Genomic DNA, 110,383 nt, shown 5'->3' on the forward strand with positions numbered 1-110,383 from the left:
GATTCTGTTTGGGCCGTGTTGAGTTTGAGATGCCTGTTAGACGGGGACACAAGGAGTGGGCAGTTGTAGCCGAGAGTCTGGAGTGGAGGGGAGAGGCCCCACCTGGATCAGAGGGCATCACCTGGTTCTGCCAAGATGAATGAATGGTGCGCCATCTTGAATTTTCAAGTCAATCCAGACAACAGCACAAGTAATCATGTGTGCAGGCAGAGCTGAAGCTACGGGGATGTTCACCCTGACATGTTATCTAATAAAAATGGAGGGAAGAAAACAACCCACCTAAGTATCAAACAATAAGGGGGATCATTGAATGATGGTTGGGCGGCACGGGGCTCCCTGATGGACATGCTGCGGCAGGTGAAGCCCACCACGTTCTGCGGCGTCCCCTGGGTTTGGGACAGATTGCCGGATGACCTGAAGACCAGCCAGCTGGCCTTGACCCCGTTCGGAAGACTGACCAGTGTGCCATGGGGCTGGGGCTCAGGGTCAACAAGAGTCGGCTGTCCAGAGGAGGCTGGGGCACAGGTGCCCACCGAGGTGCCCGCCTGGGCCGGGAATGGGAGTCCAGAGAGATGGCAGGTGGATCTGCGTGTGGCCCCCCTGGCCCGTAGGAGGCAATGGGGGTGGGGACCCAACCCCCCAGGGTCGAGGCGAGAGTGACACGTGACCTCAGAGGGGGAGCCCCCGGCCTGGGGAGCTGGGTTTGGGGGCTGCTGGTGGATGCAGGGGCGGCTTGGGAGCTCCCTGACCCCTCAGCCCCAAACAACAGTGCCCGATCAACGTGCACACGCCGTCGCCTTCTGCCCGCAGCTCAAGAGCCTGTCCAGCGGGCTGTCAGATGTCGTTTACGACGGAGACCCTGCGGTCATGGAGTTCACTGGGCAGGCAGGGCATTGACACTGTGAACGTGGAGGTCACCTCAGTGCCAAGATCCTCAAGTGGACCATCCTCAAGCTGGGTGAGGGGGTCCGGGCAGGGTCGCTGCGCCCGAGGCCCTGGGGTGCTTCCTAAAATGCCATCTCCCTAGCGGGGACCCCCGGTGCCTCTGGGGAGTCTGACACGCAGGGGAGGCTGCGTCCACGACAGGATGGAAGTTCTCCTGGCACCCCGGGATGGGCCTATTGCACCCCTGTTCTCGGGGCTCCCCAATCAAGGCCTCCCGCCGTTCCGATGCCACTTGGCCCTCTGTGTCCTTAGAGCAGAGTCGGCCGCTGACCCCTCGTCCCGTGGTGGTGGGGACTCCTGGTAGGGGTGGAGGGAAGGCCCCACCTGGAACCTGATGCCTTTACAGGGGTGACCATGAAACTGAAGAGGGCCGTGGTGCCCAAGGAAGCCTAGCTGAAACGGAAAGATTTTACAGGGAATATGACAAAGCCTAGGGGCCGGGAGAGCACTGTGGGCTCCTTTCCTCTAGGAAGTGACTGCCGACACCCGCCCACCCCCTGCCCACCCGCCTCTCCTGCTGGATGATAGAGAAGCCACCTTCTAGAGGGAAGGGAACTGCTCCCAGTGAGGGAGCCGGTCTGAACGAAGATGCCCCTCTCTGGGGAAGCGTTTTAAATGTAGGAGAATAATAAGCTTGGTTTCACTAGAGCCGTGGTTCTTACCTGGGTGATTCTGCCCCTCCTCGCCCCAGCCCAGGAGACACTGGGCAACATCTGGAGACATCTGTGGTTGTCACAGCTAGGCAGGCAGGTGCTCCTGGCAACTGGTGGATGGGGGGCCAGGGATGATGCTCCACACCCCACAGTGCCCAGGACGGCCCCTCCCGGAAACGTCCATAGTGCTGGGGTGGGTGAGGAGTTTCACGCTGAGGGCTGCGGAAGAGACAAAAACGGACGCGATAAAGCTCATGGGTGTCTTTACTTTGAAAAATACAGTTCTTCTTTCAGTGAGAGGTTGAGGGGTTGCTGCACCCCTTTTGAGAGATGGTGCGGGAACACCTCCTAATGTTCACGGTCACCCTGAGGTCCATCTGCGGAAGGGATCGACCAGCTCCCGTTTATACGGCGAGGGGGCCTGGCTGGCTTCAGGGGTTCACACACTGGACTTGTGGTTCAAGGGGTACATACTAAATGCCACCCTGCACCCGACCCATAGAAAAGACGTAAGGATTAACTGGTAGGCGTGATCGTGCTACACAGCAGGGCCTTTGGCTCAGATAGGGGAATGGGGGGGGAGAGGGGGCACAGCTGAAAGCAAGGCTCAGAGGGAGGATGATGAGGCCGTCACAGCCCAGGACACACTCAAGGGAACCCTCCTTCAACAGTCGTGTTTACAGACTGCCCTGGTGGTGCAGTGGTTGGGGGTCCTCCTGCCAATGCAGGGGACACGGGTTCGAGCCCTGGTCCGGGAAGATTCCACATGCCATGGAGCAACTAAGTCCGTGCACCACAACTACTGAGCCTGCATTCTAGAGCCCACAAGCCACAACTACTGAGCCCACGTGCTGCAACTACTGAAACCCACGCGCCTAGAGCCCATGCTCTGCAACAAGAGAAGCCACTGCAATGAGAAGCCTGTGCACAGCAATGAAGACCCAATGCAGCCAAAAATAAATAAATAAAAATTTAAAAAACAAAAAAAAAAAGAGTCGTGTTTACAAACAAGGAACATGAAATGTCCAGAGAGGCCAACATCAGGAGACAAGAGGCTGACACAGAAGAACTGACACCCAGGGAAACAGAGCTATTTCCTTGGATGGGGACTAGGAAATCACATCCAAGAGATAAGCTAGGGGAGCTGGTTAGAGCAGTTTGCAGTCTGACGGGTAAAGGACTTGGGGGCCGTCACTTCTGTGCTCACAACAAGAAGAATGCTGAAAAACTGAGAATTGACACTTCTTGGGTCCGTCAGTGAGTTGAGGTCGCAGAGCAAACCCCTACCCTATAAACAGGAGAGGGGTGGATACACGGACACTCTGCTTACCTGGGGCAGAAACCACTGCCGGAGCCAGTGTCCGGTGGGGTGTGGCGCTGACTCACTGCTGGAGAGTGAGCGTGGATGAGCTTGAGGGGTAAGAACGCCTGGAGACCCAGGCTTGGGGCGGGGGGACACACATTTCAAGAGCCCCCCAGGTTCTCACAGTGAAGATCTGAGAGAACAAGTAAAACCAAAATCAACTCTGGTGCTTCCTGCAGAAGGAGGGGGAAAGTAACTGTTTTGAAACAGGTCTCGGAGCACTCTGTTCTCCTTAACAAAGGCCTGCCCTCAAGGGAAACTATCTTAGCAGGGCCTGACCAAAGTGGGTTTTACCAGCGTTTCATTGACCTGGGGGAAGGGAAACACCCACCTCCAGGCCTCTCTAGGCTTCCTCTCACCTAAGGATACCAAACGAAACAAAACAAAAAGCTGAGAAGCACTTGTGAAGGTCATGGTCCAAGGGCACAAGCTCCCTAAAAGGTGGAGGCCACAGAACGCTTCCCCTGTCACACATTTTACCACCACACCAAGAGGCCTCTTGTATAACAGGGTTTTACAGATAAAAAGGACTGCAAGGCTCAGACCCTATTTTAATTACAAAGAGTCACTAGGGAAACCCAGGGTTTCAGGATAGACAAAAACAAGGACACCTCCAGCTACAGCGAACAGTGAATGCAGCCTAACTCCTGGCCAGAGGAACATAAACCCTCCCCCTAAAGGCCTGTTCAGCTCAGTTCCTTTTCTCCAGTATACTGGGTCTAGCTTTCAACAAAAAAATTATAGAACATTCTAAAAGGCAAAAAACAGTCCGGAGAGACAGGGCAAGGGTCAGAACCACACTCCAAGGCAGCGGAGATTTTGAATTTATCAGACTGTGAACCTAAAACAACTATGATTAATATGATTAACGTGCTACAGCTAAGGCCCTACTGGACATCATGCAAGAACAGATGAGTCATGTGAACACGGAGATGCAAACTCTAAGAGAAAATCAAAAGGAAAGGCTAGAATTCAAGAACTTCCCTGGTGGCTTCCCTGGTGGCACAGGGGTTGGGAGTCTTCCTGCCAATGCAGGGGACACGGGTTTGAGCCCTGGTCTGGGAAGACCCCACATGCCACAGAGCAGTTAAGTCCGTGCACAACTACTGAGCCTGCACTCTAGAGCCCCCTAGCCACAACTACTGAGCTCGTGCGCCACAACTACTGAAGCCCACGTGCCTAGAGCCCGAGCTCCACAAGAGAAGCCACTGCAATGAGAAGCCCATGCACCGCAACAAAGAGTAGCTTCCACTCACCGCAACTAGAGAAAGCCATGCGCAGCCACGAAGACCCAGTGCAGCCCCCCAAAATAAATAATTTTTAAAAAAACAAGAAATCAAGAACTATAATAGAAACGAAGAATGCCTTTGAGGGTCTCATTAGTAGCTGGACCAGGGACCTTGAAGATATGTTAATAGAAACTTCCCAAACTGGAAAGTGAAGAGGAAGGAAAGAAAGGAAAGAAGGGAGGGAGGGAGGGAGGGAGGGAGAGAGGAAGGGAGGGAGGAAAAGGATATCCAAGAGCTGTAGCACAATTGCAAAACGTGTAACATATGCATAATGGGAGTTGGTTAGAGATCTGAAAGGTGAATAATCCTGGAGGTTCCAATCTATGTCATAGGAGGTCCAGAGAGGGAGAAGAGAAAAGGGGAGGAGCAACACCTGAAGACACAATGGTTGAGAGTTCTCTGGGAGTCCACCAGATGGTACCCAGGATACGTTTTTTTTTTTTAATTAGAATTAAAAACAATGTTAATGTGAAACTTCAGAACACGATAAAGAAAAACATTTTACAACATAAGCTGATTCGGTTATATGGAAAACAAACATGCAAGAATATCTGGGAAATTTCTTTAAAAATATTGAGGGCTTCCCTGGTGGCGCAGTGGTTGAGAGTCCGCCTGCCGATGTAGGGGACACGGGTTTGTGCCCTGGTCCGGGAGGATCCCATATGCCGCGGAGCGGCTGGGCCTGTGAGCCATGGCTGCTGAGCCTGCGCGTCTGGAGCCTGTGCTCCGCAACGGGAGAGGCCGGCATACCGCAAAAAAAAAAAAAAAAAAAAAAAAAAAAGAATATTGATGAAGGGGGACTAGACCTACCAGATATTATCTAAATTACAAAGCAGCGGTAACTAAAAGCTCAGTGATGGGCATAAATAGATATGCAGAAGAGAGAAGTCAGGGACAGACAGAAATATATGCAGGAAATGAGTAATGCATCAGTGGGGCCCTAGCTCACGGCAAACTGGAAGGTGAGAAAGAAAAAAGGAGAGAGGGAATAAATCATGAGAGAACTTTAAAAAAATAGAAAAATCATCCTAGACAAGAAGTAACAACCTCTAAAGCCATTGAAAGGAAAGACTCCAGCACGGTGGGAAATGCCATAAACAAAACCTGCAGGCAAACTGGGGGGAACAGAATACATTGCAAAGTCCTACATTTCATATTCCATAAGGAGCTCCTAAAAATACACATAGACACACAAGCACACAGACATAAATACCAAGAAACTTGGTAGAAAATAGGCAAGTCCACTGCCAAAGCTGTTAATCATAGATGCTATCACACACCTGCACGTGTATAGTTATGTGTGGTCACGGAATTAAATGAGGGAAAATGGTCTAAATGCCCACCAGCAGGACTAGTTATGTAAACTACTGTGCGTTTACACAACATGCTAATTTGGAATGAACTCTAAGATATATTAAGAGAAAAGGATGCATGTACGCTGCCACTTGTAAAGGAACTATGTCCTCTTCATGCACAGATGGCTCTCAAGAGCTGTATAAGAAAGTGGAGAAGGAAAGGAAGTAGGAATGAGGTTCACTGCTTACTGCACATGTGCCCTTGAAAACTTTGAACTTGTGCTTGCATCACCCAAATATACATTTAGAATTTGAAAAAAAAAAAGATTTGAAAAAATTCAAGGCAAAACATTGAAAAGGGCAGAGATGTCATATCGATAGAAGAAACAAATCGCTAAAATGTAAGAAACTGTTCACACGATACCCACAGGGGCAACAGTGAGACTGAATGGCTGACTTCTCCACAGAAACAATGGAAGCCAAAAGACGATGGAGCAGCACGTGGAAAGTGGGGACAGACCATACCTGCCGATCTACAGTTCTATACCTAATGCAAATATCCTTACAGAATAAAGACGAAATGAAGATGTTTATAGATGAACAAAAGCTGAGGGAATTCATTGTTGCACTAAATGCAATGCTAGTGAGATTTTTTCAGGCTTAAGGAAAATGATTCCAGAGAGAAACACAGAATGAAAGAAGGGGACCCCAAGGAGTCAGTATATGGATAAATACAAAGAAAGATTGACTGTAAGCAACAAAATTAACACCTACCTGGTCTTGAGTCTCAGGGAATGCGCCTACTAGCTGTATTGTTGTAGGCGGGTCAACGCTTGCAGGCTGTTGCTTCATCTGTCGGTGGGGATCCTGACAGCAGTCCCTACCCTCATCGAGTGTTTGTGGAATCCGTGAGACAACTCCCAGCCCAGCGCCTGGCTCGTAGCAAGCCCTATTGTATTTTTACACATAAGTCGTCCTTTACTGTGTTATGGGGGCCTGGGAGCGGTGGGAACCACTCTGGACCCTCTTTCACTCTGTGTCCCTAATTTAGGAGCTCAGATGAGAAACTGTCCCCAAAGGCCTGCAGAATCTCTGGTAGGAAAGACAGGGCAGGGAGGCCATAGCCTTGATGTTGGAAATGGAAATTCTGGCTACTGACTAGAAGAAAGAAGAAATGCTCCCGAGTACCCTGGTGTGGCCAGCTGACTCCCCAAGTGGCTGCCAACCCACAAAAGTGATTTTAATTATCTGCTGTGGGCAGAGAGTATTGGCCTGCAATGCCGACCACTCAGGAATGGAACTTCTGCTCCGCTGGTGGGACTGGAGCCCAGAGTGGACAGGGCTGCTCAGATAGGGCCTGGGAGAGCCGTCTCCTTGGGGTTCACTCAGCTTTGCCACACCAAGTCCAGAGCAAAACCCACCACAGACAAACTGGCAGACAAGCACCCTGGCCCCTGGCAAAAGATGTCTCACATTTTCTGTCTGGCTATCATCCATCTACCCACCTATCCATCCATCCATCCACCCCCCCCACCATCATCCACCCACTCATCCACCCACCCATTCGTCCACATTGTGAAGTTAGGCTTGCTTTTTAACGCAAAACTTGCTGCCTGCGTGCAAGGGAAGAACACACCATCAGAAGCAGGACCAGACACTCAGTTCTCCGCCATCTCGCGCCTCTTGGGTTTCTGGTGGTGCCGACTCTCTTCCTACGGGATGCCAGCCTCGCTTACATTCCCTGTCCCCACTCGTCATGCCCAACAGGCTCGGTTCCAGCCCTCTCTCCTCTTCCTGGTCATCGGTCTGGAAGCACTGGAACGGGGAGAGGAGACGAGGAACCCCATGGTGCTCTGTGGCTCCACCCACCAACCCCACAGCGGGGGGGGGGGGGGGGGGAGCAAGCAGATACATGAAGCTGAACAGATCTCTGCTTTCCCATCTGACTTTATTTCACTTTTTTTCTATAAAACTCCTCCATAATTTCACAATTTAACAAAAAGTTTAAAATCCAGGACAGAAACAATCCTGTAACTTATTACAAACACAATTCTCCTTTATTCCTCTTATCCAGGAGTTGGTCTCGGGCCGATGAGTGTCCTAGTTCCTAGTTAGACACATTCTTTGTAAAAACCCTTGTGGGTAAGAAAGGTATTCGATACCTTTTGCTTTCAGGCGTCGGTTTACATTTTCTTCAGGAGATAGCAAAACACCGGGGTTTGCACTGGGGTCAGGGGGCTTAACACTAAACACACGGCAATCACAAAGTGCCGGCCCCTTCCTATGGAAGCGTCCCCAGAGCCCTGGTGGGCCCAGCTGCCGGGCAGCTGGGGGTGGGGTGGGGGGAGCAGCTGGGAATGCCGTGGTCGGGGCCCTGGCTGCCTGGCACGTCCATCAGGTGGTCACATGGCCAGCACTGGGGCCTTCTGGCCAGAGGAGGTAACAGAAATGGGTTGGTGCTTCCAAAGGCCCTGGAAACAGCAGGCAGGGCCAGATGCTGCTGCTGCTGCTACTGCAAAGGGCAGGCCCGAGAGCCTGGCCTTCCTCTAGCTGCCTCAGGGGCAGAGCCTGGCTCCTGAGCAGAGGGCCGCCCGAGTCACAGAGCCGGGAGGGCCTACAGCCCCTCCCAGGAGATCCTCCGGAAGGAGAAAGACTGGGGCCCTTGGGCTGAGGCTCCCACCCGCGACCCCCAGCGGCCTCTGTGCACAGAGGGCCAGGCAGCTGCTGCTCTCGGGCCAGTCCTTTCTGTCCAATGTCTTAGAGTTTCCAGAGAAGAGAAGTGCCCCACTTCGGAGTATTGTTGGCCTGCCTGGAGAAGGGGACGGTGGCAGCACGGAGCCTGCCACACAGGCCTGCCCTCTTCCTAATACCTCAAGGCAGTGGGGTTGGGAGAGAATCAGAGCAGATGGCGAGGAGTCACGGCAGTTTCCTCTGAAAGTTCTCGGGCCTTCCCCGAGTCCTGGGATCTCACCAGGAAGGCTGGCGTTCGGGGAAGCCTTGGAGGCGGGGCTCCCGAGGGAGTGTTTGGGGTCTGCCTGACAGACAGAATCGGAGCAGTGACAATGGTCAGGGACCACAGGGAAGGGGAGCGTGGCACGCCCCACGTGGGAATTCACAAACTGGGGGGAGGAGGGACCGTCCGACAGTGGGTGGGAGAGAAGTGAGCCTGGCTCCAGCCCTGGCCTCCTCTCCTGGAGCCGGTGGGGACCAGAGGAGCCTTGAGTCGAGGTCCCCAGCCCCCAGGAGCCCACCACAAGGTGGGCTGACTCTGTGAGGGCGTTCTGGCCGGGAGGGAGGACCTGGCTTGGCCCTTGGAGAGTTTCAGGCGTGCGAGGAGTTGGGTCTCCAGCCCTGGACCGGCGTGAATCGCAGGGGTGGGAGGGCCTGTCGCCGGTCGGGGCCCAGGCACGAGGGGCTGGTTCTGAGTCCTGACGCTCCTCAAAAAACTCCACAAACTATCCCGTCTTATTTGGCAAAAGCTCATTTTTTCCAAAGTTCGAAGACTCGGTCAACAGAAGGAAGAGGATCCTATGGAAGGAGGAAGAGGACGAGCCCCAGGACGCCGACCCAGTCTCAGCCCGCGGCTGGCTGGGGGCCGGGAGGGCGGCTCCTGGAGACGGCGGCGCGCAGTGTTCACCGCCCCGGGAGCGGCAGGAGGCGTCCTCCCTGCACCTGGAGAGGGTGAGCTGGCGCTCCAGCCCGGCCTTCAGCCCGACGCCAAGGGCAGCGGAGACATCGCAACCTACAAGTCCCGCCTTACACCCCCCACCCCCACGTGCACTGCTGCCCTGGAAATGCACACCCGGGAACCGCTCGGTACCTACAGTGCAGACATATATATATAATAGAGAGAGAACTATACAGCACGGAGTCCCAGCACAGTGAGAGCCGACACAGGGCCGTGTCTGGCTGACGCGGAGGACGAGCCGGGCCCGTCCTGGTGCGGCAGGAGCCCTCTGAGGTCCTGGGGCGCGGCGGGGTGTTCCGAACCGTTGGGGGAGGCCGGAGGCAGTGCCCCAGCCTCTCAGAGGGGCCCGGGCAGTGAAGCTGGGCCACACGCCCCACCGAGGAGCGAGGCCCCCACTGCAGGGCACGTCTCTTCCCCCTCGGGAGTACACAAGCCACTTTCCAAGGGGGGCCCAGGTGACGGCCCCAGGGTGTCGGGGAGCAGCAGCGCCGGCCTGGGCCCCTCGGCCCCGGGGCTCCCGACGAGGAAAGTGCAGCTGGCCGTGTGGGCCGAGGACAGGGCGGTCACTAAGGCAGTGCTGCGGGCGGGCAAGTTGAGAGAGGAGGGAAGGCGGGGCCCAGACGTGGCCTCCCAGGACCCCGGGGACGCGGCCCGGCACCCGGCCCAGGGTCATGTGGCCACCGCCTCCAGGTAGCTCTGCAGCTTGCGCACGGTGGTCTCATCCAGGGAGAAGAGGTCGAAGTCGAAGGTGGTGTTGGTGACGTTGAAGTGGCCGGTCTCCTCGATCAGGTTCACGATCTGGAGGGTGGTGGCAGGTGGCTTCAGTGTACAGGGCGCTAGGCTGGCGTGGACCCCGCCCCCCACCAGGCCCTCGAGGAGAATGGAGAGTGATTCCCTGGGGCTGCCTAACGGGGTCAGCAGCCCACGGGCCTCAGGGGCACCCCACCCGGGACTCCTCTGAGATGCTTTGCCTTCCGGGGGCCGCGGCGTGGGTGGCTGCATCCAGTACCTGCTGCAGCACGTTGCGCTCCCGCAGCGCCATCAGCCTCCGGTGCAGCTCCACCAACTCGTCAGTGTAGGCCTGGGGGACAGAGAGGCGCTCAGCGCGTGGCCCCGCGTAGCCCTCTGACCACACCCACGTCAGCTCCAGGCTGGTGCTGTCGTAGGCCCTCCCCACTCCCCCAGCCCCAACCTTGTCATAGCCCCCCCCACCCCCGCCCCAGCCCTGCCTTGTCGTAGGCTCCTCCCCACTCCAGCCCCGCCTTGTCACAGGCCCCTCCCCATCCCAGCCCCCTCCCCACTCCAGCCCCCCCCTTGTCGTAGGTCCCCCCACCCCCCAGCCCCCACCTTGTCGTAGGCACCCCTCTTGAGGATCTTCTCGGGCTTGCTGCAGGGCTCCGGGCTCCGGCGGCCTGACGTCTGCAGGGTGACCCCAGGTCTGTGTGAGGGCCAGCCCACACCCCCTTCCCCAGCCCCCAGGGCCACCGCCTTCCCAGGCCCCAGGCCTGCTTGTCCTCCCTCCTCTGGCCCTGGACCCAACTCTAAGGGCAGCCCCTCCTGGGCAGCTGACGATCTCTGGGGCCTGGGGGTGAAATGACCTTCCTCTGCGCCCACCACCCTGAGCCTCAGACGCTTGGAGAAACCCCAGGCCCAACCCTCAGCCGGCCTCTAGGACGCTACCTTGCTGTTGGGTGGGGGCGGCTTCTTGGGTGGAGGGGGCTCCCGGCTGGGTAGGCAGGAGTCGGCACTGTTGTCGCTCTCGCTGTCACTGAAGCTCAACCTGAACGCAGACACGACACCCTGTCAGGCCACCCTGTGCTCAGGGGAGGGGGCCCCACCCTGCGAACAATGCTCTGGGGCTCTGGGACGGACTCGGCCCCTCCCTGGGGCCAGGCCAGCGCCCGGCGCTCCCCCTACAGCTCAGGAGACCCCCTCAGCCAGCTCTAGGCAGTCACTGCCGGCTTAAAAGAAAAGGAAAGAAAGAATGCATCTGAGCTGCCTTCAAAGAGCAAAGAACCCAGAGACAAGCACGCTGGCTCTGAGAGGCTCTGGGATCCCGGCGGGGCTCGCTGCTCACTGCAGGCTCAGAATGCCGGTGCGGTGCGGCACCCTGCAGGACAGTCCCCGCCAGCGGCAGCCTGAGCCCAAAGCCCCGGGAGGGAGGGAGGGTCACAGGTGCCAGCGTGGTGACACCAGACGCCCGCCCCTTGCTGGGCGGGGCCCAGACCCCGAGTCTGCTGAGCCCACCCCACAGTCCTGGGGCCAAGGCTGGCACTTGCGCTGGGCTGGAGGCTGAGAACGCACAGCCATCCCTGAGGTGGGCTCGCTCCCAAGGCCTGGGGGTGTCCAAAGGAGGGGCCTCGGCTTACCCCACTCTGGGGGAAGGCCACACGTCATCTTCCCTGGGCCAGTGCACCTGGGGAAGGGGGAAGGGACCCCTGGCCCGAGCCCGAGAGCAGAGGAACCAGCCCCCACTGTCCCATACGCCTGGGACCAAGGCTGGTCCTCGGGCTGCTGGGCACCGCCTTGCCCCCCTTCTCGGGTGGTGATGGACTCCTCTCCCTGAGCGTCCTGCCCCTCCCTGCCAGGCAGTCACACCCTCCAGCGAGGGGAGGAAGGATGCCCCCCGAGGCCCCCAGGCCCACCTCAATGCCTAGGCAGGGCACCGCCCGGTGGGCTCAGAGGTTCCCTTTGCCTCACCCCGGGGAGCCCCCGTCCTGGCCCACCTCCTGGAGGCCCCACGATTACAGCAGGGCCAGGCAGAGCTGCCCCGGTGCGCCCACGCCCACTCCTCCCCTCCGGCCCAGGCACCTGGAGTCCCTTCCTGCGTTCGTCTTGCCAGCAGCCTCCTCGCCTGACGAAGAGTCGTCCTCGTCAGATTCCTCGGACTGCAGGTCCTCCACCATGGAGCGCAGGGGTCCTGGTGAGGGCCGCGAGGAAGGGTTGGAGGGTGGGAGGGGGAGAGAAGGGGGTTCAGGGCTCCACGTGCACCCCAGAGTCCCCTCCACCCCCAGGGCCACATGGAGCTCCTTGACGCCACGACCCCCAAAACACACCCAGGCAAACCCACCTCGGAGGTTCCTCTGGCCCGGTGGGGCCTGCCGCCTATCTCCAAGCACTGCGCCTGTGGCCACCCCCTCCTTAAGAGACCCCTGGCTCCCCCCACCCCTACCTTCCTGGCCCTCCTCACAGGCCTCTGGGCCCTGGCCCAAGACAGGACCGCAGGGCCCCTCCATTGCAAAGGGAAGGAGCAGCCCTCCTCGGCTCCGGCTGCTGGGATCAGAGCTCTGCCTGCAGGCAGGACGAACCAGCCCTGGCTGGGAAGGGCGAGGCGGCCCGCAGCATGGGCCACAGCACACCAGCCCCCCAGCCTGCGCCCCTCCTCGGGCCTGCCCAGCCCCGTGGCAGGCCCCTCCACTGCTCCCGGCCCACCGTCCTCCCCTTTCTCCAGAGACACTCGGTTCCAGTCCCCTACAGACGGCATCTTGGTTTATATTCCTGTTACCAAGGCAACAGAGGGACACAAAGCCCTCAATTACCTTGGTCATGTGATCCCGTGCACGGCAGGTTTCCCCCTCCCTTCCCCGTAGATAAGAACCGTTGGAGAGAGTGTGGGCTTGGAGCACCCCATCCCCCAGCCCCCTCAGGACTGCGTGTCTTTATGTCAGGCCCCCGGACTACGCTCGCCTCCCCCAGCTCTCCCCCACCCTCCAAAAGGGACTGCAGGCCGTGGAGGAAATTCTCAATCCGATCCACCAGAACAGGTGCTTCCAGTGCGAGGGTGGGCAGGGGTCGACGGGCCAGGGGGCCCTATCCACTCTGGGGCAGGAAATGGGTCTGGTGCCGCCTCCCAACAAGTACCCCAGGCGGCCTGCAGGGAAAAGGCAGCACTGCAGGCTGCGGGGGCCTGGGCCGAGTGCTGGCCAGGCACGCGGCAGGAGCGGAGTGCTTGGCTGGGTGGCTGAGGCAGAGGAAGGGACCCTGCGCTGGCCAAGTGAGCCTCCATCTGGGAGGAGCTGGAAAGGAGGCTTCCGGCAAGGGCAGGGCCCAAGTCACAACAGGGCCCTCCACCGCAGACCCACAACGCACAGCTCAAAGCCCTGTCACACAGATGGGGCAAAGCTGAGGGCCCAGGCGACGGACAGCTGGCGGTCGGGTCATCCGTGCCAGTTTTGCTTTTAACACCGGACCCCTGAGCGTCCACACGCCTGTGGACACGGATCTCTAGGGCCCGGTCCAGGCAAACAGCGTATCCTGAAGTGAAACCCTGGGCAAGCTCAGCCCAGGCCCAAGCCTCCCTACCCTCCCTCGCGCCCTGCCCTCGGGTTTTTCTGGCCGTGGCGGCAGCATTCAGACTCAGGGTGTGCTGAAACTCGGGCACGAGCAAGCCCACATCGGGAGATTCCTTGTGAACCCCTGGACTCCATACCAGACCCAGTGCCCCACTGGCCTCCGGGAAGGTCAGGGGGCTGCTCCCAGAGCAGTGAGCCTTTCCACCGGAAACCAGCCCCATGCGTCCCCACCCCGGCTCTCTCCTTTCCCAGCACGCACCTTGACTGTGGTTCTGAGATGGCTCAAAATCCGAATCTGAACTGGAGTCGGAGCTGGAGCTGGAGTTGGATGGGCTCGACTGGGCGGACTTCACCCCACGGCAGCGCAGGCAGGGGGCAGCAGGGAGAGAGGACAACAGTCATCTTTCAGTCCAAAGAAAAGGAGCCCTCCGGTGGCAGGGACAGCCAGGCAGGACGCCCCAGATACGCACTCCAAAGGCCGCCAAGGCGCCAGGCCCCGGCACCCGAGACCCTGATCCCATCCCACCTCCTCCCCCAGCCCCAGGATGCCGCCGGTGTGCATTCAAAATGCAACCAATGACCTTTCTTTTCCCACTGAGGGACGGTAAATCTCCAGCCACGCCTGGTGCTCCCACCTGCCTGCGCAGGAGGACGGGGCCGAGGCAAGCTCTCGCCGCAGGGGGATTGGAGGCGGCGGCAGGCGACTGTGGCTGCTCTCACGTGTGGGCCCTACCCTCCTCCGGCGAGACCACAGCTGGCTGGTGTGCGCTGCGGCACTGCGGCCAACAGCTGGAAGGTCCGAACAGGAAAGGTGGGTGCGTTCTCATCCTGCCCCTCATTTCCTCAGTCTGTCCTGAGGCTGAGTAGCGACAACAAGCTGTCTCCCTGTCACTGGGTGCCCCTGAGGTGATGATGAGTGAGTGTGTGGGCAAGTGACAAGCACTTGAGGACACAGTGGACTCACAGCTGGCCCCACTGCACCCAGAGCCGGTCACATCCCCCTTCTCCTCTTCCTTTAGCCCTGACTTGGCCACCAGGGGGCAGTAAAAGCCCAAACTAGGAGCCCAGGCCCTAGGATACTAAGGCGTAAGTAGCGTGGGGCAGCACCTCCCACTTGAGAGGCCCGCGTGGGGAAGGGGCTGAGCCAGAACTGGGTGGCGTCTGCTCTGGGCCCTCAGGAGAAACCAACAGGCTGCTGCACAGGTATGCGCAGCAGAGTGATAAGCCCAGGGCCGGGGGCTGGGCCAGACTGGGCTCCAGTGGGCAGTCCATGGCTCAGAAAGCCTGCCAGCCCAGGGCGCCCAGACGCCGTCCAGCCTTCTGTCCTCGGGGACTGTCTGGGGGAGCTGAGCAGCCTGAGCACCTGGAAGGGGCCAGGAGACAGGCGGAGGAACCCAGCAGTGTCTCCTCAATCCTGGCACGTGCCACAGGAGAGGAGACCCCAGGAGAGGAGCCCCTCCCGCTGGCCCGTGGGCTGAGGGCAGCCCCTGCTCCCGGAAGGAGACCCGGGAAGGCTCAGGTCTTTCCTCAGCAGACTCAGAGAAGGATCCCACTGCCTGGGCACAGAATGCTTCCCAGCTGAAGAGCTGAGGGCTCCCTCCTCTGGGGTCCGCCACCGCCCAGCCTGACCCGCTCTGGGCCCTCCCAGCACGCCCCTGCCAACGTCCCCGACTTGCTACCTTCACACGGGCCAGTGGTGTGCCCTGAGGAACCCTCCCCGGGAAACCAGCCTAGACTGCCATCAACCACTGTCCACTGGGTGGGTACCACTCAGACCAGTGTGTGACCCTCCCCACCCCCAAAAACGGGCCTGGAGCCACATGGTCCCCCCTGCACGCATATCCCTCAGTTCTTATTCTGGCTCGGAGGTCCTGGCTTCTGACCTTGGCTTTCTCACCAACCGGCCAAGGCAGCCCGTGGTTTTAAGCCTCAGTTTCCCCATCTGTAAAAGAGCTGCCCTGCTGGCCTCTGCTAAGCACACGGAGGTCGATGCCGATTGCGCTTCCGACCTCTGGGGCAGGGAATTCGGACAGAGCTCCGGGGCAGGGAAGACCTGGCTGGGAGGCCACCAGCACGCAGGCTCGGGCCAACAGGCTCAGGAAGGTCCAGGGCAGGGCAGCACCTGCTCTGTCCTGACGTCCCAGGCCAGGTGGGCTTCTCAGCCACACTCGTCCCCTTTCCTTCCACATGAATCCAATAGGCGGGGTGTGGAGGGGAGGGGGGAATCGGGAAGTGGTTTCAGCCCCAAGAGCCTAATGGTTCCTGGGGGTCACAAAAGCCCTCGAGGGGCTGCTGACGTGTCCTGGGGCTCAGGCTACACAGGGCGTCCGGAAGGAGGGTGGAGGGCCTGCTGTGCTCCCAGTGCTCCAGGGCCTGTGACTGAAAGGGACTGAGTGTCAGGAACCCCACAGCCAAGGAGACCCCAGAGGAGCAGCCAGAGGAGAGCCAGAGGAGCTGGGGGGCTTGGCCCGGGACTCAGACAAGGAGCTGCCTGGCCCCTCTGAGGGCCGAGGGGGAGGAGGAGACTTGGGCTCCACGCAGCGGTCAGAGCTTTCCGGCAGTGGCGCCCACTCGGCCTCCAGCGTGGGACGGCCGGAGACAGGCAAGGGCAGCTGGGGAGGCCCGGGTCTGGAAGGCCGTCTCGCCCCCTTCGCCATGGCCACGTGTGCCTCGCCAGGTCCCAGGGTCAGGACATGTGAGTCACTGTCCAGCAGCCCTAGAGATCCCCCGGGCATGCTGACGGCCCAGACTCGCCGTTCAGAAGTCTCTCAGCGCGTGGGATGCGCCTCTTCAGCCAGGAGAAAGCCCTGGGCTTCCTTGAGCGATTCCAGCCTCAGGGCCGCGGTGGCCAAGGCCACAGACACTGGACACCCAGCCAGCCCCACCCCCCCGCACGGAGCAGGTGGAGGGAGCTGCCCACAGTGGCACGGGTGCTCACAACTATCACAGCAGGACGTCAGGGTGGACACCCACGGCCAGGGCGCCAACATTCAGCCGGGGAGGCAGGGCTCAGGGAGGCCTCCACCTCTTCCCTACACAGGGGCACCAGCCTTGGGCACAGGAAGGTCTCTCTGGAAGCACCTGAGGCGGACAGGAGGGAAGCGCACCAGACCAGAGCTCCGGGTCTGAGCAGATGGAAGAGAAAGATGCTAGATGGGGCGCTATGAAGCACCCAAAGAACCTCCGGCAACCGAGAGGTGGCTGGGAGGGCCCTGGACTCCCAGGAGTCTCCAAGTAAGAGAGACGTTCCAGGGTCCTGCCATCCTCAGGTTCATTGGCAGACAGTCTCCCGGGCGCAAGAAGCGCTGGGCATGTGACATCACCAGCCCTGTGTGTGTCCCTAATTGTGGGGATGCACTGTTACCCATGAGCCAAACTGTCACCCCCAGCCACCTCCAACGAGGTGCCCCTGGAAGCCGCACGCTCACGACATCGGTGCTACTGACACAAACCACCTCTGGCTTCACCTCTGGGAACCACCTGCAAAGTCCCAGTGGCTCTCTGAGCAGCAATGCTGGAGACAAAGCTTCTGCCTTTGAGAGTGAATAAGAGTCTGGGAACTACAAAAGGCCACTGAGGGCTTCCCCGGTGGCGCAGTGGTTAAGAATCCGCCTGCCAATGCAGGGGACACAGGTTCGAGCCCTGGTCCGGGAAGATCCCACACGCCGCGGAGCGGCTAAGCCCGTGCGCCACAACTACTGAGCCTGCGCTCTAGAGTCTTCGAGCCACAGCTACTGAAGCCTGCGTGCCCAGAGCCCGTGCTCCAGAACAAGAGAAGCCGCCGCAATGAGAAGCCCGCGCACAGCAACGAAGACCCAATGCAGCCGTAAATAAATAATTAATTTTTAAAAAAAGGCCACTGAGGGCTGGGGCTGGTGATACAGGTGAGGGGGTCAATCGCTCACTCATCCATCCGTCTATCCAACTATGTATCCATCCATCCATCCCTCCAAGTCCCTGTTCGCTGAGTACCAGAGGCCAAACAGCATGCAGAAATGACATAGCCCTCCAAGGCCCAGAGAGGTTTGGCTACCCAGTCAACAATCTGGCCCCTAGCTCCTTTGTGACTCAAGCCGTCTCTGATGGTGACATTCAGAGCCGCATGGAAATGCTGCTGCAGGAAAAACCCAGAACCTCTGGCTCCCGGACCCAGAGAGTGGGATGAAAACACACAGGGACACCACATCACGAGTGGAGGGAGGGGGTGCCCTGGCTGACCGAGCCTGCGGCAGCCGGGTAAAGACTCCATGGTGAGACACAATCGCCCACTCTGACCCCAAAGCGGCCAGTGAGACTCCGGCCCACACAGGGGGCAGCCCGAGAAGAGCTGTGAACGCAGGTACCAGTATCACGCTGAACTGGGACCCTTCATCCCAAGCACCGTCCACACAGATCTTGCGAGGCGGTTTCGTCACCCCCAACGTAAGGGGAAACTGAGGTCTGGCAAGGCAGAGGCTGCCCAAAGCTACATGGAGCAAGTGGGCGCCCAGCCTCCTTGTAACCTCTGGGCGGCTCAGAGCCTGCAGAGAGAGGATGAGGGTGGGGTGTGGGAAGGGGAGAAGGGCGGGGGAAGGAGCCACCTCACCTCGGTCTTGAAGGAGGCCTCGTCCTCCGAGTTGGACTCCTCCGCCTCCGGAGGCTTTTTGATCTCCCTGGGCTCGTTCTCAGGCTTGACCTTCTCCGCTTTGGCACCGCCCTTGTCCTTGGCCGGCTTTTTGTCCGAGAAGGAGGAAGATGAGGTGCGGGGTGAGGTGCTCGGGGCGCTCCTGGACCCCTTGGAGCTGCTCTTCTTCTGCTTTTTGGCGCTGGGCTTGGGTGAGTCGGCGGCGGCCGGCCGCTTGCTGGAAGACTTGGGCGGGGGCGGCGGCGGGGGCCCGCCTTTGGGGGACATGCTCTCCAGTTTGGTCTCCTTCAGGGCCATCTTGGGCTCCTTGAATGCGGCCTTGGGCGGCGGGGCCTTGTCCTCCTTGGGCGGCCGGCCCTCGCCCAGCTTCCGCGCGGCGTCCTTGGCGCTCCTGGCCTGCTCGCGCTCCGGCTCCTTGCAGGCGCCCCTGCTCTCTGAGTCCTTGCGCGGCCGCTCCCGGTGCTCCTTGGTCGTCTTGTGGGCCTTGCAGGCCTTGCCGCTCTCCCTGCTGGCGTCCTGCAATGCCGGGCAGGAGGGGGACACAGTCAAATGGCATCTCGGGGCCGCCCTGCTCCGCCTCCCACGACCCCTACAAAGTATAATCCACCTGATTCAGACTCAGCTAGAGAAAATCTTCCATAAAGCGAAAAAGTAAGGCAGCAGGTGAGAGTTTTAAATGGAGCTGTCCCTTTAAACTACTAGGAAGTGTCAGCAGGTCCCAGGCGGCTGCAGGCTAAGACTCCCCTGAGGGATTCAAGAAGAGTACACGGTGAGTCAGATACAGACAGGCAAGCCACACCGACCCACTCCCGCTCCAGCGCCTTGCAGCTTCCCGCGGGGCTGCTGCGGCGCGGGGGCTGGGGGCGCCAGCAGGCGGGGCCTCTCCTCTGTCCCCACCAGAGCCAGGTGCCTCCCCAGGTCGCCCCCACCCTGCCTGTAAGGCCCGGCTCCGGCCCGGCCCCAATTCATGCCAGCACCGCAGCTCTTTGATCGCCCTTTAATCTCCACATTGAGCATTAACTGAGCGCCTGCCAGGTTCCCAGGCACTGTGCATGACTAACGGCTCCTAGACGTATCCCGGAACCCAAGCCGCCTAGGCAGCTTTTCTAAACCATGTGCAATGCCTCAACCTCCGCCTCGGAAACCGAGGGTTGAGGGTGGAGCCTGGACTCTGGCATTGATGAGCCAGGTCAGGGGGGCTCCCACCGGCAACAGAGGCAGTGAGCGGCCCTGCACCGGGCCGCCGGGAAGGCGGGCTGGTGGCCTCCAAGCCTGCACGCCTGCGCTCCCTCTGAGCAGGAGCAAGACCACCTACCTCACCAGGCGACAGTGCAGGGTGGGCAGGGCGGAGAGGGCGGACAGCGAGTGCACAGTCACCCCGCCCCCAGGCAGGAGCCCCGTCTGACACCTTGGCGGGCCTGCTCCTCGCCAACACCGTGTACACCGCATCACCACCTCGCCGCACAGCCAGGGCTGCGGGACAGGTGCCCGCTGCCGTCCGCTGCCAGGATTCTGCCCCCAACTCTGTGGGACAGGTGCACGGCTGGGCACCACCAGCAGCTAGACCACAGGGGCCCACCTGGGCGGGGCCCCCAAAGCAGCCTCCCTCTACCAGCTCACCCCAAGTGCTGAAGGGACGGGCGAGCCAGGTGAACACCCAGCAGCTGGGCCTCTGCTTCCTGCGCTCACAGTCTCCAAGGGTCCAGCGACAGAAGCCTCCCAGCAAAGAGCCACAGGGAAAGACGGCACAGCCTAGAACCACCTCTGACCTACTGGAGTCCCCGTTTTCTTGCGGATCCACTACCCACACCAGTGCCAAAGGTTCAGGGCCAGCCCCATGTGGCCATGGGCTCCTGCCACCTCCCTGGAGAGAAGTCGGCCCTGTGCCCTGGCCCCGGCCATCACGTCACCACGGCAGCAGGAAGGGGTGCTCACACCACGAGCACCCCTTTAGAAGCCTGTGTAAAGGGGCACCCCTGGGAGGCTGCTGTGTGGAATGGGGCCAGTCTCTGGGGGCTCCACTCTCCAGCACGCTGTCCCCCCAAGGAGGGAGGCAAGAAGCAGAGACCTCCCACACCATCCTGGCCTCTTCCTGCAGCGCCCATGAGCCCGCCTGGGCCGCACAGTCCCAGCCCCGAGAGGTGCAGCGGAGCACCCCTGATGGGCACGACTGCCGACGGCCCCCTGCCCGGAGCGGCAGAGCCTCCCCGCTGTCCAGGGCCTGCCCAACTAGCAGGGGCCTCGGAGCGGCGGCTCTTCACCCGGAGCGCTGTACGGGCACCCAAGAGCACAGGCCCTCTGAAGTCACACACTACGTCTGTAGCATAATGTAGACGTTCCTGGGGCAAAGCTCCACTGCAGTCATGTTCTCAAAGCTGTCGAGGACCCAAAATGATTAAGAACCAAGTGTTAGAGAAAAGCCCACCAGGCCGACTGGCTGACATCAGACAAGGAGAGGCAGGGCGCCCTGAAGCTATAGGCGCACGAGTCCAGGGGGCGGCGGGACCAAAGGGAACAGCCACCTGCACAGTGAGCCTTCAGGGGGTCCCGGTCCTCTCCTAGGAGGCTCCACTTCCTGCCTGCCAAGCTACCCTCCGGGGGTCTGTGGGAAGAAACAGAACCACAGGGACCAATCCACCTGGGGCTGCAACAGCCAGACTCTCCAGCGGCCCCAAGGCCCTACAAGGACCACGCCCCTCCCTCCTGGCCCTTCTGCCTGGAGCATGCGGTCCAGCCAGTCAGCCTCTGCAGGTCCAGGCAGTGGAGAATCCGTCTGGGGGAAAGAGCCGGTGCTTCCTCAGCTGGAAGAAGAGGCCGATGACTCAGAGGCAGGACTGTGACAATGGGCAGAGGGGGTCTGTCAGAGAGCCATCAGCAGAAACCTTCGCAGGGACCCCCTATGTCACAGCGTTCAGGGGCTGCAGAAAGATGCTGGACCGGGAGGGGTGAAGAGGAAGGACCCTACCTGCAGGCCGCCCAAGCCTCGCAGATACACCCACTGGCTTGGGGGGGTCCCAGGGGTTTCAAAGACCTCAGCAAGAGATGCCACCAGCACCCCCAGCAGACGTAGCTCTGTCGGGCACTGGAGTGTCCTCACCACCTGGGAGGGGGCACTTCTCAGGTGACTTGCAAGCAACAGGTACAGAAGAGATGGCAGTTCCCACTCTTCCTATTTTGCACCGACTTTCGAAAAACCGTGGGTGGCTCGGAGAAGCTGCCAAGATCGTTAGCAAGAATTTTTCTTCAAGTCCCGTGAGGTTCAGGGAAAGACCTAGGAGTCCTGTGAGGGGAAGACCCTGGAGCCGCACTCTGTACTTGAAGACTCTGGCCTCACGCGTCCAGAGGGCTTAAGTCAGACAGATCTGAGGATTTCAGAGACCTAGTGGCCTTGTGGAAAGTGCCAGAAAGACCTTGCCTGGCTGACGTGGCCCTCCTCCAAGGTTGCTGATGAGCATAAGGCTGTAAGATGGCCCAAGAGTTCAACCTGTCCACCTCAACCAGGCCCCCGACACCCGATAGGGAGTGAAGCAAGAAAACTGCCAAGATGAGAAATGGATACACTTGCAGGGTTGGTGGCGAACGACTAGCAGCTGCCCTGAGAGCCAGGCAGAGCTTGGCCTCGGGGACACAGCTGTGTAGGTGGCTGCAGCGTAGGACACATGCCCACAAGCTTCCAGGTCCACTGCGGGACCAGCCCGAGGGCTCCGGAGGCTACTCCGGGACAGCTGAGAGAGAGAGGTGTCGGGAGGGCAGAGTGCCACCTGCCTGGCTGGCCGAGAGAAGACGAGGAAACGTTTCTTCTTGAGGCGAAACAGCTGGCTCCGCCACATGGTTCCACCCGGCCCTTCCCCCAGGCGAGCTCTCTCTGCCCAGAGCTGCTGCCAAAGAAGGAAGCGGAGCCTGGAGCAGCCGCGGGAGGGAGCGCCAGCCCCTACGGATGGGAAGTGCCAGTAACGCCCAGGAGGCAGCGGTGGACACGCTCTGTCCACGGCCCCCAGCCACGCCAGCCTCTTGGGGTTCTGTCCGAGTGGCCCTAGGCCCTCAGACTCGGTGGATGGGAGAACGGGGCAGGCTCTCTGGCCTCAAGAGGAAAGGGGGAAGAACCTGCGATCATTTGGCTGTCTGAGCAGTTCAGGAGGGCAAGCCTCCTGATGAAGGGGCAGAGCAGCCGGGCGGAGCACAGAGATGTGCTCCGAGAGAGGATGCCAAGGGAGCGAGTCCGGGGACGGAAGGTCCAGCTCTGCGGAGGGGCGCCCTGAGCCCAGGCCCCGCCACTGGGCCCCAGCGCTCCCACATGACTGGGCCTTCCGCCTCACTAACCTTGGAGCCGTGGGACGGTTTGGTCTTCTTGGGGTCAGAGAAGGCAGAGAGTGGAATTGTGGGTAACATGGGGTAGTCGGGGCTGGGCCTGGACACCGTTTCTGCTCCTTCGGGCATTACCATCACCTAGTGATAAAGAAGAGACAGATGTTATCAACGAGCAAGGAGGCAGGCTGGAAATTCGATCGGCAAGAGGAAGCCGGCCTGCGGAGCTTCCCTCCGGGAGGGGCCGAGTGCCGAGCGCTGGAGCCAAGCGGGGCCGGGCAGAGAGCGAAGAGAAGCCGGGTCCCAGGATGGCTGGGCGCGGTGGGCCGGGCCGGCCGAGAAGACGCGGAGCTGTGGCCAAAGCTGCCCCACACGCGGCGGTGCAGACAGACCAGAAGCACGGTTGGCATGGGCGGGAAGCCGGCCGGACACCCAGAGCAGGCAGCTGCGGCGGAGGGGGCAACCTCTGCGGGATGTGTGTGCCCGATGTCCTCCTCCACCGTGAGGCGGGCGGGGTGGACAGACAGGGAGAGTGCGGCCAGGCCAGAGGAGAGCTGCGTGGGGTGGGCGCGGGGGGTTGGGGGGAGGGCCCAGAGGAGGGAGGGTCCAGGGTCCTGCTAGGAGGTGCACGGGGAAACACCTGCCCGGCTCCAGCCAGGCTCCCGAGGCCCCGGCTGAAGGGGGAGAAGGCGGCGGGCAAGTCCTCGAAATACTGACACCGCAAATTGACCCTAGTAGCAGTCAGCGCTCAGAGGGAGCCTTCCAGACGCTGATGAGACAGAACAAAAGAATAAAGCGCACACACACAGAAAGAAGCAAGCATTTAGCCTGGTAGAACAGCCCCACGAGTAACCCTAAAAGCATGGGATTCCCCGAGGAACCAGCGTTTCACCTGGGGGGGGCCAAGGTCACGCCTGGCTGCGGGGACGCCGGGTTGAAAGGAGGGCGGTGGAGCCCCTTGCCCTCCAAGCCCTGCAGCGGAGCCCGAGGCGGTGCTGCTCACGGGAGCCTGTCCGACCACCACGCTCTGAACCAGACACCCAGAAGCCGCCTGCCCCACCAGGCCCGGGATCACGCTGTTGGCGACCCGCACACTCCAGGCCACAGGGAAGCAACGGAGAGCACAGCCCAGGAGAACGGCGGGGCCACGGGATGCCTTAGTGCGTCCACCCACAGACCTTTTTCTTCTACTTTCGCTGCAACTTCTCTCCCTTCAAATGAAGGTCCCCAACCAACCCTATCCCAGGACAACGCGTGGAGGCCTCCCGTGTCGCTGCCTGTCTGTGACAGCCCTTTGGGGCACATGGCTCCACGGGGACCCGTCTCACCCCTGGCCTCTGAAGGAGCCTCTACCTCTGCGCAGCTCAACTGCCGACGGGGCAAAGGATGAGACACAAGCTGAGGGGCCGGGCAACCGCCTGGCACAGCGGGAAGCAGCTCAGGTCACCGCTGATGGTGTCTGAGCCTCACGCGAGGAGCGACAGGGCTCAGGCAACCCCGGGAGAAGGGGCCGCACAGAAAGCAGTCCTCGTGGGCTCACCGACGGCCCGCTCCTCCTGCGCTGGCCTCCTGCGCTTCCAGCGCCGACATCAATGTCAATGCAGGCAGGCTCCGGGCCCATCCGCCACGGGATGGCAAAGGCAGCGCCACTGGGACCCAGAGCCCCAGAATGGCAAACAGGGACCAGGACTCAGGGCTCGGGAGCCACCGTCCCATAAAGGTCTCGGGCAGCTCCTAGGACCAGAAAGCACTGCCCTGCCATCAGCCTGGGGCGTGAAGCCCGCAGCCCCAAAGGGCGACAAAGTTCCTGACCAGCCAACCGGCTCTCCAGGCAGCCCCAAAGGGCCAGAACAGCAGCCAGCAGAGACCACAGGGTGGCAGCTCGCGGGCCTCCCTCCCTCCCTCCCAAACTGCAGGCCGCGCCTGCCCTCCCCACCTCCCTCCCCCGCCCCTGCGCACCTCCTCCTCCCTGCCCTCCAGTTTTATGTGTTTAGATGATGCTCACTGAACCTGCATCTCCTCAGAGCAAAGAAAACATCTTTTTTTTTTTTAAATTTCAAAACGTTTTAGTTTTTAAAAAATAAAATAAATGACTATAAATGATACAACCAGTTTTCCCATGTGACTCTAAAGGTTAAAAAAAAAAAACTTTACGTGGGGAGCCAAGGTCTCGGTGCCTGGGTCCTGGGACTCTGAGAGGCCCGTGGACGCTCTGTGTGTCTGTCTCCCAAAGAGAGGTGACCGTGAAAGCTTTGGGGGAACACCCGGGAACACCTCGGGAAATACTTTGGAAAATATTTGGCAGCGAAAATAAGGTAGAGAAGCAGAGCTGGGGGAGGACCGCTGAACCCAGCAAACTCAGGGCCAACATCTGTGTAAGCTGACGCTGCACCTCCCGGCTCTGTGACTGGACTCCGTCAGCCATCATGTGCTAGATTAGAATCGCACGCTAATCTTTTGCTAGGAATACAGCGTAACTTAATCACGTATTCTGCGATGAATACGTGATTGCTTTCATATTATTAAAAAAGTTTATAGAAAGACCCAACTGAATTAAGTGAACAGGAAGGGACTGCTCCCCAGAGCCAAAGAAACCCAAGCCAAGCGCCCTGCACGCACTGGGGAGGTGCGCCTGCCTCGACGACACACACGTGCGCACACACAGGCTCTCGCGCCCCCAGCCCGACTCCCCCATCCCAGGCTCGGGATGTCCGTGTGCTCAGTCCACCGCCCTCGGCGCAGTCCAGTCCTCCTCCACGACCGAGCACCCGACCCAGCTCTCCAAAGGCCTTGCCACGTGCAGGGGGATCACTGGCCACACAACTTGCTACGGAGACCTAAGTTCTGAGAGCCTGTGTCACCAGGACAAAACCGCCAGGAGCGCGCATCAGCAGGGAGCCCCTACAGAGCCGGGGCTGCTCCCCCCACCCCCCATGACACGCCCCCGCGAGGCCTTGCTGATCTGGTTAAAACTGGCTCCGGCTCCAAGCTGACAGATTGGCCTCGCGCCCATGCCTGCCCCCTCCCCCCACCCCGCCCCACCTCCATGGAGGACAGTGCTAATTGCCCACAGCCAACAAGAAGCTACAGGGTAACTAGAGACTAGTTAGTCACTCGCAGCGGACAACACCCTAGCGCAGACTCAGGGCGCCTCGGTCCCATCCAAAGCTGCTGGGCGCCACCCGTGCAACCTGCCCCTCTGGGTCTTGGGTGCCCAACCACACGCTGGAGAGCCCCGGGTGCCCCCAGCACCAGGGCCGCCCAGCGCTGGGGGCCATGTTGGGGCACGTGGAGCGGCACACTCACCCCGCCGGCCATCAGCAGCTTGTACCGGAACTCCACGGTGGGGTTGTTGAAGGTGAGCTTCTCACAGCGCAGGTGGTTGACGGGCGGGTTGCCCTCCAGGTTCAGGAACAGGTCGTAGGTGAAGCAAACCTTCCTTGGCTCCTCCTTAAACAGAGAAAACAAAAGGAAGTCTACTCAGAGGGCTGGGCAGGAGGCTGCAGGGCAGCCGCGGACCAGGCGGAGGCACTCCTTGCCGCCGGGCCTGCCCCCCGTCCCCTCGGACCCTCATCTGCTTCTCTGTGTGTGTGTGTGCCTCCCCATCGCTCCGCTCATGCAAAATAAATCAACTTACTATTTGCGGAGCGGCAAAGCAGGCACCACGACAGAAATAAAGATCATCAGGATGATATTCTCAGCTGGTTAATGAAGCAGTCCTGCCGATGGTGTGCGGAGTCCCGCACACACAATCCCCCTCAACCCTCAGTGCTCGGCCCATGGACGGGGAGGACGACGCTCCAAGACACACAGCTGCTCAGCGACAATGCTGAGACCGGACCCCAGGCTCTAGGACCAGGATCCTGCAGCCTCAACCCCCGGCCCCTTTCCTGGAAGGGAAATTTCTCCAAAGACATACAGGCGGCCAATAAGCCCACGAAAAGATGCTCAACACCATTAACCGCTAGGGAAGTACAAATCAAAACCACAAAATACTGCCTCACACCCACTAGGACGGCAATTATTTTAAAAAAGGAAAATAACAAGCCTTGGCAAGGATGTGGAGAAACCAGAATCCTGGTGCACTGCTAGCAGGAAGGTAAAATGGTGGTCCCTCTGGAAAAGTGTATGAAAGTTCCTCAGAATGCTGAATACAGAGTAACTGCATGACCCACATATCCCCCCTAGATGTATACCCCAAAGAAATGAAAATACACATTCACATAAAAACTTGTACGCCTGGGCTTCCCTGGTGGCGCAGTGGTTGAGAGTCCGCCTGCCGATGCAGGGGACACGGGTTCGTGCCCCGGTCCGGGAAGATCCCACATGCCGCGGAGCGGCTGGGCCCGTGAGCCATGGCCGCTGAGCCTGCACGTCCGGAGCCTGTGCTCCGCAACGGGAGAGGCCACAGCAGTGAGAGGCCCGCGTAACGCAAAAAAAAAAAAGCAAAAAAAACCAAGAAACTTGTACGCCTATATCCACAGCAGCATCACTCACAATAGTCAAAAAGCAGAAACAAACCCAAGTGTCCATCAACAGGTGAATGGATAAACATATTGTGGTCCATCCATGTAACAGAATGGTATCCAGCCACAAAAAGGAATGAAGCACTGACACGTTACCACGTGGATGAACCTCAAAAACACGATGCTCAGTGAGAGAAGCCAGACACAAAAGGCCGTGCAGTGTGTGATTCCATTTACACGAAGCGTCCAGAACAGGCATATCCAGAGACAGAGTGGCTTCATGGTTGCCAGGGGCTGGGGGAGGGGAACGTGGAAACTAACTGCAAATAGGGATGAAGTTTCCTTCTGGAATGATGAGACCGTCCTGGGAACTAGAAAACTGTGATGACTGCACGACACTGTGAACACGCTAAAACCACCAAATTCGTGTGCTTTAAAAAGGGTGAATTTCCTGGTATGTGAATTACACCCCAATTTTTTAAAGTGCTATCCGTGGGAGAGAGAAAACTAGGAGTACAGGGAGCCAGTGGCAGCCTCTCAGCAGTGCACAGGAGGTGAGGAAGGAGGGCAGGTTCGGCAGGGCTCAGGAAGGAGGGGCAGGGCAGCTGAGCCCTCTCGCTGGCACTTCCCGGGCTGGCTTCTCTTTGCCCCTTCCTCCTGCGGTGGTGCACCAGGGCCCCGGCTGCCCCGCCATCCCTGGGCAGATGGCGCGTGGTGAGCTGGTGATGCAGGGAGCAGCAGCCTGGCTGGCCACACGCCCGCTTCTGAACAAAGGGGACAGGAGTGAGGTCCTGCAGTTGCACTTAGACGACTCTGTCCCCCCATCCAGGCCACAAAGGTAGAAGGTGCATCTGTCACGCGATGGAGCCGCAGACCCTGCCCTCCAGGAGCTGCCAGGCCTTCTCAAGCCAACCTGACGCCACCGACACCGACCCGGCCCCTCCCCCGGCCCCTGGCCCCAGGAAGAATAGGTTTCTACCTCGCCCATCTGCACGAGACTTGGAAATCAGTCCCCTTGTCCAAGGTGGACAGTGACCTAGTTTGAGGCGATGAGATAAGGGAGGTCAGCCTAGGGAGGGCTTTCCTTTCCAAATCAAAAAAGTGCAAGAAAGTCTCAGCATTTCTCTTCTTCCTGCCTAACTGTGAGACAGTACACGGTACACCTGCAGGCCGGCATCAGCCACGGCACAAGTGTGGAGGGAAGCCGAGAGCACCCCAGGCGGGCAGCCCTAGTGCCACAGAGCTGCTGCCTCCCACTTCTTGTTAAGGAAGAGAAAGCAGCCCCTGGTAACCACTGTTACGCCCCTCCATGCAGCCAGTGCCCCTCCTCTGTGTCCACCCATATGGAGGCATTTGTCACACTGGGTGTGTGTCCCCACCAAGCTGGGAACCCCTGGAGGCAGCAGCTGTGGGGACTCCTGTCCTGCACCCCCCTCCCCAGGTGCTGGCCCTGGGGAGGCGCTCCATATTCGCCAAAAGAATGAAATGTGACCACTGCTGGAGAGGGGCCTGACCCAACAGTGGGGGCGGGGAGGGGCCAGGAAGGGCCCATGGAGGCTGTGACAGGCTTGGAGAGCAGCTAGAGGGTGCACAGAAGCACCACAGGCCACAGTGTCCTCTCTGGGACCCCGAGAGCCCACGTGGCTGCAGCTGGAGGGGAGGGTGGACAGCAGTGGCAGCAGGGGACCCAGAGAGAAGGGCCCTGGCCGCCACTGAGAGGGTGAGCCTCATCCTGGGGGCAGAGGGCTCTACGGGGGTTGAGGCTGGGGAAGAGAGAGCACAGATTCGTGTGCTGGGGAATAAACAGCCTCTGGCCGGCAGAACGTCTGCCGAGACTGGGAGCAGGGCCTGAAACTGGCAAACAAAGGAGGCGGGTGGAAGCGAGCATTTGTCCCGCTTTCCCACTAGGTAAACACACAGACGATAAGAGGGGTAAATGGCACAAACGTATCCCGGCTACTACATGAAGAAGGAACAAGATTACCACCCATCTGTGACTCCTGACAGGTCGGTCACCCAGGCGCTGTCTGTTAACCCTGCCAACCTCACCAGCACGGACCCCCTTCCCGGGAAGACCTCACCTCCAGATTCAAGTGCACGTTGTCAGGGAAGACACAGATCAGGAGACTGTGCTAAATGCAGACACCACGGGGACGAAAGCAGCAACAAGGCAGACGGTACCAAACTCTACGGGACAAATGACGCAGCTTCTCCAACAAATAAAGTGCAAAGAAACAAAACAAAAAAAAAAAAAAGAAAAAGAAGGTAGAAGGAGAATCTATAGATTCAAAGAGACTTAGGAGACAACCGCCTGAATGACAATGTGCGGGTCCAGCCAAGATCCTGATTCAGACAGGAAAGATCTTTAGGCTGGGGATTAAAAAATCGATAATTTGCAGGCGTGACACTGGTACTGTTACACTACTAGAAAGCAGCCCTGGGACTTCCTTGGTGGCGTAGTGGTTAAGAATCCACCTGCCAATGCAGGGGATACGGGTTCGAGCCCTGGTCCAGGAAGATCCCACATGCCACTGAGCAGCTAAGCCTGTGTGCTGCAACTACTGAGCCTGCGCTCTAGAGCCCGCAAGCCGCAACTACTGAGCCCGCGAGCCACAACTACTGAAGCCCGTCCGCCTAGAGCCTGCGCTCTGCAACAAGAGAAGCCACCGCAATGAAGAGCAGCCCCCGCTCACAGCAACTAGAGAAAGCCCGTGCGCAGCAACGAGGACCCAACGTAGCCAAAAGTAAATTAATTGATTTTTTTAAAAAAAGAAAGAAAAAAATAAGAAGCAGCCCTTATCTTTTAGAGCCACAGTCTGAAGCGCTGACACGTGAAATGATGATGCCTGGGATCTGCTCCAAGATGACGCAGGCAGGAGGCGGCAGGCCACAGACAGCTCCCAGGGGCCCATCCCATCACCCTGTCCACTCCTGCAGGTGCTTCCAACTTTCCCCGGTCACCTTCCAAGTGGACATAGGGCAGTGAGGCTACAGGCTAGGAGGAGGAACTCGGCTGAGGGCACCTGTGTGTCAGCAAGGGGAGGTCAGCAGACAGCTGGCTGTCCCCCTTGCAGGGCACAGGGTCAGGCTGGGCCTGAGGCTCGTCTCTCCCTGCACAAGGCCTGCCCTCCTGAGCCTCGGCTTCCTTACCTGTAAAGGTGGGAGGATGAGCTACAGCCACAGGGCTCAGCTCTGCGCCATCAAGAGACGGAAACCACTGTTTTCACCAGGAAGAAGCAGAGGCTTGACGAGGGCACGTGGAGATGCAGCCCATACATGGGACCCCCGCTGCCAAACTTGGGCGCCCGAGGCTCAGAACCAGGACTTCCTCTTGCCTCTGCCCTCTCTGGGTGTCACCCACCCCACCCCCCACCAGCTGCAGCCTGGTGGTGCAGCTGCAAGGCTGGTCCAGCCACTCCCCCAGTCCCTGGCCCCTCAGCCAGCCCCTCCTCGTCTCCTCTGGACCACTCGCTGCCCCTACCACCCAGCTGCTTCTGCTGCGGCCTCCTCTCAACCCATGGAGTTTGAACCGGCTCCTGGCTCATCCCCAACCCACTCCTTTAAAGCCCGCCAATGGCTTCCCTCCGAGGGCCTCCTCTGACCATCGTCCCCAATCACAGCCTTTGTCACGGTCCACAGGATGCATGTCTGTTTTCTGTCCACCACGCTTCTGGACAAAGGGACCCCTTCTTTTCCTATGGGGCAGCGCTGAGCAAGCACCCATGTATGCTGAATGTACCCATGTACTCGTCTGTCCTACAGAAACTTCACGGGTGCCCGCCATGTGCCCACAGCACGACCAGGGCTGAGGAGGGTCTCCAGTGTCCTGAAGCCCTCAGGGCAGCAGCGATGCTGCCATGACTCCCACTGCCCTGTAACGTAACTCCGTGGAGTGTCCCTGAGGCCAGGCACTCTTCCAAGCACAGGTGCTCTTACTGTCCCCATTTCACAGATGAATAAACTGAACCAGAGGCAGAGCACACACCCAGTGCCAAGAGGCCGGTCAGCAGGGAGCCAGGACGCCCTCCAGGCAGGCGGTATCCTCTGGAACCCCTGGCTCTTGGAGCATTTCTCACACCCACACAAACCAAACAGGGCAACGCGCTGGCCCGAGACAGCGCCCAGGAGGAGTTCTCTGGGATGCCCAGGTGAGCGGTGAGGAGCAGAGCCAGGGAGTGGCATGTGGGCTGGGCAGGGGCCTCCCCCAGCACCCAGCATGTGCCCCAGCGCACACTGATGATCAGAGCTCCCTCGGGACAAGACCTGGGGCCTGAGAGGCTTAGGAACTTCCAAGAGGGTGGCGGACCACTTCCTGCCCAGCCCCCAGGAAACCAGCCTCCTGAGAAAGCCAAGAGGCAGGCAGCACTACGGCACCCCAAGAGCCAGCAGCACACTAGGTGAGGGGTGGCCAAGTTCAAGGTGTGCAGGGTAGCAATCCCAAGAGTAACTAACATACTTAGTCATTCCAGTGGGACCCCTGGACCCTCGGGATCCCGAGGCAGGCCTCAGGGGTTCTCAGGCCAGGCCCTGGGCCACTGGCCACTGGCCAGCATCCCTCTCTAGCCTCAGCAAACTAAGATGCGGAGGAACTGGCCAAACTGGTGTCAGCGCCCAAAGCCGGCAGCACACACATCTGTCCACTGCATGGGGAGTGCGGGCCACGGGGCCTGTCCGGGCCAGCAGCCCCCAGCCCTGGGCCGGCTGACTGAAGTTCTGCACTGGGCCCCGTCCACCACCTCAGAACCCACCCCCGGGGCCATCTCCAGGGCCCCCCTCTGCTGCAGCTGGCAGGGCTGGCCCAGAGGACCTCCAGGTCAAATGGAAGGCTCCCGCAGCCTCACTAGCCGAGGAGGACCCCTGGTTCCTGAGGACCCTGGGGCTGTATCCTCTGCCCTCCCTGGTCCCTCGGGCCTGTTCCACGTTCCCTGTGAGAGGCCCCGGGGTTCGCATATGCTGAGCTTAAAGGACAACCAGGTAAACCTGAATCTGACCATGGCTCTAGACCTAACTGGCGGTTTACAGGGCTGTAGTCAGCAACATCCCTATGGGACCACAATACAGCGTCTGAAAGTGCTTTGCAAGGGAGAGAAAGGGAGAGAGAAAGATTTAAAGACGCTTAAGAGACACAGCAATCAGTAGCAACGTACTGACTTTATTTGAATCCTGATGTGAACGAATTATTTAAAATATATATACGTGAGACAGGGAAACTCTGATATTATTGGATATTTGACAATATTAAAGAATTACTGATTTATTAATTTCTAGATTTGATAATACTGTTTTAGGTTTGTTTGTTTTGTTTTGTTTTTAAAGAGTCTTATCTTTTTTTTTTTTTTTTTTTTGCGGTATGCGGGCCTCTCACTGTTGTGGCCTCTCCCGTTGCGGAGCACAGGCTCCGGACGCGCAGGCCCAGCGGCCATGGCTCACAGGCCCAGCCGCTCCGCGGCATGCGGGATCTTCCCAGACCGGGGCACGAACCCGTGTCCCCTGCATCGGCAGGCGGACTCTCAACCACTGCGCCACCAGGGAAGCCCAAGAGTCTTATCTTTTATAGACACGGGCTGAAACATTTACAGAGTAGAAAAAAATAGGATGCCTAGCACCTGATTCAAGACATGCTGGGTTATATAGCAGAAACTAACACACAACGATGCTCCAATAAAGATGTTAAAAAGAAAGAAAAAGAAAAAAAAAGACATGCTGGGAGCAGAGATGAGAACAGCACCGCCTGCAGGTGAGTAAGTGCTGAAGCTGGGTGGTGGGCGCTATGTGGTGGTTTGCTCTGCTGCCCTCTCTACTTCTGCATCTGTTTCTTGGTTTTCTATATTTAAAAGTTTAAATATACACTCCTAGCACCCCCAGCCTTCCCCACAGCTCCGCATTCGAGCATCTACTGACTACCTACGTGGGCTGCCTGTATCCTGGTACTGGGAACAAGGGTGCAGGCAGGCCCGCGGCCACCCTCCCACTGTCCCCAAGATCCTCCGTGGCCGCAGGTTTACGTCTCCCCCATCCCCCCGCCCCTGCCGCCGCCCTGCCGCCAGCAGCCCTGCCAGCCCTCCCTGGGGTCAGGCGCCAGGCGGTAGGTTTTACTCAGCGCCTTATTTCATCCTGCAAAAGCTCTGAGAGTTAGTCACTGCTCTCACTGCCCCTCGGGCAAGGAAACTGAGGTTTTGCGGCATTTAATCAACTGCCAATGCTACACGGAACCAATAAAGGCCGGACACCGGGTCGGCACACCACAGCCTCGGGCGTGTGCAGACCCCGCGCTTCTGTGCACTCAGCTCCTCCGGCCTGGCCCGCGGGTCCCCAGCCCAGGCCGACCAGAACGGGGCTTCCAGGCGGCAGGAGAGAATCGCAGACCGCCCGGGAGACACAGCGAGGGAAGCAACGCCTGAAATCCCACTGCCAGGATCGAGCCTACCCGCCTAGTAAACAAGTGTTCAGGGAGGGCCACTGAGGCAGCCCGCAGGAGTGACGGTGGCCCTCAGCCGGGGAGGGCAGGTCCATGATGGCTGGTCTAAGCTGAGGGGCTCGCTAAGCAGACAGCGCGAAGAACTCGGCAGAGCTGTGGGTACCAGCACAGCAGGGTCCACAGATATTCAGTTTGAAATTGCATCTCTCTCTCTCTCTCCCTCCCCCTCCCCCCCACTCACTCAAACACATACACACAGAAGATGATGTTGTTTCTGGAAGGTGACTTACAGTGGTGACAGTGGCCACTTCAAGGAAACAGGCTGGAGAGGAGACCCGGATTCCTCGCAGCCTCCACATATCACCTTTGCAGTTAGAAGTACGAGAAAAAACTTTTAAAAAGCATTAAGGAAAGCAGTGCAATGTGGGCTGAAAACCGTGGGCTTTGGGGTCTTGAGACCTCCCGGGTGTCACACCGTTGCCTTGCTGTGTGGCACTGGACCCGCCACTCCACCTCTCTGAGCCTCGGTGAGAGGAGGAAATAAACCCCCAGGGTTCTGGGTGCACAAGGGAAGGCAGGAGGAGCGGCTGTGACTAGCTGGTAGCACAGCATGGGCAGCAGCTGTCGGGCGGCCCAGGAGGCCAGGAGGCCGCCCCGCGGGTGACCTCGGTGCCTGCCAGGGCCGGCTGCACGAGGCACACTCACTGCAGTGCTGCGGGAGACAGCCAGAGAGGCAAACCACCGAGATGCCAGTCAGGATGGCCCGGCTGGAGGTCAGGGGTGCCAGGGACATTCTCTTTCCTTGAAAATGTACCTCTGACATCTGAACATAATGGTGCATGCCCACTGAGGGAGGCTCAGACAGAACACAGTGACCCAGGGGGCAGACTCCGGAGCCCGCTGGCTCCTGCACTTGCTGGGGACATCGAGCAGGTGACATCATGCAGGTGACACCACCAGTTCCTGCTCCAGCTTCCTCACCTGTGAAATGAAGTAACAGACCCCAGAAACGCTGGTCATCATTCCACAACGACGTGGACAAGCTCCAAGCCCTGCTGCCCGTGGAGGAAAGCAAGAGCAAACCCACAAATCCAGGACAGGGGGAAAGCCCACTGCTCTAGAGCAAAGCCTCACTCACACACGAAATGTAAAACCCACGGGGGAACGGCTGGAGACACACACCACCACTCACCCCTTAGGAGCAAAGACGCTGGGGGACGGAGACACGGAAAGGGAAGAGTTTCGCTTTTTTTTTGCTCTGCATGCTCCAGTGTCGTCTGAATTTTGGGTAACCTATATTCTGAATATATCAGTGTATTGATAATCAATTAGAAATTAAAACAAGGTAGCAGAAAGGCAAAGACTACAATTTAAAGAGCTTTGTATGGAAACAAATACTTTTATGCTTAAAGTTAGCTTCTATTATCTGGAGCCCTAACAATGGTTAGGCCCCAAGCGAACACCAAAAAGGGTGAGAAAGGAGCCAGCAATACGAACACACACGTAAAATGGCAATCTGGCAAGGAAACCTGGAGCAAAACAGACAAAAAAGAAGAAAGGGTGAGGCGTCCTGGGACGAGCCCATGAGTGCTTGGAGCCCAAGGGACCCAGGCTTCGCTGGTCTCCTCCCTGGACCTCACTGCCCCCCATCTAAGACCGCCCCCATCCCCAGTGCTGTCAAGACAAAGAGACACAAGAGCCAGGTATGCAAAAACGCGGATCAGCTCTCAACCTGGGACTGAGGCTGCCGGAGCCGAAGCTCCATCCAGGAGAGCACCCGGGCTGATGTGGAAAAGCCCCTCCCACTGCCCGCACCCCCCTCACTTTGGGGGGCGACAGTGCAAACGGCTCGGTTACACAAGTGGGTCAGGCCGCACCTCTTCTCTCACTCATTCGCTCTTTCAAGGCGTGCCTCTCCGGGGCTCCACACCCACCCTCTAGGAAATGCAGATGTTTCTGGGGTCCCACACGGAGGAGTAGAGGGATGCTACAGAGAAAGATGAACCGAGGCACAGCTGGCCGGCATCCACGCAGCCTGTCACAACTTGGCAGCCCCTGACCTCTTCCCTGGTCTCCTCCCATCTTGTCCCCTCTGTCCTGGCTCCTCGGGGATCCACCAGTGGGGCCGACCCCCCCGTTGCTTCGACCAGCAACTGTCCCCGGTGCAGAGCAGCCGAGGGCTGCCCGCCCCCTGAACCCAGCAAGGCCCCAGAAAGCCTGGGAGCCGAGGGGTGTGCGGGGCTGGTGGTCCCACCAGGGGCGAGGGCCTAATCACTCAAGACCCACTCTCGCCCGCCGTCTCAACCCACACTGAGGGCAAGTGGGGAAAGCCCGACCGGCCGCCACCAGCAAGCCAGGCACCCAGAGCCGCTTCTGCCCAGGGGGGCTGAGGACCTGGGGGCCAGAGCACCGCCCACAACATGTCGCTGGTTCTGCCACGCTGCCCACATTGTCGTCCCCCCAGCACAAGTCAGCGGGAACGTCAACGACGAGGCCTCTGAGGGCTTCCGGCTCAGAAGCCGGCCTCGCTGTTTCAACTTACTTTAAAACAAACAAACAAAAAATCCTTTCTGAATAAAACCATGCAAAATTCCTAATAAAACGTACCAAGACGCCCTTTCTGTGACTTCAGCTAACGGCATCTGAGAAAAGTCACGTTAAGTCAGTGATGGTGAGCGCTCAGTGTCCAACAAGAGCTTGCTGGGGGTGGGGTGGAGGGCAGGGGGGATGTCCAATATTAGCAGAAGCCACCAGAGTAAACTTCTTCACGTTCTGCATTTCTGAAAATCGGGCTGTGTCCTGAAGTCAGCAGGCACCCAGGATGTGTTCTCTTTCTCCTCCCGAAGTGTGTCATTAAGCGGACGGTACATCTCACAATGAAGGGGGGCAGAGACCAGAGGAAACGGGGCCAAGGTCAGCTTCGGGGAAGTTTTCACAGCCCAAATGGCCCAGTTGAGGGCTCCACACCCATGTGTGCCCAGGCCAGCGTTCACTCCCTAACAGATGTCTGCAGGGCACAAGCGAGGGCCGCCGGCCCGACGTGGGATATGACAGAGCAGGTGTCTCTGAACTCAGATGACCTCTCATCCCCACCCTGCCACTGACCCTCTTCTCTCCTCTTGGTCTCACCAATCACTCCAAGCCAGAAACTCAGGACTAAGGGGCAACCAGCTTTAATTTGAAAAAGAAAAAAATGAGATCAGCTCGTCCGCACCTGCTCCCACCCGAGACCAAGCCCCCAAGTCCCCCTTCACGTGGATACTTCAGGGCCCCTGAGCCCTAGACACCGACCCTGCTTCCCCAGGACACGGACAAGTACTTCCCGCTTGTCAGCCACTGAGTTATTCCCAGGAAGGCCTGGGCCAGGTCTGCCCAGTCATGTGACCGTGCTGCCACCAGACAACCTGGGACAGGCCCGGGAGAGGCGCCTCACCGCGGAGTCTGAGGCCAAGGCCGAAAGATCTCGCGAGCAAAGAGGCAGATGGACCCAGAGGGGTCAGAGGGATCGACCCCTCGCTGAGGGTCTAGAGCACACCCACCTGCCGCGCACGGGCCTGAGGGGTCTTTTACACAGCGAGCGTGACCGCATCACACACAACCGGGCTGATCTCTCCAATGCCCCCCAACGCTCTCGCCCCTCCCACCCCGGGCTGCCTTTGAACCCGCGTGGCCCCAACCCTCACCAGGAAGAGTGTCTTCCCATCCGCTGTGTCCCGCGGACTCCCACCCACCCGCAAGGCTCTGAGTAAGCCTGGCTTCCTAAGGGAAACCTTTCTCGGCACCTCCCCCCCGCCCCCTTCTAAGTGGGTCCCTGCGACGCGCTGGCAGCACTGAGGACTGGTGCTGACCTCGCTGCCCTCATCCCTGCTTGTCCAGCACCTCTTGCGCTGTCGGTCTGGGCGCTCCCCCAGACGTGGGACCGGATCCACTTTGGTCCTCATTGTGTCCTAGACTCGGTAAATATCTGTTGCTTGAATAAATCAATGAAACTGCAGCAAAAACAAAACAAAAACCCCCCAAAACAGGAGAGAAGCAATTCCCCCTCCTCACTGTAAATAAATAAACTTTTCTAAAAACCCTCAACTGCAAAGAATAAATGACAATGGCATCACCTTCTAGATACCATCTTCCTACAGGCAATTTCCTTCTGCCTCTTTAAACAGCTGTTTCCGAACACGCTGCCAGTGGGTGGCCTGCAAAAACAAAACTCATGGGTTTTTAGATTCCCTTCGCCAGACCCAAAGCACAAGCCATTAAAGAAAAAACAATGATAAACTGGGCTATCAAAACGTAAAACTTTTGCTGGGCAAAAGATACTGTTAAAGAGAATGAAAAGACAAACCACAGGCTTGGAGAAAATATTTATAAATCATGTACCACATAAAGAACTTGTATCCAGAGTATATAAAGAACTATTCAAACTCAACAATAAGAAAAAAACTAACCCAATTAAAAAAAAAAAAGACAAAAATTCTGAACACTCACTTCACTTCTCCAAAGAAAATATATGAGTTGCAAATAAATACATGACAAGATGCTTAAGTGTCATCAGCCATCAGGGAAATGCAGATCAGAATCTAATGAGACACTACTTCACGCCCACCAGGATGGCTGTAATCAGAGAGACAGAAAGTGTGGGCCGGGATGTGGGGACATTGGAACCTCGGACGTTGTTGGTGCGAAGGTAAAATGGGGCAGCTGCTATGCCACACAGTCTGGCAGCCACTCAGAAAGTTAAACACAGCATTACCGAAAGACCCAGCGATGCCATTCTTAGGTATATGCCCAAGAGAAATGAAAACATATAGGCTCAGAAAGACTTGTTCACAAAACAGCTAACAGGTGGAAACACCCCAAACGCCCATCAGCCGATGAATGGATACACAAAAGGTGATCCACTCTGAATGGAAGATATTCAGCCACAAGAAGGAATGAAGCACTGACACATGCTACAACATGGATGAACCTTGAAAACATTACACTAAATAAAAGAAGCCAGTCACAAAAGGCCACAGAGTGTGTGATTTTATTTATGTGAAACATCCAGAACAGGCAAATCCACAGAGACAGAGAGTGGATTAATGGTTGCCAGGGGCTGTGGAGGCGGGAATGGGGAGTGACTGCTAATGGGGACGGGGTTTCTTTTGGGGTGATGGAAATGTTCTGGAATTCGTGGTGATGGTTGCACTGTATGTTTTTAGCTCTGAATATGCTAAAAACCAATGAAATGTACAGTCAAATGGATGAATTATATTGTATATAAATTATATCTCAATAAAGCTACTGAAGAGAGCTACCACTGTCTGCCCATTAGAAAGGCAAAATGGGGGACTTCCTTGGCGGTCCAGTGGTTAGGACTTTGCCTTCTATTGCAGGGGGTGTGAGTTTGATCCTGGTCAGGGAGCTAAGATCCCACATGCCTCCCGGCCAAAAAACCAAAACATAAAAAAGAAGCAATATCATAACAAATTCAATGAAGACTTAAAAAAAAAAAAAAAGGCAACAGAGCTTATCAAGTGCTGGCGAGAACACAGGGCAGCAAGACCCTCCTCCACTGCTGGTGAGGGTGCCAAGTGGTAGCCACTTCAGATGGCAGTGGGCAGTTTCTCATAAAGTCCAACCTACTGGTACGGTGTCACCCGGCAACCCCCCTCCTGGGTATTTACCCAAGGGGACTGAAAACTTACATCCACACAAAAAACTGTCTGCAAACGTTTAGGGCAACTTTCTTCATAATCACCAAAAACTGGAAACAACCCAGATGTCCTTCAACCAGCAAATGGATAAACAAATGCAGCATTATCCACACAACAACGAGGAATGAACTATTCATTCATGTGACAACACGGATGAATCTTAAGTGCATCTCACCAAGTGAAAGAAACCAGACACAAAGGGCTACATATTGTAGGAGTCTATTTATGTGACATTCTGGAAAAGGCAAAACTCTAAGGATGGAAAACAGATGAGTGTTTTTGAGGGACTGAGGGTGGGGGGAGGAGCTGACTTCAAAGGGACAGCGGGAGGGGGTCTGGGGAGGAGCGAAGGGTTCTGTGTGGTGACGCTGCGGTGGATGTATGACTCTATCATGTCAAAACCCAGAATGAACTTCACTGAAGACAAACTAAAATGGTGATAATAATAATAACCAGATGAGTGGGGAAAGGGAACCCCAGACAGAGCGCAGACAATGACTAATGAATCTAACTGTATACACACGAATGACACAACCATACCAGCAACGATGGAGGAAAGGAGCTGCAACAAAGAACTTTTCACTGGATCCTGGAAGGCTGAAGACAGAAACTGCATGCAGACACCGTTACTTTACTTCTCACAGGAATATGGCTTAGAGATTCTGAAACTACTTTCCAGATACACTAAGGTTAAACAAATAAGCAAGTACATTGCAGGTAAGGAGAGCCAGGTGTCTCCCTGCAGAGAAAGAAGTTAAAATCAGCAAGGGTGGGGGTGAGTGGTGTTCGAGTGAACTTGGTGGCGCTGGACTGGAGGTGGAGGCAGAGGCATGAACTGATGTTTACTTTTGTGTTTACATATACAGACAGCATCGGGATGAGCACAGGCGGGGCGGTTAGTATACATGCATACACTTCTCAGATCTGCCCTCTGAGGGGCCTAAAAGCAGTGACGCCCCAGGAGCAACGAACACGCTTTGCTCCCAGATCTTGGTTTTTAAACACCCTTCTCTAATAAAAGGGACCAAGGCTCCTTGGATAAAGGGCTGATTCTAGGGCTGGTGCAGGGGAAAAAACCAAGATAAGCTTGGAGCACCTTGTGGTGCCAGAAAGCGAGGAAGCACCCCAAAAAGCACAGAAACATGATGCAAAGGCCCAGGGGCCAACCTGAGGGAGTCCCCACCCACCAGAGTGAGAACAGTTTGAACCACCAAACAAATAACGATAGGCCTGGATTATAACCCCCCCAAAACCCCACAAAGATTCATGAATCCATACTGATATAAATAAAGGGCTGAATAAATAAATAAACGCAGAAGGGACAACTACCTTACAGAACAATTCCAGCTAATAAATGTAGAAGGAATGAGTGAAATGGAAATCACCATAGATGGATGCCAAAACTAGTGGATGAAGCTTGAAAAAAAACAAGTGATCTGCATAGTTTCAAAGTATCTCCCCCAAATAGATATTAGTTACTGTGGTGTATTTAACTCTGCCCACCAGGATGTGGAGCTTAATTTTTCTGCCCTTGAGTGAGGGCTGGCCATAAGCGACTGACTTCTAACAGTATGGAAAGGGACAGATAGTAATTTCACAGGAGAGACTGGCAGATGCCCCTTAACCAGATCAAGGTAACAACCCTAGTAATAAGTCAAGTTGGTATCAGGTCCACCCTACTATGAGGTAATGATGGGGGTGGGGCATGGTGGGGGTGGGTAGGGTGGGCTCCTCACCTCTGTGGTCTTCTTACCAAAACCTACAACCCCAGCCTAATCATGAAAAAACAAAACCAAGTTGGGGAGCATTCTTCAAAACGCCTAGCTAGTATATTTCAAAAAACATCAAGGTCATGAAAGATAAGACTAAGAAATTGTCACAGATGGAAGGAGGCAAAAAAGGAGACACAACCACTAAATGCAAGGTAGGGTCCTGGATGGATTCCAGAACAGAAACGGGGAAATCCAAATGAAGCCTAGTAACAGGAAGTACTGCACTAATGTTAATGTCTTTGTTTTGATCACGCACGGTGGTCACATAAAATGTTAACACTAGGGACAGCTGGATGTGGGGCAGAGAGGAACTCTCTGTATGATCTTTGCAACTCTTCTGTGTTTCTAAAGTTATTTCAGAATTAAAAGTTAAAAAAAAATTCGTGACGATGAGCCAGTCCTTCCTGGTTGGGTTACTCAAGACACCTTTATGCACACTTGGGGCAACTTGGGTTTGCAAAGCTACCTCTTTCTTTGACTGTGAACGTTATGGAACCTAAAGACATATCAAGTCCTTCCAATAAAATCTTGTGTCCAAACTTAGATGTGCAGTAAGTGTAAAGCCAAATTTCAAAGACTTAGTATTTTTTAAAAGGAATATAAAACAGCTTGCTAATATTAAAGTACTGACTACACATGTTGAAATGCTAATATTTTGGATATATTGGGTTAAATAAGTTACAGTACTAAAATTAATTTCACCTGTTTCTTGTAACCTTTTTTAATGTGGCCACTAAAAAGTTTCGAGTTACATACGTGGCTTACATATTTCTACTGGACAGCCAGGGCACAAGATATAATTCACTTGTTGGAACAAGAAGGGCTTCAAGGACCTCAGGACACTTCTGGGACAACGATATCTATCAAGGGAGCATTTCAGCAAGACTCTGTTCATTCAGTTGGTCCTAGGATACTTTACTCATCCTGGACACGCTGTCTTGTCCAGGCATGCTCTCTCAGGCCACAACCAACACCCCAGATCACTTTCCAAAGGAACAACTTAGCCACAGCTCGTAGGGTTTTCTGGGTCACATGTGATCAGAGGGTGACCATCTGGATCCCCCTGGACGAGTTCAAGCTCCCAACCCAGAGAAGTTCACATCACACATTCATTCTGCCCAGCAAATTCTGTCAGCATCTAAAAGCGGGCACCTATCCAGGATTCCCAAAGAACTCTTACAACTCAACAACCAAAAAAACTACCCAATTCAAAACTGGGCAAAGGACATGAACAGACATGTCTTCAAAGACGATATACAAATGGCCAAAAAGCACATGAAAAGATGCTCGGCATCGTTAGGCACTAGGGAAATTCAAATCAAAACCACAATGAGATGCACTTCACACCCACTAGAGATTGTGTGAGGGTTATAGGAGCTATTTGTAAAATGCCTAACACAGCCCCTGGCCTATTATCATTCAATACTTTTCTCCCAAGTATAAAATTATCTGAGGTGTAACAATATTATAAGTAATATTGCTCAATAATTATTATATCTCCATAAGTGTAGAAGGAGCATATGAAAAACGCTCAACAAACTAGAAATAGAAGCCACAGATGAAAAGCCCACAGCAAACACCACACTCAACAGTGAAAGACTGAAAGTTTTCCTCTAAGATCAGGAACAAGGCAAGGATGCCCGCTTTCACCACTTTTATACAACACCTAGGAAGTAATAGCCAGAGCATTAGGCAAGAAAAAGAAAAAAAAAAAAAGGAAGAAAAGAAGAGAGGCATACAAATTGGAAAGGAGGTAGTAAAATTACCTCTTATTGAAGATGACATAATCTCACACATAGAAAATCCTAGATTACACACACAGACACAAAACTGTTAGAATTAATAAATTAGCAAAGTTACAAGATACAATAACACACACAAAAAAATCAGCTGCAGTTCTATACACTAACAACGAACAGTGTGAAAAGGAAATTAAGAAAACAATTCCACCTACAACAGCATCAAAAAGAATAAAATACTTAGAGATTAACCAAGGAAGTAAAGATTTGTACAATGAAAACTATAAAACATTGCCGAAAGAAATTAGACATAAATGAAAAAATACTCCATGCTCATGAATTCAGAAGACTTCATATTGTTAAAATGTCAAACTCCCTAAAGTAATCTAGGGATTCAATGCAATCCTGATCAAAATACCATTGACAGGACTTCCCTGGTGGCGCAGTGGTTGAGAGTCCGCCTGCCAATGCAGGGGACACGGGTTTGTGCCCCTATCCGGGGAGATCCCACATGCCGCGGAGTGGCTGGGCCCGTGAGCCATGGCCGCTGAGCCTGCGCGTCCAGAGCCTGTGCTCCGCAACAGGAGAGGCCACAACAGTGAGAGGCCCATGTACCACGCAAAAAAAAAAAAAAACCATTGACTTTTTTTTTTTGCAGAAATATAAAAATTTACCCTAAAATTCATATGGAACTTCAAGGGACCTCAAATAGCCAAAAAAATCTTTAAAAATAAGAACAAACTTGGAAAACTCACACTTCCTGACTTCAAAATTTACTACAAAATAGGGAGCCCAGAAATAAACCCACACATTTATGGTCAATTAATCTATGACAAAGGAGGCAAGCATATACAATGGAGAGAAGACAGTCTCTTCAATTAAGTGATGCTGGGAAAACTGGAGAGCTACATGTGAAAGAATGAAATTAGAACGTTCTGTAACACCACATACAAAAATAAACTCAAAATGGATTAAAGACCTAAATGTAAGACTGTAAACCATAAAACTCCTAGAGGAAAACAGGCTGAACACTCTTTAACATAAATTGTAGCAATATTTTTTTGATGTCTCCTGAAGCAAAGGAAATAATAGCAAAACTAAACAAATGGGACCTAATTAAACTTAAAAGCTATTGCACAACAAAGGAAGCCATCGACAAAGACAATCTACTGAATGGGAGAAGATATTTGCAAATGATATGACTGATAACGGGTTAATAGCCAAAATACATAAATAGCTCATACCACTCAACATCAGAAAAACAAACAATTAAAAAATGGGCAGAAGACCTGAGTGGACATTTTTCCAAAGGGGACATGCAGATGGCCAACAGGCACAGGAAAAGGTGCTCAACAACATTAATCATCAGAGAAACGCAAATTAAAACCACAATGAGATAGCACCTCACCCATCAGAATGGCTATCATCAAAAAGAACACAAATAACAAATGTTGGCAACAATGTGAAGAAAAAGGAACACTTGTGCACTGTTGGTGGGAATGTAACTTGGTACAGCTGCTGTGGAAAACAGAATGGAGGTTTCCTAAGAAACTAAAAATAGAACTTCCATATGACCCAGCAATTCCACTCCTGGGTATATATCTGAAAAAAAAATAAAAACACTAATTTGAAAAGATACGACAGCAGTATTTACAACTGCCAAGATATGGAAGCAACCTAAGTGTCCATCAACAGATGAATGGATAAAGAAGATGTGGTATACACACACACACACACACACACACACACACACACCATGGAATACTACTTAACCATAAAAAAGAATAAAATTTTGCCATTTGCAACAACATGGATGGACTTGGAGGGTATTACGCTAAATGAAATAAGACAAACACTGTATGATACTACTCATATGTGGAATCTGAAAAATAAAACAAACTAGTGAATATAACAAAAAGGAAACAGACTCACAGATATAGAGAACAAACTAGTGGTTACCAGTAAGGAGAGTGAAGAGGGGAGGGGCAAGATAGGGGTGGGGGTTAAGAGGTACAAAACAAGCTATGAAGATACATTATACAACACAGGAAAAATAGTCAATACTTTATAATAACTATAAATGGAGTGTAACCTTTAAAAATTGTGAATCATTACGTTGTACACTTGTAACTTATTTAATATTGTACATCAACTATACTTCAATTAAAAAAAATGTTTTTTAAACACTACAAAGCTATGGTAATTGAAACAGTGTGGTACTGGTCATAAAGACAGATATACGGACCAATGAAATAGACTAGAAAGCCCAGAAATAAACCCTCATATATGTGGTCAAATGATTTTCAACAGGGCATCAAGACCATTCAACAGGAAAATGACAGTCTTCTCAACAAACGGTGTTAGGAAAACTGGATATGCACGTCCAAAAGAATGAAGTTCAACCCTTACCTAACACTGTATCTGAAAATTCATTCAATATGGACCAAACACCTAAATGTAAGAGCCAAAGCTATAAAATTCTTAGAAGAAAACATAGGGCAAAAGCTTCACAATACTGGATTTGATAATGATTTCTTGGATATGACACCAAAGGTACAGGCAAGAAAAGGAGAAATAGACAAACTGGACTTCATGAAAATTAAAAACGTTTATTCATCAAAGTACATGACCAACAGAGTGAAAAGGCAACCTACAGAAAGGAAGTAAATACTTACAAATCATATATGTGATAATGGATTATTACCCAAAATATATAGAGAACTCATAAAACTCAACAACAAAACAAAACCAAACAACCCAATTCAAAAATAGGCAAAGGACTCAAATAGATATCTTTCCAAAGAAGATATACAAATGCCCAATAAGCACATGAAAAGATGCTCAATATCACTAATCATTAGAAGCAGCAAATCAAAACCACAATGAAGGAATTCCCGGGCGGTCCAGTGGTTAGGACACGCTGCATTCATGGCCGAGGGCCTGGGTTCAGTCCCTGGTCGGGGAACTAATAAGATCCCACGAGCCGTGCAGTGTGGCCAACAACAACCACAAGGAGATACCACCTCACACATTACTATTGATGCTATCAAAAAAAAAAAAAAAAAAAAGAGAGAGAGAGAGAAAGGAACAAGTGTTGACAAGGATGTGGAGAAACGGGAACCCTTCTGTACTGCTGGTGAGAATGTAAAATGGTACAGCTGCTGTGGGAAACAGCATGGTGGTTCCTCAAAATATTAAAATAGATTTACTATATCTATAATCCAGTAATTCTACTTCTGGGTATGTATCCAAAAGAATTGAAAGCCCACAACACTGTAAATCAACTATACTTCAATAAAAAAATTAAAAGAATTGAAAGCATGGTCTCAAAGAGATATTTGTATATTCATGTTCACAGCAGCATTATTCCCAGTAGCTAAAACACAGAAGCAACCCAAGTGTCCAAGATAGATGAATGGATAAGCAAAATGTGGTATATCCATACAATGGAATATCGTTCAGCCTTAAAAAGGAATGAAACAATGACACACACTACAATGTGGATGAACCTTGAAAACATTGTGAATACAAAGGACAAATATTGTATGATTTCACTCACGTGAAGTACCCATAATAGGCAAATTCACAGAGACAGAAAGTAGAATAGAAGACTGAGGGTAGGAGAGGTTATTATTTAATGGGTACAGTTTTATTTGGGATGATCAAAAAGTTCTGGAAACAGATAGCAGTGATGGCTGCACAACACTGTGCATATTCTTTTCTTTTTTTTTTTTTACTTTTTTGGTGAATTTTTTATTGTGATAAAATATATGTAACATGATACTTAACATTTTAACCATTTTCAAGTGTACAATTCAGTGGCATTAGGTATATTCACGATGTTGTGCAACCACTGTCACCATCCATTTCCAGAAATTTCTCATCATCCAAAATGAAAACTGTGTACCCATTAAACATAACTCCCCCAGTCCCTGGTAACCACTATTCTACTTTCTGTCTCTGTGAATTTGCCTATTCTAGATACTTTATACAAGTGGAAGAACATAATATTTGGCCTTTTGTGTCTGGCTTATTTCACATCGTGTGTATTCTTAATGCCACTGAATTATACATCTAAAAATGGCTAAAGCGATAAATATGTTACTGACACAGATACACCACAAGCCACACATGACAAAATCAAGCTGAGCTACATCAAAATCAAGAACTTCTGCTCTTTGCAGGACACTAAGAGACTGAGAGACTGAAAAGACAAGCCATAGATGAAGAAAATATCTGCAAAAGGAAGGTTTGATAAAGGACTGATATCCACAATATCACTATTATACAATCGATATATTATACACTCTATCACAGTTATACACTCAATAGTAACAAAATAGACATCCCAATTTTTAAAAATGGTCAGACACTTTGAACAGACACCTCATCAAAGAAGTTAAAGGCAAATAAGCTATGAAAATACGCTCAATGCCATAAATCATTAGGGAAAAGTCCAGAACCAGATGGTTTCACTGGTAAACGCTACCAAACATTCTAAGAATTAACAACAATTCTACTCAAACTTTTCCAAAAATAGAAGAGGAAGGAACACTGCCTAACACATTCTATGAAGTCATAATTATTACCCTGATACCACAGCCAGACAAAAATACAAGAAAACTACTGATCAATATTCCTTGTGAATATAAAATTCTCAAAAAAATACTAGCAAACCGAATCCAAGAGCACATTAAAAAAGATTATACACATAACCAAGTGGAAACTTATCCCAGGAATGTAGGAATGGTTCAATCATTGTTAATATACCACATTAATAAAATAAAGGAAAAAAACCCACATGATTATCTCAACAGAGGCAGAAAGAGTTTGAAAAAATGTTATGCCCTTTCATGAAAACACTCAGTAAACTAGGAATAAAACTAGGAATAAAACAGCCAGACAAAAATACCACAAGAAAACTACTGATCAATATTCCTTGTGAACATAAAATTCTCAAAAAAATACTAGCAAACCTAATCCAACAGCACATTAAAAAAGATTATATACATAACCAAGTGGAAATTTATCCCAGGAATGCAGGAATGGTTCAATCATTGTTAATATACCACATTAATAAAATAAAGGAAAAAAACCCACATGATTATCTCAACAGAGGCAGAAAGAGTTTGAAAAAATGTTATGCCCTTTCATGAAAACACTCAGTAAACTAGGAATAAAAGGGGACTTCCTTAACCTGATAGAGGGCATTTATGCAAAAAACCACTGCTAACATCATACTCAGTGGTAAAAGACTGAACATTTTCCCTCAAAGATCAGGAACAAACTAAGAAAGACCACTTTCATCATTACTATTCAACACTGTATTGAAGTCCTAGCCAGATCAATGAGGCAAGAAAAAGAAAAAAGGCATCCAAAACTGAGAAGAAAAAAGTAAAACTATCTCCATTTGCAGGTATCTTTTATGTAGAAAATCCCAAAGAAGCCACAAAAAATTACTAAAGATAATAAACAGATTCAGTAAAGTTGCAGGGTACAAGATCAACACACACAAAAATCAGTTATGTTTCTATATACCAGCAATGAACATTCCAAAAGGAAATTAAGGAAACAATTCCATTTACAATAGCATGCAACAGAGTAAAATATCTAGGAATAAATTTAACCAAGAAAGTAAAATACTTGTACACTGCAAAGTACAAAATGTTTCTGAAAGAAATTAAAGAAGACCTAATCAAACGGAAAGACATCTGTGTTCTTGATTGGAAGACTTCAATACTGTTACGACGTAATGTCTCCAAAGTATTTACAGATTCAATGCAATCTGTATCAAAATTTCAGTGGCCTTTTTTGCAAAAATGGAAAAGCCAAGTGTCAAATTCATATGTAATCCCAAGAGGCCCACAAAAACCAAAATCATATTAAAAAAAACAAACAAAAACCCCCAAAGTTGGAGGACCCACATATCCTGATTTCAAAACTTTCTACAAAACTACAGTAATCAAAACAGTATGGTACTAGTATAAGGACAGACATAAAGACCAATGGAATAGAGAGTCCAGAAATAAAACCAACCATACATGGCCAGTTGATATTCAACAAGGATGCTAAAGCCATTCCACAGGGGAAAACAATCTCTTCAACAAATGGTGCGGGGACAACAGAACGATCACATGCAGAAGAATGAAGTTAGACCCCACCTCATCCCACACACAAAAATTAACTCAAAATGGGTCAACTATCTAAACATAAGAACTAAAACTAGTATAGGGAAACATAGGGGTAAATCTTCATGACCTCAGATTTGGCAATGGAGTCTGAGATTTGACACCAAAAGTGTAACAGAAGAAGAAAAGTAGATAACTTGAGCTTCATAAAAATTAAAAACTTCTGTGTATCAAAGAACATTATCAGAATGTGATAAAAACCCAAAGAATGGCAGAAAACATTTGCAGATCACACATGCAGTAAGAGTTTAATACCCAGAATATATTAAAAACTCTTACAACAATTAAAAAAATAAATATTAAAAAAACGGGCGAAAGATGTATACAGCCATTTCTCCAAAGATACATATATGGCCAACAGCAGGTGAGATGTTCAACACCACTGTCATTAAGGAAATGCAAATCAAAACCTCAACGTGATACCACTTCACACCCACTTCGATGGCTACCACAAAACAAAAACAGGAAATAACAAGCACTGTTGAGGATGGGGAGAAATAGGAACTCTCCTACATCGCTGGTGGGAATATGTAGAGAAGAGTTTGCCAGGTCCTCAAAAAAGTTAAACACAGAATTACCACATGACCCAGCAATTCCACTTCTAGGCATACGCTCCACAAAACTGGAGACTGGAACGCAAACATGTACACGTCCACGCACGTCCACAGCAGCATGAGTCACAGCAGCGAGCAGGCGGAAACAGTCCAGACGTCTACAAACAGACGAGTGGATAAACAAACTGTGGCAGAGTGGATCTTCAATATTCGTGCGTTCCCTGTTTCTGTATTCAGCTACTCACTAAAATTACCTATAAACCCAAAATCAGTCCTCGTGGCTTTCGTGTCCACTTGCAGACAGGCACCGAGTGGTGAGAAAGCAGCTGGCTGCAGGCTCGTCCCCGGCTGCTGTGAAACAAGCTGCACTCGGCCTTCCTGTGCAGTTCTCACACTGAACGAGTGGCCTTTTCACCACGTATGTAGTGCCATCTTTACCAAATTTTTATGCTTCTGCCATCTGAAATGGCCCCAAGCACAGTGCTGAAGTGCTGTCTAGGGTTCCCAAGCCCAGGAGGGCTGTGATGTGCCTTACAGAGAAAATATGTCTGCTGGACAAGCTTGGTTCAGGCATGAATGACGGTGCCTGGGCTGTGAGTTCAATGTTAGTGAATCAACAGTGTACAGTAAATAAGGAGGTTTCAAACAGAAGCACTCAGGAAACAAGGTTACGTATCCACCAGCTGACAACACTGTGACCAGAGGCTCGCAGGAACTTAACCCTTTAGGCCCCCTGTAGCAACCCTTCAGTTTTCACTAACTCAATGTTCCTGGTGACCTTACAGAGAGCATAGCTACTTCGAGTAACGAGAATCGACTGTATGTGCGTGTGCACCCCCACACCGTGGGATATTCCAATCAGCCATAGAAAGGGATGAAGTACTGGCACATGCTACAACTTGAATGAACCTCGAAAACACTATGCTAAGTGAAAGAAGCCACTCACAAAAAGACACGCTGTATGATTCGTTTTGTATGAAATACCCAGAATAGGCCATCCATAGACGGAAAGCAGATTAGAGGCTCCCAGAAGATGAGGGTCGGGGGGACGGGGAGACGAAAAATTTGAAACTGGAGAGGCAGTGGCTGCATAACATTATGAATGCATTAAATGCCACTGAACTGTACACTGTAAAACGCTTAACTGCACGTTACGTGAATTTCACCTCAATAAAAATTTTATTTTACAATTGTGGCATCATAGAAAGATATCTGGCATTTGTCCTCAGTTCCCGGTCTTGGAATTTCCTGAGTGACGGGGTGACAGGAGCGTCTTTTGTTCTACCGAGGCGGCTCTTGGTGGGTCCCTAGATGGTTTCAGGATGGGACTGGTCCCCAGAAAGACCAAGTCTTGATTAGAAGCTCATCCCCCCTCCCGACCTCCAAGCTCCGGGGAGGGGGAGGGCTGGAGATTGAGTCAGTCAGCAGTGGCCAATGACTGACTCATGCCTACACAACGAAGCCTCCATAAAACCCCTCAACATGGGGTTCGGAGACCTCAGGGAGGGCAGGTGAGCGTGGAGGTGCCAGGAGGGCGGTGCATGGGCCCTCTGCCTCTCTCCCACCTGGCTATTCCTGAATTACATCCCATACACTAAACCGGAAACAGGGAGTAAAATGCTGATCGGAGTTTTGTGAGCTGTCAGCAAATTCCAGAACCTGAGGGGGCTGTGGGAACCCCCGATGGATAGCTGATCCATCAGAAGTACAGGAGGCGCAGCGCAGACCTGTGGCTGCCGTCTGAACTGGGGACAGCCCTGTGGGGCTGACCCCTGACCTGCAGGTCTGCGCTAATTCAAGTGGCTAGTGTCAGAAGCGAACTGAACTGCTGGGCACTCCAGTGGTGCCTGGAGAATCAGAGCCGGAGGAGAGGTGCTGGGAAGGACACCGTGCATTTGGAGTCAGAAGCATGTGAGTAAAAACTGCTCAACGGACGTCCTCGGTGGCGCAGTGGCTAAAGACTCCATGCTCCCAATGCAGGGGGCCCGGTTTCCACCCCTGGTCAGGGAATTAGGTCCCACATGCCGCAACTAAGAGCCCATGTGCGGCAACTAAAGATCCCACATGCCACAACTAAGACCCAGCGCAGCCACATAAATAAATAAATATTTTAAAAGTATTAAAAAAAGAAGACACAGATTACTTTTATTAAGTCAGACAGACCCACCCCCCCACACTGCTTCTTTTTTTCGCTTGGGGGAAAGGAGGGCTTTATCTGTAAAAGAACATCCTGCCAACAGGTCAAACGGAACGTGGCCTCAGATAAGTTTTAGCGCCAAACACCACATAACACAGAATTTCTCCAGCTAGCGCCACTGAGGCTAGAACGCCTCACGCTCACACGAGAAAACATCCCGCGCCTGAGAAAGTGTCCTTTCTGCTCTGGGTGCAGATCCCCCCACTGTCCGGAGAGGCCACATGTCATCCTGGGACCTGAAGGCCTCAGAGGCCGCCTGCTCCACTCAACCCGCTCACCCAGGTGGACCCAGCAGTGACATCAACGACACACGTGGATGAAGCCCTTACTCTGTGCTGGGTACCGGGCCACACGCTAGCTTCCATCACTCCGAATCTTCCCAACAGCCTGAGAAGCAGACACAATTAGGAACCCATCTCGTGGACAGAGAAACTGGGGCCAAGAGAAGTGAGCTGTCCACAGTTGCCCCGCCTCTTCTTAGCAGGACAAAGACCAGCTCACCTTACTGACAGCTGGACAGTAGGGCAGGGCTGAAAGCCAACCGCAGCCCTTGCCTATGGCAGGGGGGAAAAGTCACCAGCAGACGCTCTCACGATGTCCCTGGTTCACATGCATCCCACGCCTACAGAAGCTGCTTTTGCCATGAACCGGCACTCACTTTTCCCCACACGTCCCTCAACAGGGACCCACATTTAGACAACAGCTGTACCACACGATACATAAAACAATACTGTCCCTGTCACCCAGAAGCAAGTAAACAACAGAATTCATGAGGAGCTGTCATCCCGGGTCACGCCTGTCTCGGGTATTGAAGCAATGGGTGTGCCTGTGTGAACACACGCTCTGCTGGCCCAAACCCCAGCTCCGCCAATCATGGTGCAGCCCTGACCACACAACCGGGCATCTAGGCGCCCCTTCATCCAGACTGGGGAGATCACCATCCTCTGGGGCCTGTCCGGGTACTAAGTAATAAGCACCGCTCAGCAGAGCGCCTGGCACAGCACACACACCCCACAGGACCTGTGACAGGACCTGCACCCCTTCCCGCTATGGGCCTTGCAGCGCAGGGCTGCCCGCTACAGCCCTGAGGGCAACGCCCCCACCAGGAACAGAGGATTCTAGTAACAGGATGCAGGGCACAGGAGAGCACCCAGCACTTATCCTGAGAAAGGGCTCACGGGGCCACGCCGGACCCAGCACCCAACCCTGCAGATACCAAGGCACCCACAGCTCAGCGCCCCCTCCCAATGGACTCGCTCTGTCTCCTCAACCACTCAGAGGGGCTACAATCAGCATCCTGTTTGCACAGCTTCCCCACGGGGGGCCCCAGGACTCACCCCAGCACTGGCACCCCGCCCCACGTGGACGCCCCCTTCTCCACGCTCCCGGGGCAGCAGGAGGCCTCCCTGAGCATGGTCCCTAAGCTGCAGGGCGCCAGGCCCCTCAGGGTGCAGTATCCATCCCCCACCCGTGCGGACAGGCTGGGCTCTCCTCTCAACAGTGGCCAGTCACTGGGACTCTCAGGCCTCGACGCCCAGAGAGCCTCGGGATGACCCACAGGCCCCGCCGCCAAATCCCGCTGAGCCGCACCCGCTGAGATGTCCCTTGGTGCTCAGGGGGCCGCGGGTGCCCACCTGAGCTCCACCCCAGAGGCCTCTGACGCCACGGGCTCTCAGAACAAGGGGCTCGTTAAGTGAGTGGTGGCACCCTCGGGCCCCCCAGGGGGATGTCCTTCCTGAAAGATGGCAGAGCCGCCCACAGCCAGTCTGGCTGGACTTGTGGAGGAGCAGCAGCCAGCCGGCCACCTTGGAGCCAGCGAAGGGCACTGCTGGCCGCTTGGTGGCACCTGTGAGGATCAGCAGAGGCACGCTGCCAGGGAGGCAACTGTTAAATGTTGGTTACTGGGCTCAAAAAAAAAAAAGCTATGGCCTGAATGTGTCCCCCCCCAATTCCTATGCTGACTCCCACCCCCCACGTGATGGTGCTGGGAGGGGCTTAAGTCACGAGAATGGAGCCCTTGGGAATGGGATTAACACTTCCAGAAAGAGCCCCTAGGCCCCTCGCCGCTTCCACCCTGTGAAGGCACAGCGAGAAGCCTGTGACCCAGAGGATGGAGGACAGCCCTCAGCCGACCACGGCGGCACCCGATCCCAGACTTCCAGCCGTCAGGACGCTGAGCAAACAATTTCTGTTGTTTGTGAGCCATCCCATCTGCAGTATTTTGTTGCAGCAGCCTGAACGGTCTATGACTATTTCTACTTTTTCATTGTAAATGTTTAGAAAATACATATGGAGAGAAATAATACAAAACCCCGCTGTGATCCTGCCACCCAGATTACCTTTGTTAACATCTTTCACGTATATAATTCCTTTTTTCTATAAATGACACACATATAACTTGCTTTCCTCATTCAACAGCATTAAAAGCTCTTTCCCCCAAGGTCATCAAAGATTCTGTTCAGAAGATGCATAAGTGCATCCAACCAACAGCCCACTGTCAGACGTCTAATAACTTCCAGTTCTTTGCCCCTCCTCCCGCGAGGTGACAACCCCTCTAGGACAGGTCATAGACTCCGGCCCCACCCCAGCACGTGGCGGCTGAGCCGGGGACCCTGCCACTTTCAGGATGACTTATGGCGACGTGCCCCGGTACTCCCCCACCTGCTGCCGCAACGTGCCCGGCTCCCCAGCCCTGCCACCACGGGAGGGATGCGCGTGACGCTCCGCCCGCGGGCGCCCAACATGCAGTCTCTGCTACACATGCCGACATCCACCCTGTCACCCGGCGCTGCTGGTCCCACTGGCCCTTGTGTGAGCTGTGCATCCTCCTTGCCGCTACCCGGGCTCCTACCTTGTTCTTGAAGTACACCTCGATGGGCATGATGAAGCCTGCGTAACCCGACTCCTCCACTTTGTAGGGGGGCTCCTTGCACACTGGAAAGAAAGGGAAAACCGCTGTCAGCGCTAGGAGGCCAGCTCCCCCAGCATGGGAAACCCCAGGCCCCGTTCCATGCCAAAGGGGTCAAGAGGAAGAGAAGCAGCGGAGCAGGAGAAAGGTGACCCCGTGGCGCCAGGGTGGGAGAGCGCTGGGGAAGGGGCACGAGACCAGCTACGGCAGCGCAGCCAGCACTGGCCACAGGCCACACAGGTTCAACTGACTGAGGGCAGCACAGCAGTGCGGCTCAGCGAGGTGCCGGGCCAGGGGGCCCCTGGTCTCCCAGCAGGGCAGGCACTCTGCTGTGCCCTCCTCCTGCCATCGCCCACTCAAACATGGATACTGAGGCCCCACTTGGGGCCAGGGACACGGACGCCAGGAGATGGAGATGGACATGGCCCGGTCCCAGCGGGGGCTCGCCTGGGTTCCACCTCAGCACCTAAGCAAAGCATTCCCAGGTGAAGAGTGATGAGAGAGGGAGGGAGGGAGGGGGAGAAAGAAACTAAGAAGAACAGTAAAATAGAGGTAAAACAATCTCCCGCAGTCTCACCCTCCAGGATGAACTGTCAATGTTTTGACAGGTATGCTGTCATTATGCAATGACAGCATTGAGAACAATATTGTTCTCTCGCATGTAAGAAAAAAAATCAGAACTGTACAGATCAAATCCCCCTTGTCCTCCGCCCCTCCCTCTCCTGAGGCAACCAGACCGGGAGATAGGAAAAAATAGGGAAAAACCTTTACACACGTATGTCTGTACTGTAATTCTTAAGGGGGCCAGAAATTGCCAGAAAACAGTGCATTGGAACATAATGAAACATGACTTTTTAGGGCTTCCCTGGTGGCGCAGTGGTTGAGAGTCTGCCTGCCAATGCAGGGGACACGGGTTCAAGCCCTGGTCTGGGAAGATCCCACATGCAGCGTAGCAACTAGGCCCATGAGCCACAACTACTGAGCCTGCGTGTCTGGAGCTTGTGCTCCGCAACAAGAGAGGCCGCAACAGTGAGAGGCCCGTGCACCGCGATGAAGAGTGGCCGCTGCTTGGCGCAACTAGAGAAAGCCCTCGCACAGAAACGAAGACCTAACACAGCCAAAAATAAATAAATTAATAAATTAATTTTAAAAAAGAAACATGACTTTTTAAAAATTAAAACCTCGTAAGATTTTTCTTAAAAAAATCATTTAAAATATCATATACCTCAAATATCTCACGTGTCTCATCTATCTGCGCAAACAAAACTGGTGGGGGGTGGGTTTAGAGTAACTGGGGACCCTCAAGGCCAGGGCTGGCTGGACAGCCTTGCACAGGACCCCGCTCTGCAAACCACAGGGGCGGGGCTCCAGGGAGCTGCGCGGACTGGCGGGTAAGCCGGCCCCAGGGGCTCCCCCTGCCCCTACGCCAGCCACTGTCCTCCAAGCCCAGCTCCCGCTCCCCCCACGCCCCCCAGGAGGGCTCAGCCTGCGCTTCAGGCTCCAGTCCCCACAGCCCGGGGCTTGAGGCATGCTCAGCTGGACGGACTTCCCTGCCAGGGGCGAGGGGGGCCGTCCCGACCGGGCCGTAGGACCCACCGCCCCCGCAGCGTAGCCTCCCGTGGGGGCAGCAGTAGCCCGGCTGCCTCGGCTGAGCGCCCTGAGCACTGTCACCTGACCTCGGGGCCTGCACAGAATCATTACTGCTACCAAACGCTGCACTCGCTCATTCGTGCATTCACTCCACCACTATCCGCGCCCGACAGTGTCAGGTGCCCGGCTGACGCCAGAGGCCAAGGGGACACCTCTGGTCCCCAGGAGTAAGCTCAGTCACCTTCAGTCTGACGGTCAGCCCACCTGGAAGTAAGGAGTGCCCCTGCCTGCAGGCTGGGTCAATGGGCGGTGGCCCAGGCAGCCCGGGGACACTGTGGGGTCAACCTCGGCCCCAAATCCCTATTTGAGCCAGCTCCTACTCTGCTGCTCCTCGGAGAGCCTCCTGGCGGTGCTGGCTGGGCATGCCGGAAGCAGCCCGCCCCAAGATACCTCCTCGTTCCCTCTGAAGCCCGCGGCTCCCGGCGTCGTGCAGGTCAGGGCCCCAGCTGTCCACCGCTCCCCCGAGGACGCCTCAGCCCCTCCTGCCCCTACGGCTCGGTGGCTCGCCCGCCACCAAGCGCTGTGAAGGCTACCTCCAAACATCTCTGGGCTGCACCCCGCTGCCTGGCGCCCTGAGCCTCCGCTCCAGCCCCTCACCAGCCGGCCTGCCTCAGGCTTGCTCCCAGGCCTCTTCTGCAGAGGCCGCGGGAAGGACCCCTCTGAATCACAGATCTGTGTCCCGTGATGGCTCCTCACTGCCCTCAGGACCAACTTCCAGCCGCTCCAGGGGGCCTGCACGGGGCTCCATGCCCTCCAGGCTCATCTCTCACCAGCCCTGCCACGCTGCCCCTCTCAGATCACAGACCACTTCCTCCGGGACCCCTTCACTGAGCAGCAGCCCCCGTCCCCCATCAAGTTCCAGGCTGCGGTTCCCTCCTCCGGCCCCGAGCGTCCTGTATCACTGGGTCTCAGCACTCCTTGTGCTTACTGTCTCCACCTTCCTCAATCCTACACGAGCTCCGGTTCATGCAGTGTGACACCCCCAGAGCCAGCACCATGGCCAGGCCTTTTGGAAACATTCACTAAATATCTGTCAAATACTGCTGAGCGGGCCACATGTCACACCTCTGTCAGGTCATCTACTGAAGTGAGAGGCCTGTCCAGGGACAGGAAGAAATGTGGGCAGGGAGGCCAGGTCACGGCCCGCCTCTCCCCGAGTCTCTCGATCCCGTTTGAGCAGACTGAGGGGGGGTTTCTCCACCTGCATGAACCCTGCCCGCCTAGTGCCCAAGCCCCCCCACAGTGAGCGTCCTGCAGTCTGCCTCATGTGCCCCGGCCTCGCACAGGGCCGGGCACCTGCTTGCTTGCTGAATTAACCTGCATCCAGGAAGGAAAGAGGAAGCAGAGAGGAAGGGTGGCCTGTTCTTGCTGCACAATCCCCCAGCAGAGGAGGGAGGGACCGGGGACCTGCCTGCACCCTCCACCCCAATGTCCATCTCCCCCCGCCCACTCCCAGTCTGAATCCCCTCAGCCATGAAGGCCCGAGTCAGGGCCCCCTCCCGCAGGGACAGCCCTGGCTTCCCTCGGCCTCTGACCCCCAGGTCACTTACTTCCACTCATGTCACCTCTGATCTTCATCTCTCTACCAGACGACAAACCCCTTCAGGGAAGGGACCCTGCTTTGCATTTCTCAATCTCTCTCTAAAGGCCTCTCGGAGGACGGGCACTCCCAGGCTGAAAACCACCTTATCCGTTCAGAGACGGGGCACAGGGGCCAGAGTACAGGCTTCCAGATGTGGGAGACCGAGCAGACGCCACCGGCCTGCCTGCCGTCCCACCTGAGGGCCCATGGCAAGCAAAGTGAGGCCAGGAGGAAACCAAATAATGCCGGGAGAGTAACGGGGAGGGAGGCGATGTGAGCAGTCAAGAACTTTCTGGAAGGCAGAAAGTGGGTGAGAGCATGCCGGGCAAGCAAACAGGAAGAGGAAGCTGCAGCCGGGGACATGGCACAGGCGCTGCAGGGGGGCCTGAGCCCCGGGAGGCCTGGGCTGGGGCATCCGCAGGTGCAGTGGGGAGCGGGTGGCTAGGGGTTTTTCTTGGGGTGATGAAAACGTTCTGGAATGAGAGAGGTGATGGCTGAGCCACTGTACGAACACAATAGACACGAGGATCGTACACATTAAGGGTGAATTTTATCATGTGTGACTCATACCTCAGTAAAGCAGTTATTAAAAAAAAAAAGCCAACCAGAGCGGCTGTGACTGGAACAACAGCCCGGGGTATCCCTCCTGCGACCTTCCCCACCCCACCCCCTGAGTCAGGCCCTTCTCAGTCAGGAAATTGGGGGACCCACTCCCTAACCAGAAACTGCTGGTAAAGCGAACCCATCCTGCCCTGAACAGAGCACTCGGTAAGAGTTCCCACTTGGAGGAAAGAGGCCAAAGAAACAGGAATACTTTGGGGACCACAAGAGAACTTGGGAAAAGGAAAACAAAAACAAAAACAAAAACCTAGAGTCAATGCCCTCAGATGCAAGACTTGCTCAACAAATGAAAACAAAATACTTTTAAAAAGGAAAATTAGAGAGTAAGAAAGGGCTCTTAGACCTTAGTACAAATATAGTACTTACAACTTTTTAATTCAACAAAAAGACCAGAAAATAAATTCGATGGAATCTCCCAGAATGTAGAGCAAAAAGACATTTTTTTTAAAGGGTGAAAGGTGCAAAAACAACTCAGCAGATTAAACAAATGTCAACAGCAGCTAATATTCATAAAGCAACTACTGTATGCCAGGCAGTATTCTCAGCACTTTATACATTTAACTCATTTAATCCTCCCAACAACACTGTGAGGCAGATGCAGTTGTTCCCATTTTACAGATGAAAAGACTTAAACATAGACAAGTTATATAATAAGCATCCTAGAATGCGAAAAAAGAAATTAAATAGGTGGAAAGAAATTGTCAAAGAAATAGAAGCTAAAATGAAGGACACCAGGACTTCCATGGTGGCCCAGTGGTTAAGACTCCACGCTCCCAACGCAGGGGGCCAAGTTCAATCCCTGGTCAGGGAACTAGATCCCACATGCCACAGCTAAAAGAGCCCACATGCGGCAACAAAGATCCCTCACACAGCAACGAAGATCCAGCATGCCGCAACTAAGACCCAGCACAGCCAAATAAATAAACAAATATTTTTAAAAATAGTAATAATAAATAAAATAAAATGAAGGACACCACATGTCCAACATGATGAACAAACACACAACCAAAAAAGATCCCGGAAACAATGTCATAAAACCATCTTAAGTCCTTCTAAAGACAAAACAAAAAACTAAAAAACAGGTCATCTGCAACAGAACAAGAACCCAATAGCATCAAACTTCTCAGAAGACAAAGAAGCGACACTTCCAAAGCTCTAAGTGACAGTAATTCTCCAACTAGAACGTTACACCCAACTAGACTACTATTCAAGTGTGGGAACAGAACAAGGGCACTTCAAATACACTAGGAGTCAAGGAGTTTATTCCCCACACACCTTTCTTTGGAAATTGCTTCAGTAATTAATCTCCTGGGAAACTTCTTGAGAAATTATTCTAGTAAAACAGGAAAATAAACCAAAACATAAGGGTATTAGGTAAATCCCCCCAGGAGAAAAGTAAAGGAAAGTCCCAGCGTGATGGCTAAAGAGGAGCCAGTTCTGACTAGAGGAGGAAGAGACCAGAATGAAATATCTCGAAGGGGAAAAAACTCCACTGAATAAATGAAATGCTGGGGAGGATGGAAAAAAGGCAAAGCACCTTTGATGAAAAAGACACAATGCAAGGATGGGAAGAGAAGCAAAGGGTCAAATATGAAGCGCAGTAAACGGGGCCAAATTTTAACCAAGGATGATAAAAAGAGCCCATCTGACCTTGACATGAGCTTGAGCGTTCTCCTTGGAGTGGCCCAGAGTTCAGAGAGGATCCCGACCAGCCCGACAATGGAGAGAGTCGCTACGGTCAGTGCCCTTTGCCAGCTACCAACTTCTAGACTTAATCTCTAATCCTGGAGTGGAGCAACCTTAATGAAGTCAAGTGTAGCTCTCAGAGGGAGGGGTGTAAGGTTCAAGGAAGACGGGGTGCTCCTGCCCTTCTCTTCCTAAATGAAAAGTCAGGAGACCTTGGCCAAAGTTGACAGCATCGAAGAATGCATTCGTTCTCTCAACGAATACTTAGTAAGCACCTAAGTATTACTTAGGATACAGCAGCAAACTATATGGCCAGACACAAACCCCTCACTTGTCGGGGATGAAAGAGGGAGAAGCTTAGGAGAAAGTCTAACCCTTCACGCTAGTAAGTTAATAAACAAATGTGAAAAATCTAGAGATAAGAAGCAAATTTGCTTCTACTGCTTTAAGGTGTTAAGAAAGGACACGACCCAGAAAGGCCTAGAAATGTTGCCCCTGGGGTGATACCACCGCTGATGAGTTGGGAGGTGGGAACATCCCACCTGGCACATCTCTGCTGGGTCTGTTACGGGTGCATATTGTGGTGTAAAAGATACTTTTTAAGCACATAAAGTATAATTTCAGAGGCTGGAGCCCTATAAGAAATTCACTGGCTGCTTCACCTGATCTGTTTTTCACTGACCACTAAGCAAATGGCGAGTGAGCATTTACCATTCGATACCCGTGACGCAGGTGCCCTCTGTGTAGAGGCCGCACCGACTTTGCAAACACGCACGATTCACCTACTGAAACTCTGCCTGCAAAACGACACTTCAAAAGAGTGCACTTCACTCAAAACCCATGTTTCAGACATCGGGAGCTCAGAGAATGTGCCGCTTCCTCGTGACCACAAACAGGTGACTGGGCCTCTCGGGACCTCAGTTTCCACATCTAGATATGGGAGGGGATCCTGGGGGGCTCCCTGCATCGCACAGCACAGAGCGAGGGCAGGACAAACGTAGGCCGCTCTGAGTGTTACTTCTAGCGGCTGCTTGGTTAAGGACCGGAGGGGAGGAAGATGAAACCAGCAGCTGAAAGGTGGATAGGAGTCACCATCTGAGGCCCCTCCCGGAGAGAAAGGGAGGGACGGGAGAGGGCGGTGGTGAAGGAACCACAGTGGCAGCTATCTGGGAAAGCAGGCACCTGGGCCAGGAGGGGGCAGCCCGGCTTCTGCTCTGCGTCCGGACACAGCGACCACGGGCTCCCCCAGAATGAACAGGCGTGACCAAGCGCCAAGAAAAACGGGCATATCCAGCCCACAGAGCATAGACTCATGCTTTAAAGCACAGGCAGCTTACCTGGCCCCCTGAGCTTGCTTCCCCATCTGTAAAAGAGGGTCGCGGGGTGAACGAAAAGAACTTGTGAGCAGGACGTGCCTGATAAGTGGCATGTATTTCTACTATTATTATTAGCAGGTGCTTTACAGATACCTGCTGTTGCCAGGAACAAGATGGGCTCTCTCCAAGAGGCTCAGAGACGGAAAAAGGAAAAAGGGAGAGAAGCTGAAGACTCAGGAAAGGAGAAACGAAGGAAAAGGAACAGCGGAAAGCTGATGGAAGAATCCAGAAGAAAAAGAATCTCGAGCCAGTTCTGAACCAGGAGTTTCTACTCCTGTAACACACGTCACTTCCCCACTGGACAGCAAGACACTTGCCGGCCCAAGCCCAGGCCCCCAGCAGGTCCCGGAATGGGCTCCTGCTTCCACCCGAGGCTCCATGCTGTCACAGCATGACCCCCGGCCCCCTGGCCACCTACTGTGGGTAGAGGGGGCAGCAGCCCAGCAACGGCTCTCCCAGCCCTGAAGCCCTTTCCGAGCACAGAGTCCTTTGTTCCTTTATCAATGCATCCATTCGAGAACTATTTTCAAGACCCCTGTGACGGGCTGGGCTTCACATGGGGACCGAATGGTAAAAACAGGAGACAGGGCCCGGCCCCCACAGAGCTCCCAACATCGCCTCCAACTTTGCTCCAAATTCCCCAGGAAGTGGTCTCTGATCGCGCGCCCTGGGTGAGTTCCCGGTTCTCCACCCCGTCAGACAGCCGGGCCGCATGTCACCCTGTACTTCGCAGATGGCCGGGCACTCTGAGGGGTGAAGCCAGGGAGGAGGCGGCGGCGAAACGCAAGCCTTTTCTGCTTTTGCCCCACATACCACGGGCTCTCTAAAGGGCATCTCTCCTCCAACGTGGGCCCAGTAAGCAGCTTCCTGCTTACTCACCAGGGGGTGTAAGTCGCCCTTCCCACCCTCAACCACAGGGCTACATTCTCTGGAAGCTTCTCAGAGCCTGAGTCTAAGTGATGACACAAGATGCTGTCACCACCTCCGCTGGGTTTTCCCTACAGCCAAGTCCGCGGCCAAGGGAGAAGCAGAAGGGATGGTGGAGGCCCTGTGTGGAGGGCGAGCTCTCACCTCGGGCTGCGGGGTACAGGCCACCTGCTCCCCAGGGAGAGGGCAGGCGGCCAGGGTGGGGACACTCACCACGCTTGGGCTTGGGGAAGCTGTCGTGCAGCCGGAAGACCACCTTCTCCACGAAGTGCTGGATCTCACACTGCTCAGGGCCGCGGACAAACACCATCCAGTCATGCGTGAAGCCCTCCGTGGTGGGCTTCTTGCGCAGTTGGGCACGATGTCCCAGCTCTAACTTGACCTGGACAGTGCACTGCAGGGAGAGAGAGGCGGGCACAGGGTCAACGCAGAGCCCAGGGCAGGGTGCTGCAGGCCGTGCCCTCCCCCTGGCCCCCCGCGGCCTACAGAGCTCGTAAGTGAAGGGAGTCTGCGAAGGGGCAGCGCGTTCACAGGAGCAGGAGCCTACACGTGCTCAGGTGGGCGGGGCCCGGACGGCTGTGCATGCCTTCGCTCCCCAGGAGGCCAACGGGGCCCCCCCCCCGCGCCTCCTCCCCACCCTGCCCCAGGGCCTTGGCACCTGTGGTTCCCACTGCCTCGGATGCTCTCCCCCAGGCCTCCCCACGGCTGGCTCCATCCTGTCACCGAGGTCTCGGCTTGACTGTCACCTCCTCAGAGAAGCCCTCCCTGACCACCCAACCTGAAAGCACCCACCACCACCCCATGGCTCTTTATGACACAGTCTTCTCAGCAGTCTCCATGATCAGACATCATCTTGCTAGCAGTCTGCCTGCTCTCCTCTTGCACTGGCTCACGGCAAATGGCTCCCTGCCCGGAGTAGCAACCCTCACCAAGATCTCCTGGAAAATAGCAGCGTGACCCGTGGTGCCACTGCAGTCGCCCCTCAGTACCCATGCGGGATCGCTTCCCGGACCCGAGGATACCAAAATCCACAGATGTTCAAGTCCCTTAGGTAGAAAGGCTTAGCACTTACATGTAACCTACGGATATCCTCCTGCATACTTTAAATCATCTCTGGGTTACCTATAATACCGCGTACAACGTAAATGCTGGGTAAATAGTTGTAACTGCATGTAAGTACTATGGAAATAGTTGCTGGGGCACAGCAAATTCAAGGGTTGCTTACTGGCACTTTCGGGAATCGTTTTCCCGAATATTTTCAATCCACAACTGATTGAATGTGCGGATGCAGAACCCACGGATCCGGTGGGCAGACTGTACCTCGTTCTACGCATGAGGCAACCAAGGCTCCAAGAGTGAGCTGTTGAGTGGCACACACGAGGCGCCTGAGTTGTGGGGAGATTCAGGCCCAGGTGTGTGTGTGTCACCCAAAGGCCACTCCCTTGGCCAGTGTGCCATCCTGCCGTCCTTGATTAAAGCATTTTCATTCTCCACCATCCCACAGAGTGCCTCCTGGAAAACAGAGACCCCTGGGGTCACCTGAGTCACCTGCACAAACGCTGGCTTTGTTTTCAAAGCAGAACAGCGGTTCACAGTGAGAATGGGGGGCAAGTGTGAAGCCAGCTGGGGACAGGTGCAGGTGGGCCCGCGGCCTCGGGCTGCCCTCCTCACACACATGTTGGCCACTCACCTGAGACAGGAAGCAGCTCGTGCCGGCCCCCCGCCACACACACACACTAAGCAGGCAGCCCCAACCCTTCGTAGAACTTGCACCAGTGAGGCCAGCTGAAACCGCCGACAGGGACCCACTGTACACATCTGCTCTGGCCTGTTAAAACCCTCTCTGGACTTCACAGAGATACAGTCTGACACCTAGTATCAAAATCAAGAACGTTACAAAGAAAGCAGAGGCCAAGTGGACACTTGCTCCTAAGTACTGAGATAACGAGGGACAAGCGGGCCAGTGGCCTGGATCCCACGCATCCGGAAGGAAACTCCCCTGTCGGGCTCAACAGCCCAGGCCCAGACCAGAAACCTCCCTCTGCACTCTCTTTCTCACCACCGGACCCCAGGCACCCCTGGGGCCACAGTCCCTCCAGGACCTGCCTCTTCTCTGGGTTCCAAAACCCTGTTCAGACCCACCACCGGCGTACTCCCCACTCTTCCACCCCTCGCTGCTTGGTCACTGCCGGGAAAGCATGGCCCGCCGCTCTCGGTCAGAATCGAGTCCGCAGGCCCCAGCATACCTCCCATCTCACACCTGTGCTTCCTCAAGTCTGGGGTATTCCTCGTTTACCATGCTTTCACCCAAGATCAGAGAGTATGTCACAGAGCCGTGCAAGTTTCCCGCGCTGCAATCCCCTGTACGTGCACACACACATGCTCGTGCACAAAGAAGATGCTGCTAAGTTCTGGCCAGGCCTTAGAGGCTGAGAACCGAGGAAGCACAGGAAGACGCACACACCCTGCATCCCAACTCAGTCAGACACCAGCCATCCCCAAACATACCGGGAACGTCCACTCCCATCCACCTCTGCTCCTTCCGGCCCGCAGCCGGGGGCGCCCTAACTCACTTCTCTCTGATTGGAATTCCACTTGTCCCTTAAGCCCTGGCTCAAGTGCTACTCTCTCCAGAGCCCCTTCTGATAGATCCACACCGGAAACCAACCAGACCCTGGTCTCCACAGCAGTCTGTGTACAACCAACTCCGCTGTGCCACTTCATCCCGACCCTGCTCCTGACTGTTCACTGCTGTCTCCCCCAGGGCCACATCCCACCCGTCCTTTTAACCTCTATCCTGGAATCACGCTGCACGAGGCATCAACACTGGATTAAACCAGAGAGGCTTCCTAGATCAGTGAGTTCTAAGTGGTGCGTTGGTTCCAAGAGGGAAGGGCCAAGGTGACAGATAAGGACAGGGTGGCCCGGACGCATGGACTGGCGGGAGGCAGTGGGTACTTAGCGAGACAACTGTAAAAACAGGGCAGGAGCCCCCCACCCCGCCGGCACAGGACGACAGTCCCCGTGGGGCTGCTTGGGAAAAGAGCAGAGAGCCCCGGGACCGGTCCACTCGGGGGAGGGGTGGGGATCCGGATGGAGCATTTAGATTCCACACTAGAGAAATGACAGCCAACCGTACGCAGGTGACGGATTGGAGGAAACAGCATCTAAGTGATAAAGCACCCCAGCAACTGTGTACACAGTCTGGGCTGAAGGCAAAAAGGACAGACAGACCAACAACAACAAGCCTGCTGGGAGGCAACCAGAGGGAGTGGCTGGAAAAGAAGCCTGAAACAGGAGAACTGGGAGGACCCAAGGGCGGATGCAGAAGGAGAGACAGGCGACCAGGCAGCTGGGTGGCTGTGATGATGCCCATGGAGCCCGGGTGGGTGGAGCGGGGGTGGGGGGTTGGGGACATTTGGGGGGAAATACCCCCCTGACAGCTGGAGAAAAGGCCTGGACGTCTGGATAAACAAGTCATGCTCGAATCAACCACAAGCTTCTATCCGCAGAACGCTGCTTATGGACAACGTTCAAGATAAACAACCCCCAACAATATTTACATGATCCCAAATAGGCCATAATCGCCCCGTACACTTACGGGTGTGTAAGAAACTCTGCCTTTCTCTCTGACCTGTTTTCACACTGAGGAGTCGGGAGACAATCCCTGGATTATGGGAAACCAGATCCACATAATCACAATGACAACAGGACACTGTTGAATGGCTTCTGGTATCAATACTTTCAGAGTTAACTCCTAGGTGATGAGATGCCCCCTCAGATTCTGCTGTTCACCAATCTGGAGATTAACAACCCTGCTCCAACCCCAGCTGCCTTCCCGGCATTTCTCATCACGTGGGGTTCCTACCCAGGGCACATGAGCAAGCCCGGCAGAGCAGTGATTGTGAAAGAAGGGAAGACCACAGTTCCATCCGAGGGGGAAAATGGAAGCGCCAAAAAGACGCTCCAGAGGCCAAAGTAAACAGGAAGGTTCTGAAGCGCGATGGGTAATCTTTGCAGCCGGCGGGCCGTGCCCAAAGCTCCGCCCAGGCGGCATCTCTGCCTCAGGGGCCAGCGCCAGCTCAGTCCCGACACCCCCAGACCCCAGGTGCCAATGACTGCATACGCCAGTGCACACAGGAGAAGTCTCCCCTGAATGCTGGAACCTTCTAAGAAGTAAAGATGGTGGAATATCACAGATTTGGGGACACTATATTAGAAAAGAAATCATTGATTCCGTAGGACACTCAAGCTACACCGAAGCGGAGGCAAGTAAAGCTGAGCCCTGGCCAACTACTCCGACTCGGTGAGTCACGGTAATTCCACCTCCGACAATTCCACCTCTGCAGGCTCTGCCCCCTCCTTCCTTACTCCACCTGGACTCCTTCCCTGTCCAGCAGAACTAGAGAACTGAAGCAGATCAGTCAGCTGCTTCTCCAGGAAGGGTGCCTGCTGGAGAGGCTCATTGTTGGCTGGATTAATAAGCCCGAGCTGGACTTCCCTGGTGGCGCAGTGGTTAAGAGTCCGCCTGCCAATGCAGGGGACACGGGTTCAAGCCCTGGTCCAGGAGGGTCCCACATGCCACGGAGCAACTAAGCCCGTGCGCCACAACTACTGAGCCTGGGCTCTAGAGCCCGAGAGCCACAACTACCGAGACCATGTGCCACAACTATTGAAGCCCATGCACCTATAGCCCGTACTCCGCAACGAGAGAAGCCACCGCAATGAGAAGCCCACACACCGAACCGAAGAGTAGCCCCCCTGCTCACCGCAACTAGAGAAAGCCCGTGTGCAACAACGAAGACCCAATGCAGCCAAAAACAAAATGAAAAAAGAAAAACTAATAAATTAAAAAAAAAAAAAAAAGCCCGCGCTGCCTGGAGTGACGTCCCTCACCTGCCCCGCGGCTGCTGGGAGGCCCCTTGCAGAGCCTCCAGAGGGAGGGCCCGGCCTTGGTCACTGCCACGTCCCAGCATCTTGAGGGCCACTTCGCCACCCACTGCCCCCACAAAAGCCCAGAACAAAGGGGCACTTTCCAGGCTGCTCCAGAAAGAGTTAACTATTCTACCTCTGGGAAATCGTCCCTAAGACCTGAGATGAGATGGAGTGGCACGAGGGCTCCCAGGGCCATCTAGGGACAGTTAAGCTTGGGCTGAGGGCCTCCGCTGGGCACTGCCCTCGCTCCAGGCCAACTGGCGGCGGGCACTTGGAACCCAAAGGCCAGAATCCTAAGTCCTGCGAGCCAGGCAGACGCATCAGCCAGCACAGACCCCTGCAGGTGTGGAAGGGGAGGCCCCACCCAGCAGAGACAGAGCCAGCCTGGTGTCAACAGCCCTGCTGGCCTCACAGCCCTCGCTTCCCGGGATCCTTCCCACATCCCTCGAACCCTGCCCTCAGCCCGGCCCCAGGAGACAGGTCTTCAACAAGTGTATCTGTAAGATTTCCCCGGATCTTCTGGTGGAAATTCTCTTTACCAGATGCCCCCCCCCACGCCGTCCCCCCACCCCGGGAATTCCCACTTTACCAAGTGGCCTAATTAGGCCTGGAGTCTGGCTACTGCAGCTAATTCCCTCAGATGCGCAATCCCCTCCCCTCCCAGGAGGAGGAAGCACCCAGGGGTCTTTTCCCTGATCAGCCTGGGACGATTTTGCCAAGTCTGATGACACCCAGCAGGGTCACTGGCAACGTGGTCCACACACCCACAAAGGGGGACAGGGGCTGGGCCCACAGAGCGGCAGCCACACAAGCCCGAAGTAAGCGCTCTTCACAGAACTTTCTCCCTCTAGACCCAGCGGGGGGCTCCCGGGAGCAGCCACTGAATCAGAGCACAAGACAGGGAGAGGACAGCCGTCCCTCTGAGACAATCCTCTCAAGTGGAGACTGCCTGCCCGGAGGCTGGGACCTCTCAGGACAGCCGCAGGAGGCCCTGGCCCTCTAATGCCTGGCCCACGGGGGCTGGTGGCTGCCCCTACACTCTCTTAGGGCTCCATCCGGCCTCAATTCTCTGACCCAGGGCACCAGGTTAATGACAAAGGGACAAGAAGGGGCTCAATGAATGTGCCTCTGGAAACTCTCTAAGGTAAGTGTGCAGACCGTGAGGGTGTGCAGATACACCCACAATCTTTAGGGCTGTCAGGCTGCTGGGAAGCCTCACCCCTACCAGCCCACCAGGGAGGCCTGGGACAGGATATGCATTAAATATGTAGGAAACGCACACAGACATGTAGATGATGCGTCGGCCATCCCCAGAGTTCTCCAGAGAGCAGTCTTGGGAGATTTTGAACACAAACAAGCCCAATAAAGGCATCTGTCACCAGGCCAGGTGGGCCTGGTGACAAAGGCAGTGATTCCTAGTCACTTTTATTTAACCAACAGTTGGCGAAGCTAAGTGCAAATATTCGCATTACAAACTACGAGGGACCCAAAGGGGAGCAGAACTCTGGTCCCCGCTCTCAAGCACTTTACAACATGCTTCACAACTTTAAAACCTGGCATCGACCTGCTGTGACAGCTTCAGAGCCAGGTGGGGGAGGACCCCATCACCCTCTCATTAGCACTCTGCACAGTCCTGAGGTTCTCTATGCAAGGTCTGGGGGAAGAGCGAGCGCTCCCCCTAAACATCCCACCAGGCCTCGACTCCTTGCAGGGCTGTCCTGGGCCTGCGTTTGCACATCCGTGAAATGGGCCTTCCCCGTGAGAAACAAACCTCCCTTCTGCAACAGCAGAGTATGGTCACAGGCAGCTGTTCTCAAATCCAAACTTTGGAGATGAAGAGTCAGCATCAGTTCAACCATGTGGCTCAGCGGGTCGGCCGCCCACCTCGCAGCCAGGCCCAATGCTTTTGTGAAGGGAGGACTCCCTGGTCCTTTGGGGAACAGGACTCCCCAGACGCTGATACCACTTCTAGCTCCCTAGGCAACCCCCCGCCCCCTGAGGCTCCCTTCCCTGCCTCCTTTCCATCTTTTCAGCAGCTGCTCAGTCTGTAACCACGCCCATTCCTTCCCCACCATCCTTGGAGATAAATCACATGGCTCCCAGCCATGACCCCTGCGTGAGCAAAGACCTGCCCCCAAAATACATCACCATGTCCCCCCTAAAAAAAAATACAAATCCCGCAGACGACAGACGTGTAAGTACAGGCTACAGGTCAAGGGATCAAACAGGTGGGGGTGTGGTCAAGGCAAAGGGTACCAGAATGACATTTTCCCGGGAGCCAGAGCCAAATGCAGAATCCCCCTTCTCAGCTGGGCCTGGAAGTTCTAGAAAACGCAACAGGAAGGTCAAGAGAACCAGTCTCCCAGAGCAAGCGGGCCTGGGCGAGCGGGGGAAGCCCTGTTGTTTCCCATCACACTGAGGCATTCACAGGTTTGGGGCATCGTGGGGGAGACAGAGAAGGCTGACTCTGCTGGATTCACAGCGTCTCCCCCGCCCCTTCTCTCCTGCCTCCCCAGGGGCTGCTGCCCCCTAAGGAAGGGACAGAGCTCCTGGGCCTCTCCCAAATTTGCATGAGAACACAGCCGGGGATGAAGAGTCAGACGCCTGGGTGGCTCAAGCTTTCCTCTGGGACCGGTTTCACTTGTCAATACGTGTGCAAGGATCCAGACCAGCGCTGTCGAGTGGAACCTTCTGCCCTGACGGAAAGGTCGCCTCTTCGTGCTACCCAATGAGGTGGCCGGCACCTCAGGAGTGGTGGTTCCTGGGCACTTAAAATGTGGGTGGTGCAACTGAGGAACTGACTTTTTCGTTCTCGTACTTTTAAGTTTAAATAGCCACCGAGTGCTAGCTGCTGCCGCGCTGGGCAGTGGCGAGGTACCTCTCTTTGGCCCAGGGTGCTCGCCTGCTCCCTGCACCCCCAGCAGGACGGCTGTCTCCCTCTGTCACCGACCCAGAACGCCGCCCCTTCTTACCGCTCTGCTCATACAGATGACAGCCACCCAACCAGCCAGGGCGCCACATATCACAAGGGGAATGGACACAGCTGGGCCTGAGATGTTTCCCCGGGAGGCCCGGCGGGTGGGGTGAGGGGCGGGAGCCATGCTCTACGCCCACAGGGTGCCCAGCAAGACTTCCCCAGGGGCCAGCTTCCTTGAAAGTGGACACTGAAGGTTTATTTTGTTTTGTTTCTTAACTCAATACAGATCGGAGGCAACGAGCTCTGTCCCTTCAAGGGAAATGAACTCACACCACTCTGCAGAAATCCCCCATTCAGCTATCATGAACTATTCCCTACTTCTCAAGAAAGAGGTACAACACCAAGGCTGAAAGGAAATCGCAGTGAGAGGGTGCCCCCAAGCACAGGCCTCAGTGATCCTGCGCCACCAGGTGGCTGGGATGGGCGGGGGGGAGGTCTCCCACCCCCCAACCCTGAAACCCCACGGCCACACAGCACCTTACGAGCCAGAGCTGCCTGAGTGGCGCCGGCAGCCAGGGATGCCCCAACCTGCCCTGACGAACAGCGGGGATTTCAGCTGCCAGCCCCACTGCCCCCACACTGCCTCTCCTGGCTTCGAGCCCCTGGAAGGCAGGGGCAGCAGGGGAGGGTGAAGAAATAAATGATCCTATGTCGGGGGTCGCAATGGTCCAGGGCTTGGGGAGGGGTAAGGGGCTTGGGTACTGAAGAGGAGAACAGCCTTGGGTTCGCCAGGACTGGCTCAGGGTTTCCAGATAGAAGGGAAAGGGGCCGTGGGGAGAGTTTAGGGAGGCTGGGGAACACCCTAGGTTTGCAGCAAGGCTCTCGGTGGAGGCTCCAAGATGCTGGGGAAGGCAGGGAAAATGGGGTGTGCTAGGGGGAGAGGGTAGTGGGTCAAAGTCACGGCATCAGACTAGGGGATGCTGGGAGGAAGTGGGCGACCCTGAACGTAAGGAGAGAGACACATGGGTTCAGGAGAGACTGCAGGTCTCTGCAGGGAGGACGACTATGGTTACAGGAACCAGAGAGAGGAGACCTGGACTGGGGGACAACGTGGGGAAGTGTAAATCAGAGTCACAGGGGCAAAGAGGGCCCGAACTGAGGGGAGTGAGGCATCTGGTGTCTGAAGGGCGTGGAGGCTCCAGGTCCGAGCAGAAATGGTCCCTGGACCTGGTCAAAGAGGGTCTGAAGGTGAAGAGACAGACCCTTGGGGCCCTGCGGTCCAAGGGAGAGTGATCAGGGCCTGAAAGCAGAGGGGGCTGAGCAGCAGAGTGGGTCAAAGGCATCTGAAGAAGAAAGCCCAGGTCCAAAAAAGGGGGCCACTCAATGCAGGCCTGGGTCCTGGTGGGAAAAGACCCGGGACCCTACCAGGGTTTGAGGAGGAACAGATGCTCAGGCTGAGGCAAGGGCAGGACCAGAGGGGAGAGAGGTCAGCGTGAGCCTGGGTTCGAGGAAGGAGGAGGCTGCAGACCAAGGCCCCAGGAGTTGTGGGGAACTCAAACCCCAGCAAAGGTTTAATGCCGGGAGTTTGAGAGGATTCAGGGCCAAGGGGCCAGAGGAGGCAGGAGACACCGACTGGCCCTGGATTCAGACAGGAAAGGGGGTACAGGCCGGATCAGAGGAATCTAAGGGGTCCCGGGGGGGCTGCGGGGACTCAGGACTGTGCCGGGATCCCGAGGGATGTCCCAGAGGGCGCTGGGTCGGACTGGGGTCACAAGGGGCGTCCCAGGGGGATGTGGGCCAGGCCGGGGTCCCGAGGAGCGTCCCAGAGCGTTCTGGGCTGAAGTGGAGATCACGGGGGGTGTCTCACGGGGATCTGGGCCAGACCGGGGTTCCGAGGGGCTTCCCAGGGGACTCTGAGCAGCGGGGGACCGGGGTTCCCAGGGGAGTCCGCGGCGCTCTGACCCGGCGGGGGTGGCGGATGGGGGATGGGCGCCCCCGCCCCACATAAAGGCCCGGGGAGCTGCGGGCGCGCACAAAGCTGGGCGGGCGGGCGCCGAGCGGGAGCGGGGAGGCCGGGACCGAGGAGGGTCGGGCCCGGCCGGGCGGGCGGGTAAGGGAGGGAGGGAGGGAAGGAGGGAGGGGGCCGGGCGGGCGGCTCGGGCCGCGCTGCAGCGGCGCGGCCGCTCCTCACCTGATTGTCCATGGCTGGCTCCCCGCCCCGCCCCCGGGCCCCGCGTCGCTCGCCGCCGCCGCCGCCGCTCAGCGCCGCCGCGCCGCCCTCATTGTCTGTCAGGCGCCGCCGCCGCCTCTCCCGGCCGCCCGCCCGCCCGCCAGCCCCGCGGAACCGGAAACCACCGCCAACCCGGGTCGCGCACCGACTGCGGGCCCCCGCCGCCGACTCGGGCCCGCTGCCCGGACTGACAGCTACCTAGGCCAGTCGACGACGCGGACGGCGACTTGTGGGGCGGGACTTCCGGCCTGGCGGGGGCCTGCCGGGCTGCGGTCGGAGGGACGAAGACCGCAGCCAATGGGAGGCCCGGACCGGAGGGGCGGGAGGAGGGAGGGAGGGAGGCGCGAGGCGAGCCCCGCAGAGGGGAGCGCGAGGTGTGCGCCGCACGTGGAGGGGGGCGGGGGCGGAGGCGGGACGGGAGCGCCGCGCCTGCGCACTGTGGCCCCAGGGGCCGCTGCCCAGTGACCGGAGCTTCCCGGGGCTGAGCCTCCCCCGGGCCCCAACCTCCCCGGTAGGGAGGAATCCCCAGGGACACTTTTGTTTCCTGGCCACGTGTTGCTGCTGTGTGATGGAATGAGACCTGGGCTCTGGAACTGCAGATTAATTTTCCAATCCTGGAACTGTATCATGGTCAACTCCCTTCTTACCCTGAATCTCAGTTTGCGTCTGTAGAATGGGGACCATCACGGTGTGATGCTAGTACGTGGTAATCTGAATGATACAAATCTAAAATCTGCTGCATTGACATAACCGAGAAGTTCTCATTTTATCCACGAGATTTATCATGCTAATCCCTCCAAAAACCGTTTTTTAATTTACCCATGATAATATACCGCGACTTGTAAACTGTTTATATCGAATGTAAACATATGGCCCCATCTTTTTCAGGATCCTGTAAGCCACTTGTCTCTTGGACCTTAGGACTTCTACCTACGATGTGCAGTTATTTTAAATCCCTTCTTATAAATAGAAATCAGGGTTTTTTGTTTGTTTGGCTATTTTCCCCCCTCCACTTCTCATTTAAGTGTCAGGCAAGTATTCATTAGGTGGTGTGGCCTGTGCTTTGCGCTGAAGAACAGCGCCGGAAAATCAGTTATTTTGGGATAGAAGTAAGTCCAAACAAAAACTCTGAAGAGGGCCAGATCACTGTCATAATACATAGTAACACCGTACTTTTTAATCTAGGGCAGGGTGAGCTGGTTCGTGGGGGGAGAGGGGAGGGTGGAGGTCATGCTGAGAAAATATGCAACAACTTTTTTTTTTTAGATATTCTTCATAATTATACCTAATCATCATCTATTTTGTTTATTTATTTATTGTTTTTGTTTTGTTTTGTTTTTCTGTGGCCGCGCCGTGGCATGTGGGATCTTAGTTCTCCGAGCCCGTGCTGCCGGCAGTGGAAGCACGGAGTCTTAACCACTGCTCCGCCAGGGAAGTCCCAGCAGCACCTTTAATGTGGGTACAACTTTAACTTTTTTTTTTTTTTTAATCCTGTAACTGAATGTAAGTGGATCAGTGGTTCTAAGTGGTCCTTGAACCAGGAGGTTCAGCATCTCTGGGAACTTTGTTACAAATGCAATTTCTGGTTTCTCTTGATTTATGGAATCAGAAACTGGGTGTGTGGCCAGCTGGGGGTGGGGTAGTGCAGAAATTTGTCTCTGAAGGAAGCAGGCAGTGAAGAACCTTTAAGCTACAGTTGTTGCAAAGAAAAGCTTCAGGAACTCAGCCTCCTCCCTCTTACTCATCTGGAAACTATCCTTAGATGAGATTCTTAATTGTTGGGGGTTTTCAAAACTACCTCCCTGGAGCTCTGACTAGATCAGGTATAACTTTTTGAGCATTAGAAAGGATAATGGGGAAACAACCCAAGTGCCCATCAATGAATGAACAGACAAACAAAATATGGTCTGTCCATACAATGGAATATTATTCAGCCTCAAAAAGTAAGGAAATTCTGACATGTGCTACAACATGGATGGACCTGAGGACAGGATGCTCAGTGAGAGAAGCCAGACACAAAAGGACAAATACTGTCTGATTCCACTCACATGAGGCCCCTAGAGGAGTCACATCCATAGAGACAGAAACTAGATGGTGGGGGCCAGGGGCTGGGGGAGGGGCTGGGGAGTCAGTGTTTCATGGGGACAGAGTTTCAGTTTGGGAAGATGAGAAAGTTCTGGAGATGGATGGTGGGGATGGTTGCCCAACAATAAGAATGTACTTAATACCACAAAACTGTGCACTTAAAAACGGTTACAATGGCAAATGTTATGTTGTATATGTTTCTACCACAATAAAAAAAGGACCATTTAACTCTGTGAACATACAAATATACATGAGTCCATAGTGATATTAAAACAACGAAGCACATTTGTCACCTTCGAAGGTGACAATTGTATGAACTCCTCACTTACCAAGCCTTTACAGCATGAAACCAGCTCCAGTTGATGAGGGAAGAAAGCCCTTTTTGCAGAAAAATGCCAACAAATAATGCTAAAAGGATGACAGAAAAATCACTGTTTTGAAACCCCTAATGAACTAATCATCACGGACAAGAGTCATCAATGGATGCTAACACGATTAACTGAAAGGTTCACGGGAGACTGGATAGTATCAGGTCCACCAATGATCTCCTCATAGATTGCCTGCTAGATGCAAAGAGGGAAAAAATAACTTTCCAATGGAAGCATCATACCGTTGCCACCTTTGTTCAGTGACTTTTAGCAGCAGGGCAGTGGGACAAGCAGATGACAAGTTCCTACTAGGTGCAATGGTAAATACACAGCACCAAAAAAGTGTTCATGCCCCAAACGTTTAACTTGAATCACACCTCTAGTTCCAGTTTACAGAAGAAACACAAAGGATAGAGGCACATGGCAGATGACACCATGAGAAGCAATCAGACAAGTCCAGAAGGCGTAACTCTCAACAGCCTGGCTTTCTGGAGTCAACAGGATGGGAGGAAAGAAATGAGGACTGCCCAGAGTTCAAAGAGATGGTGTCACACCAAATGCAATGTTGGGTACTTCATTGGATCTTGGCTTTGAACAAACCAGCTGTGTCAACTGGGGACATTTGAACTTGAATTATATTGCATTATGTTTAAACTTGTATTTTGTTAGGTGTGATCATGGAATTATGGTTGTGTAGGAAAATGGCCTTATTTTTTAAAGCTGCATAGGGGTGAAATGCCCCCAGGCTAATCGCCTTTAAAATACATTAATTTAAAAACTAGACAGTGCAAATATGGCAAATGTTAAGAATTGTTCAATCTAAGTGATGGGCATATGGGATTTCATTACTGGTCTCTATACTTTTCTGCATGTGGGACATTTCTATAATAAAAAGTAAAAATGTTAAAAATGCATCCTTTGGGCTTCCCTGGTGGCGCAGTGGTTGAGAGTCCGCCTGCCGATGCAGGCGACACAGGTTCGTGCCCCAGTCCGGGAAGATCTCACATGCCACGGAGCAGCTGGGCCCATGAGCTGTGGCCGCTGAGCCTGCACGTCCAGAGCCTGTGCTCCGCAACGGGAGAGGCCACAACAGTGAGAGGCCCGAGTACCGCAAAAAAAAAAAAAAAAAAAAAAAGCATCCTTTGCCTAAAATTGAACCACTCTTTTCCTTCCTCTGGAGGTAAACAGAGGGCTGCCCCATTTTGTCATTAGCATGGCCATGTCCTAGCCAACACCTGCTGTACACAAACTCCAGAGGATGAATTTTAAACTCATTTCATCTTGACAATTGTAAGAGGTAGGTGTTGTTGCCCCCATTTCACAGGTGAGGAAACTGAGGCCCAGAGGAGGTGAGTTACCTAAAGTCCCATGCTGAGTATATGGCAGAGCCAGGGACCCACCGAGAGTCCAGAGCTACATATCTGCCGCCCTGTGTCTTACCTTAGTGCCTACTAGCAGCCTCCCCCACAAGAGCATCTGTACACGTTTGCTGAATAAGGATATCAGGGAAGACTTCCTGGTGGTGGTGGGGAGGGGGGGAGGAGATTGAAACTGAGACTTGAATTGCATGGAAGGTGAATTCTGATTTCTTTCGGAGGAATGAAGAATGTTTAGATAGTAAGTTAGAAGGTGGCACTGTGCACAATATTGCTCTGGTTGTCATTTGCTATATAACAAATCACCCTAAACTGAGTGACTTAGAACACTAATCATTTATTGTTGGGACCCAGTTGTTGGACCTTCAGAGATTCTGGTTTCATTAGTCTGGAGTAATACAGGGCCACCTCCCCCTCCCCCCTTTTTTAAGTTCAGCTGGGGAATCTCATGTGCAGACTGGGTTGAGAATCACTGAGCTGAAGTTAATAACACTTTTTGTTGTTATTGTATCTAGTTTTGTGGTTATTTTTGATCCATGGCAAATGACTTCTGTAAGTGACACAATGTTTCCTATTGACTTCAGTAAGAGCAAAGGGAGTAGATTTAAAGAAGAACATAAAGCAAATGGTAGTGTAAGCATTTGGCGGAATGCATGATTGATATACATTATCCTGATGTTGCAAGCATCTGCAATTCAGGCAGGACTTGGCAGATACAGCGTCTCTGTGCCCCTCATGATGTGAACTTACTGAGGCCAAAGAATCTCTCCAACACAGCTCACTCACCACACCAGCAAGTTGGTGCCGGCTATTGGTTCTTCTCCATGTGGGCTCCTCCACAGGGTGGCTTGGGCTTCCTCACAGCATGGTGGCTGGGTTCCAAGAGTGAGTGTCCCAAGAAAATCAGGAGATAGCTGCATTGCCTTGGATGAACTAGCTTCAGAAGTCACATGGAGTCACTTCCACCATAGACTAAGCTCACCCACATTCAAGGGCTCCTTCACAGAGGAGCATAAAGGTCACATTGTTAGAAGAACATGTGGAATGGGAGATGTGGTTGCAGCCATTCTGGAAAATATACCGTCTTCCACAGTTATTAACTCCAATATCTGAAGACCAGGTCCTGGGTAATTATAGATGATAATGATAAACTTTATTTAATTTGCTGTTAAATAAAGTAAAGCCCAAAGTCTGTATAAATATCTACAAGGTCACAGATGAGGGGGACAGGGAGGCACAGACCTCCCCTATCTCCCCATTGCTCACTCTGCTCCCTATACCCTGAACACACTGCCTGGTACATAGTAGCTGCTCAAAAAACATGTCTGTTGCGTGACATGAAATAATAGTGAATCACATCGTGAGAAGGTTAGTTCCTGATGATTTCTCTTCTAGTCTTTCTAATTCCTTCAAGAAGGAAGCCTTGGCTTGGTGTTCACAACTCTTAAACTCCTCTCTGGCACCCTCTTATCTTCCTAATGGCAAGAGAACAGACCAAGGGTTCAGACCCCGGGACAGGTGACTTACCTGGTACAGGGCCCTGCCTGTTCATTGATGTCTCTCGAGGAGCTTCAAAAAATACCAGTGCCCGAGGCCCACCTTCAGAGATTCTGGTTTCATCAGTCTGGAGTATAGACTTTAAATTGGGGTATAGTTGACTTACAATATTATATTAGTTTCAGATGTACAACATAGTGATTCAATATTTTTATAGATTATACTTCATATAAGGTTATGACAAAATATTGGCTATATTCTCTGTGCTATACGTCACATCCTTGTAACTTTTTTTTTATACCTAGTAGTTTGTACCCCTTTATCCCCTTCACCCATTTTGGCCCTCCCACCAGCCCTCTTCCCTCTGGTAACCACTAGTTTGTTATCTGTATCTCCACCCTGCCCCTGACATTTCTTTAAAATCAGCTGGGTAAACAACACGGTCCTACTATATGGCACAGGAGACTATATTCAACAACCTGTTATAAACCATCGTGGAAAAGAACTTTTAAAAGAATGTATATATATATATATATATATATATATATATATATAACTGAATCGCTTTGCTGTACAGCAGAAATTAACACAACATTGCAAATCAACTATAATTCGATAAAAATTTTTTAAAAATCAGCTGGGGATTCTCATGTGCAGACTGGGTTAAGAATCACTGAGCTGCAGTTAATGGGACTTCCCTGGTGGTGCAGTGGTTAAGAATCCACCTGCCAATGCAGGGGACACAGGTTTGATCCCTGGTCCAGGAAGATCCCACATGCCGTGGAGCAACTAAGGCCATGTGCAACAACTACTGAAGCCCCCACACTCTAGGGCCCAAGTGCCACAACTACTGAGCCCACGTGCTGCAACTACTGAAGCCCGCATGCCTAGAGCCTGTGCTCGGCAACAAGAGAAGCCACCACAAGGAGAAGCCCGCGCACCACAAGGAAGAGTAGCCCCCGCTGGCCGCAACTAGAGAAAAAGCCCACGTGCAGCAAGGAAGACCCAACTCAGCCAAAAAATCACTGAGCTGCAGTTAATCACACTTTTTTTGTTACTGTATCTAGTTTTATGGTTATTTTTGATCTATGACAAATGACTTCTGGAAGTGACCCAATGTTTCCTGTTTAAATACATCAGTGTGAGCAAAGGGAGTAGATCTTAAGAAACAAAAAGCACATAGTAATCTGAGCATGTGGCAGAATGCATGATTGATACATGTTATCAGGCACAAGTCCCACAGCTACAAAGTAACATTTTGGACCTGGGGAGTCTAGCTTCCAGTCTGTAACTGAACTGCTATATTAGGTTTCTATCGCCCTCTAGTGGTCCAGTTTATTTGCACCCAAAGGGAGGACTTCGTATTAATTCCCCTACCTTTCACCTTGTAGGTGGTTCAGCCCTCGGAGACTTTTTTTGGAACCCTCTTTCTGGCCTTCAGCACGTTTCCTGTACCTTCCCGTTTCCTGCCAGCCACAAATGTACACACAGCCACTCATAGCAGTATCGAATGAGACCAAGCTGGAGCAGAGCCTAGTGGGGTGTTGGAGACCTACCCCAGATTAACTTCAACTCAGAGCAGAGCTTGAATATCACACTGAGACACTTGTCTCTTATCCCATAGGCAGTGGGGAGCCATGCATGGTTTTGGAGCAGACCAAAACTATGTGCAACAAGGCATTTCCCCAGAAAAGGGCACTACACTGGACATTTGCAATTTTCTCCCTCCTAGCATCATTCTCCCTTATTTTTTTTTGCGGTACGCGGGCCTCTCACTGTTGTGGCCTCTCCCGTTGCGGAGCACAGGCTCCGGACGCGCAGGCTCAGCGGCCATGGCTCACGGGCCCAGCCGCTCCGCGGCACGTGGGATCGGGGCACGAACCCGTGTCCCCTGCATCGGCAGGCGGACTCTCAACCACTGTGCCACCAGGGGAGCCCCCATTCTCCCTTTTTTATTTTCTGGCAACAGTCCCTGATCTGAGGGCTCCCTCCAGTATAAGCCTGTAAGTCACCTTTGTGTGAATTTTTAAATGGCAGCCCTTCTGGGAGGATGCCAACTCATGACAGGCACAAAGCTTAAGAGAGGACTTTGACCCCCACTTGCTCCCTCTTCCCCCCAATCAGACTCACAGTCAGAGTGAGGCTCCCCACCCTCCACAGAGGAAGCACATGCCCAAGTCTGGCCAAAGGGCTGCATCCTTCTCGCTACCGGGATCGGTGGAGGCGGTTGCGAGAGGGCATGACCTAACACCAGCCAAGAGTGACTCTGGGAGCTTTCTTAAATTTTAATTGAGGTAAAATTCACATAACGTAAAACTAACCATGAACCGTATTAAAGTGTACGATTCAGGGGCATCTAGAACCTTCCCAGTGTTGTGTAACCATCACTTCTATCTAGTTTTCCAAGACCTATTCTTCACCCCGAAAGGAAACCCTATACCCATTAATAGTCACTCCCCATTCCCTCCTCTCAGCCCCTAGCAACCACTAATCTGCTTTTGCCCTCCCTTATGGATTTGCCTGTTCCAGACATTTCATATACGTGAAATCATAGAATATGTGCCCTTAGTGTCTGGATTTTCACCGAGTGTAACGTTTTCAAGCTTCATCCATATTGTGTCATGTGTCAGAGCGTCATTCCTTTTTAAGGAGGAATACTATTCCATTGTATGAATGCACCACTTTTGTTTATCCATTGATGGACATTTAGGTTGTTTCCACCTGTTGGTTCTTATCAACAGTGCTGCTATGAACATTTCTGTATGCATACTTGTTTGAATACCTGTTTTCAATTCTTTGGGGTATATGTCTAGGAGTGGAACGGATGGATCACATGGTGATTCTATGTTTAACTTGTTAAGGAACCAGTAAACTATTTTCCACCACAGCGGTACCATTTCACATTCCTACCAGCACATCACAAGGGTTCCAATTTCTCCATGTTTTCATCAGCACTTATCTACTGCCTTTAAAAAATATTATGGCCAACTTAGTGGGTGTGAAGTGATATTTGTGGTTTTGATTTGCATTTCCCTAATGATTAATGATGTTGAGCATCTTTTCATGTGCTCTTGGAGCTTTCGTGTATACTTTTCTACTTGGAAGGCTAGAAGCCTAGTGGCAGCCACCTCCTACCCATGAGGCAGACCAGAGGGATGGAGGGAACCTGGCCCTGGTGACATCATTTGAAGCCTAGATCCAGCCACACCTGCAGCAGGCCAACTTCAAAGGTATATATGCTGATTATCCTTTTGTCATTCCAGCCAGCTAGAGTTGAGCATTTTGTCCTTTGCCACCCAGAGTCCTCCATGATGGAGACTGGGACTTGCCAAGGTCCCATGGTTAGTTAGAATTACACACTGGATGAGTACCTAGACCTCCTTCCTACCTGCCCACTGCCTCCATGCCCCAAGAGGAGGCTGTAAGGAGGAGTCAGCAGGGGCCAGGAGATAGAAGCTGGGGACAAATCATGGCCATGTATTTACGGATAGAGGCAAGAGGATTAGGAAGCAGATGCTTTTCTATCCACCTGCCCCCAGAAGAGTTTGAATTGAGATTCTTAACTATCAGAGTGTCAGATGCCCTTTAGAGAATATCATGGAAGCACAGCTGCTCTCCCCACCAGAAACACCAGGACACAACATTTCGCAGACAATTCACAAGTCTGTAGAAATTCCCACCGTCTCCACCCCCTCCTCCCACCACAATCCATCCTGAGGCCATAGGTGAAGAAATTCTGGTTTCTAGAACAAGAAAGTCAGAAAGACCCAGAAGCAGGAGACCTGAGATCCAAATACAGTCTTTCTTCTGACTCACTGTGGAGCAAGGAATTTGGGGGAAGGACAGTCCTGGCTCAAGTCCAGGCTGTGGGGGCCTGGGCAAGTTGCTTGCCCTCTCTGAGCCACATCTATAAAATGAAACTATTCTTGTCTATCTGGAGGGGGGTGTCGAGGGTTATTAGGTTCAATGCTGTGTGTCAGGGACATGTAAATATGAGGGGTCCCTCTCCTTCCAATGTCCCCATCTCTCCAGCAGGCCAGATGGTCTTGCTTCTTCTCCTTTTGGAGTGATGCAGTCCAGGGGCTTAGACAACATGCCCAGAAACCCATCTTCTGCAGAGAACGTCAAGTGGTTCATGGATACGAAATCCGTCCCGGCCCCCCAGGTTAAGAACCTCTTACTCTGAACTCTCATTTACTGAGCTCCAACAGCAGCTTCCTTTCTGTTGTTCCACTTCATTCCCACCCCAAAAGTTTCACACCTGCCATTCCCTCTGCCCAGAATGGTCTTGCCCAGTTCTTGGAATGGCTGCTTTCCTTGTTATTGAGGGCTCAGCTGGAAAGTGCACTCCCCACTGATCATCCATTTGAAATGGGCGCTCCCCACCCCGTGGTCTTGAGAACATCACCATGCTTTATCTTTTTTGCAGCACCCATCAGTGCCTTGGTTATGTGTCTTTTTATTTATCTAATGTTGTCTCCTCACTAGGGGAGGGACTTTGCATGTCTTTGTTGTCATATATCCCCAAGGACTAGTGTCAAACATATAGTAGGAACTCAAGATATATTTGTTGAAGAGATGAATGACTGACTGACTGAATGAATGAATGAACAGGTGGGAAAATAGATGAACGGAGGGATGACTGAATGATCTGGATGGATAAATGAATAAATAGATGGCTAAATATGGATGGATGGATGAATGGATGGATAAATAATTAAACAAATGGTTAGACAGAAGGATAAATGAAAATAAATGGATGGCTAGATATAGATGGATGGAGGGATAGTTAACAGTTGGATACATGGATGGGTGGAAGGATAATGAGTAATGGATGATGGAAGGATGAATAATAAATATATGGATGGATGGATGGGTGGATAAGTGGATGAGTAGATGGACGCATGGATGGTTCAATGAATGGATGATACATTAATGAATAAGCAGTAGATTAAAAAGATGGATAACAGATGAAAGGATGGACAAATGAAGGAATAAATTAGTGGATGAGTAACTTAAAGGATAGCTAGATGGATAGTTCAATGACAGTTCAAAAGATGGATGGATGGATAAAAGGATGGATAAATTACAGAATGAGTAGATGGACGGATGTTTGCCAGACTCCATGCTAAGCACTTTATATGTTATCTTGTTTTATCTACACAGAAATCCCAGGAAGGAAGGAATGTTTTACAGACATGGTCCTTGAACTTCAGAGGCAGGAAAAAATCGCTTACCCCAGATAATACAAGTAGGAGATGGTGGAGCAGAATTCGAACTTACATCTGCCTGACTCCAAGCCCTGAGCTCTTAACCGCCATGGAGATCACCCTCCCCTTCTCCCCTCGCTTTGAGAGCCTGTACCGGCCACTGCAGCTCCCGTACTGATGCCCGTGCCCCAACAGTACCCAAATCACCCAGTCCTGGCCTCCAAGTTGCTCTGCTGTCAACCCCACAACTCCATGGGAGCCGGTGTGAGCCCGTGTGAGGATCTGTGAGGTCTCTGCACGCATGTGTGAGTGTAGAATGAGGTGACTGGAAAACATGTCCCTTCTCTGGGATGCCCCCCAAGTACCAGTGACATTGCACAGCCGAAGACAGGTCCAAAGAGTCTCATAGTGACCGCCACTCTTCATAAGGTGCCCGGGGACCAAGCCCCAGCCTGAGGTCATTCCCAGTGGCTACCACAGAATCACAGCACCAGGTCATCCAGCCTGGTCATGTGACAACAGTGAACCAGGAAGAGGAAGTGAAAGAGAACAGGGGCAGGTTGTGGAGGGGAGCTCTGCCAGGCAGCCGCCCAGGGTCATCAGACTACAGCACAGAGAGGCTGTGAAGTCCATCCCCTGCCTCAGGATGGGGCCACGGAGGACCAGGAGGATGGGGAAATGGAGCTGGAGGGTGGAACTGCGAGTGTCTCTCAGTCTCCCCATTCAGGTTTCTGTCCTCAGGACGCAGGTAGCTGGGTGGTCAAGAAGCTGGCGGACCTCAGCAGCTCTTGTTGTCATCACTGATCTCCACGTAGGGCAGCCCCATGGGCCAAGTGTCCCGAGGCCAGTAGCAGACTTTGAGAGTTTTGTCCGGCATCTCATACGTGGCATCCACCATGGCCATGATGACAGTGCCGTAGGGGAAGGGGATGCTGATGAGTACATGCCTATATGACAGGGTGATGACGGGACAAGATGCCCCTGCAGCCAGCTTGATGCCCCCATCCCCACCTCTCCCTACCTCTCATGGATCCTGACCATCCCAAAGGACCTCCTGGACCTGATCTCCGGACTACACCGTCCCCCAACACACACAGACATACATACACACACACATCCCAGTATCTGTGCCTCCCCACCCTGCCCCCAGGCTCCTGCTCCAAGCTCTGGCATCTGAGAGTTTCTGCTGCTAAGGCCCAAGACCACAGGGCAAATGCTTACCAGATGCTGTGCAGGTAGGAGAAATTAATCCACTGCCAGAAACTGCAAAGCCAGTGGTCACTGATCCAGCTAGTAAACGCAAAAGCCCATGAAACCATGGTGACCTCAATTAGACGCCGAAGCTCCTTATTACTGGTCCTAGGGAGGGAAGGAGGGAGATCAGAGCCTGACTCAGCTAGCAGGGCCCAAAGGAGCTGACGGGAAACTCCTCCATCCAAGGAGATGAGGCTGGGAGGAGGGAAGGATCAAGGGGGCAAGCGGGGAGAGGGCCAGATCTGTGCTAACACTTGCTGAGCCCTTACAAGATGCCGGGTCCTCACAACAATGCTATTATTCCCATTTTGTAGGTGAGAAAACTGAGGCACGCGAGATTAAGTATGTCCCAGCCCCACCCCAAGGTTACACGGCTAGTAAGTGGGGTCTGATTCAGGTTTATCAGAATGCAGAACCCGCAACCAACAAGGCTTTCCGTGTTTGTGTTTTGGGGTGTAAGTGTGTGTGCCCCTGTGGGTCGGTGCATGAGAATTTATGTCTATGTGGCTATGAGAATATATGTCTGTGTGTGGGAGGGTGTATTCTCTGAGGCCATGTCTCAGGATAACTCAAGATTGGAATCTGTGTTTCCCAAACAGCAGAGCTAACCCACTGTCCCTTAGGAAACAGTTTATCAGGGATTAATGGGGCAGTAACTCCTTTATGGATAAAAGCACAAGCCCTGCCCGCTAGCCTGAAATGGGACAGTTTGAACACCAAAAAAAAAAAAAAAAAAAATCATCAGAATTGGTGAAATCTAAGGAATTCCCCAGTGGTGCAGTGGTTAGGACTCTGCGCTTCCACTTCAGGGGGCACAGGGTCGATCCCTGGTCAGGGAACTAAGATTCTGCATGCTGGGCAGTGTGGCCAAAAAAAAAAAAAATTAAAATTAGTGAACTCTGAATAAAGTCTGTGATCTAGTTAACAGTATTGTCCCATTGTCAATTTCCTCCTTTTTGAGGCTGGACTGTGGTTACATCCGATGCTGCCATTGGGGGAGCAGGGGGGGCATCTGGGTAAAGGGTACACAGGACTCTGTACTATTTTTGCAACTTGCTCTGAGCCTCTAATTATTTCAAAATAAAAAGTTAAAAATATAGGATAGTGACTGCAATGGATTGAAACACTTCAGAGATATAAACACCCATGAGTTCATAATAATACTTAAAGAAAAAACCCACTTCATTGGTCCTTACTAGAGATGGCTAAGGTGCCAACTCATTGCTCTAGAAGTTGATTTTTAAAAGGGAAAGAATCAGTGCCCTATCCTGTCTTTCCTGTCCAAACTGTATTTCAAGGTGGATGAGCAAAAGTCCTTCTATCTGGATGGATGAACTCCAGATAATCAATGCAGAAGGAATAACAGAATCTGAAAATCACCCTTTTGCACCCTCTAGTGAGATCACGGATGGAGATGGCATGAAACAGCTGCTGGAATCATTAGGGGAAAGGTCAGCAGGAAACTTTACAATGAAGGGTCTGGATGACAACATCCGAATCTACTGATCAATCTTAATGGCACTAAATGTGGGACAACCATTCATCATGGGGTCTTGATTGGCTGGAACAAGCAGCACCCAGTGCCACACATGAAATGAGGAAATTAAATGGAAGTCTAGATCTATTAATTTTCAGGAAATACAAAAATAAAAAAGAAAGAAGGAAAAAAGAAGAAAAAGAAAGAAAGAAAGAAGGAAAGAAAAAGAAAAAAAGAAAGAAAGGAAGGAAGGAAGGAAGAAAGAAAAAGAAAGAAAGAAAGAAACCACAGCAATCAGTCGCCCAAATCCATAATGCAGGATGTTGTACAGGACAAACGATGGATCGAGTTTCTGTTATCAAATCAGAGGCGTGAAGAAAGGGGGAGGGGGGAGGGGGAGGGAGGGAGGGAGGGACTGCTATGGAATAAAGAAGGTCTGAGAGACTGTGTTTGCCTTCTGATTTAAACAAGACCAGGTGTAAGAAGATGTCTTTGGGAAACTGAGGAAAGTTCAGTGCAAAATGGGTATTAGATGCTATCTTAAGGAAGGATCTTCTATTCGTCCCTCTAGATCCTTCCCTGCCTTTCTCCACTCTGCCCTGTGCCTCAGAGGGCAGCAGGGGCAGGGGAGCTAAGCTATGTGGACCTCGAAATAAATATTCCAACAGTATCCTCCATCTACCCTTTGGTTCCCTACTGGGGCTCCCCATTGGCCAACCCAACTGGAAGCCCAAGGACAAGGGAGCCCCTGGATTTGGTCCACACAACCTCCCTGTGGGATTGGCTCGGGCTGGCTACAACCAACAACTGGAGGCCACAGCTCTTGCCAAGGAGACCCCCCTCTGCTAGCTCTCTCCTTCCAGATTCTTGCAATCACTCCCTCCCATCACTCCCCATCCCAGGTCTCCCGATGATCACAGAATCCCGCCGTTATTAACACAGAGCTTCTAAATGATCCCTAGTGATTTTCCTACAGCCTGCCCTCTCCTTTGTAAGGAAACGTTTTATTCAACTCTCCTCAAAGGGCCCCATTTGAAAGTCCCCTCTCTAGCCTGCTAAGACCTAGTACGGGCTAAAAATAATAATTCTTTATCAGGTGAGTGAAACCCTGAACAATGAATGGGTGACATTATATGAAATCTGGGGGGAACATAGGACGCAGGTCGGCAAAATGCTAATGTTTGCTGGGGCTGGTTAGTGGGCACACGGAGGTTTGTGATACAATGCTCTCCACTTCTATGTGTGTTTGGGGGTTTTCAGAATAAAAGGGACAAACTCTGCAGTCAGAGACAACCTTAGGTTCAAATCCCGGTCCTGCCCCTATTTGCTGAATGATCTCGGGGAAGGGACATCACCTCTTTAACACAGTGAGATGTTGTGGGTTTTTTTGGCGGGGGTGGGGGGTGCGGTTCTTGGAAGGGAAAGGGGAGCCCCCTCCCCGGGCACCTGCAGCCACCACCCACTTTTTATATTCCTGGGCCACGACGTAGACGACGTGCAGGGCAATGCTGTTGAGGGCGTACGCGTTGATCATGGGCGTCAGGAAGGACAGGAAGGTACTGACCACGGTGGCGGTGATGACCAGGCAGATGTACTGGGGCCTGGGGAGAGAAGGGATCAGCCGTGGGGGGGTGGTTGGGGGGTGTTCCTGTGGGGTTTAGGCAGAGCAATAGGGTGCTCTTGTCGCAAAGACGGATGAGAAAAGGGAAGCTCAGAAAATGGTCTTAAGACTCCCAGGTGGGCTCAGTAAAAGGTCTCAGGGGTCCCAGGAGGATCACATGAAATTTCCCAGGGAACCCAGGTGGGCACAAGCAGGGTCCAAAGGGGGTCCCGGGGTAGGGGATGGGTAGGATGACAAGGGGGTCTCAGGGAAGCTCAAGGGGGCTTAGTCAGGTCAGAAGAGGGTTCCAGAGCCCAGGTGAGTTCAGGCAAGGGATTCAGGTGAGCCGGGTGGGATTAAGGAAGGAACTACAGGGGTCCCAGTGGCTATTAGGAGAGGGGTCCTGGAAGGCTCAAGTGGGTCACACAGGGTCAGGAGAGAGATTCAGATGGGTCTTGAGGTCAAAAAAAAGGGCCCAGGAGGATCCAATGAAAGATTCCAGGCAACCCAGGTGACAGGCTCAGGGAAGAGGTCTGTGGGCCCCAGGTAAGCTTAGGCATGGGGTTCTGGGACCCCATAGTGGGTTCAGACAGGGTCTGGAGAAGGTCCCAGCTATCCAGGTGGGATCAGAGGAAGAATTCCAAATAAGCAGTAGGATAAGGGGAGGACTTCCAGGGGTCGCAAGTGCACTCAGAAGAGGGGCCCCTGGAAGTCCAGTTAGATCAGGCAGGGTCAGGAAAAAGTCCTGGGGTGTTGAGGGGAAGGATTCCAAACACCCCAAGAGGGCCTGGGCAGGGGACCCAGAGGATAGGTGGGCTCCAGCAAGATCGACAGAGGACCGGCCCTCGCCCCACCTGTTCTCCCCTAGGAAGGCAGGGAAGTAGCAGCGGGGCATCCATATGCTGTAGCCACTGGCCAGCAGCCACAGAATAGTGATCTCATCCAGCATCTGGCCCAGGAAGCTGAGTGTCATGTGAAAGTACATAGAGAACAGACCTGGAGCGAAAGACACAGGCAGGTGGTCCAGGGAATTGTCCCTTCCCGCCCCCACTACCGTCCTGTCCCAGCCCCCCACCTACCTACGACTGTGAAGAGGATGAAGGTGACATAAATGTAGCGGGAACGTTTCTGGACATATGGGTGCATCAGAAACATCATGAGAGGCCCAAAGATGAAGAAGGTGACATTGCTGAACTGGAGAAGGAAGGGGGAAATACGGGGAGGGGGTTGTCAGACAGAGGACGAGGAGGGGGGCTGCCCTTAGTCATTACCCAGTCGGTCACCTATCACCTTTCAGGCAGTTGATCAACCCAGGGTCTACCCGTCTTTCAGCTGAACTTAACAGCCAACCAGTCATCAGCAGATCCATAACTCCATCCATTATTCTATGGGTTCATTCATTCATTCAATGCATGTGGCAAAGTCTAGCTACTAACTTTCCACATTTTCCTTTCGGCAATAGTGTTCCCCAAGTTTGAGCTGGGCGTCCAACTACTCAACGAAAGACTACATATCCCAGCCTTCCTTGCAGCTCACCGTGGCCTTGGGACCTGGTCTAGCCAATGGGATAGGAATGCAAATGAATCTGTTGCTTCCAGGTCAGTCCTTAAGAAGCAGCTTAAGGCTTGCACTCCACATCTTGTGGACTGAAATGCACACTTGGTGGTCATGAGTTGGCCTTGGCCTTGTAGACAAGGAAAGACAATGTAATACCCTAGTGACTCGCTTCTAAAAACAGCAGGAAGCAGAAGTGATGGGGCATGACTTCTGAGGTTGCGTCAATAAAAGTACTGTGGCTTGCACCTGATGGTCGCCATCTCAGAGCACGAGACATTGGAGCTCTAGCCACCATGCAAGGAGATGGGGTACCCTTAAAGCTGCCATGCTGGAGAGACCATGTGGAGAGACCACAGAGAGATCGAGAGAGATGCTGGAGGAGCCCCAGCTATTCCAGTCCCCAGAAGTTTGACTCTTCCCAGCGCAGCTACCACACACAGAAGTGAATGAACCTTCAGATGATTCCAGTCCCCTTCCCCCCTTCAAGTCACACCAACAGTTGTCAAGTGGAACACAGATGAGCTGTCCCTGCCAAACCCTATCCAGATTACTGATTCATGAGCAAAAAGAAATAAATAAATAAGTGGTCATTGTTTCAAGCCACTAAACTTTAGGGTGATTTGTTATGCAACATCAGCTAGCTGAGACAAAGAGGAAATATTACTGTGGGCCGGGGTAGGAGAGGAGAAAGGTGTATGGAGACCAGCTGGCACCGCACAGCTATGCCTTGTCCAGAACCCCATGATTGCACAGCTATGTTGTCTGCGGATTAGTGATTTGCGTCCTTATAATTAGGCATTCACAATGTTCTGGGGCCCGGGCAAGGTTTATTATTCCCAGAATCTGTTCTCATCCTCAAAACAACCCTGCCAGGTAGGTTGTGCATCACCACACCATAGAAGTAGATACTGATTCTCAGAGTGGTCAAATGGTCCAGCCCAGGTCACCCAGCCAGTAACTGGAGAATCCAGGATTTGAAGCGAGATCCCACGTGAGTTTCTTGAGACAAGAAGCAGAGTGCTGTTTATCACAGAAGCAGAAATTGCTTCATAGACCTCAGTCGATGTTTGATAATAACACATGATTCAGATAACTAACAATGACCACTAAGAATATGGCAGTTCAAACTGATTTGGTTCAGTATTAGGAAGACATATCCTTCTTGGGAGGCAAAGGGGAATAACAATGGGCACAAGCTAATCTGATTCTCTCCTTCTTCTATGTAACAAGGCCACCAAGCTAAAGACTACATTTCCCAGATTCCCTTGCAGCTCCACACAGCCGTGTGACTGAGTTCTGGCCAGTAAGACATGGGCACAAGACATAAGTACAGCTTCTAGGTTGTCTTCTTAAAGGGAAGGGGTGTGCCTTCCCCTCAATCCCTTTCTACTGGGATGCAGATGTGGTGGGATAGCTTCTTGAGCCGCACAAATGACAGCAATGGCCTAGAGATGGGAAAACAACCATATAGAAGGAGCCTGGATCTCTGGTACCCCAAAGCTCTCACACCAGCCCTGGGGAGCTTATAATTGGATGTTATGTAAGAGAGAAACAAATTTCTATCTTCATTAAACCATTATTATTTTGGGTCTCTGCTACAGCAGCTGGACTTATGTCTTAACTTACAGATACCCCCTTCCTTCCTTGTTAAATAAACCAGAATTTTGTTCAGGCATCAGGAAGACATGGCTTTTAGGGAGGCAGGATTTGGCCCCAGGGCATAGATCATCCCTATTGCTAAGGGTTGGTTAAGGAATGAACGTGTGGTATAATTCTGGCCAATGAAACGTGATGGAAGATCTGATGAGGGGCTCCTGGGAAAGTTCTCTTTACTGAAATCAGACTGAGTGAAAAGCCCTTTGGAGATTGTTGTGATGTTTCAGATGTGGCAGCCATTTTGCAACCATGAGGAAACAAGGTTGACAGCAAAAACAAATACTTGAGGACAGTGGTCTCAAACATTTTGGTTTCAAGATCTTCTTATATTCTTAAATATTACTGAGGACCCTGAAGAGCTTTTACTTGTGTGAGTTACATCTATCAAGATTTACCTTATTAGAAACTAAAACCCCAAAACTTTCAAGACACGTGACTACACAAGCCCACATTCGTTTGGCCATCAGATAGATGATGTCATCACACGTCATGCAGCCTCTGGAAGGTTCCATTGTACCCTCGTGAGAGAATCAGAGTGGGAAAAGGCAAATAATACCTTAACATTATTATGAAAATAATTTTGACCTTGAGGAAACCCTGAAAGGGTCTCAAGGACACCAAGCAGGGTGGCGCTTGGACAATATTTTGAGGACCACTTCTCCAGGGATAGCAGTGAAGAAAGATGGGAAGAACCAAGTAGCCTGATGATGTTGGGCTCTGAGTTAATCTATTCTGGAACCATCTACCTCCAACTTCCATTTAAAAAAAAAAAAGATATTGTCCTTTCTATTTAAGCTGTTTTAGTTGGCTGTTTTGTTTGAAACCAAAGCATTCCAATGAACGACCTTTGGGATCCAAGTGGTGTGGGATTGGATACATGTTCCCTTGCTCATTAACCGTGGAGCCTTGAGAAGGTAACTTCAATCCCTTAACCTGCCATCTCTGCATTTCTGACATAGGCATAACACCACCTGCCTCTTCATGCTGTTGACCCAAAGGTCCCCAAGCCTCACTGGACTCATAAATACAATTAAGGTCACAAGAACATTTGCACCAGAATTTCAACGGCTCAAAGTCCCCAACTGCTGATGCAGGACTTTGATGCCCCTCGAAGCCTCCCCCAGATATGTTGGGGTCACAGTGAGTATCTCACATGGGCTCAGAAACAGGTGTTCTCATGGCCTCAATCCACCTGCCAATTTGAGGTCAACCAGCTTGCTCACTCAATGACACCCTTCCCTCCCCCCAAAGATCTTCCCCTTGTAAAGGTCTCCTAAATTGTCTGCATTCCATCTTAGAAAGTGAAGAGACAGCACCCTCTTAACTAGGATGCTCTGTTATTTTTCAGAACCCCAGTATTAATGATGCTGACTCAAAAATACAGGGCACAGTGGTGGGTGAGGGGGGAAATCATTCACCTGATACAAGGTCAGCTTCTACTAGCCTAGGTCCTGGGCACCTGTACAGGTTCCCAAGACAGGAGGCCTCCTGATTCCAGGAAAGTCCACAGCTCTCCTGGGGCAATGGGAGAACCAGCTCAAAGGTCACAGTCTGAGAACCCAGCCTTGGCAAACTGGTTCCCCAGCCCATGGTCCCACCTATGTCCTTGTTTTCCACGCCAAGTTCTCTGGTGTTTGTCAATGGACAGAGTCAAACGCATCCCCGGAGGATCACCCAGTTCACAGTGGCTACCCCAGAACACGGAACACCCCCGACCTGCCCTGTCCGTATCATGAGACCCTACCCCACCGGAATAGACACCTATCCCAAAGCAGGATATCAGACTTTTCTTTGGTGAATTTGAAACTTGGAGCAGACACAAAGCCTGGGAGTCACCATAATTGTGTGGCACCGTTGGCAACTCTCTAAAGAGGCCCTGGGATATTGTCATGATGTTTAAAATACGGCAACCATCTTGCCACCCACGAGAAGACAAGGGTGAGGAAAAAAAAAGCAAATACTCGAGGGTAGTATTCGCCCTTCTTCTGAATCCTGCACACCTACCCTGGGTCACAGCTTTCCCAAAACAACTCATCTTTCCATTTTCTAAGATATTCCACAATATCTTTCTTTCTTTGTTTTGGTTTTTGCTTAATCTACCATTCTATTGCCTGAATCCAACAAACCCATCAGCAGTAGTAATTATTAGCTAGGGTTCTTTGGTAGCAAGCAACAGAAGATGATTCTGGTGAACTTACACTATAAATATAAATGTGTGTGTGTGTGTGTGTGTGTGTGTGTGTGTGTGTGTGTGTGTGTGTTTGTGTGGTTACTTATTTAATTAACCAAATCATTCATTCATTCGTTCGTTCGTTCATTCATTCATTCATTATAGGGAGCTCATTAATCAAAGGAATTGCAGAAACCAGAACAGCTTTGACCCTCTAATGGACAGTCTCTTCAGGGGGCAATTTTGGGTATGAATGAAAACAACTGTGTCCAGTCCTTCTGTCCAAGCCCAAGCTTCAAATTCTGGAGAGTGTAGCCTGGGCCACATCCCACCCTTGGCCAGAGGAGGGGGACCACCTTGATTGACCATCCCACCGAGGCCATAACCAGGTGGTTGATGAAGGGAAAATGGGGCCATGGATACTGAATGGGCAAAACCCCAAACAACTCTGATGGTCCCTCTGTCTTCAACCAAACGGCAGCCCTTGGGCAAATCAGGCATAGCCTGAAGATGCTGAGCCATCCAGCCTCCCAAACTGTTAAGCCTCCACTCAAAACACGTCCGTGACTCTCATCTATAAAATCCAGATTCTTAAGCTTGGCTTATAAACTCCCTCCATGACTCACCTCTCTCCACCTTCAACTTTATAATCTGGGTGGAAGGAATAACTCAGTTCTGAATGAGCCATCCTTTAACCTCCAGGAGTTCACACATACTGTTCCCACTGCCTGGAACACTCTCATTCCCACTCACCCCTCTTCGCCAGGCCAATTACTCCGCCTTTAACCTGGGCATCACTTTCTCCCTAAAGCCTTCCTAATCCCGCAAGGCAGGGTCAGGTGGCCTTCCTTTGTGGCCCTGTGCCGTCCCACTTTCCTGACACTTGTCTGGCTGGAACCATCTGGCTCTCCTGCTAAACCTGGCTTTGAGAATGGGGACTGTGGCTTCCCCCTTCTCCATTATAACCTCAGGAACCAGAATATAGTAGGTGCTCAATAAATCCTGTTGGCTGGATCTCAAAAGAATTCAGGTGGATCACCTGTCACACACATGAAAACACTTGGCAGAGGGTCTTGCATCTAGAAACTTCTGAATAGAAGGCGCTACAACTGTCACTTTCCAATCTATTGACAGCCTGACTTTACAGATTGTTCTTAATCCTAGCACACCCCCTCAAGGTCCGCCTTTCTAGTTCTTGTTTGGCAACGGGGAGCTTGAGTCTCAGAGAGGTGGAGTGATTTCTCTGAGGTTGCACAGCTCTGGAGGACTCCGAAGTTTGCTTTGACCCCCCTGCTTTGAAAGATTGGAGGACTAGATGGGTGGTGAAGATGAAGAGGGGGCTCCCCTGCTTCCCGGCTGTGTGATCTGGTGTCTCTGGGTCCCCCTTTCCTGCACCAGTGAAGTAGGAGAGGATCATCAATGCCACCGTGAAGGTTGTTGGGGGGAGGGGGATGCATGAGGCCAGGCATTGAAAAGCTACTTCGCCAGGGACATGGTTTTGGCTCAAGAAATAGCAAAGGCTGCTGCTGCTCTTGTTACTGTTGAAGGAGATAATAATAACAGGCTTGTGGTTGGTATCAATGCTCCACGCTAAGTGGCCTGCAGGATGAAGACAGGTGTTCTCAATAACGTCCCTGAGTGTGCAGAATGAGGACAGAGCAACGGGCAACGCCTATAACTAATGGGCTCCGAATGCCGCCGGGGTTTGTGATAGAATCAGAGACCACCCTGACACCAGCGTCTCCCTCTCTGCCCTCTGGGGCTGAGCCCCCGCGTTTCCCAACCACCGGCCCTACCCAGACTCAGAGAGGCAGGCAAGGTACCCGCCCGAGATCGTGGCCAGTCCTGAGCTCTGGATACAGGTGAGCTGGATTCCTTGGGCCCCAGCCCCAGCAGGTGCCTTCACTTTCATTCATTCATTCATTTACTCAACAATCATTCCTTCAGTACCTACTACGTGCTCAAGGACCTTACCAGTGCCTGAAAACAAAGTCACTGCCTTTACGGTGTATCCAGTCAGAGTTTGGGGGATGCTCTATGCTTCATTTTCCTCCTCTATAAAACAGAGGCCCTATCTCCGAGCGCCACAGTGAGGATTCGAGAACCGAGTGCCACGGGACCAGGGGGGTCGGCAGTTTTGTTCACTGCTACAAACCCCAGGTGTCTAGGACAGTGCCTGGCACACAGTAGGTGCTCAGTGAATTTTTGTAGCGAATAATGCATGCAAAGAATACGTGTCAATAATGCACATAGGTGTCTGATGCATGTGCTGTGTACCATGGGGTGACTATTATTCTAGAATGCTTTGATGTTTTGATCACCCGTACCCAGCAGGACGTCTGGTAAGTGGATGTGGCTGGATCCTGAGGACCGGAAGGAGGAAAAGGGGGAGAGATGGAGGGAAGGTGGGGAGAAGGAGGAAGGAAGGAAGGAAGGAAGGAAGGAAGGAAGGAAGGAAGGAAGGAAGGAAGGAAGGAAGGGGATTGACCTGAGTAGACGCCTCACCTCAGTCTTTTTCACTGCTTACTGCTTTATCATCTCTGCCCTCCCCACCGGACTGTGAGTTCCAAGAGGACAGGAAACACCTGCTTTATCCCCAGCCAGTAGGCTGGCATGCACTCAAGAAAAATATGTTGACTCGGTCAAATCAAGAAACATGGCCGGGGGGCTTCCCTGGTGGCGCAGTGTCTGAGAGTCCGCCTGCCGATGCAGGGGACACGGGTTCGTGCCCCGGTCTGGGAGGATCCCACATGCCGCGGAGCGGCTGGGCCCGTGAGCCATGGCCACTGAGCCTGCGCATCCGGAGCCTGTGCTCCACAACGGGAGGGGCCACAACAGTGAGAGGCCCGCGTACCAAAAAAAAAAAAAAAGAAACATGGCCGGGGGTGGGAGGGATAAACTACAGTTTGAGATGAACAGATGCACACTACTGAATATAAAATAGATAAACAACAAGGTCCTACTGTACAGCACAGGGAACTCTACTCAATATCCTATAATAAACCATAATGGAAAAGAACGTGAAAAAGGGAATTCCCTGGTGGTCCAGTAGTTAGGACTCCGCACTCTTTCTGCCGGGGCCCCGGGTTCAATCCTTCGTCAGGGAACTAAGATCCCGCAAGCTGCACGGAGCGGCCATAAAAAGAAAAGAAAAGAAGAGAAAAAGCGTATATATTCTTTTTATATGTATGTATATATCTAAGTATATGTATATTTGAATCACTTTGCTGTACACCAGAAACTAACACAACATTGCAAATCAACTACAGCAAAAAATTAAAAAAAAAAAAAACAAAACATGGCCAAACCTCCCCTTTCTCTTTCTCCCCAGTGCCAAAGCTCAAACTCCCACCACCACCCCTGGCCCTGTCACCTGCCGAGGACCCCCGTATGCATCCATTCCACTCATGCACATGAGTGTCAGTGCTGGGCTGGGGGCGTGGACCACCAGCCACAGTCCCTCTCCGCGTGGGACTTACTTGCATGAATTAAGATGCACACGACATTGTTAATCACTCAGTGACTGAGTGGCCTCACAGCACTGTGCATAAGTGAGAGACTCTGAGACTAGGTGGCCGGGGTTTAACTCTGGCACTCTCAGCATTCACACGCTTGCAAGTCACATGCTGTGCAACCCTGGGAAGGAAATGTACCCTCTCTGAGCCTTTATTTCCCCCATCTGTAAAATGCGGAGAATAAGAATTTTATGAGGATTACAGTGCTCTTTTATTTGACATTAACAAAATTAATGTCAAATAAAATTAATATATGAAAACTTTCTCATTTCTCTGTGCTATATGTATTTCTAACAACAACAATAATAATAGCTTCAACTTATTCAGTGCTTAGGATGTGCCAGGAGCTGTGAGTTTTTCTAAATACCTCTATTTTTTAAATTACAATATAACTCACAGACTATCAAATTCATTCTTTGCAAGTGTACATAATCTATTCAAATGTTGTGCAACCATCCTTGCTAATTCCAGAACATTTTCATCACCCCAAAAGGAAACCCTGTACCCATTAGCAATCACTCTCCCTTCCCTTCCCCCAGCCCTTGGAAACCATGAATCCACTCTCGGTCTCTGTGGAGTTGCCTGTTCCGGATGTTTCGTATCAACAGAATCGCATACCGTGTGGTCTTTTGGGTCTGGTTTCTCACTGAGAATCATGTTTTCAAAGTTCATCCATGTTGTAGCATGTGTCAGTGCTTGACTCCTTTTTAAGGCTGAATCATATTCCATTGTGTGGATGGAGCACATTGTGTTTATCCATTCATCCACTGATGGACATTAGGGATGTCCAGTAGCTGTATCATCCTCTCCATCGTCCTATGAGTCAAAAATTACTAGCACCTCACAGAAATCCCCTTTTTGCACAGGTACTCAGTAAATATTTGCTGAATAAAAGGAATGAATGGGGACTTCCCTGGTGGTGCAGTGGTTAAGAATCTGCCTGCTAATGCAGGGGACACGGGTTCGAGCCCTAGTCTGGGAAGATCCCACACGTCGCAGAGCAGCTGAGCCCGTGCACCACAACTATTGAGCCTGCGCTCTAGAGCCCGCGAGCCACAACTACTGAAGCCGCGCGCCTAGAGCCCGCGCTCCGCAACACAAGAAGTCACTGCAATGAGAAGCCCGCGCAACGCAACGAAGAGTAGCCCCCGCTCACCACAACTAGAGAAAGCCTGCACGCAGCAACGAAGACCCAATGCAGCCCAAAATAAATAAATTAATTAATTTTTTTAAAAAAAGGAATGAATGAATGAGTTTTTCTTCCCTAGCGTGTACCACCCCCTGGCAACCTATACTCTTGACTCCTGTTTATTGCCTGTCTCCTCCATCCCCCAGGACACCAGCCCCACGAGAGCAGGCATTTTTGTCTGCTTTGATCACCACTGCGTCCCCAGAGCTGGAACAGTGACTGGCTGCACCAATTCCCAATGAATGAAGAGTGAAATAAAGGGGTCATTTCAATCTGACCCCTGTGTCAGCCCCGGGAGGCCAGCAGGTTGCAGATCAGCGCTGCCTGTTTTTCCGAAGGAGAAGAGAGGCCCAGAGGGACCTATCGAGTCTGGGTCTGGGATGTATCATGAGCATGGTCACCAGTTTCATGCGTGCAATTATTCAATTAATCGCATCTCTCCTCCCTGAGGGCAGGAACCATGCCCTCGTCGGTTCTGCGGGACCTGGCATACAAGAGGTGCCCTGTAATTAATTGCTGTTGCTGTGAGTTTTGAGGAGGAGAAAGGCAGAAGAGGGAGGTGTGGTTTAGAGCTCATGGGACCTGCTGGTCACAGTCAGGCGCTCAGAGAGGGGCGGGCCTCCCGCCTGGGTCACACAGCATCCAGGGAAGAGAGAGACTGGAGTTACTAGCGCACTGCAGAGGCCAACAGCGCCAAGGCTATCGGAAAAGAAGGTGGGGACGCTGTCGGAGGTGGGCACCGCAGCCTACACCCTCCCCGCTCTCATCTCCCTGTCTCTTTGATACCCACCCACCCCCAGACTCCCCCTACTCATCCCCATTCCTGTGCCTTTCCTATGCAGCTCCCCACGCCAGGCACACCATTCCTTTGTTCTGAATCTGGGCATCTGAGAGGGAGTTTTCTAGAGAGGATGAGATGCGGAGCCTCTGAAGCTTTGGCAGGATCCCAGGGAAGAAATTCAGCAGCACGGCTGCCTCTGGGAGCCTGGGGCGGGGGGCCTTGAAACATCTCCCCACACCACTTGAAACTCTCCTAAGTTGTCAGCAGCCCAGAAGGAGGCCACACCTGGAGGCCACCAGGCCAAAGCAAACAGGTGCCAACTAGAGCGGCCCACACCTTGACTTCTCCCCCTGCCCCACCTGCCCCAGCCCCTCCCACACCCCCGACCTCTGCTCCTGTTGGATCGCCCTTCCTGGCTCTCGGTTAGACTGTGAAACGCAGCCAGGTGTTCCAGCTGCCCCCAGATCATCAACTCCCCCATGCTCCGAAGTCAGCCATGGCTCCCGCGTGCCCTCACGATGCAGCACGCGCTCTTTTGCCCTGCTTTCCTGATTTAGCCCCTGGAAACCTCATCAGCACTTTTTCTCTCCTTCGTTTCCTCCCCCTCAGGCAAGCAGCCTGGGCGTTGGCTCGAAGCTAACAGTTCTTTTCTCTCACCTCAAGACCTTTGCATATGCTGTTTCCTTTGCCCCATATACCTTAGAGAACATTTACTCATTCCTTAAGCATCAAGGTTCCCTCCCCATTCAACAAACAGAGGCGTCACGCTCCACCCCATGGTTCCTCGCCATCCCACATCTGCCCCCTGTTTTTCTCCCTTTGCCACGAGCTAACTGTGGGGGTGTCCATGTCTAATTCTGAACCACCAGCCCAACAACCCGGGGGCACTGAGCCTCTCTGGGACCCCAGCATCACCCAGCACAGGTTGGTTTACAGCACTTTTGTTGAATGAATGAGTCCGTCAGTGAATACAGGATAAATTTCAAACGCTCCAACTCAGCATTGAAAACTTCATCTTTATCTCTCCCCATATTTTAGCCACAGAGACATACTTTCCCAAACTGGTTGTCCCTCTTTTACTTCCAGGACTTAGCACCCCCTTTTCTTATCTTCTGCTCTCTTTCCCAGACTCCTGCCCTACTTGGCGAGGTCCTATTCATCCTTCAAAAGCCAACGCCTAGGTGCCCTCCTCTAAGAAGCCGAGTCCTCCAGTGCGTCCTTCGTCTGTACCCTGACCGTGTGCTGGGCTGGGCTCTACTTCCTCCAACCCCAGGCTCAGAGCTCCTTGCACGTAGATCAACAAGAAAGCAAAAGATTCTTCAGAGAACACTCTTTTCCAATTATGAGCTGTGATTCCTAAGTGGATCATGACAAAATCCATATGAACAGATTTAAAATTTTTTTCTGCTATATATGTGTCTTTCATTGACATACCTAGACCAAAAGCATGCTTTTAAAAGCCTGCCTAGGGCTTCCCTGGTGGCGCAGGCGTTAAGAATCCACCTGCCAATGCAGGGGACACGGGTTCGAGCCCTGGTCCGGGAAGATCCCACATGCCGCGGATCAACTAAGCCCGTGCACCGCAACTACTGAGCCCGTACTGAGCCTAGAGCCCGTGTTCTGCAACAAGATAAGCCACCGCAATGAGAAGCCCAAGCACCGCAATGAAGAGGAGTCCCCGCTCGCTACAACTAGAGAAAGCCCGCGCACAGCAACAAAGACCCGATGCAGCCAAAAATAAATAAATAAAATAAAATTTAAAAATTAAAACTAAAAAATTAAAAGCTGCCTAGTAGTTTGACATCTATTCAAGCCCTACAAAGATTAGTGAAAACGTTATGGCTTTTGTGTGGTCCATGTGATAAGGATGATGTTTCCAATTTTAAAAGGGACTTCCCCGGCTTCCCTGGTGGCACAGTGGTTGAGAGTCCGCCTGCCGATGCCGGGGACACGGGTTCGTGCCCCGGTCCGGGAGGATCCCACATGCCGCGGAGTGGCTTGGGCCCGTGAGCCATGGCCGCTGAGCCTGCGCGTCCGGAGCCTGTGCTCCGCAACGGGAGAGGCCACAACAGTGAGAGGCCCACATACCACAAAAAAAATAGAATAAAATAAAAGGGACTTCCCTGGTGGTCCAGTGGTTAGGATTCGGCGCTTTCACTGCCAGGGCCCAGGCTCGATCCCTGGTGGGGAAACTAAGATCCCACAATCCCTGAGGCGCAGGGAAAAAAAAAAAAAAAAAAAAAGGTTGAAGGAGGATGTCATGGAGGGGAATTTTGCATGAGAGCACATGGATGCGGAAGCAGCCCTCATCTGAGCCAGCCCTCTCTCCGTGCCTTCTGCAGGGTGGGCTGGACAGGGAACTTTCTGGACTAGGGAACGCAGAGAGGAGGAGTCCAGAACCCCACACCCTCTTCTCAGCCTCCAGGCACCAGCACATTCAGCCCTCTCCCATTTTATAGGGAAGGCCACTGAGGACCAGAAAGGGTCGGTATCTCTGGCTCAGGAGAAGCAAAAGCTGGGGCGACCTCAGGGACCCTTTGAATCTCAAACTCTTGCCTCCCAGCTCTGGGAAGTGGTGAGGTCAAAGGTAACAGAGTCAGAGCAACCTGACACTGAGCTCCCCTCCCCCCAAAAAACACCTCCCCCGGATATGCCAAGTTCAAATCCCACCTCTAAGTATCACAGTTACCCTGGGCATATCCTTCAATCTCCCTGAATGCCTGTTTCTTAATCTGGAAAATGGGATTAACTAACTCTATATACTATACATGCTGCCTAATTCCCAATGTCATGGTGAAGATTAAATGAGGTTTTCTCAGGCAAAATGTTTTGGGCAATGCCTGGCACACAGTAAGTGCTCGGTAAAGGCCATTATTTGTGTGAATTCATGCTCACCATTTATTGAGCACGTACTATGTGCAGGGCACAGAGCAAAGGACATTGTCTCATTATCCACCAATCCGGGAGCTCCAGGAAGGCAAGCCCACTGTCTTATTCACCACAGTGTCCCCAGCACCCCACACAGGATAACTGTACGTGTCTCTGGTTGCTTGCATCTTTCAAGCTTTGGTTAAATGCCATTGCCGTTGAGGCATCCAAGAGTTTTGAGCCCTTCCAGTGTGGTCCTGATAGCAGGGGCTGGGTGAAGGATGACCAGCCATCCTATTTTGCCTGGAACTGCAGGGTCTCCTGGGACACGGGACTTATGGTGCTAAAACCAGGACAGTCCCAGCATACTGGGATGAGTTGGTCACCCTGGGCTGGGGATACAGCTGAGAACAAGGCAGACACAGCCATCTCCTCCAGGAAGCCCTCCCTGATCCACCCCTCCACCAATGGCTCAGGAGCTGCCTCTAGGCTTCCCAGAAGCTGCCTGTGCGCCTCCCATTACAGCACCATCATCCTGGGTTGTGGACACCTGGAGTCACACCTGTATCCTCTGCTCTGGGAGGGCAGATGCAGCTCTTTTCCAGGTTACGGCTGCATTTCCAAAACCTACCACAGAGCCTCATGCCTAATAAAGACAGTCTAATGAATGAAAGCCAGAAGGCAGGCGTTGCCTAACAGATGAGCAAACTGAGGCTCAGAGAGACGGCTGCTCGGGTAGGATTTCCCAGCGGGGAGGTGGAGCAGCTGGGGTTTGAACCCCTGTTTGCTGAGACTCTGTCCCACCAGAGGCTCCCGCCCGGCTCTCACCGTGTTGTAGAACTCGGCCACCAGCTCCCAGTGCTGGAAGTTGCTCTCACACCAGTCCACCTCCGAGCTCTGGTAGGCAAAGATGCTGGGCATCCTGACGCAGTGCCTGCCATCCGCTGGCTGCGTCTGGCAGAAAGGAGCACGGGAGCCTAGAGAGGGCCGGGCCCAGCCAAGGCGGGGAAGAGACGGTGGGGTGCCCCACAGCAGGCAGAGAGGAAAAACCTGCTGGACGGCTCCCTGGTGGCACCAGGACAGCCTGCCCGGTGTGGTGGCGGCCAGCCGCTGCCCTGGGCATAAGCAGAGGGGTTGGCACTGTCCAGGCAGGGCAGGGGTGAGTGGGGAGGGGGCCTCCCTTCCCTGCCCCCCTAGGAGTGGGAGTTAGGGGGACTGTTTTTTGGAACAGTAATTTAAAATAATGGTGATGGGGACCTCCCTGGTGGTCCAGTGGTTAAGACTCCACTCTCCCAATGCAGGGGGCCCGGGTTCCATCCCTGGTCAGGGAACTAGATCCCGCATGCTGCAACTAAGACCTGGAGCAGTCAAATAAATAAATAAATATTAAAAAAAATAAAGTAATGATGATGATGATCCCACTAGGATGAGTACTTTGCCATCCCCACTTTGCAGATGGGCAAACTGAGGCAGAGAGCAACGTCATTTGCACAGAGCATGCAAGGTGATGACACCAAGATGTGAAAACAGGCAGGCTCCAGACTCCGAACTTCTTTTTAATTTATTTTTTCTTTTCTTTTTCTTTTTCTTTTTTTTGACCGCACTGTGAGGCTTGCAGGATCTTAGTTCCCCGACCAGGGATTGAACCCGGGCCACCGTAGTGAAAACGCCAAGTCTTAACCACTGGACTGCCAGGGAATTCCCCAGACTCCAAGCTTCTAACCATTAGGTTTTACTACCTCCACATCGCCAAAGCTCCACGCTGCTGCTTCCCAGATTAGGGCCAACAGCTGGACACCTGCCCCAACAGACCCCGCTCAGCTCCCTTGGAATCCTTGGTGATAGAAACTCCTTTGGGGGCTTCAGTCTTCCTGTCTGTGCTATGGGAGGCTAGGCTGGATTGAAGCCGTATCTCTTGGGTGGACAAGACCTCATACACCTAGAGTGTCCCAGCTTCCACCAAAGCATCCCTGAGGGGAGGAATCTGTGGAGTTCTGGGCCTGGGGTCCCCAGTCCTGGCTTCCCAGGGCTGTGGAAAGCTCTGGTTTGACAGTCAGACAGGCCTGAGTTTGAATTCTGAGTTCCTCCTGTTCCTAAGCTGTGTGGCCTTGGGCAAGTGAATGCACCTCTCTGAGCCTCAGCTTTCTCGCCTGTAAGATGGGAATAGTAATAGTACCTCCCTCTTAGGGCTACTGTGAAGATTTCATGAGCTGATACAGCATTTCCCTAGGAAGAAAATGTTGGGTGATGGTGGCCCTGCATTGAGAATCACTGAACTGTGTGGCGAGAAACCTACTTACTCCCTTTTCAGTTCTCAATAGTTCCAGGAGAGGGGCTCAGTTGGTGCTAATGCATGTTTATGCCTCAACATTTCATCCCTTTGTTTGTTAAAAAGCCCTTCAGCCGGCAACAGTATCCAGCTAGACTGTCTTGATATCATTTACATGGTATTTATTTATTTCACTTTTTAAAATAAATTTATGTATTTATTTTTGGCTGTGTTGGGTCTTCATTGCTGCGCCCGGGCTTTAAGAATTAAAAATGGTTAACGTGGTACATTTCATGTTATGTATATTTACATTTTTTTAAAGTAATTAATTTAGCTTTTTAAAGGGTGTGTCGTTTGACAAAATATCTTACGTAAATAAGAGTTTCGGTGGGGGGTGGATATAGGAAAACCCCGAGGGTCCTCTGTAAATTCGAAACTTGGGAACTATTGAGGTTGTGTAGGCTGAGGCCTCAGCCCAGAGTTGGCACTGAACGAAAAGAGGCTATTAAACCATCGTCATCACGATCATCATCTACGACAGCGGTCCCCAACCTTTTTGGCACCAGGAACCAGTTTCGTGGAAGACAATTTTTCCATGGAAGGGGCCAAGGGGATGGTTCAGTCTTTAATGTGAGCGATGGGGAGCACGGTCTGGGGGTTGGGGATCCCTGATCTACACGGTGTAAAATGCTTCCACGTTCACACGCTTCCAGATACGCAGAGAGCCGCCTTCAAGATCCTCTGGAGGGATGAGAAAGACGTCACGTTTAGAGGTGACAGAAGTTTCCAGAGCCTGAATTAAAAGCTCGACCTGGCTCTCTACTCCCCTAGATCAGCAAAAAACCCACCTGTAGCCATAGCCCTGGCCCCAAACTCCTTCCCCAGGTGGACCAGGAGAGCAAACACACACCACTGGGACTTCCCCGGTGGCACAGTGGCTAAGACTCCGGGCTCCCAATGCAGGGGGCACGGGTTCAATCCCTGGTCAGGGAACTAGATCTCACATGACGCAAGGCAGCTAAAGATCCCATGTGCCGCAACTAAGACCCGGAACGGCCAAATAAAAAAATAAATATTAGAACACACACACACACCGCCACCGCTGCCACCCCAGCCTCTCCCAGCCCAGCTGGAAGCAGACCGCCTCCTGTGTCCCTCCCTAGTCAAATCTGGGCGAGGACACAGCCATCAGGATCTGGCTCTCCTGGATCTTGCTTAAGGGTTTAGCAGCCGGAAGCAAGGTGGTAACAGGTGCCCACGCCCACTGCAGCCTGGAGTTTGGGAAATCACCCTGTGCTGCACATGCGCACAGGGGCAACAGGACGGTGAGACAGGTGTGTGGGTGCTGAGGGGGTGGCGCTCGCCCTCTACCAGCGAGCAGGTATGAAGGGCCAGAGCTTGGGTGGAGGGGTGATGCGTCTCCACGGCCGCTGCAACAGATTAGCACAAACAGTGGCTTGAGACTACACGCATCTACTATCGTACGGTTCTGGAGATCAGGAGTTCGGAAGGCGTCCTATGGGGCAAACACCCAGGTGTGGGCAGGGCTGGCTCCTTCTGGAGGCTCCAGGGAAGAATCCACATCCTGGCTTTCTCTGGCTTCTAGGGGCTGCCTGCATTCCTTGGCTCAGGGCCCCTTCCTCCATCTTCAAAGTGCATCATCCGGGACTTCCCTGGTGGCGCAGTGGTTAAGAACCCACCTGCCAATGCAGGGGACACGGGTTCGAGCCCTGGTCCGGGAAGATGCCACATCCCCGGAGTAACTAAGCTTGTGCACCACAACTACTGAGCCTGCGCTCTAGAGCCCGCGAGCCACAACTACTGAGCCCGCGTGCCACAACTACTGAAGCCTGTGCGCCTAGAGCCCGTGCTCCGCAACAAGAGAAGCCACCACGATGAGAAGCCCATGCGCAGCAACAAAGACCCATCGCAGACAAAAAAAAAAAAAAAAAAGGAAAAAGAAAAGAAAACCAAAATGCGTCATCCCTTCTTTTGATGCCATAATCTTACCCCTTTTCTCTGACCTGGAGCTTCTTATAAAGACCCTTGTGATGGGGACGTCCCCGGTGGTCCAGTGGCTAAGACTCCGTGCTCCCAATGCAGGGGGGCTGGCTTCGATCCCTGGTTAGGGAACTAGATCCTGCATGCCGCAATTAAGACCTGGTGCACCAGATAAATAAATAAATACATATTAAAATTTAAAAAAGACCCTTGTGATGACACTGGGTCCACGAGGACAACGCGAGACAATCTCCTCCTCTCAAGATCCTCAATTCAATGACACCTTTGCCATGGAAGGTGACATATTCCCAAGTTTTGGTAACAAGGATGTGGACATTTGGAGGGAACCAATCATCTACTCACGGAAGAGGGTGAGCGGGCTGGGGGCTGGGGCTGAACTAAATTGAGGTTGAGATAGACACGAGGATGGAATTGGGGATAAGAATGGATACAGGGTTGGGAACTGGCCTGGGGATCAGGTTGGGGTGGAGGGTGGAGGCTGAGTTGGGATTGGAGATGAGACTAAAGACAGCATTGGGAATGGAAGGCGTTGGGGATGGAACTGGGGACGGGGACATGGACAGCGTTGGGGGTGAGGTGGAGAACAACACTGGGATGGGTTCGGGGATGAGGATGGACTTGACAGCACGGTGGGGGATGGGAATGGGGACCTCACCTCATCGGAATTGAAGCAGTGGATGGGACTCTGTCCATGATGGACACGGGCATCTCACCCCAGATCCGTTCCCATGGGGCTTGAAAGGGTGGGAGGTAGATGCCAGTGGGGGTGGTGAGGAGGTTGACAAAGAACTGCCAAGAGAAAATGAAACTCGCTGATAACCTTACAGTCCAGAGATAACTGCTGTTAATACTGGGCTAGGGTTTTCGGCTTAAACAATCATTCGTATTATTATTATTATTATTTTTACAAAGATTTGGGTGCCGTTGTATGTCGTTCCCAATTTTTTCACTTAAAATGCCATTAACAGCCTTCCATATCTTGAAGCCTTCTTCACTATAATTCTTTTACGTTTTATTCCTACTTTTAACTATGGGAAAATACACAGAACGTAACGCTTGCCATCTTAACCATTTTTAAGTGCACAGCTCAGTGGCATTAAGGACATTCACACTGTTGGACAACCATCCCCACCCTCCATCTCCAGGACTCTCCATCTTGTAAAAATGAAGCTCTGTCCCCTCCCCCAGCCCCTGGCCCCCAGCATCTACTTCCTGTCTGCATGAACTGGACTCCTCTAGGACCTCCTATAAGTGGAATCATTTAGTACTTGTCTTTTTTTTTGGTGTCTGGCTTATTTCACCGAGCATCATGTTGTCATTAGAATTCATGTTAGCTGTTCCTCTTTACTTTCCAAGATGTGGCTACTAGAAAATTTTAAGTTGCACATGTGGGTCACATAAGATTTCTACCGGACAGTGCTGGGCTAATGTTTATTAGCAGTTCTAAGCACTGTGCTAAGCATTATCTCATTTCATTGTCTCAGATACCCCAGGAGCTCCAGGGGTGGAACCAAACCTGGGTCTCCAAAGTAACCGTTCTGGGACTTCCCTGGTGGCACAGTGGTTAAGACTCCGAGCTCCCAATGCAGGGGGCCCAGGTTCGATCCCTGGCCAGGGAACTAGATCCTACATGCATGCCACAACTAAGAGTTCGCATGCCACAACTAAGGAGCCCACGAGCCACAAGGAAGACCCAGCACAACCAAATTAAAAAAAAAAAAAAGTAACTGTTCTTAGGGAATTCCCTGGTGGTCCAGTGATTAGGACTTGGTGTTTCCACTGCCAGGATCCAGGTTTGATCCCTGGTCAGGGAACTAAGATCCAGCAAGCTGCATGTCGTGGAGAAAAAACAAAACAAAACAAAGTAACTGTTCTTAATCACCAAGGTCCCTGCCCCTCAGATGGGTGATGTGCCTTCCCACTTCATAGATGAGAGAACGGAGGGTCTCAAAGGTTCAAGTGACCTGCCCCAGAGTCACACACAAGGAGAAGACAATGTTCCCCAAAGTGTGGGACATGCACCCCTTTATGGCCTTAAAGAACATTGGATCCCATTATGAGACAGTATTTTTTTTTTTGGCCTCACCATGTGGCATGCGGGATCTTAGTTCCCTGACAAGGGATCAAACCCGTGCCCCCTGAAATGGAAGCATGCAGCCTTAACCACTGGACCACCAGGGAAGTCCCAAGACAGTATCTTTTGATGTCTCTTTCTGGCTGATTCAGCCAATGAGAAAAGCTCGGTTGAATGCTAGTGTGTCTTCAGAACCTCTCTAACAATTCTTGGTCTCCCCTTCTGGGCTAGAAATTTAATATCACCTTTTGGCTTCTCCATATTGATTTTTTAAAACAGCGTGATTGACAGCCACTGTGGAGAACAGTATGGAGGTTCCTGAAAAACTTAAAATAGAACCACCATATGATCCTGCAATCCACTCCTGGGCATATATCTGGAGGGAACTCCAATTCGAAAAGATGCATGCACCCCAATGTTCATTGCAGCACTATTTACAATAGCCAGGATATGGAATCAACCTAAATGTCCACCAACAGAGGAATGGATAAAGAAGATGTGGTATATAGATATACAATGGAATATTACTCAGCCATAAAAAAGAATGAGGGACTTCCCTGGTGGTCCAGTGGTAAAGAATCTACCTTCCAATGCAGGGGACATGGATTCAATCCCTGGTCGGGGAACTAAGATCCCACATGCCACGTGGCAACTAAGCCCACATGCCACAACTACTGAGCTTGCGCGTCTCAACTAGAGAGCCCTAGTGCCGCAAACTATAGAGCCCGTGCACTCTGGAGCCCACGCACCACAACTAGAGAAGAGAAAACCTGCACGCCACAACTAGAGAGAAGCCCAAATGCCACAACAAAGAGCCCGTGTGCCACAACGAAAAGATCCCATGTGCCTCAATGAAGATCCCGTGTGCTTGCAACTAAGACCAGACACAACCAAAATAAATAAATAAAATAATTTTTTAAAGTATGAAATAATGCCATTTACAGCAACAGGGATGGACCTAGAGATTATCACATGTGAAGTAAGCCAGACAAAGACAAATACTATATGATATTGCTTATATGTGGAATCTAGAAGACATACTTATGGTTACCAAAGGGGAAAGGGGAGAGGGATAAACTAGGAGTTTAGGATTAACAGATACACACTACTATATATAAAATACTTAAACAACAAGACCTACTGTATAGCACAGGGAACTATACTCAATATTTTGTAATAACCTATAAGGGAAAAGAATATACATATATATACATATATCTGAATCACTGTGCTGTACACCTGAAACTAACACAACATTTTATTATTTTTTAAAATAAATTTATTTATTTTTGGCTGCGTTGGGTCTTCGCTGCACGCGGACTTTCTCTAGTTGCAGCGAGAGGGGGCTACTCTTTGTTGCGGTGCGTGGGCTTCTCATTGTGGTGGCTTCCCTTGTTGCACAGCACGGGCTCTAGGCGCTCGGGCTTCAGTAGTTGTGGCACACGGGCTCAGTAGTTGTGGCTCGCGGGCTCTAGTGCGCAGGCTCAGTATGTGTGGCGCACTGGCTTAGTTGCTCCACGGCACCTGGGATCTTCCCGGACCAGGGCTCGAACCCGTGTCCCCTGCATTGGCAGGTGGATTCTTAATCACTGCACCACCAGGGAAGTCCCAAGCATTTATTTTTGTTTTGTTTTGTTTTGGGGTTCTTCATTTAATAATTAGGTTTTTAAAATATATATATATGGCACATACAAAGCTTGACCAAGAGCTCACAATCATGAAAATTGAAATCAGTGCAATTTAAATTTCTAAGATATATTTTAACAGCACAGTTTTTTAAAAAAGAAAAGCAACTTACTATCAAAAGTTTAAAAATAACAAGAAAATATGAGGACCCTAACTACCCAGATATATCCTCAGTATTATTAGCATTTTGGCCTTTAACTTCCCTTTCTTGAGATGTGTGTGTGTGTGTGTGTGTGTGTGTGTGTGTGCGCGCATATACACTAGTATAAGCTTTTAGAGTTGCTTTCTACTTGCTTACTTTTCTAGCTTTCCATTTAGGGGAGCAATGTAAAATTGCCTCCTGAAATAAATGTATGTAGTTACCTTTTTGAAAAGTGAGTTCATTTAAAGATGATGTTTAAATAAATCACGGTTACAGGCGCAGAGGGGCAAAAATTTAAAGTCTGAAAATGCCCAAGGCCATGAAGGACATGGCTGGGCAATTGGTGAACTTTGAATACGGACTGTTGATTAGATAATACTATTATATCTGTAGAAATTTTCTGAATTTGATAAATGAATCGGTATGTAAGAGAGTGGCCTAGTTCTTAGGAGATACATGCTTAAATATTCAGGGGTGAAGGGACGTGATGCTCACAAGCTGCTTTGAAATAGTTCTTCAAAAATAGAGAGGGGGGAGGGGAAAATGGCAAAATGTTAGTGATTGGTAAATTTGGGTGAAAGTTACTCTGCAGTTCATTGAACTCTTCTTGCAACTTTTCTGTTGCAACAGAAATGTTTCAAGATAGAAAGTTGTTTTTTTTTAAGTTGGAAATTAAGGGAATTCCCTGGTGGTTCAGTGGTTAGGACTCCATGTTCTCACTGCCCAGGGCCTGGGTTCAATCCCTGGTCGGGGAACTAAGATCCCGCAAACTGTGTGGCGCGGCCAGAAAAGAAAAATAAAATTAAAAATAAAGTTGGTAAATTAAAAGCATTGGTGAGAATGAGAAGCAAGGAAACCGCTCATCCCTCACTGAGAGAAATGTGAGGTGGGCAACCATTTCGGAAAACAATTTCACATGATCTAATATATTACTGGGCAGGGTCAGTCAATTGCTGGAATAAGAAAATACAGCAGATCTCGGTATCTTAAGAGTGAAAGTTTATTTCTTACATAAGCTAAGTCCACTGAATGTGTGCTTCTACCCTGGAAGGCAGTCTGTCAAGTGGTCCAGGCTCCTTCCGTCTGTGATGCCTCCATTCCCAACATGTGGCTTCCACCCGCCCGGCTTGAAGCTTTCAGAGCAGCCCTAGCAGGAAAGGACAGCATGAGGAAGACACACTGCATCCTTAACCATCTCAGTCCTGAAAGACACACCTCCCTTTGGCGTACTTTCTATTGGTCAAAACAAGTCATAGGACCTCAACTAGCTG

General features: G+C 52.5%; 2 protein-coding genes across 3 annotated transcripts; both read right to left on the reverse strand.

The window, feature by feature from the left end:
* Positions 1–7,479: 7,479 nt before the first annotated feature.
* Positions 7,480–72,403, reverse strand: MLLT1 (MLLT1 super elongation complex subunit). 2 transcript variants are annotated; one of them, XM_060007557.1, is made up of 12 exons: positions 72,278–72,403; positions 62,448–62,628; positions 54,336–54,418; positions 25,761–25,904; positions 22,470–22,595; positions 18,111–18,665; positions 13,785–13,872; positions 12,045–12,153; positions 10,914–11,013; positions 10,581–10,652; positions 10,243–10,314; positions 7,480–10,031 (listed from the first exon to the last, which is right to left on the reverse strand). In XM_060007557.1, the coding sequence occupies exons 1-12, from the start codon at positions 72,287–72,289 to the stop codon at positions 9,903–9,905; spliced, it is 1,671 nt and encodes a 556-aa protein (XP_059863540.1). In that variant the 5' UTR covers positions 72,290–72,403; the 3' UTR covers positions 7,480–9,902. The 2 variants fall into 2 exon arrangements, with proteins under 2 accessions (XP_059863540.1, XP_059863539.1); XM_060007556.1 differs by lacking the exon at positions 72,278–72,403 and adding an exon at positions 62,893–62,990.
* An 11,227-nt stretch (positions 72,404–83,630) lies between these two features.
* Positions 83,631–101,840, reverse strand: ACER1 (alkaline ceramidase 1). The gene is made up of 6 exons (XM_060006552.1): positions 101,748–101,840; positions 88,263–88,377; positions 88,038–88,179; positions 87,047–87,184; positions 84,074–84,211; positions 83,631–83,799 (listed from the first exon to the last, which is right to left on the reverse strand). The coding sequence occupies exons 1-6, from the start codon at positions 101,838–101,840 to the stop codon at positions 83,631–83,633; spliced, it is 795 nt and encodes a 264-aa protein (XP_059862535.1).
* Positions 101,841–110,383: the final 8,543 nt, after the last annotated feature.

This window comes from Delphinus delphis, chromosome 3, assembly GCF_949987515.2.
Source record: "Delphinus delphis chromosome 3, mDelDel1.2, whole genome shotgun sequence".
NCBI lineage: Eukaryota > Metazoa > Chordata > Mammalia > Artiodactyla > Delphinidae > Delphinus > Delphinus delphis.

Excerpts from the sequence above, each read along its gene's own strand:
- MLLT1 (XM_060007556.1), bottom strand. The coding sequence starts at position 62,949 with ATGGAGCCAGCCGTGGGGAGGCCTGGGGGAGAGCATCCGAGGCAGTGG. Across the intron at positions 54,419-62,447 it reads CTTCCCCAAGCCCAAGCGTG|TGTGCAAGGAGCCCCCCTAC; the intron begins GTGAGTGTCCCC and ends CTTTCTTTCCAG. Across the intron at positions 13,873-18,110 it reads AGGCCTCCTTCAAGACCGAG|TCCGCCCAGTCGAGCCCATC; the intron begins GTGAGGTGGCTC and ends CGTGGGGTGAAG.
- ACER1 (XM_060006552.1), bottom strand. The coding sequence starts at position 101,840 with ATGCCCAGCATCTTTGCCTACCAGAGCTCGGAGGTGGACTGGTGTGAG. Across the intron at positions 88,378-101,747 it reads TGGCCGAGTTCTACAACACG|TTCAGCAATGTCACCTTCTT; the intron begins GTGAGAGCCGGG and ends TTCCTTCTCCAG. Across the intron at positions 83,800-84,073 it reads TCCTACCTGCACAGCATCTG|GCATGTACTCATCAGCATCC; the intron begins GTAAGCATTTGC and ends CCTGTCATATAG.